Here is a 124,087-nt window from a genome sequence, read left to right as displayed (position 1 = left end):
TTCATGAAACAGTATGGTAGCGGGACCTAAAATTGCTATTGTCAACTAAGTATTTAATTTCTGAGAATACCTTCTATCTCAAATCCAAGGATTCCACAAAATATTTCTAATCCAAGTTCTTGGTTTAGATGAAAAGTATGTGATTGTTAAGTAAGTATTCTAGAAAGCTGTCTGTTAGAAAATATTACTTTGAGTAGAGAATTATGCTTGTTTATAATATTAATAGACAACGCAGTAATTCATAAATAGCACTTTACCATAAAGAAATAATTTTGCTATTTTTAACTCAGAGTAAATTTGACTCAGCAGGTGGTATAGAGTTTTTCAGCCAAAATGGTAATAACAACAATACCGACTACACCAGCAGCTGCACTTAATTTGCCTTTGGAACACTGCCTAGCATTCAGGAGGTACTTCACTTGAATTAACTCCGCTCAGTTTCATAACTAACTTGTGACATCCTGAATCATACCTATCTACAGATGTGTAGAGTGGTTCAGTATCCTGCTCACGGACACAGAGCCACTTAAGTGAGAGAGCCAGGATTTAAATTCAAGCAGTCAGGCTCCAAGGAACCGAACCTTGCAGGTAAGGAGGGTGGTCCTATTTCCCTCCAGTGTGTGCGCTAGAAGTAGATGGGCCGTCCGCAGCACTCAGAGTCCCATCAGAGTCCCCATGTCCCCAAGGCTCTCGGTCTGCTGCTTCATCAGAGTGCTCTGTATTCACCCCATAAAGAGCCTTCACTCGGAAACCTTCTAATCACCTCCAATGGCAGGACTGCGGTTTAAGGGAGTTTCTCTGAGATGAAATCGAGGCTACCTTCCTGAGCTGCTGTAATGACAACACAAGCTGTTCTTTCAGTAAGTTCTAACTCTTTATAAGAGGTGGTAGGAAAGGAATTGCTATAGTAAGTCTCCATTTTGCAATTGTGGTGTTATTCTGGAAAATAGTTTCCTATGTCCCAGTTATTGGACAAGCTGGCTTAATTTCCACAGCTGAGTTTTCTACATAAAAACTTCCTTTCGTAGTGTTTATCCAAATGAATGCTTTATATACGATTTAGGTGTTAACAGACGAGAAAACCACTGTTAGCTAGATGCAACTCTAGTTATCACCTACTTCGGATCCCTCTCTCCCAGCACGTGTAGCAAATGGAATTAGGTTTCAAAAAAATGACGCTAGTTAGTGCCAGAGGTGGGACTAGAATGAGCCCCTGACTCTCAGTCCAGAGCTCCTTTCACAATACGGTGCTCTTTTTAGGCACCTGACCATGAAAGCTGCCCAAAGCTCAATGGTATGGAAACAAAATAGTATATAAATGTTATCAGAATTTATTGCTGCAAATACTCGTTATAGCTACAACTCAATATTATAAGGCGTTAACTGTCAAAAGTACAACTACATATTTCAGGAATGGGGAAAGCACTTCTAAAAGCCAAAATATAACCAAAGTAGAATCAACATGCAATTTTACAACTTTTATAAATAAAACAGGCCTGAAAAACCTTACATCTATTTTAAGGGCATAAGAGAAAACAGCAATAAGAAGGATAAATACTCCTTTCCAACTATTCTAAGACCTTTGGTACTAAAGCAATAATAAGAAACAGATACAAAAGCTGTACATAATTTGGCTGACCCTAAGAGTCTTGTCACCAATTAAGTTGCTTTCACTATGAGAGAGTTTTGCCTTAAACAAAAATACCATCTGCTTTACCTAAAACATTAAGATGTTCAATTTTCTTGTCAATTCAGAAATCACATCTGTAGCCATTTTCTGAAAAGACAGCAGAAGGCATTATATTTATGGGTGACTGCATAAGGAATGATGTTCAATCAAAATGTAATTTTCATCTACTGGGAGAAAATTTCATTTCTCCAATAACTATAATGCTGTAACATTGGAGGAACATGTTGTACATAAACAGGCTGATTTTCATGAATAAAAAGACCTTAAAAGTTAATGCAGTAAAATAAAGTTGTTTTGTTACTAAAGACAGACACGACAAATATGTTTGTATTCCCTTTGTAGATCTTTGTCAACAACAGAAATCTATCCTGTGTAAGGTTTTTCAGGTGAAAAGAAAAAAAGAAAAAAAAAACTTTATATTGGTGCTATGTCTCTCCATGCAAGTGAGCCATCATATAAGAGGTAAAATGATGAAAACAACAAAACACAAACCACTTTCTGTTTTCAAAACACTTTTAGACACAGTATTGGTCCTGGGAAAGACATTCTACTCTACAATCCAATGAACCAACTGAAGAAGATACAAAACACTAGAGAAAACATCACTTACAGTGAAGGCAAACACAATGTCACAAGGGATAAAGAACACGATTCGAAGAAAAACACACAAGCCATCCAACTACCTATAATACTTTGAGTATATTTTAAGCACCTACAAAAACCCCTAAAACCCAGGTATGTTTTACTTTGAAAAGTAGCCTAATTTCACATACAATATTCTTGCCTAAAATAAAAGAAAATAATAAAATAATGCTGCTCTCCAAATAGGGATGAAATAAATAAGTCCAAAGGCTCTATTTAAAATTTTTCTTTTACCACAAAGTTGTGAAGTGTTCTGAAGTCCAAGATGGGCTTGAAGCCCTTCCTGACTTTTTCAGGGTCGGGATACCTTCACTAAAATCCTTTTCCTTGTTCCTCTTGTAGTGCACGCTTTATTAATCTGCATTTAGAAGGAAAAAAAATCTGGTTCAGAAGAACAGAAGACTTTGAAATACGCCATATCACTTCAGTCTATGCTGTGAACTGCTTTGAGTTAATTAGCTCTGTCTCAGCAATTTCAGAAGACATAATGGACACGGGGAGGAAAGAAGAGAGAGAACAGAGGACTGAGTGTGCAAGAAACCAGAAAACAAAACAAAACAGAACAGCTAAGGACTCTCATTTAATCATCACTTCCCCCCTGCCCAACCCTAATACAAATCACTTTTAAAAATGACTCGTAGTCCAGATATTTACTTTCTCTCTTTCATGGTGCATTACACAGTTCCAACTAACGGGGGGAAAACCTCTGGCATTACAGCAATAACAGAAGAGGATCGTTCAAGATTTGCATTACCTGGCAGATACAGCAAAACTAACGTCAGCTTTTCTTTGCCACTATCTCATCTCCTTTCCCAAGTTTTTCTTAAGTTCTACCAAGTTATGCATTTCCAAATATCATAACTGGAAATGATTATAATCCTTCCCAGATTACAGTTGGTAGTCCCCATGCTAACTCTGCCTTCACAGTGTAACAAAATATCTCATCATAATCCAACACACAGAGGGCACACATTTTTCCTCTCCATCTTCTGCACTCTCCCAATTATGATCCTTGATGAGGTAATTGCAAGATGTTGGAAGCAACAAACAAAATCGCTTTGATTTCATTAGACAAACCACACAACTAAAACACCTTGTATAAACTTAATTCACTGTATAATAATCTGACAACAAACTAGAACCACGCAGCTAGTTAAGAAAGTTTGATTTAAAGTATAAACAATAAAAAGGCAATTAAAACACAGACTAACCAGGCAATTTAGCAGGTGTTCACTGAACACATAACTACTTTGCCATTGCTTTTCAAGAAATAAAACTTAAAACTATCATTTTAAATGCAGTCTGTTCAGCCACTTCCACAGATAAAATCTAAAGCTAATAAAATCTAAAATAATTTTGTACCTAGGAACAAAATCACAGTAGACTAATTATAAGGGCCTGGAAAGGAAGATTCTTTTCAAGTTCACATAAAATTGATGAAAAGAATGATTTAAGATATCATGCCCTGAAAGCACTAAGGAGACAAACTCTGACCACGTTGTAAATCTTTCAGAAATCAGTATGTGAGAATGATGGTAGCCTACTGATAAATATTTTCTTCAAACTTCTAAGTGACAGTAAAAATGTATATATAATAAATATAGTTATATTATTTAAAGCTGCCTATCATAAACTTTAAACTGCCTAACACAAAACCATAAAAAGTATTTTTTCAGGAGGTGCAAGAAAGGAATAAGAATTTCTTTTTTAATTCTGATAACGAGGAAGCCTAATGAATATTCAAGAGGCTAGAACACTAGTAGACAAGCAGAATCAAGGAAAGGACTCTTATAAAGAAGAAAAGTTAGCACTTAAATACCTCTGTGCTTCGGGAATGTGGTACTGAGGGTGAAAAGTCAGCACCACTTGACTTGCAAAAATTTCTTGAAAGACAGACATTTTTCAATTTTTGGAAGGGATGGGAAGCTGGACAAAGAGGAAAAGTTGAGGCACTTAAGCATGATGCTAGTAACAATCCAATGCAAGTCAGAAGAGTTATGGTGCTTTCTCCTGTACTGTGCCTTTATTAGGGAATTTGCTAATTACTTTAAACTAATTATTTCATAATTCTTCCAAACCTTTATTATATAGCTCTACAGTCTCTATCTGCAAAATCTGAAAAATTCTGAAAATCAGGTTTTTTCAAAACTCATTTGGTGGCAAAACCTAAACTGAACTGACATGAAGCCACATAAAATTATTTATTCCACTTGATCTTAATATTCAGAAATTTTAAATTATTTAATGAGCCCTGTCCCAGACTGAAATATTTATGTAATAATATGCCATATATGCATATTATGTTCCTAGAAAATAAAAATTCTGAATTCACAAAAGATTTCAGGTAAAGGATTGAGGATTTTATTTAAAGGTAGGCTATACAAGCAGTCCAAGGCATAGACTTCTTATAGAAGACACCCTATCTGTGGTTCTGAACAAGAAAGAAAAAGAAAAAAACAAAAAACAAAAAAACAAAAAAACACAAGAAATGAAAGGGGAAGGAGAACATGAACATATCCCAGCACAGTGCGACAAAGGCAGGAACACAAAATAAATCTGTCACTGAATGGCTGACTATCTGAACCAAGGAATAAGTATCTTTTAACATGACCCTAAATAGGTCACTAAGAAACAGTAAACATTTAAGAATATTTTCTTTATATATGAATACCCCAAATCCCAACAGGACATATATGCTTTTACTTTATCTCTATCCCAATTCTTAATTTTACAATATCTAATTATGTTTTGGTTTTAGAATAAATGGAAAATCTGTTTCTTTAATAATTGTGTTAGATATGATTTTACTACCTAACTGGTAGGAGAGTCTTGAGAACAGGATTTTAAGAAGCTTCTAGCATCCAGGACTGATTTATTCAGCACAGACCTGTTTCCACAGTGTGCAGAATACAACTCCAGTCTGAGAGGAAGAGGGGAGGGAAGAGTAGTCCATGATCAGAAAATATGGTAGCTGGCCTGAGTCGTCTAGTTAATGAACCTAATGAGTAGATAATGCTAGTTGCCTACCCAATAGCCATTCCCATATTCTCCTTTCCTGACAGAAACTCAATTTTACTCAGGAAGACAGTAATCGTAGCTTTAAAAAAAAAAAAAGCCCTTGATTCTCCATGCTTGTGGCTACGTGACACAGTTCTGGCCAATGAAATATAATTAGAATTCAGCAAGTGGAGCTTCCCAGAAAATTATTGTATCCTCAATTTAATAAAAGTCAGCAGACTCAAGTGGCATAACTTTCATCCTTTGCTCCTCCTACCCCTTCCTGGCTGGAACACAATGCAATGTCTGGAGAACCAGGCACAATCTTGAAACCATGAGAACCACCACAGGCTAATTCAGAGCTGAGAGGTAAAAGGGGCCTGGTCCTTTCATGACCTCATGGAACACATCACAAGGCCCGGACTACCTACTACTTTGAAACTTGGTTTCTTGGGAAGCCAATGTAGCATGCTTTTTGTTACATGCAGTTGAATGCAATCTGAAGCGAAACACTATACCCACAACAAATTATACTGAAGTACCCAAAACTCCTATTGATCTTAAAAGAAGGTAATACTGAATGCAAGATGATTCTCCTAAAGCAAAAATTTTCCCATAAAGATTGATCACTACAAACATACTTTTCCTCAGAGGGATGCTTAGTTTTAAATCTGTCCTTAACTGCCTATCAATTACTACACGTAACTTCTCATAATTGTCACCTTCTCTACCACAATTTTTAATGATCAATCAGCAAACATCTCTTGTATACCAAGTACTTCTTATTTCATTCAACCATTCATAACTTCTTTAATTCAGGCGAGTCTTCTTTATTTTCTCCATGGAATGTGAAAGGCAGATTTCATAAAAACTTAAGCTAAGCCTCAGAATTTACCAATCCTATGCTCTTTATTACAAAATACATGCTAGCACAGGCATCTTCTTTATATAGAATTTTATGAACATAGTTTATTTGACCAATTCCTCGATGGTTATTATTGAACATTTAAGTCTTTTAAAGTATTTTTTCAGATGATAAAGCTGAGAGAAAGGTTTTGCCCACAGTTCTCTTCATCTCTACACAGGATCGATTTTTTCCAGTGCAATGCCTAGTTTGAACGCTCCTGGCACGTATTACTGGGTTACTTTCTAGACAGACTGCTAGGTGTCATGTAAGAATGATGAATAAGACCCAACCTATGCCTTCACGGGGTTTATAGCAAGCATCTTCATAGGAATATTATACATGTGCTATGTGGGACAACAGTGGTTAGACACACAGTCCCATGGGAGCATACAAGAACGACACCTAATATGACTCAAGTATACTGGAAAAAGTTTCCAGAGAATGTAACACTTAAGCTGAGTCCTAAACGATAACCAGGGGTCAATCAGGCAAAGAGAGTGTGTGTGTGTGTGTGCGTGCGCGCCTGGGGATGTGCTGGTAGGGGGGTTTTGTTTTGTTTCCAGGCAGCAAAGGTCTAGAAGTAAGAGAACACGGCATGTTAAGAGAATTGATAGTTGAAGGGCTGAAACACAGAGTGCAGGCTGGGGTAATGTGAAAGATGATGCTAGAGAAACCAAAATGTAGACACATAATTCAAGTTAAAGAGTCTGTAAGTTTAGCCTTAGGGCAGTGGACAAAAGAAGAGTTTTGAGCAGCTCAAACATCATGGCTAGTATCCGTTAAATGCCTACTAAGTACCAGATTCTACACTATAAAATTCATATACGTAACCTTATTTAATTCCTCCAACAAATGTATGAGGGAGGGACGGACACCTGTTACAGGAGTGTCGCCATCACTCAGGGGAGAGACAGTAGCAACCTAAAGGAGGGCACTGGTACTGAAGTTAAGGAGAAGCGGACAAAACTGTGATACGTTTAGGAAGTAGAATGAAGAGACCTGGTATTTGTTTGGGTACAAGGAGAAAGTGAAAGAGACAGAGATGAGCAGGGACTGAAGGGGACACTAATGAAAAACTGGAATACATGATCACTCAAAAATTGAGGCCCAGGTAACTGGATGATGATGCTGAAATTTTATTAAGGAGCTCAGGACCACAGAATATTTGAGTAGAGAGTAGGAATCCGGTTTTATTTTTAATTTAAAAAAAATTTTAAAAAAAGATTTTATTTATTTGACAGAGAGAGAGCACACACACACACACACACAAGCAGAGGGAGAGGGAGAAGCAGGCTTCCTGCTGAGCAGGGAGCCCAATGTGGGGCTTGATCCCAGGACCTTGGGATCATGACCTGAGCCCAAGGCAGACGCTTAATGACTGAGGCACCCAGGTGCCCCAGGAGTTCAGTTTTATACGCACTGAAATGGAGGTACAGGTGGACCATCCCGACGGAGCTACCTATCTGGCCTGTGGGCAGAACTTGGCCAACTTTTCTCAGAAGAGATATGGATGTGGTGAGTCACCAGTACATGGACAATAAATGAAGGCAACTGAGTAGGAAATATCACTCTCACCAGGAGCTTTTATCTTTTAAATCTTCCTGAGGCAAAACAATTACTTATTTAAGATCTCTTATATGCTCTTGACTCTCCACCTCTTTTAGATGTTAACATAATCTGAAGTCACAGATCTATATTCCTGTAGCTTTTTCTACAGTACATCCCTAGCTTCAGTTCCGGTAACCAAATTTCCAGTCATGATCTGCATTTCACGATGTCTCATTATTTTCAAGGCCTTCTTACTTTTGATTCAAATATTAGTCAGCTGAGTTGACTTTATCAAGAAAATATTCAAAAAGAAGAGTACCCATGGTTCATTTTGTGTTTTCATATTTGAAAATGTATTTTTTTGTTGCTTTCACATACAAAAGATAACTGTGAGTATAAAATGATTTAAAAACTCTATAGTCTTCTCATTACAGAGAAGAAACCTAAGTCTGTTTAGCTTTTGTTCCATATTACACAGTATATATCTTTCTGCTTGGGTACTTCTACAATATGCCCCTTTCCTTTTAATTGGACTAAGTTACCAAGACATAACAGGAGTGACCCTCTTTTCATTTGTATTACCCAGAACTTAACCCTTTTATCTATAAAGTCAGACCTTCTCAGCTCAGAAAACTTTCCATCAGTTCTGTCTTTGATCATTGTCTCTGCTCCATTTTTTTCTCCTGAAGAAAATCACTGTCTTTTGTTTAAATCTTATCCTGCATACCAATCATCTTCTCTCCTGTTGTTTCCACTCCTCTTCCTTTTCTCTGCATTCTTGCAAAGCATCTCATGGGTTTTTTTCTTTCGTGTCACTGGACACTCTTTCACAATGTCGGCCTCAGTCTTCAGTATCACTTGTAAAGATGCTCACTCATCGCGCCCCCACCAATAACCTTCCCTTTTGTCCCTTCCCCGTATCATCTCACCAGTTTTTCATCTCGGCTCTTTGTTTCCCGTTTCAGATTTCTTAGAGATCATGACTCAAATTTTTTGAGAACTCCAAAGAGGTTTTTTTGTAATGTTTTCCTGGTCTCTGTAATAAATCATTTTAAAAGGTAAATTGTTCTTCTGAGTCTTCATGTAGCGCTACTTTCTGTCGTTCTGTAGAGCCTTTGCAAAGGTTTGCTAGGATAACTTTCCCTTTACTTACCCTCACAGAAGCAGATATCCAGACCCTGTGTATGCTAAAGGTACTCTTGGTCTTTATTTTGGCATTAAAGCCCCTCTCTTACCTAGAGTTAGTTTATTTGACAAGTATTTGGCAAGGGATTCAAAAGCAAGGGATTTGCCAGGGGATTCAAAAGCAAGGTAGTTCCCTGCCATCATGGAGCTAATATTTTAGCAAGGGAGACAGACAGCAAGAAATAAATAAATTAAATAACCAGTTTGTTAATAATGCCTAAAGGAGGGGAAGAAAAATGCAGTGATGGAGAAGAGTAAGTTATATAATATATAAAATATATAATAAGGAATGTAAGTCCACATGCATAGAGCCAGCCTGATTGCAAAGGTCCAAAGGGCTACCATCCAAGGTGGCTATGCCTGTATATTCATTGTTTTATGCCAACTCTGGTGAACAAATGGAGGGATTCTTTCTTCAGCAAAGACTATCATGGGTATCCTTCTGGCCCATGCCACTGTCAATAGTAATTTCCTTGAACGGATACTTCCCTAGGTCAGTGCTCTACCATCAGTTCCCCACTTGTTTCTGCCTATTTTATTTCTTTTTTTTTTATTTAATTATGTAATGTTAATCACCATACATTACATCATTAGTTTTTGATGTAGCATTCCACGATTCATTATTTGCGTATTAACACCCAGTGCTCCATTCAGTACGTGCCCTCTTTAATACCCATCACCAGGCTAACCCATTCTCCCACCCCCCTCCCCTCTAGAACCCTCAGTTTGTTTCTTAGAGTCCATAGTCTCTCATGGTTCATCTCCCCCTCCGGTTCCCCCCTCCCCCTTCATTTTTCCCTTCCTTCTATCTTTTCTCTCTCTCTCTTTTTTTAACATATAATGTATTATTTGTTCCAGAGGTACAGGTCTGTGATTCAACAGCCTTACACAATTCACAGCGCTCACCATAGCACATACCCTCCACAATGTCTATCACCCAGCTCCCCATCCCTCCGACCCCCCACCACTCCAGCAAACCTCAGTTTGTTTCCTGAGATTAAGAATTCCTCATATCAGTGAGATCATATGATACATGTCTTTCTCTGATTGACTTATTTCGCTTAGCATAATACCCTCTGGTTCCATCCACATCGTTGCAAATGGCAAGATTTTTTTTTGATGGCTGCATAATATTCCATTGTGTGTGTATGTGTGTATATGTGTGTGTGTATACACACACACACACACACACACACACACACACACATATATATATACCATTTCTTCTTTAACCATTCATCTATTGATGGACATCTTGGCTCCTTCCATAGTTTGGTTATTGTGGACACTGCTGCTATAAACATCCGGGTGCACGTACCCCTTCGGATCACCTCATTTGTATCTACCCAGTAGTGCAATTGCTGGGTCGTACGGCAGCTCTATTTTCAACTTTTTGAAGAACCTCCATACTGTTTTCCAGAGTGGCTGCACCTGCCTATTTTATTTCTGTCAGATTCAGTCTCCAAATTGGTTGTGAAATACAGACACAATGGAAGCCCTCTTTTAAGTGTGATTAAGGCTGGCAATAGACCTATTAACTGAAAGAGATAAAGTTGACTTGAAAGTTAAAGTTTAAGTAGTACAATTTTAAGTTACACACATATGACTTAATAATTCATGTTTTCATATATGTTTTATATATACTTATATATATAACATTTCCTAATCTATTGATATTAAGAGCAAAGCTTCTGGTTTAACTATGGGACCACTAACTGGAGTCCTGTGTCATATTTTCTGCATAACCATGCATGTGATTAATCATGTATGGTTTCCAGATTAGGTTTTTCTAAAGCAGACCAAGAATTTCACCACTTGAAAAAATATTAAGCCATATGAGTACAGACTGCTTCTACATCTTTATGACTTCTTCCCAATTTTTTTTAGGCATCTCACCAGTGACTCACATTTGTTGAAAATTTCTAAAGAACCCAACTTCATTTAAAAAAAAAACAATCTTTTGTATAATTCATCAGTTCAATAAAAATTAATCAAATTGTGTAAGAAAAATAACAAGAACAACTGATCTGGGAATAAATAATTGTTTCATGATAATCATACAATTCAACGGAAAGACCAGAGGGAGAGAATTGTACCAGTTTCCCTAGCTAGTGGCCTGTTAGGGACAAGGTCAGGCTATCATGGGCACAGAAAAGGAATGGAGTGAATCAGTTGATCTAGTTGGCCAATTAAATGGAGATTGGTTAACAGAAATCTTAGGAAGAGAGAATGAAAAGAATAGTTACTTTATCTCCTTAACAGCCTCAAAAAGTAGCCCTGTCCCTGTATTAAAATATTAGTTCTCTGTTCTAGGTGGTAGGTACACAAATTTCAAAGCTTTGGGGGTAGACATTATAAAAAGGAAAAGGAATCAATCTCCACACCTGCTTCTAGAGACCTGCAATGTAGCTATTATTTCTAACTGTTTACCACTGGTCAGTGAGTAATTGTATTTTCCAGTCCAGTTGATCAACTTTATAGTTTGTGGATATCTTAAATTGTGGCAATAGGCTGACTGTCAAACCAAGACTTGGTGTTCCTCTGATTGTTGATCATCATCTTTGTTTTCATGAGTTTTAATAGGAAATTGAGAGAGTCAGTCTCAGAGTCCCTAGTCTGCCATCACATAAAACAAAGTGTCAACTTTTTTGTTTTTTCATAGAATAGGTGTTATTCATCTAAGTCAATGTAAGGCTGAAACAGTATTTCTGGAATTAATACTCATCATTTCTGATATCATAAAATAAATAGAAATGTTAAGGGTAGGGAGACTGTTGTGGGAAAGGTAGGGCCTTTTCTATTCTCTCCCCCAGAGACCTTTATATCTCCTTGAAAAAAGTCAGGCAAAAGACAAGCCTGTGAATGACTGATTTAGAATGGCAAACACCAGATAAGATTATTTGATGTTGTGATCCAGACATGATTGCTCTAAAACTAGTTATAACATAAAATTAACTAATATATCATGTTGAAAGTATCTCCAACTCCCTAGGAAGTTTTTGGTTACTTAAAGTAATGTACTATATTCTACTCAAGTCTTTTGGGTGAGACATCCTTTCTAAAAATATCCCACATTACACACAGGCTGAAACGTGTTTCTGGATAATTGGAGAACCGGTCAATCTATATCTTGAAACAAGTCAAAATGAATAAAATGTAACTCAGATGCAACATAGATGAAAACACACAAACACCTTTCACAAGCAAGAAATACTTAAACAAAAAAGCATCTCAGAGGAGAGTTTAGGAACGCCTTCAAAACCAGTAATGAGCATTAACTCTTAAATAGACTATGCTATTAATACCCAGACAGACCTCTACTAGACTAGAACTCAGTTTTTTATTTTTAAGAGTCTCCAGTACTCTCAGTTAACAATTGCCCCATTAAAAGAAAAGTTCTAAAGTCTCTCATAATAACAGAACCTGCAGAGGATCCAGAGTGTCAAATCCTAGTCAAATCATGTATTCTATTATTACTTTAAATTCCCTTGGGATAATGTTAAAAGGCAGCCCTTCATTATCAAGGACAGAAACCCTCAATCTCTGTGACTTTGTACATTTATTTTTCTGCTAACTAATGTGAAGACATTTCTGTACTAGTTTTCTAGTGCATGACAAGATCTGAGCTCACACTGTTACGATCCATGAGCAATAAAGCACAGTTCTTACACAACTCATCACAGTTATCACTGCTAACACTGTTCGAGCTCCCCCAAGAAAAACCACCAGGTACAAAGTAAGGTGCATCGTGACGTTCACAGCTCTCTCAGGAGACGCCACGTGCTCAGATTAGAACCACTTTCGTTCAAGTAGCGGAATCTCAGCTCAGTTCTTGAGCTATAAATGACTCTACCAGGTCTATATTATAATAAATAACACTGCCAGAATCTGAATGGTGAGAATTCTATTTCCCTAGAAATTCCACTCCAAACAGTAACTGTACGGCTGTGAATTTGGTTACTTCATTTAAAACTTACATTTAAACAACTGGTAGGAAGATTAGATACAGTGTGATTTGGTCTAAAAATACACTGATGATATGGTAACAGATGAAAAAATGATTTAAAGTCTTGAATTCCATTACACTAATAGATAATTACTGTGAGAAGAATGGTTTGTGATAACAACATTAAAAACACAAAATGCAGAATCAGGCAAATACTCTAAGTCAGCAACAACAGAAAGTCTTGTGTGTAAAAACTGATCTGATCAGCAATGTCCACAGTACCCAAAACACGGAAAGAGCCCCAATGTCCACTCACTGATGAATGAATAAAGAAGATGTGTATGTATATATACATACATACACACAGTGGAATATTACTCAGCCATCAAAAAGAATGAAATCTTGCCATTTGCAACAATGTGGATGGAACTAGAGTGTATTACGCTAAGTGAAATAAGTTAGTCAGAGAAAGACAAATATCATGATTTTACTAATATCTAGAATTTAAGAAACAAAACTGATGAACATAGGGGAAGGGAAGGAAAAATAAAATAAGATAAAAACAGAGAAGGAGGCAAGTCACAAGAGATGCTTAACTACCGGGAACAAACTGAGGGTTGCTGGAGGGGACGTGGGGGGGATGGGGTAACTGTGTGATGGGCATTAAAGAGGGCACTTGATGTAATGAGCATTGGGTGTTATAGGCAACTGATCAATCACTAAATACTACCTCTGAAACTAATAATAAACTGTATGTTAACTAACTTCAATTTAAATAAAATATAAAAAAGAAAAAAAAAGTCATCTGATCAAGTCAACTCATTTAGATATTTGGGAGTATCTTTTGAACCCACCCATTCTAAAGAGCCTTCAAGAAAGCAATCTCAACAAAGGTAATTCTGTAAGAATGCAATGATGCTGAGAGGCAACCTAAAATTTTTCAGGTCCCATGGTATGAAACTCTATAATCTCCAATGAACAGTTGTCCAAATGTTGAGCAAATTCAAAGCTTTGAGTTGTTATTTATTTTTGCTTGTAGTATTATTTAGTGTATTCATAAGCCCTCTGGCATCCAAACTCCAAATACTAGATGAAAGAACTATTTGGAGAGAAGATATACCAGGATACCACATCGTCACATAGAATGTCTACGCATATCTGGTGTCTGAAGTTTAATAGTCTCTTCAATCAGTAATTAATTGTATTTCAACAAGTCTTTATTCAATTCTTACTATGTTGACTGCAATTCCACAGGCATGGTGGGAGAAATAAATAAAAGAAATAGTTCCTACTGTCAAGGAGTTTACAGTCTAGCAGAATTAACTTCAAATAATTATTATACTGAGAGAAATAAGAAAACATCAATTCCCAGTTACATGATTGAGTCATTTTGGATCTGATTTAGATGAAAATTTGAGGCCAGTACCATAATGGGATGGCACTTTGGCATCGTGGGAGGAGGTGGAATATTGTGCACATGGTGAATTGTATGTGAATTGTAGTGGCCAGTGGATAAACTGTGGTAGACCGTCTCCAAAGATGACTGCCATCATTCCCTTCAAGTAATGGAGAATAATTCCCTCCCCCTGAATCTTGGCTGACGCTAGTGACTTGCTTCACTAAGAATGTAGCGGAAAGGACCTTCTAGGAGTTCTGAAGCTAGGTCCGAGAAGCCTTGCTGCTTCCACCCAGGTGTCTTTCTTGCGTTCCGCTATGGGTAGATTCCTGTGACAACTACATGCAATAAATCAGGGGCAGAGAGAAACTGAAGACAGAAGAGCAGGAAGTCATTGCAGTAGTTCAAGTAAAACATTAAAAAAAAAAAATCATAATAGAGGCCTTAAAACCAGAAAGTAATAGGAAGACAGGAGACGAAGAATGTCAGAGGTGAGCAGAGGGGAAAATCCAAAACACTTTCCAGCTGATGAAACTTAAAAGAACAAGAAAAGGTAGAAGTCAAAGTGGGTTCTAGAGGCTAGAAAATTTATGACTTGTTCAGGGTGTCCTAACTCTTAACTCTTAATTGTACCTGCTTTCCATATAAAGACTATTTTTCAGCACCTAGACAACCAAAAAGAGAATGATGCTATTAATAAAGATTAGGATCCAAAAAGAAAGCACACATGGAGAAAACAAGAGGAAATTAAATTAGAGGTGCTGGGCAGCCATCCAGGAAGAACCATTACAACAAGCACATGACAATGGAGGTACTGAGTGCCTTTTCTGGAACTGAGTACTTTTAATATCTGTTTGATACTCTAAAGTCACCCAAGCCCCAAAAACAAGGACTTCTTTTGTGTCTCCACATGGTTGGTGGTTTCATTTGAAGTTAATCCCTTCTTTTTTCTGGCCAAAAATCCCTTACCAATAAACGCCTTGTTAAACATTAAAAGCACTTAATGGTAAATTTGTAATGGGTTTGAATAAATTGCTCTCAAACTAAAAGTTTTCTACTTGAAAAATTAAATTTTCAGATTTACAGAAGTTTCAGATTTTAGTTGTATACTCCGTGGCATTTCAAATTATCCACATTTAAAAAAAAAAGTTCCTTCACACGTTGTCAAAACACATGATTTGGCGTCCTGTGCTGCAGTGATATTTGCTTCCATCCTGCCTCAAGTACTAAACACTGAAAGGAGACTGAAATCCCTGCCTGTCCTAGGAGTTTACCTTCCATCCTCTATGTCCTCCACGTCCCTAATCCTGTAAATCTTTGTACTACAGTTTTTTTTTTTTTACAATTGGGCCTTGGAGGAAAAGAAACACCTCGGTACATTAAAGGATTATTTAAGGCTAGAAAATTTATGACTTGTTCAGGGTGCCCTAACTTTTAACTCTCAATTATACCTTCTTTCCACATAAAGACTATGAATGCATATACTATAGAGCTTACCCAACCTTGTGAACTCAATCAGGCTCACAGATATGTACCACATCCCCATGAGCAGATTAGCCACTCCTTTTTTTTTTTTTAATTTTATTTATTTATTTGACAGAGAGAGAGATAGCGAGAGCAGGAACACAAGCAGGGGGAGTGGGAGAGGGAGAAGCAGGCTTCCCGCCGAGCAGGGAGCCCGATGCGGGACTCGATCCCAGGACCCCGGGATCATGACCTGAGCCAAAGGCAGACGCTTAACCACTGAGCCACCCAGGCGCCCCTAGCCACTCCTTTTTAAAGACTCCCAAACTAACTTATGTTAGGTTATAGCTATAACTAATGTTGCCAAACAGCATGATCAAAGTCATTTACATGTATTATTGAAATTGTGTGAGTTAGGGGCGCCTGGCTGGCTCAGTCATTAAGTGTCCGCCTTTGGCTTGGGTCGTGATCCCAGGGTCCTGGGATCGAGCCCCACATCGGGCTCCCTGCTCAGCGGGAGGCCTGCTTCTCCCTCTCCCACTCTCTCTGCTTGTGTTCCCTGTCTTGCTGTGTCTCTCTCTGTCAAATAAATAAAAACTTTAAAAAAAAATAGCTATGAAATTGTGTGAGTTAGATCAGTATTTCTCAGACTTTTCACATAACTCCTTAAAGACTCTTTAGACATTTTTTGTTAATCATCCCCCCATACAATTTTAATACACTTAAAAGTATATCTGTTATTGTACTATTGAGTACTATTTTTATGCTTTATATATTTAAAAAAATACTTTTTTTCAAACTCCCCAAGAACCAATTTTTACCCTCCTAAGGAGGATGTCTCTCTCACTGAGAATGCATGTTTTATTTAGATTAATAAATTGTTGCTCAAACAAGAATTATTCTTATCGCCAAAATAATGCTAAGCCTTAGATCATTATATAGGGACTCATGAAGAACATGAGAAAGACTCATGACCATACTCCTGAAACTTTCAACTTCAAGACTGAGAAGTGCAATGATATCACTTTCAGTATCTGCTAAATAAAACTATGAAATTCTTCCATTTTAAAGGCCACTGTCATTCCTCCATTCTTCTCTGATTTTGTTGAGAGATCAGCTCAGATTATTTGTGGCTAACAAGTAAAATATAGATTTTAAAACCAGAAGTATAAGTAGTTCTATTCATGAGGTCCTCAAGTACAAAACAGATAATAAAGATACAAATAAGAACTTGACAATCCTAAGTACTCCCAATTCACCTAACTACAGAAACAGTAGTAGCACTGACATTTGGTAGAAAAGAACTGTGAAGGAGTAATATTAAGATGAAGAACACTATTTAAATACAAACTGTTTAAAAGGAAATATCAGAAAGCAATCATTTTACTAATAGTCCCCAAAATGCTATTTACGTTGATGTATAATTAAAACTCCTCAATATTAAAGCTCAAAATATATTTCTTCTTAGTTAATACACCTGGATCTCCTTTCTTCCTCCAGCATAAGTAGAGCTAAAATACCACTTACTCCTGGCTAAAGCAAGGACAATAGAGGAAGAAGAAAAGCCATAGGGTTTGTAACCCATTAGGGCTCCATCCCACCCACCCTACCATTCACCCAGAGGAAGACTAATGGGGTGGGGAAGGGGCATAAATTATTTATAGCAAGCATAAGGCATTCTTACAGTCAGCAGAAACAAAGATCTTCCCCTACCAAAATAGAAAAAGGGGGATTATGCCTAATACCAGAGTTTATTAGGGGCAAAATAGTTAAGGAACAGCCACACAACCTCAACTACATCAAAATATTACATATTTTAAGACAAAGAAAACATTTTGTAATGGGAGTATCATTACTCTCTTATGACTTGGCAACCTGAAAGCTGTTAAGCCTGCAACAGGACTTCAAAGTTGAGACTTAAACTGTCTTTTCCAGTTAATCCCTTCTTTTTCTGGCCCAAAGAAAGAAATGTAGGATTTCTTTACCATTACTTTAGTGATACTTTAGTGTTACTAAAAAATACCTGTCTTCTTGTTCTAAGGTATGAGCTGTATACATTTTTAAGTCTCTACTTCCTGAAGAGATTTAGCAAACTAAGGCTTTATTTTCTGAGTAACCAAAATGTCAATTTTATTAGCAATTGTAAATTTTCTGTAATACTTTGATTCCATTTATTTTAAAATGATTCTAATAAAGAATACCTAAAATCATGAATTATCCTTTACAATTATTTTTTTTATCCTACAATTTGTACATACTAAATTTCTCACTTTAGATAGCAAAAAGTTATATTATATAAGAATATAGTGTGTATCTGGGGATAGTGGGTACTGACCTAGTGATATTTGGTCATTTAAAACAGAAGACTTGGTTAAATGATTACCAATAAAAACACAAAACATTTCTTTATAAATCAGAGGCAGCCACCAATTAATCGCCCCATTTTCAGGTCAACTGAACACCCTTCCCATTTGCCTTAACATAAATCCACAATGCCAAAATGAGACAGTCTGGCCAGCACAATGACAGTTATCTAGTAAGCAATTTATAGTAGGAACTTTTCATAATTAAGTTTCTTCCTTCATTTTAAAAATGGGATCAGGGATCAATGAAAAGATAAGTTAACAAAGGGTTAAGAAAAAACATAATCATAAATCATATTTATGATCCCATACCAAATATCTGTAAAAAAAATAGTTGTAATTGTTCATTCAGCAATTAATGTATCAAACACTGTGTTAACTATTAACATTGAACATGACAGTCATGGGAGAAAAATCCATTTCTTCAAAAAATTTTTTTAAATTAATAAATTTATTAAACAAAATACTGCCTCAAAGTATATCCTGGCTAGGGAAAAGAAACATGAAAAGCAAAAAAGTCAAGTCAGAACAGTAGCAAAGTGTATGAGAAATTATGTATTTACCTTGGCTCTGCACTCAGTGTTATTACAGTTTTTTGTGGTAGAGAACCTTGTGAGTTTTGTTTCAAATCCTGTAAAAATAAACAAAAATTTTTTATTTTACTTTTAAAACTTAAGTTTCAAAACTAGCTATGTAATAGTACTTACAAAAATCCTAAAAAGGACACAATAGTGTCCTCCTTCTAGCTACATAAAGGTCCATCAAAGTTCAAAATAAGTAATTCTTTTGTGTGTGCATTTTTATGGGTGTGTCTTTAGACTTCAGTACGGCATGTGTTACACGGACTACTAGAGTCCAATTAGGAACCAAGTAAATCAAAGTTCTAAAGATCATTTTGCAAAAAGTTTCACTATTTTACCTTTGTATCACAGGTTTCATATCCTTAAGCAATGTATGTCCATTTATTGGATTTTTTACTTCAACATGAATATATGTAACCATAATTTGATTGCAAACATCAGTATATGAAAATACTGAACTTACTATCTCGGATTCCAGATGTGTAAGTTCCAATTACATGTAAAATTTCAAAGCCTATGGCTCACAATAGACTCTAATGATAAAATATTACAGTTTTAAAACATCTGAGTTGCCAAATCGAAGTCTAAAGAGGTTTGCAATCCCCCATTTTTTCCCACTGTTCTTCCTTGCTGCTGAAGAGTATATTCTTCCTCTCAGAGTATGTTCTGTTTTATTGGCTCCCCTGATCCTAACCATGATACAAGCCAAGGCAGGAATCATCCCATCTAACAGATAAATGAATGAGGGCTCACAGATGTTAAGCAACTTTTTCAGGCCCATGCAATCAGGTACAGAGGTGGGGCTAATAGCTAGTCTTTAATTCCTCAACTGCTCCTCTGCTGTTACACACATCTGAGCACTGCTCACAGCGCTCCATGGGCTCATCCTGAAACCAGAAGACAATTCAGGGGCTTCTAATTAAAGCCAAGCAAAATAACTAATTACAGCGTCTAGTTACCTTACAGTACCATATTAATAGTGTTCTCAAAGCTGTATGTTCCACATAATGAAGTTCATTAGTTTTCATGCTTAGATTTAGTCAGAACAAAATATACACCATAAATCAAATACAGACACACTTACAGGAAAGAAGAACACATAGGTATTTCATATAAAATGATACAAATTCTTTCAAATCATGTATAAGGAAATCACTATTTTTCAAGGTTTCTTTTCACTCAGCTTCTCACCCCCTTTTCTGAATCAAGAACAAAAGAATCACACATTTTTATGATAATATAAAAGGTAGCAACTAACCATGTCTAGGAGGTTATCAAAAGAGTAAGAGTTGTACGAGTTTTTGTCCTTCAAAATAAGAAGTAGTGCAGAATATCCAATTATCTTCTTCAAATTCGTTAATGAATGAAAGAGTCTGTGAACCAAAAATTTTTACTGGTCTGAGAAGCAATTCAAACATCAGTATACAATATTTTCAGTTTCTTTAATAATGGCCAAACCACCATCACCCTGTATTCACAAAGTGAAACCTATAATGAAGCTATAATGAACGGACTCTTCTTTGCCCAGAACTAAGTACTTAGGAAAAAAATGTTAGTCAAAAGATTTCACTAATAAGGATTCATTTAAAATAGAAAATTTTCTGTATACACCTGAAACGTGTAAACTTAATCAAACTACCGATACTTTCTACAAGTATCATGCCAAATACTAAGAATATTCAACATGACCACTCCAATAGCTTTAAGGCTTTGTTACCAAAAAAGTGATTTGGTCCTTTACTTTAGAAAATTCTTTAACAAATGTTGAAACAGCAAAAGAAAGCATGAGATTAACTGTCACTCACAAGAATATTCGTTCAGTATACATACTTCAAAAAACTCAAATTCCTGAAAACTTCAAATAAATATTTTGTTGACTTTAGTTTCATGTTCTTGTTCAAAAAAAGAGAAAGTTTTCACAGGTCTGGATAATGAAATTGTCTTTCTCCTTGTTACTTTTCTTGGTCATTAAAATTGTTAATTGTATTCCAATTGTACTTTTATGTCTGAGGAACCAAAGAGATGCGTATGAATCAACCTACTCAAGATCAATTCTGGAATATAATCTTGGTACAGTATCAACTATTGCTGAAGCACTACACGTGGGAAAAGAATTTGAAGGTTTTTTTTTTCAAGTTCCATCTTGTTTCTTTAAAGCTTTATAGAACAGGTAACCCTAAGTAAAGCCACTGAAGAAATCTGTCGAAAAACTTGGCTAAACATGCTTTCAATCAGCCATTGAATCTATTATGTTTATAGAGTGATTATATTATTTTCCCCAATACAGGACGCAATTTTGGACCTACATGTTAAGAACATTTTTGTTGGCATGCAACGACAAAAAAAATGTTTAAGAGAATTAAAAATAACTTCTTTTTGCAGAGCACTGAGATTACTTTCAAAGATGTAAGTGATCACAATCAGTAAGTTAATTAACTATGCAAATGTGTTATACATACATAGTGTTAAAGTCTTCTGCATGTGAGTTCAGGCCATCATCCAGCTAAGTTTCTTAGTCTATTCAAATGTTTTCCTAGGTGATAACAAGTGTTTTCACCAGACTAAAAGACAATATGAGTGACTACAATTCAGTTATAGGAACAAGCCCCTCGATTTAAGTTTATTTTTATCTATATGGCAATCTTTATTAGGCTGTCAGAACCTGAAGAATAAAAGTCATGTTGTACTCCCCCTGCTTGTGTTCCCTCTCTCACTGTCTCTCTCTCTGTGAAATAAATCTTTAAAAAAAAAAAAAAGAAGGGGCGCCTGGGTGGCTCAGTCGTTAAGCGTCTGCCTTCGGCTCAGGTCATGATCCCAGGGTCCTGGGATCGAGCCCCGCATCAGGCTCCCTGCTCAGCGGGAAGCCTGCTTCTCCCTCTCCCACTCCCCCTGCTTGTGTTCCCTCTCTCACTGTCTCTTTCTCTGTGAAATAAATAAATAAAATCTTAAAAAAAAAAAAAAGTCATGTTCTCCATCAGCTAAAACCTTATATGTATTACAGTGCACTGGAGCTTAAACTGAGGGAATGCCACACATCAATGTTTGTATCCTAAAGGCACATGCACAGTCTTCTAACGAGGTAAGCACTAAGAACTGGTAGTGTATTCCCCAAATGCTTTCTCAGGATGCATAAAGCCATTCTGTTTAAAGCAAAACAAGACTAAACACAGTAAATAAGTTTGGGAAACATTGGGTAAAGCAAAATTTTAATGTTTCAACAATTCATCATTGTGGGATTTCCCAGAGCCTCTAATTTTCTAACATGCCCGTATTTTATTATCACTGAACCGGACCATCACTTAGAAATCACAGTTTTCTACTCTGGTATCATTACTACTGTTTCAGGCAGATACTATCATGTTTGTCAGTGAAGTTTGATCTATACATATGGGCCCTCATACTTACCCTTTGTTCATTTTTTTCTCCTACCTACCTTAACTACAACATAGAAATAGGCAGAATTCTAAATATTTCTGTAACTGATCTCATTACCATTTCTTCTCTTGCACATAGCCCCATTATCCACTTTTAGGCTGAACATCCATCACAAACACTGTCCCCCTCTAATTCATTTTTTCATGCCATGATTAGAATTAACCTTCAAATAGCCATGATGTATTCTTGTTCTCCAGGTGATAATTATATAAACATTCAATCTACTGTTGAGAGCAGTACTCTAAGTAAGAATCACCTTTAGATGGCAGAAGAGAAAGCTAGAAGGGTCTGGACCCCTGTCGGCACTGTAGAGCTGCTATACCTGAACTGGGGACCTGCAGACTTCTTCCACGTGGCATAAAAATAAGTAGGATAGGATTTATTCAGTTTTAAGTTGTTATTACTAGCAGCCAAATGCAATCCTTAACTCATACACTTGTTCACAGGGACACTTCTGCCAACATTTGAATAAACAGTCAACAGTCTAAGAACAAGAGAGCACCCAATGCTAGCTGCCTCTTTGTTTATAACTCTCTAACTTGTGTTTTGAAATTTCCTACTTAAAATGTCTATGCTAATGACTTGATAATTGTGTATGACTTCTCAATGAAGTGTGAAGTGCTCGCAAAGCAAATTTACAAATGTCAAGTATAATTTGAGAATTATTGTCTTTTTTCTCTAAGATGCAATTTTGTATGGTGATGTTTTTATAAGCTAAAAGCATAACCAAACATATGGAGGAACTAATGACAGCCCTTCTGGAAAGGTTATGAGATAGAAAATGTTCAGTTGCAAAAACTCAATGACCTGTACCCAAGTCTCTTTCAATATGGCAGCCAGAGAGAGAGCAGGTAGACAGTATAGGAGAATGACTTCTTCATTTCCTCTTAGGAACTCTTTTCTGAATATAAGCCTCACTTTTAAATTCAATAAACCAAGAAGACAGGAGCAGGTGAAAAGGAAAAAAATGGAGGATCTGACCTTATTTTAAAAAATGCCTTCTGTGGGAGAAAAACCAATTATCATTATCAGCCAATGAATGTTTTCCATTTTAAGCCCAGCTCAACCTCAACAGATGCCAAATACATTTGCCACAAGAAAACTGAGAAGATATTCAAGATGCTACCATGAATATATTTTCAAGGATTCAAGTCAACTAATGAAACCTCAAGAATTTGTTTTTCAAATATCTAGAAAGGCAGTCAAAATACTATAACTAAAATTTTAATTAACACTTATAATGATTAGTGATATCAGTTGTGGATCAATCTGTAATGTTGACTTTATATGTTGTATACACTTTTAACATATGGGAGAGAGCATTTATTAAAAAAAGAGGTTCACTTCTTAAATCTGTATTATAAGAAAATCAGAGCACACTTTAACAATTTTAAAATATTATTGAAGTACACCATTTTTGATAGGAAAAAAATCTGGAAGAAATAATAACTAAGCCATAATGAAATAATAGTCAAAACTCCTTCCCCAACATAGGAATCTCCTCTACAATGATCCTAATGAATGGTTACCCAAACTAGAGCATGATGATGGAAATCTCACTATCACAAAAGGTAAGCCTTTTGATTATTGGGAAGCACTATTTACAAAGTCTCCTGCTGTTCTGAGCTAAAGCCTGTACTCACTGTTTCCAATCCTGCAATGTGAAAATAACTGAGCTTCCCCTCCCTCACTCATCTCACAGACCTTCTAAGAGTTGAAGATGGTTTTGATATCAATACCCAAGCCAACCCTTCTCATCCCAATTCCTTATATCATCTATATATGTCAAAGTTTCTAGGTTCTTCTACTTCCTGGCTAAACTCTAGGCTGAGAACAACTGGATATGAAGTAGGATGAAATTAAACTGCTATACAATCAAGTATGGCTCTTTATCTCCTTGGATTATAGCTATGATTTATTTGATACCAAATCCCTGGTCAACAAGGTAACCCCAATTACCACATTATACTTGGGAGAAAACAGAATCAGCTTTATAATAATGTTTTACTACTCCATTTGCAGAAATGCACTGCAATAAAAAGTTAGGACAGCTAGTACATTCTCAATACAATTCTTGAAAAATGCTTTGAATATTGATGTTGTTTTTCTATAGCAATACTTATAAGGGATGTCATTATTGATATGGTCTGATGTACATTAACAATTTCATCAAAGATATAAGCCTGTGACCCAAAATTAAAAAAAAATTGTTTTATAATCACTTTTTAATAATTATATTACCTGGTACCATAATCCACAACCACCCAATCTTTTGCAGTTCCTGTGATAGCATCATGATGTTGAAACAGTCCCAAATTTCTTCTGGCTTCTGTCAGTGCCATGTAATGGGATGATGAAAGAAATTTACTTATCTTGTATTTCTGAGCTTGTTTCAGGGCGAAATAGTAAAGAATTTCAGCAGCCCTAATTGTATAAAACAGTCATTAATTCTTATTTCAAAACAAACATTTACTATTTAAAATATGTGGTACTGATACAATTTTTAAATGCATTTTTTAAAAAATCCACATTTCAGCACAATTGATAAAAAAGATATTGATAATAAACATTCCTATAAAACCATCTAGGTATCCATCTAATATATCTAGATTATCAATCATCAGAGAACATCATGTCTAAATTGATATAAAGGACGCTTGTTCTAGATGGTCCTGGAAAGAAGCCAGTGCCCACTGGCAGCGAGATAGGTGTACTTATGTATAACATAGTGAAAAAAAAAAAAAAAAGCTCGAAACAGCAGTAAAAAGTGGATAATGGTTGCTGCCCTTTCTTCTCTCCAAGATCAGCCCAGACACATACCAGGAACTTCATCACCAGAAAGCCATTCACTCTCACATACATACATTAAAGGAGAGACGGTGCAGAAATGGTCACATGAGTGGGAGACTAACAGTGAAGGAGAGGCAGAAAGCGATGGCCTGACAGCTCAGTGACAACAGCTAGTCTCTGCGCTGAATGAGAACATTCAACAACTAGAGGGAAAGTAACAATATAAACTGAAAGGTGATAAAACATATGCTGTCGCTTCTCGTTTATTTTAAAGAAAAAACACTTGGGCTTACGAGTAGTTTTTGAGCAAGAATATGGGGACTTATCATTTTCATGCTTTATTTTTTTCATCAGAGGATATGGTTCAAGACAGGTTTCGAAAAAGTTCTTTAAAAAAGAGATATGGCTTGGGGTGCCTGGGTGGCTCAGGCGTTAAGCGTCTGCCCTCAGCTGAGGTCATGGTCCCAGGATCCTGGGATCGAGCCCCACATGGGGCTCCCTGCTCCGCGGGGAGTCTGCTTCTCCCTCTCCCACTCCCCCTGCTGTGTTCCCTCTCTCTCTGTGTCTCTCTCTGTCAAATAAATAAATAAAATCTTTAAAAATAAATAAATAAAATCTTAAAAAAAAAAAGAGAGAGATGGCTTGATGAAGTAAAAAGTTTAAGAAGGTTCTTTATGCCAAACATATTAAGAAGGATGGAGAGAAAACCAAGGCAGCTTGAAAATGTATCACAATATAAGGAAAAGGATAAATTTAAAGTACTCAAAAAAAAAATTGTTTTAAATTTTGAAATAATTAGAAGATACTAAATAATCTCTGCCTTTAAATTCTAATCTTTCTAAAATTCATGGCAGGAGAAACACTAAGTTTGAATTAAAGAAATTGTGTATATATGTTCATCTATACCCATAGCACATATTCCTGGCTTTGCAAAGAGTACCTATATACATATAGATATCCCAAAATGTAAAAAGGGGGTTTAAAAAATATTTTCTTCTTTATACTCTTCTATCCTATCCAAATGTTTTACAAATGAGCATCAAGATGAAATATCTATAATCAGACAATAAACTTATTTTCAAGTAAGTTGATTACATTTTGAAATTTGTCATTATTATATGGTTTTTGTCATTTTATTTTAAAGCAGAATTTTCAAAATATATTATTACTCACACTAAGTACTTCACCTTAAATATGTTCAATAAATTAAAATTGAATCAATATTTGTAACTCTTTGTCACTAAAAAATAGTTGACACTTTTAAAAAAGTGCAGTAGTCCAAAAGAATCTCTACATTACTTAGTACTTTCTCTGTTTTTATCATAGGTAGTTTAGAGTAACATAATAGAGAATTAATATTCTATTGGGCAAGAATGCATCAATCTCTCTAATATAGAAATACTATTTTATTACAAATACAGGAATATGTATCCATCTGGCACATTTGTGAATATCCCAAAAAAAGGCAAAGATCAGGCTTTTGAAATAATGCTGACAGCATGAAACAGTAAAAATAAAAAAAAAAAACACTACTATACCAGAGTACAACTCTGGGAGAAATTCATGATCTTTATAAAAGGGCTTTCCAAAATGTACTATCTCTACCAGTACGGAGAAGAAGGTATATATAACATGACTTTTTATTTTTAATACTGAGATTCATCATGAAAATTAATCATCATGAATTCATGATCTGAACTAAGCTGAAAGTGAACTCATCATGAAAATGAATTAAGCTCCCACGCTACGCACACATAGAGAGAGCCCCAGGAGCCCCCAGGGTGGTTCATCCTTACCAAAAAGCAACAGGACCCACAAAGATAGCTACTAGCCACGTGTGATTATTTATTTACATTTAAATCAACTCAAATTAAAGGAAATTAAGAGTTCACTTCCTCAGCCACACTGGTCACATTTCAAGTGCTCAACAGTTACATGTGGCAAGTGGCCATACTAAACAGTGCAGAAAACAGAAACAGAAGATTTCTACCACTGCAGAAAGTTCTGTTGGACAGTGACTGAAAGTTCTACTGGACAACGCTGGTTAGAGCGTTTTTGTTTTCTCCTGACTTTTCTGCTTTCTCCCTGTCACTATGCTTTTTCAGCCAATCACTCTGCCGCCATCAGTTCTCATCTCTTTCATGTTTTGCTCTTCTAAGCAGAGAATCACACCTATAGAAATACGTTTCAATAAATAAGAACTGAGGTGGAGCCTCTGAAGTTCTCCCACATATAAAATACATTAGTTTTAGATTGTGTACTTTGAGGCCCATATTTTAGCCACAGAGAGGCCCTATTTGTTCCTTGTGACCCTTGCTTGTTTCCAGCAATTTAGTCTGTCTGGCTACTGACCTGCAGACACACATAACAATGCCACTGGATATTATCACGGTGTGCAAACAATACCAGTAATTAATTAGAAACATATAAAACATAAGATACAGGAGAAAGTCTAATCAGATAAACTGCTTTTTTCAGAACAAAAGCCCATATAATAATCTGATTATGCACTGGAGACATAGCTCTGATTGCATTAAAATTTCACAATTACATTAAACACATCCCGATACTGCATACATGTTGTATATTATGCAAAACTCTATGCTATGCTATGTGCTATGATCACATAAAAAAGGTGAATAATTAATGTAGCTTTCTAAACGTAAATTTTGTACCTTAGATGGAATTCCAATATCCTATCCATTCGTTTGTAGAAGGGTCTGGATGTAAAGTAGCCGCTCCAGTAATGATCGTCTCGGTCAGCATAAGTGAAAAAATCTCCACTTAGAACAGGGAACATGGATTGGCTATTCTTTCTAATGGTTACATCTTCTTTATCCAGTGCATCAAAATAATCTGATAAAGTCCCAAACTGTATCTAATAAAAAAAAAAAAGTGACACTTATTCATCTCTACCTTAAAATTACTTCTAGCACTAAAAGGAAAAGTTAACAGTAAATATTTAAGATGCGCTTTCCAGTTAAGATGAAATTCTAGCTCAGATTTTACAAAACTCAAAAGCAGGGGGAAAAATATACAGTAGCTCTTTCACTTGCATCAGGTCCCAAATTAAACTAAAATAAAACTTACACCCCTAAGGGGTTAGAAGAACTACTGAGATATACAAATCTGTGGATCTGAAAACACCTTACCAATCTCCAGAATTTCAAAGTGTGCAAGGGTCAGGGAATAGAATAATTCAGAGATGAATAAAAGATGGGAGGAAGCAGCAAAAATAAAACATTTACATACAGTTTGGTTAACCATTAAGTATTTTCATATGTCATATGCACATACACTCCCCTGGCCTCCCCATCCCCCTTGCTTGAGCTCTCATAAGGGAGACTTTAAGAACAGCAGGTCATTAAAAAAATGGACTTTCTCTACCAGCAGGTAACACTGAATAGAAGTAAAACACAAAGAGTGACAAGAACTGCAAGGTTGACTGCTCAAATGAAAAGGTCTTTTGACTAATGATTTAAATTACCAGAACATAAATCCATTTTTATGAGCCCAAGCTATTCCATAAATCAAAGGAAAAAAGAAGTATTATACCACACCATGTAAACAGATATTAAAAGGCAGTGTTTTTAGAGATAAACAGAGAATTTAACAGGGAATGTATTTCTTTGAATATTAAGATGCTATTTTTGTTGTTTCCTACCACACACAGATACACACACACACAAACACACAGATACTAAAAGCTACTTTGATTCAATGTGGCAGAAAAATAATTAAGAGCAGTTAAAAACAGGGGTGCCTGGGTGGCTCAGTCATTAAGCATCTGCCTTTGGCTCAGGTCATGGTCCCAGGGTCCTGGGATCAAGCCCCACATCGGGCTCCCTGCTTGTGGGAAGCCTGCTTCTCCCTCTCCCACTCCCCCTTCTTGTGTTCTCTCTCTAGCTGTGTCTCTGTCAAATAAATAAAATCTTAAGAAAAAAAAAAAGAGTAGTTAAAAACAGTGAGTAGCACTCTAGAAGAGTGGTTAAGAACAGCACAGAACCTGGATCCAGATGGCATTGGTTTGAATTCCATCTCTACCATTTACCTAACAATGTGGTTTTGAGCATATTTATATATTGTCTCTGTGTCTGTGTTACAGCTAATAGGGTTCTAAGTAAAATGCTTAGAAACACAACTGGGAAATAATGGTCTAAGTTTTAGCTATTATTTTTCTATTGCAAAGGCAAAATTTCAGCTGGAAACATGATGATATTAGTAAGACAAATAGAAGTTATCATGTACCTGTGACACAATAAATTTTATAACAGCAAAATAGATAATTATTTCTAAATCCTTATGTTTACATCACAGAAAAGCAATTTTCAACAATATTACCTAGTCTCATCTTGGCTTCACCAAATACAATGTATCTTGGGCAAGTTAATATATTTGTGCCTCAGTTTCCTCATCTCTAATGGGGATAATTATAGTACCTACCAGAAAATGTTCAGAGAATTAAATAAGTTAACTAAAGTGAAGCACTTTAAAAAGTTAATAGCAGGGGTGCCTGGATGGCCCAGTTGGTTAAGCACCTGACTCTTGGTTCCAGCTCAGGTCATGATCTCGGGGTCATAAGATCGAGCCCCACATTGGGCTCTGTGCTGGGCATGGAGCCTGCTTAAGATTCTCTCTCTCCCTTTGCCCATCCCCACGCCCCCGCACCCCCAAAGTGCATGCTCTCTCTCTAAAAGAAAACGTTAATAGCAAATAGTAAGTACTCAAAAATTAAGTGTTATTTATTACTCACTTAACACATTGTAAGAAGCAGAATATAAGTGTGTGTGTGTATAACCATGAGGGTCACAAATGCAAAGAAATACAGCATTAACTTCAGGCCCAATAGTACAGACAAGCTCAGGGAAGTATACTGATAAAAGTAAAAAATATTCAACAATCTAAATTTCTGACTCACTTTCTCATCTATATAAAAAGGGATTTCTATGAGATAACAAAAATTCCCTTCAGTTTCAGTTTTAGGGAACTGTGGCATGCTACAGAGTTAATATTAACAACAAAGTATACCCTTTTAGAATATTGTAACTAATTTTTGGTATTAGCCAAGATGAAAGTATTTCCTTCTTGGCAATTGCCCCAGGCAAAGTTCATTTAAGTAGCCTGGTGAGCATTCTCACAAATTTAATTCAATCTCAAAGGACTGATATATAATCCTGTATCTATCCTAGAGTAGTTTCAAAAGAAATTATTTAAGAGTGAATTTTTCTATAGTTTCTTGGTAGCTCAAAGTACGTATTCCAAATAACCAAAAAAAAAGTAGATGTTTTTTACTTCAAAAGGCAACAAATTATATCTTTAACATAACCTTAATCTTAAACATAATCAAACTCCTCTATCAGAGCAACATATGAGAAAAATACATAAATTGTTAAATAAGTGATGACCAATGGGAAACTGACTGGCTTGGTTGGTACAATGTCAATTTTTTAGCCATCTAAATTCAATTGCTTACTTGGGTTTTTCCTTTCATTAAAAGAAAATAATAAACTGAAGCTTCTGGCTTGGACAAAATAACTTCAAACATCCTACAGAGAACAGATACTAGATAAACCACAGAGAGAAAAAAAGCTTTTGTTTGAAGGTATCTAAGGACAATCAAAGCAGCCAACACTTGAGTGACAAAAATTCCAGAAAGAAAGGAAATGCATGAAGGTTACTGGGTACAAGGTTAGAATGCAAAAGTCAACTGTATTTTTATACATGGAATATACCACATTCATGGATGGCCTAATATTTGTAAAGAAGTTAACGGTACTCAAATTGATCTATAGGTTCAATGCAATGCCAATCAAAATTCCAACTTTTTTTGGTAGAAATTTAAAAATTGATCTTAAACCTATACAGAACTATAAAGAAAACCGATGCAATCTTGAGAAAGAAAACAAAATTAGAAGACTTATGCTATCAGAAATTAAGATCCATTCTAAAACTATAGTAATTAAGACAGTCCGAGACTAAACAGACAAAATTGAATAGAGTCTATACAAGAGCCACACAAATAGTTTCACTCAAAATTAATGAAAAAGATGATGCTGCAGTAAAGTGGGCACACTGGTCTTTTCAATAAATGGTGGTAGATACCCATATGGGCAAAAATGCACCTTGATCCCTGTCTTCATACAATTCACAAAAAAATCAATTCCAAACAGATTACAGACCTAAATATTGAAGGTAAAACAATAAAGCTTCTGGAGGACAGCTTCATAGGAAGCGTATTTTCATAATTATGGGGTATAAACAAAAATTTCTTAAGCAGAACATGACATGGAAAGGAAAATACTGTTATATTAGATTTAATTAAAACAAAGAATTTCTGTTTATCAAAAGACAGCATTAAGAAAGAAATTAAAAAACAGGCTCACATAGTGGGAGACAATATTTGCATAACTTTTATCTGAAGGAAGACTCAAACCAAAATATATAAAAGAGTTATAAATGGTACAAAATAAACAGACAACCCAATTTAAGGAAAAGTCATCAAAAGATTTAAATAGTCACTTCACAAAAGAGGATACCTAAATGGCAATAAACTTATGAAAAGAGGTTCAATTCATTAACTACCAGGGAAATATAAAATAAAACCATCATATCGATCATAAAAAAATAAAAATGAAAAAAAAATCCTAACAGAAAATCTGAGTAAGGAAGTACAGCAACTGAAATTGTCATACAATGCAACGACTAGTGCATCTATTTTGGGATACCATTTGGCAATATCTACTGAAGTTGAGCATGTGCATACCCAGTGACCAAAAATTTCTATCCCATTTTATACCCACATAAATTCACATACATGTATATAAAAACATGCACAAAATATTCAAAATGGCTTTATTTGTAATACACAAAAACTGGAAACAACCCAAATGCCCATCAATAATACAATGGACAAATTGTGATGTATTTATCAAATGGATATTAAAGATAATATACAGTATTAAAATTGAATATACTGTGGGGCGCCTGGATGGCTCAGTTGGTTAAGAAATCCAACTCTTGATTTTGGTTCAGGTCATGATCTCAGGGTCATGAGACTGAGCTTCACATTGGGCTCCGCACTCAGTACAGAGTCTGCTTGAGAGTCTCTCTCTCCCCTCCCCCTGCCCCCCCCCCCCCGCTCATTCAAATCATTGCCAAATCTTACAAAAGTAACCTTATTTTCCCTTCTATCATCATGGTTAGTGTTTTTTCTTTTGAAATGATACAAGAAGGAAATCTTAAGTATGTGATCCTGACACTATGACCTGAACCAAAATCAAGAGTTGGATGCTTTTTAAAGTGACTTTACAAATTGCCCTACTGGGCAAAGAAGGAAATAGGTAAAATACAAAAATCAGTACTTTAATTCTTTAGAATGAGTGGTAGATCTTTTTATGGATCTCAAAACCATTCACTAGGAAGATGTACTTAGGGATAAAATACCCATCTGCATATGCCATCCCCTAAGTAAATGTTTGTGTATCAGCTTCATCTTTGAGGAGATTATAGAGATGATTTAAACATAGACCTAAAGTTCATAATTTGGTAGAAATTCAGTTGTAAGTATCTTGAATACACCTGGCATTTTATTTAAGTTTATTTAACTATTTAATATTATTTACATTTACTTAATAAACTTGAATTCTCCCTACATAAAATGTGACCTATCATCAGCTTTCTAATTTCCTAAACAGTAACATCTCTTCCTTTCTGTAGTATTTCCACAAATATTCTACTGTCTCATAGGTTAGTATGTGAATATAATAAACACATTGGGTAATTTTCTCATATAGGGTCTAATATAGGACTCTTGTTTGAATCCTGACTCATGAAACATATGCTTAAAAAAAAATGCCTGTATGTGATCAGGAAAATCTGAATCTATCTGGATATATGATAATATTGAATTATTGTTAATTTTTTAGATATAATAGTGGCATTATGATTGTATTTTTAAACAGAGTCCTTATCATTTAGATACATAATGAAATGGTTACAGATGAAACTACATGACTACTATTTCCTCCAAAATAATCCCTGGGAGAGGGTGAGAGAGGACAGTGAGGCACAGCTGAAGTGAGAGTGACCTCGAGTTGATCAGTGTGGTAGCTGAGCTATGGATATGGGGAGGCAGGGGTCAGGGGAAGTGTACTTAAGTTGTTCTCAAAAATTTAGGGTACATTCAAAATTTTCCAAAAGGGGAAAAAAAAAAGAGAAAGAACTACAGGTAAATGATTAATTTTGGAAGTCTTCTCAACTAAGAAAGATGCTAGTGTATTCTCTGGACACAAGACATTAATTTGCAAAATTCATGACACGTTCATCTGCATTGCCCGTCACATTACTAAAATCACAAGGATGCAGCCGTCAGAGAAACAAACTTTTGATGCTGGTAGAAAAACAGGACATCACTGAAAACTGAAGATCACAACTTAGTAGGTGCATATTTACAACTACATAAAAGTAAAGTCTCTTTAATGCTGTAGGAATGGGGGGAAAGGGACAACTTCAGAAATGCAACTATAGTACTAGATAATTTTCTTCTTTAAGAACTACACTCTTACATACAAACTACATATTCTAGGAAATATTGGGATGTGGGACAAAGAAACTAAGGCTGTTGTGTTTTAGCCTCATTTAATAATGAAGGCTCAACTTCAAATACAGTATCATAATTAAATATTTTCAAATTACCTTAACATTATACTCAGGATGAGAATTCATATAATCAAAAAGCAGCTGATAATTCTTATACTGATGATCCCATTCTATGAGTTCACAGTAGCGAAAATCATCTCCTAGTGGGGCCAGGACAACTGTAGTACGGAAGAGCTTTGACTTCTTTCGGTACTGATCTAGAAGCATCTCAGCCCTACAAAAGAAAAAGGAAAATAAGAACAGTACTAAGAAAACTACAATGGGGCAACTCATTAAAAAGTGTATTATGTTAAAAGAAATTGTTGTATACTTTACCTGTATTCTAGGTTAGTATGATTTATAAGGCAGATTTTTTAAAACTACTATACTAATTTTCATTATCCACTTAAAATATTCATAAATTTTGGGGTGCCTGGGTGGCGCAGTTGATTGAGCATCCAGGCTTTTGGTTTTGGCTCAGTCATGGTCTCTAAGTCATGAAATCAAGCCCCGCATTAGGTCCTGTGCTCAGCGCAGAGTCTGCTTGGGATTCTTTCTCGCTCTCCTTCTGCCCCTCCCCTCTGCTCTTTCTCTCTAAAATGGATAAATAAATCTTTTAAAAAATATATTCATAAATTCTTACCAGAGAGAAAAACCCACAGGTTTCCAATGGATTATCCTTAGAGAAATAAAGTCACATACCAACTTTGACATAAAATTACTGGGAACATCAATGGCCTCCTGAAGCCCTGCCATAGACACTGGATCCCAGATTGCCTGTATTTTAAAATAATTTAGTCCAAGAAGACAATAAGGATTTCTTATCTATATAAACTTTGAAGTTGGCTTTGACTCAAGATGCCTTTCTCTAATTTGATCTAAACTTGCCTGATTACACATAAAAAAATTAATAGTTTAAATGAAACCAATTATAGAACCTGAGTTCCTCTTCAAACGGAAGAAAAACAACTCACTTAACACCTGCCATCAATAAACTGGATATCTGTCAGTGTCCTTCTCAGGGCTGATCAACAGATAAAGTTTTGGAGATCAAATAGCTTTTTTGATTTCTACCTTCCTCAGATCTAACCCATGAGTCCAAAGGTCAGCTAAATACTAAATGTGCTGATGTGTTTTTATATTTCATATTATTCTAGTATTCTGCAGAAAACCTTTGGGGTTGAACTGCTGAATGCTGAACCGGGGTACCGTTTGAGGAAGTCTAGGAATACAAAGTATTTAAGAGGAATGGCTTATAAAAATGAAATTAAATAAGCGGATGAAGAACTCAGAGTAGTTCTCTATGTTTGTAATGCCAAGCTTAAGAAATCAGTGATAAATGACTAATGTGCTTTTTACCCAGTATTCCAATTTTCATTTCTAGGGTTATCGAGAAGTTCCAATTCACAATATAAAAACTTACGAAAGAAACTCAAAGACCATCAATAACGGAACGAAGTATTTTATAGAATTAAAAACATTTAACTAAATTTAGAAATTCACATGATCTTTTTATACTGATAGTCTCTGAAACTGCTTTGCAAATATTAAATTATTAGCAAAATTCAATAACTTGGTGAGTAAAATATAACCATAATGTTCTTACATAACATAGTTTTCTGAGATTAGCGTTCAGTAGAGTACTTAATTTTTACTAATAATTTACTAATATTCCACACTTAACCAAAAATAACCTTGGATTATTAGTTATAATTAAAAAAATACATGTCTAATGAGATTAATCAAATAGAAAGAAAAATAAGAGAAAAAAACCAAACATATAAATCAGATATGAGAAAGATACACTATGACTGAGCATCCAATCAGATTCCCCTAGGCAACCAGCATAGAAAAGGATAAGTGATCATTTAAATGAATGCCAAGGTTTACTACTAGATATACCATATCTTGTGTGTATATGCATATGACACATAAGAGGAAAGAATCACAAACATTAAGTGTGAGTCTTCCATTCAGCATCTGTCCTAACTCCCAAGCTCCTGCTCAGAAGGTGTCAACACGGAATTCAAGAGACCAATCTACACTACCTGGTAGAGAGCGGATATTCACTAAATACATTGTACACTAATGCCAAATGAAATGACCGATATCACACTTGAAGATGTACAGCAGCAATCTGCTCTTCACTCCTACCAGGTTAGAAATGTCAACTTAACTAGAACCAAGAAAAAAAAAATTTCCTAGAACATCCTGTATCATTTGACACATAAATCACCATCATATGTAAAATACGTTGTATGAGAACAAAAACTCAACGTGATAAAGAATGGTACCTCTTTATTTGCGAAGTAGAGGAACCTGCTGAACTAAACAGTACCAATTTTATCACCTGTAAATTGTAGTTAAATTTCATTTTCTTTAGGGTATTAAAAATCACGTGCCACTAAGCTGGAATGCCCGTGTTTGCTCTCCATTAATCACAAAGTAAAAAGGACGGTGATATCTGGATGTGAAGTAACCAGTAAAGATTTCAAGAATTATGAGAAGTTTTTTAAAAAATCTACAGAAGTATTAAATAGACTCTTTCATCTCTATGCCCCCAGGTGCCTGGAAATCACTTGCAGATTCACTGGAACTGACTGAGCACAAGGTATGTTCCTGGGGGGCAATCTTTGTAGTGTCAGATGGGACACAGCAAAAGGATTACACAAAATAGCTTCCCCCCTCCAATAATGCACTTTAAACAGGTACTCTCAGCAACACCCAAGAAAAGAAAAAGAGGAGCCTCACAAGGTCTTTGGTGCACTGGGAGTCCCCAATTAAAGCATCTGGTTACCTTCAAAGAAATTCCCTATCTCTGACCCCCTGAGCTACAGAAGAGCGTATGCTGCCTAGCTCTATACCTTTTGCCACATAATACACTGGATTATTCTCCTCCGCCTAACTAACCTAAGCCCAGAAAGCACGCTATTCACTCTTCCTCACTGATCTTCACTGCTGTAGGAACCAATAAAATGAAACCAGGTTGATCCCTAATCTTGGGACAGTTTTTCAAAATAACTATAAAAATCAGATTTTGCTGGAAGCGATCTATGTTAAAGGCTGCCATGTTAAAATACTTTTGTGTGTGCCAGAGTGAGGGACCCTCAATGAAATATTTTATGGCCACAAGGACTGACTCAAGGCAGAGACTCAATCTCACCTTCTCCTTCCAGTTTTTAAAGAAGCAATTTTTAAAATAAATAGACTTGATAGTGCACAGTGCAAAGATCTTACTTCATTTAAAAGGCTTTATCATTGTGCTTCGAAACCACCTGGGGGCATGGTTATGTTGGCACCCTATTCTCATTTTGTTGGGCTGGAGATTTTTTGAAAGCTCCCTGGGTAATTTGGGCAGCCATGCTTGGTAACTACCGACCTGCCTCATCCTTGCCCATTTAACCCTCCTGTGGAACGCAGGATGCCTGGCTTCTTCTTAGCAATTCACACGAGCGTGGAGTTCCCAAAAACCATCAAACTTACAAATGGCAAAAAAAATTGCACATAATTATTGTTATACAATTAGTGTACACAATATGATGAGTTTAAAAATATTCCTACACTCGTGTTGCCATCATGTTATTGAAAATTTTTTAAGGATAACATGTACAAGAACCTAGGCAGAGTAGGTTTTCAGAAACCAGAAATTCCAGGGTCTTAAAAACAGTTAATGAATGTTGTGGTTTGCAGAATTTATGGCTGTCATCCTACTTTAACTGTTTATAGCTACCCCCCTCACTCTCAAAAATCTCCTCATGTGTTTAATAAATAACATGATCGATCTAAAAAAATAAAATAAAAGCCTGTATCATTTTTCTGCCAGAGGTGAGTGGTTTATATTGCAACACAATGTCTTATTTAAAGGCATTATACACCAGTAATTTTTAAGTGAAGAAATTAAACTTTAAAAGCAAACAAATGACAAGTATAGGTAATGAGATGCTTCTGTCATGAGCATAATTTTCTTCCTAAAAAAAATGATTCATCCCTTTTTTATTTAAGTAATTATCTTTAAGTATAAATATTCCTAATTAAAAATTGTCTGTAAGTCAAAAATATCAGAATGATCGAAAGAGTGTATTCATCAGAGCTGGGCAGCATCCACTACTATTGAAATTGTATTAAAAGAACAGATAATTATACTCTTTATGTGTTCCATTTCAATAAACCTGTTTTTGCAGTTGGGTTGCTTTTCTTACCAATGTATACAATAGAGACCAGAAGTTTTATTATCAACTAAAGTATGTGAGATCAATCAAAAGCAGCAGAAGGCTTTTATAATGAGGGCAAAGGAGAGGGTAATAACAGACTGTTATAGGTTCTCCATTGTATATTGATCAACTGTTGTTCATTTTCCATTAAGTTATAACACATAAAAGGCACAGTCAAAGCTCTGCATTTTTAAGTTGCTTTAGATCTGGTTGAATAAGTACCTTGAGCATGGATAATGTTGGCTACTGAACCCTTTAGCAAAGAGCAGCAGAGTTGTTGCTTTGCTCAAGATGCTGTCTTAATGAAATGCATATTTTCATACCTCTTTTGGACATTTCCAAGATGTATTGTTTCTGGGGGGACTCCCCAGGGACAACCAAATCTGCCTCCGGGAAGCCGTTTAAAATCAAACTGGCAGCATATTTTAGGATCAGGTCCACACGTACGAGGGATGTCATAGCTGTAGAAAGGCATCATGTGGCAAAAAATATCTGTGCCAGATCCCAGATCTAAAATAAAGAGCCAACAGACAAACCTGGATTTATAAATTGTGTTTTCCCAAAACTGTTCAAAATGCCAGTACTTTCTACATATATAATGCAAGCTCCACCCTAAATCTACAACCTACTTAACTACTACTCATACATAAACTCCAGTGGCATTTAAAGACCACCAGCCTGAAGGAAGAGACTCACATCTCAGTCTCTCTCTACCTCCTCTATCTAAACTGAGCAGAGACCCATCACGGACCAGCGTGTGCTGGCCTGGAAAGATACAAACGAACAGAAGCAAAAGTTATCCCTGGCTCATCCAAAAATATGGGCTGTGTCCATCCCTGGCTGCCAGCTCCTTGCCACATCTGTCCCCACATCAGTAACGGGACACACTGGGGAAGACCATGACACTAGCCGCAGAGGAAAGGAGAGAAGGAGAGAGGAAGAGAATAAAAGGAGGAAAGGAAGAAGTCGGGAGGCTTGTGAGAATGCTGGGCAAATTCCTATCTATTTCTCGCTGTGAGGAGAAGAAAGGGCAACCGGAAGAGTTCACAGAGTCTCCCCGTTGTTCACCAATGAAGAGCCACCAGGACTTTTCACCAAGAAAGCAGCACAGGACAAGGGGAAGTACTTCTTAAAACCAAAACAAACAAACAAACCCAAGAATAAAAACGAAGCAAACAAAAAATATACTGAAAGGGAGCACTGGTTCCTGACGCAGAACTGTCTTTAATTAAATCCCGAATGCCAGCAAGTGTTGTTATCACTGCCCTTGAGAGGTCAGAAGCCTACCACCCAGTGATGGAGGACTTGAGCAAGGGTTAAAAATGGTTACCTTTTAGGCTCCTGACCTGTAAATACCTCTCCCTCTTTATTTATAAAGTGTGGATTTCTACTTTTCAGCAATGGGTTATGTGCTGCTTTTATGACAAAGACAGACACAACAACGAAAACAAAAAAGCAACCCGCACGTTTTAAAAAATGAAAATACCTCCTTCATTAAGAACCAGAACACACAAAGAAGCTCAAATGAGTTCCAAAGCATAATTTTGAAGCAACATGTTCAAATCTATCTGGTAAGTGCTAACATATTCCAGTTCTATCTCGTGCTCCATTTAGTTAATTACCAGCTCTTTTCCAAAATTTAAAGCTTTTATAATTTGTATATTTTTGTGCTGTCAGTTGCTTCACTGAATCACACTCGAGTGTGACATCACGGATCTGGTCACTAATGCTTGCTAACCGCACAGAGGCCCTCGGTGACAACTCCTCTTCCCTTCTCCGGTAGATCAAAGACACTCAACAGCCCCACCCCTTCGCCTCAGCCATACTATTTAGCAGCTCATTTACACGTTTCAGTTTATCTGCTGCTGTTGGTCTTGTCTTTCATCAAATTAAGACTATAATTTCCTGATAGGCAAGGAAGTTTTCTGTATTTCTTCCAAGCATGGTATTAAGTACATAAAAGTACTCAGTACTTTCTTGCTGATTGGTATTTATGGGCAATTTGAATGTAGGCAATACTGTTAAGTAGGGCCTCTTCAAATTAACAATCCCTTTTTTTTAATTAATATGCTCTTTGCATTTGATCAAACTATACAGGATATAACCCCCTACAAGTTCTCGTTTTCCCTACAGGTTTTAATTTCCAGAATAAAAAATTATATAGTTAATCTCTTTCCTTATTGAAAAAACAGCAGTATGTATCAGGAAGTTACTGTCTAGATTTACAAACGATTTTTTGAAAACACTTAAGGGGGGATCTAACTTACACAGGAAAACAAGTATGATGCAATGCAGTAATTTCTGAACATTGTTTTAGCAACGAAACCCTTTTTGTGGATGAAATCTTACTGAAAGCCCAGTACCGGGAAAGCAGTGAATGGCAGGGGCTTAAAAGCCTGGGCTTCTGAACTACACAAAGCTGGATTCAGATCTCGCCTCTGTACCTACTACCTGTACGACTTTGGCAAAAGGCTTCACAGCTCTAAGCATCCATTTCTTCACCATTTAAAAGGGATAATGAGAGAAGAGAAGATAAAGGATAAAGATCTAGTGAGAGAGCAGATATAAAGCATACAGTACAATGCATGGCCCAGAATAAAGAACTCAATAAAGAAAAAGAAATAATAAGGTATTCTGAATTAAATGGGGGTTGGGAAAGGCAAAAACCTCTCAAGAAGCCTAAATCTTGTCTCCTTCCCACCCCTCAGCAAAGAGCTGTAGAAGTATGACCTTGGGAACACCTGTGCACCCACAGAATACAGCGTGAAAACAAGCAGGACAGGTAATAGGAGGGCTGTTCAGGAGGACAGGATTAATGGTTTAAAAGGCAATTCTTACTAGATGCAGAGACAGGAAAGACAGAAGGAGGAAACACAGGCTGAATGTGAAATAAAAGACTGGATATAAGTTCTCACACATGTTCAACTTTGTGATAAAACAAGTCCTTTTCAAAACAGAAGCATGTAAAAGCATTATTTGCAAAAGACTAATTCCTTACATTTATTTACTTCCTTTAGGCATAAAAAAGAATCCACGGTGTTCTATAGATAAATATCCTCACCACTGCTTAAGAGAATCTTAACACCAATACACTGGGAAAAAAATCGTAAGAACGTATATCTTGAAGCAACCTAATTTTCAAGACTGACACTCTGAATAAAGCCCGTAACAGGAGGAGTTCATAACCCTTATGAAATAACATCTAGGTCAAGTGAGATCTTCCACTCTCATCACACCCTACGTACCCCAATTCTGTCTCCAAAAAAATTCCAGCGTTTTATGCAATGCAAAATGTTTTTTAACTGCATAATGAACTCTCTGAATAAGCATGTGAGAAAATCCGGCGTGTTTGAGGAGATAAGCCATTGTTGGTGAATGTCCAAAAGGATCAATAGACCAACCGGACCGAGGTTTCACTCCTGTCGATAAAGAAAATAAGTGTTATTTTTTTAACTGATAATGAAACGAAAAGAAGTCACAATCCATTCAGAGCCATCAGAGTTCTATGGTATTCTGGGTCTGAGGACAAGGCATCTGCCCAGCATTCCCCTTGAGCATACGTTCCCAGCAGGGCTCCCAGACGGGAGGATGCTGCCCCTGCCATGTCTTCTTCCCAGGCAGAGGAATCGCACTAGAGGTTAATCAACCGGCACTGAAATCAGCACTCTGCCATCTCATAGACACTAGAAAGCTCCTGCCATTTAGTGGAGCTAGAGAAACAAACAGGACCTAGCCCCCATCCTTCTAAGACCTCACAGTCTTGTTTTCCTTTGAGGTGGATAACCCAGCAACTTGCTATGTAATAAGGAAAAGTAAGCTAACTTATTTCAACCTGGACTCCTCAATCCCAATGTTAAGGAATTTTCAGGCTGTCTGTCATACCTCACAATAGCTTCAAATCATCTTTTTATACAGTAGCAGAAGTGACCAAAATAACTGCACCGAATTTCGTTAAATCTTAGTGAAATATAATAAAATTGTAATATAATATAATGCTGGTACTTTCTCTCTACCCAGAAAGGATTAATGGAATTTTCCACAACTGACTAACAGCAACTGTTAAGAGCCATTGACTAAAGATATAGCTCAATTTCACATAGGGTACAATGTGAAAAAAAACATAATAAATGTAAAGACTGGAATTAGTGAAAGAAGACTAGTCATCTGGCATTATACAAATCTGATCTTTTATTTATTCAGGATACTCAAAAGCAAACTTGTACATGCAACCTATAGAAATCTATAGACGTAGTATTACTATGCGCATTTTTTTCAAACACCTGGTTAGCACTTCCATATACCTAGACTATGAGAGGTTCTAGGATTACAAAAATGAGTTTATCTTGGTCCTGACTGCAAAGAATATCATGCAAATAGGTGTAACACAGAGTATCAGAATATGGAGGGGAGGGAAGAACTCTGTGGAACAATCTTGAAGATGAACACAGAGCTGGGAAGCCAGCAAAGGAGACTGAGGAGAAAAAGTCAGAACTCTCAGAGGACCAAGAATATGTGTCAAAACTCAAAGAACTGACCACATATTTTTGCTTTTCACATATGTAATTCACCTCTAAAAACTGTAAAGAAACCTTTTTTAAAAATATTTTATTTATTTGAGAGAGAGAGAGAGGGAGAGATCACGAGCAGGGGGGAGGGGTAAAGGGTGAAGCAAGACTCCCTGCTGAGCAGGGAGCCTGATGCAGAACTTGAACACAGGACCCTGGGCCAAAGGCAGATGCTTAACTGACTGAGCCACCCAATTTAGCTCATATTTCTGTGCTGTCAGTTGTTTCACTGAATCACACTCAATTTAGTATTTTTGGTTTTTTGTGGTGGTATGGTTTAACAATTCTGGAACTACTTTTCATGTATTCTAAGGTTGAGCAAATTAAGACCAGGGAGCCAGGGTTCACACTGTTAAGGAACTACCAAATATGTAAATGTGGGAGAGCAGAATGTACTTTAGAACCCTGACTTGAAATAGGAGGTATCAGCACTAACTTACAGTTTTGTAACACACACCCACACCCACACCCATTTTCTAGCTCTGCCCCAGGAGGGCCTAGATACAGTAACACCTCAGGACCAATGAGCACACCTTAGCTTCTAGATGATGACTTCTAAACACTATGCTCTATTAAAAATAACCTTAAAGAAATGGCTCATCCCAGGACGGTGGCTGGGAAAATACAAAATAAGCCTGGAACATATACTTACAGCATAAAGTAAAGAAATGGTCAAAGAATCATCGGAACATATTAAAATAACTCAGGAGATAGCCTGTAGGGGCTTCCACTATCCAAATGTGTGACAATTGGGGCATCAAAATAAACAATGATAGTACTGGGTTATAACCCATTGAATAAAATAAGAAGCCACGAGATCCATGAGCCCTAAATAAAAAGAAAATAAAAAAAGAAATAGGAAATAAAGGAAAACAAAAAGGAAAGGTATATTCCTTTCAGTAGAATGCCAACTAATAATTATAGAAGGAATGACAGAATTAGAAAACCATCAATGGATCCTAAAAGTACAACAGGCAAGTTTGATGAGGAACAGGATATTTAGCTAATCTCAATGTGTCCCCCACAAATAAGTTATTAATTAAAGAAGAAAGATGTAACAGTACAGCAAAGAAACTTAAGAGACCCAAATTAAGCAACTGACCAAGGCTAGCAGCACCAGTATTAGAACAGGGAGACATCATGTGCCTCCTGACAGGATGCACTGAGGCCAACAGAACATCACTGCAGTGATATTCGAGCAAAAGAAGGAGATTGGTTTAGGGGCACCTGGGTGGCTCAGTCCTTAAGCGACTGCCTTCAGCTCAGGTCATGATCCCAGGATCCTGGGATCGAGTCCCACATCAGGCTCCCTGCTCAGCGGGGAGCCTGCTTCTCCCTCTCCCTGCCACTCCCCCTGCTTGTGCTCTCTATCTCTCTGACAAATAAATAAAATCTTTAAAAAGAAAAAAAAGTAGATTGGTTTAGGTTAGGAAGGAGGGAAGAAGGGAGGGAAGGAAGGAAAGCGGGAAGGAGGGAAAGAAGGAGGGAGGGAAGGAAGGAAAAACAACCTGAAGCTAATCGTGAGGAAATGGACATACTCAAATAAAAGGACTTCCTACAACAAAGTCCTTCACTCCTCAAAAATATCAAGGTCAAGAAATTTTTTAAAAAGGCTGAGGAGCTAGCTGTTCCAGATTAAAGGAGACTGAAGAGATGTGATAACTAAATGCAACACATGAGCATGGTTGGATCCTGGACTTAAAGGGAAAAAAAAAAAAAGCACCTTTTATTAAAAAAAAAAAAAATGCTATTGAGAATTTGAATATAGCCTATGAATTTGATTACAGTATTATATCACTGCTAACATTCTGGATTTGATAACTTTCTTCTGGTTATATAAGAAAATGTCCTTTTTTTTTTAATTTTACTTTTTTTAATTTTGTTATGTTAATCACCATACATTATATCATCAGTTTTTGATGTAGTGTTCCATCATTCATTGTTTGCATATAACACCCAGTGCTCCATTCAATACGTGCCCTCTTTAATACCCATCACCAGGCTAACCCATCCCCCCACCCCCTCCCCTCTAGAACCCTCAGTTTGTTTCTCAGAGTCCATAGTCTCTCCTGGTTCGTCTCCCCCTCCATTTCCCCCCCTTCATTTTTCCCTTCCTGCTATCTTCTTTTATTTTGACATATAATGTATTATTTGTTTCAGAGGTACAGGTCTGTGATTCAACAGTCTTACACAATTCACAGCACTCACCATAGCACATACCCTCCCCAAAGTCTATCACCCAGCCACCCCATCCCTCCCACCCCCTACCACTCCAGCAACCCTCAGTTTGTTTCCTGAGATTAAGAAGAAAATGTCCTTATTTTCTTAGAAAACACACAATGAAGTATTGGAAGATAAAGAAAGAAGATGCCTCCAACTTACTGTCAAATAGTTCAGAAAAACATGCATTATGAATCTAAGTACAGGACATATGAAAGAGCCCTTCCCAGCTGTCATGCAGCTTTTTATAAGTTTGAAATTATATCAAAATTAAGTTATAAAATAATAAAGGATTGCAATGTCCCAAATAACAAGGGCGGAATTAGCTTACAAGTGAGAGTAAAAATCACCATCAAATTCTACAGTGATGTCAGATTTTAGCAACGTTAGGGATGTTTTCCCTATCAAACTCACATGATCCACAGGAGCAGCAACCTAGCTGCAGTGGACTTAAGAGTCCCTGGGAGGTGATGATACAGAAAAGGAAGAATGTAAACCATATTTTTTAAAACTCTGACATGAAAGGAGGTGAGAGCTAGGCAGAGACCTAGAAAGGACCCCAGTATCCCACTAGGGTTTTCCTTGGTATGGTAAGTACTGTTTTAAAAGGGGTAAGGGGCAAATTTAGGTAAAAGCGCAGCATAAAAAAGCGCCAAAGTTTTATAAAGGGTATGTTTGCCAATGATACCAGGAAAGATCATGAAAAAGATTTTGTGCCATCAAGCAAGATTACCAAATACATAATAAAGTAAAAATTGTTAGGAAAAATGACAAGAAATGGTCATTAAAAAGAATAAAATACACCCCTCAATTTTTGACAAACCTAACAGACTTAAAAATTAGAACAGAAGTAATATGAATAATATAATTAGTCACTGGATTATTCCAAGTACATTTAATATTAAAGCTTAAGAAAAGTCAGGGAACAGATAGAAAAACAGGTATTTTGGGCAAAAGACAATGTTGGTAACTCAAACTTCAAAAAGTTTATGATATTTTGGGCAAAAGATAATCTTAATAACTCAAACTTCAAAAGGTTTATAATGATCATATTTGCATAACAGAGGTCACAAAAGCAGAAATTAACAAAAAACAGAACAATTTAAAAAGCATTCCATGACCAAATATAAAGTATCCAAAACAACATGCTGTTGTTCTAAATTGCTTAAAAAACAAAACAGAACATGAATTTACAAAATGCAGCCAAAGCTACAAAAAGATATTCCATTTCTCAAATGTGTCCATTATCTAAATGTAAGAGCTAAAAACCATAAAGTTCCTAGGTAAAAACCACAAAGTAAATCCTATGACCTTAGGTGAGACAATGGTTTCTTAGCTGTGACATCAAAACACAAGTGACAAAAGAAAAACTAAAATGGACTTCATCAAAATCAAAGCTTTTGTGCATCAGAGGACACCTTCATGAAACTGAAAAACAACCCACAGAATGGAAAAAAGTATTGGCAAATCATTGTCTGACAAGAAACTAGCGTCAAGAATATACAAAGAACTCTTACAAGTCAACAATAAAAAGACAAAGAACCCAAATGTAAAAATAGCCAAATAATTTGAACAGACATTTCTCCAAAGAAGATATATAAATAGCCAATACACACATGAAAAAACGTTTAACATCATTAGTCTTTAGGGAAATGCAAGTCAAAGCCACAATGAGGGACCATTTCATACACACTAGCATGGCTAAAATAAAAAAGACAATAACAAATGTTGCACATGTAGAGGAATTAGAAATCTCATACATTGCTGGGGGGGAATGTAAAATGGTGCAGCCATTATGGAAAACAATTAGGCAGCTCCTCAAAATGCTAAACACAGAGCTACCATATGACCCAGCAATTCCATTCCTAGGTATAAACTCAGAAGAAATGAAAACATATGTCCTCACGAAAACTTACGCTAGTGTGGGGTAGGGGGATGGGGTAATTGGACAGTGGTCATTAAGGAGGGCACTTGATGTAATGAGCACTGGGTGTTATATGCAAGTGATGAATCACTAAATTCTACCCCTGAAACTAATAATACACTATATGTTAACTAATTGAATTTAAATTAAAAAAATATATTTGCTGGGGAAAAAAAAACAAAAAACAAACAAACAAACAAAACCTTACACAAGTGTGTATAGCAGCATTATTCACAGTAGCCAAAAAGGGGAACACTCTAAATGTCTAGCAACTGAAAAAAGGAGAAACAACTGTGGTCTTTCCAAACAAAATAGTATTATTCAGCTATAAAAAGGAATGAAGCACTGATACATGCTACAACATGAATGAACTTGAAAACATCGTGCCAAGTAAAAGAAGCCAGTTACAAAGGCCATATTGTATGATTCGGTGTATGTAAAATGTCCAGAAGAGTCAAAACCATCCACACAAAAAGCAGGTGAGAGGGCTCCTGGGTGATTAGTCGGTTAAGCGTCCAACTCTTATTTAGGCTCAGGTCATGATTTTAGGGTCCTGAGATTGAGCCCCATGTCAGGCTCTGTACTCAGTGGGGAGTCTTACTTGGATTCTCTCTCTCCCTCTGCCCTTCCTCTGCCCCCCCCCCACACTCTCTCCTGTCTCTAAAATACATGAATACATCTTAAAAAAAAAAAAAAAAAAGTAGATTTGTGGTGGTATGGGCCTGGGGCAGGGAAGGGTGGAGTCAAGAAAGGAGTGTGACTATTAATGGGTAAGAGATTTCTTTTGGGGATGTTGAAAATGTTCTAATAGAGGGTGGCAACGGTTGCACAACTCTGTGAACAGACTAAAAACTACTGAGTTGTATACTTTAGGTGGATAAATTTTATGATATTGGAGACAACACAATTTTAAGAAGAAAATTTATGCTGAGCAAAAACTGATGGATCCAAAGGAGTCAGTCCATATATACGAAGTTCTGAAACAGGCAAAAATAATCTACAGTGATAGAAATCAGAGAGCAGTTGGCTGCAGGAGAGTTGAGGAGGATGAGGGAACTTTCGGGGGTGATGAAAAAGTGGCTTAACTGGGTATATATATTTGCCAAAACTTGAACTCTATAGTTAAGATTTGCATGTTGCACTGCATAGAACTTATATGTCAATAAAAGCTAAACATAAAGAAAAAAATCCCCAAACTGAAGTTTATAAAAGAAATATTCCTGGTTTAGAACATAATTATTTAAGAAAAGTGGCACTGTGTAGGGGGTCCCTAAGTCTGCCACCCCCATTTAGTGAGCTGTTAAGAAAATGTACAGGACTCGGCATATGGTCATACTCACAGCTATGACTTATTACAGTGAAAGGACACAATGCAAAATCCACAAAGGGAAAAGGCACAGGGGGCACAGTGTCCACGGGAAACCAAGCACAAGCTTCTAACAGTCCTTTCCCTATGGAGTCACAAAGGATGGGTTCAATCCCTCCATGTTGTGACAACTGAAACAACTGTGACAAAAGTGAAATGCTATCAAACAAGGAAGCTCCTGAAGAGACTCAGCGTTCAGGGTATTTGTTGGGGGCTGGTCATGGAGGCATCCTCAGCCTAGCAGTACATATTAAGATTCTGGACTTCCAGAAGGAAAAGAACTCAATACATGATCACAGTAGCATCTGTGATTAGCATAAACTACATTGTTTTTACACAGTTTAAACACAGTGAAACAATTCCACAGTATCTGTGTGGTAAGGATAGATGTTTTTTATTGGACTTCCTTCTTGGCATTTCTATTTTTTTCCTATTTAAAATTTTTTTCTGTGTTAGAGATAAAATCCTTGCCATCCCCATTCATTCTTTCTTTATATTTTGGAATAATTCAAACTTAAAAGAAAAGGTTTAAGAAAAATATGAAGAACTCCCATAAACTCCTCCACCAGATTTACCAATTATTAACATATTTGCTTTACTTTTTCTTTTGCCATATCATTGGTGTGATTGTTGTTGTTATTAGAATAAGCTGCAGATATCACACCTGTACACAAAAAAGAGATAACACAGGAGGTCTGAAAGTGCTATCTTTAGAAAGGTCTTGCTTGGAAGGTTTGCCCTTGGCTGGTGTCTGGGGACCTGGATTTCCTAAGTGCTACAAAATTGTACTCAGATATGAAATATTTGAAAAGAATTACATACCACATTGCAGGATACAAATACTAGGTACTGCAAAGATTTAAATGAGTCCCATGTTCTTACCAGTTGTAGTGAACACCTGGTTTTATCAGGGCGGTGTCCTCTTCCCCATGTCTTGTGGTAACAAGATCCCTCTTTCCCATGGAGGACCTATTCACATGGTTCCAGTAGAGCGGACCATGCCTTCCACAAACCCCTCTCCCGCATGACCATTTCCAATAAACTGACTAGGGCTTGATGATTTCAGCCCCTACACCTCTGGCCACAGAAACTGGCTCAGAGTTATGCACTTAATCCAAAGTGAGACAATTAGGTAAGACATTAAGAAAAACTTCTACTGATTAGACTGGGAAGATGAGAATCCTAGTTGCCTATGGCCCTCTTACTCACCATGTGAAGAGAACCAGGAGAAGACTAAGGCCATGCAAAAATAAGCAGAGCCAAGTGGAGCCTGGGTGGCTCAGTCGACTGAACATCCGATTCTTGATTTCAGCTGAGGTTATGATCTCAGGGTTGTGAGATCAAGCCCCGAGTAGGGCTCCATGCTGGGCATGGGGACTGCTTCAGATTCTCTCTTTCCCTTTCCCTCTGCCCCTCCCCCACCCTCTATCTCTCTCATAAATAAATAAATAAGCAAGCAAGCAAGCAGAGCCAAAAGAGATAGTGTCCAAACAATATAATCCAACTTTACCTGAACCTACCGTACCTCTTGAATTCTCAATGACAAAACTAATACCTTCCTTTTGTTCTTCTTTTTCTTTGGCAAGTAAATTAGGTTTTTGCCTCTTCTAACCAACAGTCTTAACTAATATAAAATTAAAATCCCAATGGGATACTGTTAGAAGAAAATTATTCTAAAAATTAATAAAAACAGTACACAAAATAATAGATTACAAAGTAGATGACACTAAAAGTGACCACATTATATTTATGCAACTTAGCTTATGATGGAGGAAACATCATAAATTAATGAAGGATAAAAAAAATACTGGGAAAATCAGTTATTTAAAAAAATAAAATAGAGCCTCATCTCATGTTCCCCAAAATTAATTGCCCAAAGTAGTCCAAATGAAGGAAAAAGACGTCAATACATACCTAGATTTTTTTCCAGCCACTGATGTCCTTCAATTAGTTGGTCAATTAAGGCAAAATAATGTGGAGCAGCTTCATCAGGCATAACCCAGCCACCTGTCACAATTTCAAACTGACCATTCTGTAGCAAACTAGAGAGAAAATAAATATAGGAGTTTACAATAACATATACAAGAAAAGTTCAAATAAAAGATTTAAAATAGCGTAAACATCAGGGACAGCCCTTAAGCAAGTATAACCATTACTTACATGAGTTACTAAAAAAGTTTTTTAAACCAGGGAATAAATTTCAACTTTGGGGCCCTGGTGATAAAACATCCTTAGTGAAGCGTGTGTATGTGACCCTTCCTTCCTAGGCAAAGCCTCTGCAGGTCACTTTGGAAGTTCCTTTTCATAAGGTTATAATCTCCCAGACAACTTCAAAGATCCTGATGTCAGGAGACACATCTGATTTATTTCTGAATCTTACAAAGCACCTAGCAAGGTGCTTTACTTGCAGTATGTCCTGAATGTTTACTGGAGGGCTGTCGTTTTAAGCATGATATTTGTTTCAATATACCTATATTGAATATCAATATTCATTTTAGTCCTTCTGACAATGGTAAGTTAATCATGCAAACTACACAAAAGTAATAATAATAAAGGTAAAGCCAGTAAATAACATATGCCTCTGGGAATACAGAAAACATCCTAAAGCACTTTGCTCCAGATTCAGTTAAAATGTGTCTATATAGTTTATTTTACATTACTGAGTGAAAAGCTCTAACATTATCATTATCTGTCCATTGGGTACTCCTTTGCCATAATGCCATACAAGGTAACTAGATTCCCCACCCCTGGAACAACTGAATTGTTACAAGAAGATCCCTTCCTCCAAAAAAAAAACAAAATCGCAGACTATTAAAAATTTGAAGAAGTACCTGAGGAAGTATAGAGGTCAAGAATTTAAGCAAACACCTTAAATGCCATAGACTTGTCAGTCTGCAGTAAGATGGCTTGAGAAATTGTGTAGAATTCCACACAGAAAAGCAGCTTTAATAAGGATACACATCACCGGATACCTACCCTGAACAGCCGAGTACCAAGCCAAATTTTGTTAAAGCAGCCCAGAGGCATAGAAGATAAACGTTTTCCTACAAAGCCTATAACAGAATCCACTACATTAACACAACATCTGATTTATTCAAACATGTGCATAACCATACAACCAGTGAGAGAGTGGATAATGGACACAAATTTTAAAAATGAATGAATAATTCCTTGTATAAAATTTTTAAATGTTAATTTAATCCTGTATTGCCATGGGAATCACCAACTAACATAATTTCACATGGACACTATGATGGCTCATTATAGTGCCTAAAAAAACCCAAATGTCCAGTCAAACCTTAGATTCTCAGAGGCCCAAATCAAGAACTTAACAATATACAAACTGGGAATCTCCAAAAACAAAACAAAACAAAACAAAACAAAAAAACCCATATTTCTTTAAGAACACAACTAAATCCAAGGCTATTTTATCCTATTCTTACTGTCAAACTGCTTCCAGTCAGTTCTCTTTCTTATCTTTCTGGTGATTGCCAGATTTAGCCACACTCCGGAGACCTTGGCCCAGACCCAGCTCTTAAGTCTGATGACCAGTACGTGGAAGCCTGAGACGTCAGGACAGATCTGGGATTTAAACTCTGGCCATCAATATAGAAACGTGGCTCCTTATCTCAGCACTCCAGTAAAGAGATCTTTTGGAAAATTTCAGAAATAAATTGGTCAAAACAAAGTCTTTGCTGCTTCTGAACAGTTAATAGAAATTACAGATTAAGAAGTCTAAAAATTAAAATTAAAAAAAAAACACTCCAGTGATGGAATTTCTCATCTCAGTTTTATTTTGCTACATGATCCCTATCCCCAGGCATGAATGGACTCCAAGAAACAGCTAAGTGAGCAAAGAATCATACCTACTATATACATTAACTAATTTCCCCAGGTCCATTTGTAAACAATCTATCCCTTCCTCCTCCCCATGATGCCCCAGATGTCTGTGATCAGTATTGAGTTCTTATTCGAATGCAATGGTTATCTTAAAGACTGACTTGTCAATTTTGGGAAGGCATGAAAAGCCTCCCATGCATTAAAATGTTTTCCACGATCTTTTTTACCTACTTATTTTCTTCTCTCCTATTTTTCCCAAAATGATTGGTCCCAGGTGTCCTCATGTCTCAGCCCAAATAAAACCTGCCCAGAGAAATCTCCCTGAGCACCCAACCTAAATCAGTTCTCCCACCATACTACCACACTCTCACACGATAGCATTTATCACCAACCAGAATTACCTTGTTCCGTTTCCATGTATGTCTCCTCCCTCTCCCTCCTCAACCCCACCCACCATGAGAGCAGAATGTAAGCTCCCAGAGAGCAGGGACTAGCACCTGCTGTTTTTTTTTGTGTGTGTGTGTGTGTTTTTTTAAAGATTTTATTTATTTATTTGAGAGAGAGAGAATGAGAGAGAGCACATGAGAGGGGGGAGGGTCAGAGGGAGAAGCAGACTCCCTGCCGAGCAGGGAGCCTGATGTGGGACTCGATCCAGGGACTCCAGGATCATGACCTGAGCCGAAGGCAGTCGCTTAACCAACTGAGCCACCCAGGCGCCCTAGCACCTGCTGTTTTGCTCACTTATCCACACCCAGCACTGAGAAGTGTGTGTGGCATGTAAGGGGCACTCTGACAGTTGTGAGATAAATGATGAATGACTGAACGAGACTCTCGGCTCAAAGTCAGTATTGACAGAAAGTTTTAGATTAGATGAAGCTCACAGACATATGCAAAATAAACTGGACAGAAAGGGGCCAGGTGGAAAGGGGTCTGAACAATCTGGGTGTGAGGTGGTACGACCCAGAATATGAAAGTGGTGGGGCCCCCGGGTGGCTCAGTCAGATGAGTGTCCGTCTTCGGCTCAGGTCATGACCTCAGGGTCCTGGGATCAAGCACCGTGTCGGGCTCCCTGCTCATAGGGGAGTCTGCTTCTCCCTCTGCCCCTCTCCCATTGCTCCTGCTTGCTTGCTTGCTCTCTCTCTCTCAGAGAAATAAATAAAATCTTTTTAAAAAATATGAAAGTGGTAGGAAATATGGAAGAGGAAGGAGAGAAAGGAGGTGTCTCATGAAAAATCATCCATGGGAATTGGGCAACGACTGGCAATAGAACAAAGGACGGAAGCACGTATGTCTTGGGTGTTAATTCCTGGTGTCTAACGGCACCGTAGTGTGACACACACAGTGGAGGTGAGAAGGGAGGTCACTTTGGGATCATAAATATAAATTTGGATAAGGCTGTCCGATAGGATGGTGAGACACCCCAAAGGAGCTAACCGAAGATGAAAAGTTCAAGAAAAGAGGCTGATAGAAAAATTAAGCTTGGAGGGACTAAAACAAAGAGGAAACAGAGAAGCTAGGAGGTGAGGAGAAAACAATCAAAAGGAGAGTCAAGGACCAAGCAGAAGGAAAATATAAAAGGAAATAGAGGCAATAAGAAATGTGAAAGATAAAAAGAATAAATCTGTGCAAACAGCCTGAAACATTCTAGAAAGCAGTAATGAGGTGCAACCTACGCTCCCACTTGGTAAAAGGCATTTTTACAGTTAAAAAGCTACCATGTAATTGCGACTTACTCAGAAAAGGACACATTGGTGGGCCAGAATATAAAGCTGAGAAATAAATTTTTTAAATATTTATATGATTAAAATAGCAAATTACATTACTGGAAAAGAATGGGATATAGTTTTATTTATAAAAGCTTCACTCAGAGGGATTTAAAACAAACTTGTAAGAAAGCCAAGTTATTATGTCATATAAGCCAAAAGACTGATACTTTGAAAGAGCATGCTCATATAGGTTTTTAAGAAAAACTATATGAATAGGTCACAACAGGCATGAATGTCACAGTCGCAAGCCAGAAAGGACACAGGTTTTAGCTTTTCGTAGGATAGTGTCTCTAACCAAGCAGAAGAAAAACCAAACGGAAAAAAAAAAAAACAACAAAAAAACATGATATGAAGTACGAAGCAATATAACAATGACTAGACACCTGGCCAAACAATCAGGTTGGTGAGTACTCCTATTCCACTGAACTGCCTGGTTTTCCTAGTCTATACATAAGAATGGTGAAAACCAGATGATAAACTGGAAGACTCCTAGAGGCAGGAAGGTGTGGTCTTATATTAAATATTCACTGTGTTAGGCAAAAACACTCCCCAAAACCAAAACCAAACCAAACCAGAAACCCACACACAGCAGTTGCAGAAGAGAGAAGGGCACAAAATTCCCATGTATATGCCTGTATTCTAGAATATATGCAGTTAAGTATCTCATGAATGACAGAAAAACAAAAAAGGTCCAAAGAAACACGAGGAAAACATTAACCTGATGATTGAGAAACACAGCAATGATCTTCATCATTTAGTAACAAGTACAAAAAGTAGAACTGCCAGTCTACAGAAACACCACCTCAGGAAAGACTTAGAAAAATATTTATAAGCAATAATAGAAAGGCTATGGTAGCCTACAAAAAGGTGGCTTTTTTATTTATATATATATTATTTATATATAATATATAAAATAAATATATATTAAATATATATTATATATTAAGTATATATTATTTATATATTTATAAATTGCCACTGTTAGCAACATGATGAAAATAAAATTAAGACAGACCGCAACTGTATATTTGAGACTTTGATTTTTTTTTTTTTTTTTTTAATCAAGCAATAGGAAGTACCTACAGCTACAGAAAAAGTCACTTAGAATACAGGTGCTTCCAATGTCCATGCACTTAGTGCTCAACAAGCAAAACTGAGCTATTTCTCTGGCCCAGAGGAATACAAAATCGAAAAAGACATGCCCACTCCATCGGATCTATTCATCGTTTCTGCCAAGAGACTGGCTTCTGGCAAAATTTTTGCATGTACACTTTTCCTCGTATTTCCTAATAAACATGAGATCTAGAAACAAAAGTGAAAAGACAGGGAAAGGGAGGGAAAGAGAAGAATATAGACATACAGAAAATAGGAAACCAGGCATTAACTTCAACATTAACAACACTCCTGTTTCACTTTTTCAAATGGCTGACTTGTAACCACTGGTAACAGCATTACACATTTCTGTTTCTACTATTTCATTGCCTAGGAATTTGGTATAATAAGCTTAACAAAATAACCGATCAAAATTAGGCTTAGCATATCTGTCACAGCTCAATTTGCCTAAGATGCAGAATTTACACTTAAGAATGTCCTTGCTGACCACACGAAGCTGCAAATCATTTTCTCTGAGTGTCACTTTTTCCCCTCTGTAGACTCATCACACATTTGGAACTTGGCCACACATAGAAAGATAGACTCAAAGAGCTTTTTTCCCTAATGCAGAAATGGTTACAGATAACTTAGTAGTAGAAAATGCATCATTTAGCCAGCTTCAAAGAACCACAAATTAATTTCACATGAGAAAACGAATTGAATTTGTAATCACACATCTGGGGAAATATGAAATAATATAAGATGATGTACAGGGATTCATTCTTAAATAAAAATTTAGTTACGTGGAAAATTCAAAAGATGGAGGCTCCCAACAAATCAATTAATAGCCTAAAAACATTTGCTTATCATGTGCCTGATTCATACGCCTTTCATGGGAAGTACCTAATATATGAGAACAAAAATAAAACCTGTTTTAAGACCCCTCATAGAATACTAATTGGGGATATTCATCGTATACTTCTGAATATTGTTGACGTCTATCTTTAAAACTATAGTACACGAGGGGGCGCCTGGGTGGCACAGCTGGCTGAGCATCTGACTTGGGTTTCAGCTCAGGTCATGATCTCAGGGTGGCGAGATCGAGACCCAGGTCAGGCTCTGATCTCAGTGCAGAGTCTACTACAGATTCTCTCTCTCTCCCCCTTCTTCTGCCCCTCCCCCTGCTCACACATTCTCTCTTTCTAAAATAAATTATATAAAGATTTAGAACGTGAGGGACAGATGGCAAATGTGTTCTCTCATCATTCCTTCCTCACTTCATTCCAGCCACACTCCTTTCATTTCACTGTCCACGCACTCTCTGCCTGGCATCTTTTCCCTCCCAACACCTGCCTCACCGGCTCTTGTGGATCCACCTGGAGCCTTTCCTAGCCACCACATCCCGTCTAAAGCTCAGCCACCTATACAGTTATCTGTCATAAAGCCCAAAACTTTCCTTTTATAACATTTATCACAAAACTTAATTACACACTATATGTTTACTGTCTTTCTCCCTCCATAGACTGTAAGCTCTGTGAGGGCAGGAGTCACACCTAGTTTCCTCACCATTTAACACTCAGGGTTCCTATTAAAAAGGATACCAATAACTCAAAAGACAAGTGAACAAAGAATATGCAGCATATATTTCAGAAATGATGGCCTCCCAAAAATGAAAAGAAATTTAGCCTCACTCATAAGGAAATGCAAATTAAAACTTCAAGATGTCACTTTTATTTATCATATTAGAAAGATCAAAAAGTTGTGTAACATACTATGAGGTCAAAGATGTATGGAAATTGGTATTGTTACACATTTCTGGCAGTAACTATCAAATTGTAAAATGCATATACACTTTTATACATGTTCATTCAAATTAAGTCAAAAAATAAAGTATAAAAATAAACAGAAGCATTATACACACTAAATATAAAGATACATTCCATGCATTCACAAAAGACCAGAAATAAAACTACATGGTCACCCACTGGGAAGAGTCAAAAAAATAGATTTTTATACTGTCTTTAAAAAGAAGGGCTCTTCTTTCCTGAAAGGTTCTCCAAGATATATTAAGATTGAAAAGCATGGTACAATATCCATTAGGATGGAAATTAGATTAAAAAAAAAAAAAAACAGCAAATAGGTGTCAAGGATGCAGAGCTATTGAACATTGTGGGTGGCAATGTAAAGGGGTACAGTTGCTGTGGAAAACATGAGGGGTCCTGCAAAAATTCAAACATAGAATTACTACATGTCCAGCAATTCCACTTCTGGATATACACACAAAAGAATTAAAAGCTGGGACTTGAACAGATATTTGAACACCTAGGTTCACAGCAGTATTATTCACAATAGCCAAAAGATAGAAACAACCCAAATGTCCAATGATGGATGAATGGATAAGTAAAATGTGGTATATTCATGCAATAAAATATCATTATTCAGCCTTAAAAAAGGAAGGGAATTCTGATACATGCTTCAGCATGGATGAACCCTGAAGACTTTGTGCTAAGTCAAATCAAAGCGAGACACGTATTATTCCATTCATATGAGGTACCTAAAGTAGTCAAACTTACAGAAACAGAAAGTAGAATGGTGATGCCAGAGGCAGGACGGGGAAGGTGAGTGGCAAGTTATTGTGTAACAGGTACGGTTACAGTTTGAGATCATGAAAAAGTTCTAGAGACAGATGATAGTTATGACTGCACAGCAATGTGAATGTACTTAATGCAATCAAATGGTACAAATAAAATCAGTAAGATGCTAAGTTTTACGTTATGAATATTTTACAATAAAAAAAGACTCATTCAGAAAAAGATCAGCACAATGTACGTGCCATGCTATCATTTGCATAATAAACATGTATTTGCACACAGGTATATGTACATATGTTTTCCTGTATATCTATAATAGAGTTCACAGCAGCTGCATTCTGTGGGAAGAACTAGATGGCAAAGAGACAAGAGTGGTTCATCTCTTACCTTTCACTGTGTACCCTTTATACACTTGGGACTTACATTAACACATTAATTAAATGAAAAATTTTTTCTAAACTATAAATATTATACCGATTTCTCCTAAACATTGAAAACTAACATAGCTATAGCATAAAATAATCATGAAATGTTATTTAAGAATATTTCCAATATTAGATGGCTCAATTAATCTTTTTTTTTTTAAGATTTTATTGATGTGAGCGAGAGAGAGAGAAGGGGGGTAGAGAGCATGAGCGGGGGAAGAGGGAGAGGGAGAGGGAGAAGCAGACTCCCCACTGAGCAGGAAGCCTGACACGGGCCCAGGACCCTGGGATCATGACCCGAGGCGAAGGCAGATGCTTAACTGACTGAGCCACCCAAGGACCCCCATTTCTGTTAAGTTTTAATAAGAGGATATTCTTCATGCAAACTGGTGCAGTTTGCATAACAGTATGGAGTATCCTCAAAAAGTTAAAAATAGGACTACCCTACAACCCAGCACTGCACTAGGCATTTACCCAAAGGATACAAAAATACTAATTCAAAGGGATACATATACCCCAAAGTTTACAGCACTATTATCAACAACAGCCAAATTATGGAAAGACCCTAAATGTCCATTGACTAATGGATAAAGCCGTCATATATATATGTATATATATATATATACATAATGGAATATTAGCCATAAAAAAGAATGAAATCTGTCTCAAATAAATAAATAAAATCTTAAAAAAAAAAGAAAAAAGAAAACAAAAAAAAAGAGGATCGTCTTTAAATATTTCACTGTATAGTGAATATTACTTCACTCTACCATTTTCCAAAACAAATTAATAAAATGCTCATTCATAATGAATCAAAATATATATGAGATTAAAGAATAAAATTCAAAAATTTATTCACTATCTTGCTATAAATGCATAAGGGGTTATGGTAGGCACAGTTTTTGACCAACTTCTTTTACTTAATACTATACCAATGCACACCTTTCCATGTTAATAAACAGACCTATCATCATGTTTATGGCTGTACTGTATTTAAAGGACTTTTGAGATATCAACACACAATACACGTGTGTTTGGTTTGATCAGTCTTGACAAGTGTTTATACCCCTGTAATCACCACCAAAAACAAGATATGGACTATTTCCATTAACTCAGAGAGTTCCTTCATGCCCCTTTCCAATTATCTCCCGCCTCAATTGCTCCAAAAAAGAAAGACATTCTTACTTCATTTCTATCATAATAGATAGGTTTAGCTACTCTTAGACTTCATCAAGTAAAATTACACAATATTTATTATTCTGTCAGGCTTTTTTTGCTTAACACGTTTATTAGATTCATCCATCTTACCATGTATTTCAGTAATTCATTCTTTTTCACTGCTGAGCAGTAATTCCACTGCACGAATATGCCTTTTTTCATCTATTATCTTGCTGATGGACATTTGAACTGTTTCCAGTGTGAAATCACCATGAAAATGTCTAAACAAGTCTTTTTGTGAGCATGTTTTTATTTCTCTTAGGTAAATTCCTAGCAGGGGGCTCCTAGGTCTCATTATGTATGTGTTACTTTGGAAAACTTTGGTGGCTTTTCAGAAAGCAATTGTCCCATTTTATATCCCCACTAGCAATATGAGAGTTCCAGTTGCTGCACATTCTTGTCAACTCTTGGTGTTGTCAGGCTTTTTGATTGTAGCTATTCTAAAGGGTTTGGGATAGAATCTTGTAGTAGTTATAATCTGCATCTCCTTGATGACCAGACATTAACCAGCCCGAGCACACACACCTTCCTCCTCACTGCTGAAGCCTCATAAACTTCTTCTGGGTGTTTGAACATGCCAAGCTCTTGCTAATAATCCCTGGCCCATAATCACAATTCTGCTCTCATAACCTGGAATTCCTTCCCCACCCCCTACGTAACTGGCTAATTATAACCCCTTTCAGGTTTCAGCCTGAATACCACCTGCTTCAGGAAGCCTCCCAAGACACCCTTCTTGCTTCCATAGAAGCAAACACTTTATTGTGATACTAAGTTTTTTCCCCTTATTTTATTATTTTATTTATTTTTATTTTTTATTTTATTATGTTATGTTAATCACCAAAATTACATCATTAGTTTTTGATGTAGTGTTCCATGATTCATTGTTTGCATGTAACACCCAGTGCTCCATTTAGTACGTGCCCTCTTTAATACCCATCACCAGGCTAACACATCCCCCCACCCCCCTCCCCTCTAGAACCCTCAGTTTGTTTCTCAGAGTCCATAGTCTCTCATGGTTCATCTCCCCCTACGGTTTCCCCCCTTCATTTTTCCCTTCCTGCTTTTTTTTTTTTTTAAACATACAATGTATTATTTGTTAGAGGTACAGCTCTGTGATTCAACAGTCTTACACAATTCACAGCACTCACCATAGCACATACATCCCCAATGTCTATCACCCAGCCACTCCATCCCTCCCACCCACTACTCCAGCAACCCTCAGTTTGTTTCCTGAGATTAAGAATTCCTCATATCAGTGAGATCATATAATTATCTTTCTCTGATTGACTTATTTCGCTTAGCATAATACCCTCCAGTTCCATCCACGTCATTGCGAATGGCAAGATCTCATTCCTTTTGATGGCTGCATAATATTCCATTGTATATATATACACCACTTCTTTATCCATTCATCTGTCGATGGACATCTTGGCTCTTGCCACAGTTTGGCTATTGTGGACACTGCTGCTATAAACACTGGGGTGCACGTACCCCTTTGGATCCCTACATTCGTATCTTTGGGGTAAATACCCAACAGTGCAATTGCTGGGTCATAAGGCAGCTCTATTTTCAACTTTTTGAGGAACCTCCATACTGTTTTCCAGAGTGGCTGCACCAGCTTGCATTCCCACCAACAGTGTAGGAGGGTTCCCCTTTCTCCGCATCCCCGCCAACATCTGTCATTTCCTGACTTGTTAATTTTAGCCATTCTGACTGGTGTGAGGTGGTATCTCATTGAGGTTTTGATTTGGATTTCCCTGCTGCCAAGCAATGTTGAGCATTTTTTCATGTGTCTGTTGGCCATCTGGATATCTTCTTTGGAAAAATGTCTGTTCATGTCTTCTGCCCATTTCTTGACTGGATCATTTGTTCTTTGGGTGTTGAGTTTGATAAGTTCTTTATACATTTTGGATACTAGCCCTTTATCTGATATGTCATTTGCAAATATCTTTTCCCATTCTGTTGGTTGTATTTTGGTTTTGTTGACTGTTTCTTTTGCTACTATCAGGTCTGTCTTCCTCATCTCCTGTATCCCCGGAGTCTAGCACAGTATTTGTTGAATGAATGATGGAGTAAATAAGGGAAGGCTTCAGAAATAAGGTAATATTTCAGCTGAGTCTTGAAAAATGAATAAGACTGAGATTATCCATTGCACAAAAGGAAAAAAAAAATTCTAACCTCAACTCATGGGCAAATTCCTAAACAAGAAATAACATGTGTCTGAGGACACCCACGCAGCTCAGCAGGGCTAAGAACAGACTGTGAGGCAGGAAGTGATCAGAGGGAAGGATGGACAAGTAGGGAGGAATCAGAGCAAGAGCCAGTGTGTGCCAGACAAGAGATGGGTCTGTACCTTTTGACACTGAAGCATCACTGAAGTGTTTTAAAGTCAAGAAGTGACATGGACAGAATGATACATTAGAAACCTAACTCTGTGGGAGAAATGGAGGACACCTGGAAGAGACAGAGCTAGACACAGGAAGACCAGCTGGAGGTTTTCATAATAGCAGGAAACACAGAGTAATGGGCCTGGAACTGGGGTCCAGAGCACAGAAATACTAAAGAGGAGTAAGTGACAAGGCTTAGGGGACTGACTGGATTTGGCCTGAATGGCAGATGGAAAAGGCAGAGCACACAATACTTAACAGCACTGATTCTGGGGCCAGGCTGCCTGGCTCTGGTCTTCATGACCTATTCACTAGCTGGAGAATCTTAGGTGCGTTCCTTTACACCCCTGCCTCAGTTTCCTCATAAAGAAACTCAACTCATCTTAACTCCTAAGAAAGCTATAGGACTGACTGGATAAATACATGTAAGTGCTTACAACATGCCTGGTATACGTTAAGCACTCAGGAAGTGTTAGCTGTTACTATTGTCATTAAATAGGGAAAAAAGAAGTTGAGGTTGGCACTCTAGATCTGGAAGCAGCCCAAACACCTAGTAATTAAAATAACAGTGTGGATGAGCCTGCAGGATGAAGAGGAGAAGCAAGGGGTACGACCCCACAGGTGAGAAAGGGACATGGAGGAAGTGAGCAGAGGAGGAAACTGAGGGGATGAAAAAGGCATGCTCAGCAAGGCAGGAAGAGAAACAGGAGACAAACAGCTCTGGGTCAGAGAAGACAAGAAAGAAAGAATTTCAAGGACAGTGAAGTGGTCAGTGTTGATGCTGCAAAGAAAGCCTTCAGGGGGACGGCGCCAGCATCCAGTGGATGGAGCAGCTGAGAAGCCCCTCGTGGCTTGTGCCAGTATCCGTGAGGTAGACAGAAGCCAGCAGCCGGAGTGGCTGAGGGGTGGCAGCTGCACAAAGCTGCCTCATTGGAAATAAACTGGGAGTGGAGGAAGTGGGGTGAAATACGTACTTCTTCAAATACACATACGCTGCTGCTTCAACTATGAGAACTGAGATTATTTTAGACACCGGCGAATTGCTTTGGTTCCTTTGATTAAATGCTATGTATCTTTAGCCTCTAAACTCAATCCAAATCTGCAATGTGCTCTGAACATCACAAGACACACTGTAACTTCTTATTGCTCTGCAAATTTCACAGCAGCCTTCGGTCAAGTACCGTAAAATTTGACCTGTATAAAATGTATGATAAATTAACCTGTATGAGAACTTTAAAAGTACATTTTTATAGTGAAACCTGAAATGCACATCAATAAGTTTGGATTTGTATTATTTAAGAAAGTGATCTCAACCATTTCTCTGATTTCTTTTTTTTTTTTAAAGATTTTATTTATTTATTTGACAGAGAGATAGAGAGAGAGCACAAGTAGGCAGAGTGGCAGGCAGAGGGAGAGGGAGAAGCAGGCTCTCCACTGAGCAGGGAGCCGGATGTGGGGCTCGATCCCAGGACCCCAGGATCATGACCTGAGCCGAAGGCAGCCGCTTAACGAACTGAGCCACCCAGGTGCCCCCATTTCTCTGATTTCAATAAGCAAACAGATAGTTAAGAAAATAGGGTACAAGGTTCACTTAAATATAAACCTAGGAAAAAAGATGTAAGAGAATGACAGATTAGAAATTTTCCATTCTTGGGGCACCTGAGTGGCTCAGTCTGTTAAACATCTGCCTTCAGCTCAGTCATGATCCTGGGGTCCTGGGATCAAGTCCCACATTGGGCTCCCTGCTCAACGGGGAGCCTGCTTCTCCCTCTCCTTCTGCCCCTTCCCCCGTCCAGCTAGTGCTCTCTCTCTCATGCATGCGCTCTATCTCAAACAAATAATCTTAAAAAAAAAAAAAAAAGATTGTGCATTCTTGGCAAAGCAATGAAACCCAGCAATGTGTTGAAGATAAAATATTTTCATTAACCATCACTTCAATAACCATTCACTGATGATACCTTTCCTCCCCACACACATATGAAGCCTTATTTCATACCAAAATGTCCACACAGAAGCTGGTCAAGACTTCGGTGAACACAAACTGTTCTAGGTTCCAACAACTCATTAAGCTTCTTCACTGAACACCAGTCTCAACAGCAAGAGCACATGCACCGTAAAAACTGTTTCAGTGTCTCAGTGCCCAGAGAGAAAAAAATAAGTATGTAATATGCTGGGTGCTAGTCAAAAGAAATGCTAAGGTTAATGTTTCAGCTGCTTGATTCTGAATAACGATTCACATTTTGATGTATTATAAACATCATGCAGTATTTAACTGCATTTAGCTGAAGAATATTCAAATATGAAGCCTAAAAAGTAAAAAGAATGTTAACATCCTAGTCATTTTCAAAAATAAAACAAGCCTAGACAGAAAATGTGTTGATTATTTAATGGGAGGAAGTTTCTTTTAAATCCACTGGATATGTGTTACAAGTAGGCACCATGACTATAATTGATTAAATTACTTTGAATCACACACACACACACACACACACACACAAAAGGCTAGATGTTGTTTGCATGGATCTCCCTTTAGTTAACTAGATTCTCATTTTTAAAAGCTTATAGAGCTGAAGACTGCTGCCACAGGGGGTGAGAATCAAACAAGTCACTGCTAGAATAGATTACGGGGATCATTTGAGTTATGTTTCTGTTAAGTTCCCACAATCAATTGGTATTCTTCAGGGACAATAAAGGCTTACATGGAACTCTGCTGGAATTAACAGGTTCTGTTCTGCAATAGATAGCTTGCAAATTTAGGTACAGACATAGAATCCATAGACTCATCTTCAAAAAGGAAAAAATAAGCCACTGCATAAGCATTATACTAGCAGTCAAAAAAATTCTATCAGTTAACACCACTTAGTACAAGCTCAGAATTTTAAATACTGAAAGCACACCTGTACATCTATTAATTTTTCCCCAAAACATACATTTAGGCAAGAAATACTAAGAATGTTATGTTTAAGTAAGGAGGGGAAAAAATGCTATGACCCTAATTCCACAGATAAATGTAATAAGTGAATAAAAGTGTATGATGATGCCAAGAAGGGAGAAAACTCTGACAAAGCTTGACCAGAAACAAAACTCATTTGCCTTAACTTTGCTATAAAAAACAATGTTTTCTTTGGGACTCCTAGGTGGCTCAATCAGTTAAGCGTCTGACTTTGGTTCAGGTCATGATCTCAGGGTTCTGGGATTGAGCTTGTCAGGCTCCCCACTCAGCAGAGGGGTCTGCTTGTCCCTCTCCCTCTGCCCCTCCATTTGTGCTCTATCTCTCCCTCAAATAAATATAAAATCTTAAAACAAAACAAAACAAAAAGAACAAACAAACAAAAACAATATTTTCTTCAAGCAAAATGGTATCATCAAGATCAGGCCTATATTCCAGAATATTTCCCACTGCCAAAATAGCATCTGTCAAAAGAAGTTTAAGACAATGAATTGAGCATTAGATTCTCATTTGTATTCCCACTCCTTACCACATCTTACCATTTTCTATCCTTAATCTTAGGTTGAATCCCATGAAATTGCTATTTTTGTACATCAAAAATGGTGAAATACCGGCAATTTCATACAGCTCAACGTAAGTAAAATGGCCAACAGAGCAGAAAAAGAGAGAGAGATATGCACCCAGCTAGAATAAGGAGAAGGGGACTATCCTCATGCTATAAAATTGGCAGTGGTTCTGACAGATACTACATAGATGAAACTAAAATAATTCAAGTACTAACTTGCCATCATCCTACAAGAAAAATCAACATGGAGTCTCAAATCATAAAGAGAAAGGACTCTGAGAGATTTGGGCAACAGCCCCTAATTTGGAGGGCCAAGGACTGAAGCAAAGCTGTATCTTGGGACAGACACTAATCACTATCTCCATACTTCAACCTGAGGGCTCTTTGAGAGCTCATCCTACAGAGAAGCCTCTCAACCCCAAGGTCCTTACTGGGGCAGAGGGTAGCTCCCTCATGCAGCCATCCTGGGAGGATCAAGCATGGCCTCACCTTACGAAAAGCAGCAGGCAGCAAGCCCACTTTCCTTCGGAGGTAGCTGGACTCTAGTCTCCTATACTCTTGTGAAGCAGGACCTTCAGACAGGCCAAAGCTCTTACTTGGCTTACACGTGACAAAAGAGAAAGCTGAATGGAGAAAGCTAATCCTGGCCTCCGCAGCTTCACCCAGCAGAGAACAAACACTTCATAAATCTCCCCATCTTCCCACAGCCCCAGCTACTCTCTTCCCCTCGGCCACTCCTTTTCATGACAGGGACATATTCTCCAGCTGCTGGGTCCCTGATGCTCATGCAATCTTTCAGAATCCAGCTCTCCAACAAAGGATCTGAGGGGGAATAGATCAGCTAGCTTTCTTGTTTGCCAACAACACCTGCCGACTCCAGAGAGGAAATGCACTGGGACACTCTCCTGGACACACAAAACTGAGGACTACAAGTCCAAGCTTAATGAAGGGCTGGAAGAAAATGAGAGGACATGCTACAGGGATCACAGGGACCATGTCCCAGGACAGGAAGAGTCTTATGAACGCACCAGGGCTGTGAGAGATGACCTGCAACCTTCCCTCTACGTCTGCCTCCCTTGCTTCCTTTTGTCCACCCTCGTTTCACTTTCTAACGACTCAGAATGCTGGGCAGTAATACACTGATTAGCCGAGCTCAGGTCATAGCTGGCCTGTCTGACCTGAGGCAGGAAGATGGAGGATCTGACATGTGTGAGAGGCCATTTCCCAAAAGGAAACCAGGGGGAATGGACACTGGCCAGTCAATATGAACTAACACCCACAACAAGGAAACAAAGTATTTAGTTAGAACAGGAAGGAATTGAGGCCAGTTACACTCTCTGTTTTGGGACAAATTCTAGGTGTATATACATCTGTTATTGTTCAAGGATGAATAAAAAGGACAAAAATACTTGGACTTACAGGGTACCATATAAAGAATGCAGAACTGAGGGGTAAAAAACAAACAAGCAAACAAAAACAGTTAAAACCAAAGCCAGAAAAGAACATGTTTCATACCCTCAAAGAACTGAATCTGAAGTGGGGGAAAAAAAGAACCCTTAAGAAAAATCTTTAAGAAAATCTTTAAAACCCTTAAGAAAAATCTCCCAAACACAGTAAATATAACAAAGAAATCAAAAATGCATGTGGAAAAGTGAGACTCAATAACTAGAAAATTTAATCCACAGAGAAAATAAAAACAGTATATAGTAAGGGCAGAACACATAAGCCGAAGATATGTTTGAATTGACAGATGGAAAGTTTAATAATAAGTTATACCTAGATACACGGTCAAAATTTAGAATTTCATGGATAAAATTTTAAAAATCCTAAAAATGTCTGAGCGGGGAAGTGGAGGGGAAGGTTATTTTCACTGAAGCAATACATTAAAAAGCTTTTTTAAGAAAGAAAGCATATATTTTACAGTTAAATTCTTCTATTAAAAGAAAAAAAAAAAGGATGACTTCGGAACTAAAGTTCTACACTGAGTGTCCAAGAGAAAGACTCAAAGTGACAAAAACTAAAATAACAAGAGCTTTTAATATTTATTAAGGACTTAAAATATGCCAGGCATTGGGCTAAGCATTTATTTGTATTCATTCAATCTTCATAAAAACCAAATAAAATAGGTCCCAATATTATCCTCACTAGACAAAGAAAATGAGACACAGAGAGGTCAGATAATTTGCCCAAAGTTCACACAATAGATGGGAGTTGCCAGAATTTGAACCCAGGTAGCCTCATTCCAGGGCCTAACCATTTGAACTACTGTTCTAAATGAATTCCCTCTAATGTAAAAAGGGCACAGAGATCAGGCAAATCCAAACAAACTACAAGTGAGTGGTAGTTATAGTAATTTTAGTTATTAAAAGGAGAAAAGATAATTATTTGTCAGTGGTGAGAGTTAGAATTTATGATCAAGAAAAAGAAATACTCAGCTCACGAGTGTCCAAACCTCGTCGCTCTTGCCCCATTGGAGATATCCATTGGGGCAGTTGCAGAATGCATGACCGAATGAGCTAGTAAGCAAAGATCGGGCACAGACCCTTATGTACTAAATTTAAAAAGTAATAAAATCCCTAAAAATAAAAGGGAGCTGACAGGGGAACAGTGGCAAAAAAAAAATAGGTATAGTCATTTCTGCTATAAATGCTTGTTTCAAAAAAATTTATTCCAAAGTGAATGATTATATCAGGGAGCAAATTTTGTATTGCTTAAGTGAAATTTTGTCCCTGAGAAACAGAAGTGAAGAAGGCAGAAAACTGCACCCAGTTGAACCCAGCCACATAGGGATACACAAGACACACACACACACACACACACACACACACACACACACACACCCTCCAAGGTCTACCAGTTACTTCAATTCACTGTCTGTGTTCACAATCATCCACATATGCCAAAAAACTTCCTGTCAGATTTCAGATAACCCACTTTCTACCATTTTGCACTAACTCAAAATCTGTACTCTTTCTGACATCCACGTCTACAAGTATAAACTTCGGGTCTTTTATTGTAGCATTTATGTTATTTCTAACCACCTAACATACATAAATCTCTACCAGCATCTTTATTAGGTTCCCATCTCTTCTGTGTGTGTGCGTGCGTGTGTGTGTGTGTATCACTAGCAAAGTTTTTGAATGCTGTGCCCTATCAAGGAAAAAAAAAAGTCTGATGGATAATGATGGAAAACCAAATCCCTCCAAATTATCTTTAAATTAGTTTGTGTCAATTTCCATCAAAATCCTTTTCTTTTTTGATACGGTAGGAAGAATTTAACAAATTAATTCTAAAGCTCCTTGGGAAAATTAAGTGGTCACTCATTAAAAGAATTTTTCAGCAAAGAAAGACAAAGGGAGATTTAAATTGCCCATTAATGAAACAGATCTTAAAGCCACGACAATCAGAGTCAAGCAGAAAAGTCCATGAAAGAGGTCAGAAAACCCAGAAATCAATGCATATTTAAATACAACAAAGATGGCACTTCAAATAAGTAGGGAAAAAAACAGACAATTTACATCTCAGGGCAGCAGCAGAGCACAGCATGGGAGGGAAGAGCCTGTGGGGCTGGACAGGCGGCCCCGGATGGCACGCCAGCGAGGCGCGTCCCAGCTGGGTGACCCCGGACAACCAGTGTCTTTATCTGTAAAACGAGGACAGTCATTGTACCTACTTCACAGGACTGCTGCGAGGATTATCAGTTATCATTTGTGAAGTGCTCAGAACAGGCATTAAAACAGTAAGTGCTATATATGTGATATTAAATAAATAAAAGAAAGCAATTCATGCTATGATAATCCTTAAACTCTTGGGAGCAGAAGGGAGGGACACATAGGGAACAGATTCTCTCATCATACCACACTGAGAAAATATGCAACATTATCAGTAATCAAAAATCCAAATTAAAATATTTCAACCATCGAATCGGTCAAAGTTTTAGAAAAAAATTATAGTGGTGGCCAACTAGGCAGAGACATTGGTACAATTCTATATGGAAGATAGAAGAATACTCTGAAACAATCTTTCCAAGGGTCACTTTGATTATATGCTTCAAAAACCATTTAAAATATTAAGCCCCTTTGACCTAATAATTCAATCTCCGGGACAAAGTTGGAACATAAGGACTTCAACAGAAAAGTTTCAAGTCACTTTTTCAGAGATGAACTAGAATCAGGGAAAAAAGGATGTGAAGAAATATTTTAGTTTCAGATATAAGGCTAAGAATTTTTACCTTCTAAAAATTCAAGTCTTGTTTCACTGTATAATTAATGTTTAATATTACCAAATTGCAAAAACAAAAAAACAAACAAAAAAACAGTTTTAAAACAAACCTTTTCACAGCATCCTTCTTCGGCTTATCTATAGTATCCCACCACTTTGAAAGGTAAGAAATCTCAGACCACATAAATTTTCTCTGTGAGTCTTCTTTCAGCTTGATGACCATGTTATTAAAAATATACTGAGTCATCTCTCTAAAGTAGTCATCAAAAGTCTTCAACCAACCTAAATCAAGACACAAATATACAACAAAGGTCTGATTCATATGTCTGATTTCAACTCAGTCACATTCCATTGCATCACCTTTGGATACCCTTAGATGTTTCATTCATATTAAGACACATTTAAAAATTTCAGAAATGTTTCAAGTGGTGAAATTCCATTTCAATGGATACGAAACTCAAAAAGTCACTAATGACAAAACACTCTGAAAACTGCACAAATTCAGATAGAAATGAGGGAAAAAATGAGAAAAATGACCTGAGGCCCAAAAGCATTTATTTATGCTTAGTAATTATAGTATTGAATTCAATTATTTATAATTTATCTCTAATTTAAGGAATTTGCTTTAATTCTAAAAATCTGAACAGCGTTAACAAGCTGGCAGTACTACTCATAATGTAATGAAAACTGTATCCCTTCATACCACATCTGAAACTCCCTACCCATTTTAGTAAGTTAAATTAAGAAAAAGAAAAGTATAAACTATATCTAAAAGTCAGCAGCAAAGCAGTAAGGTAATTAATAGCACTATTATGAATACAGAGAAGTAGAATTCTGCCAAGAACGGGCATTAGTTTCCAAAGGCTGTAAATTATTCCATTTTTTGGAAGCACAAATTGACACTAATCAAACAACACAAGTGTATACATGTATGTCAAGTCTTTTTCAAAAGAAAATTGTAGATACTGAGGACTTAGTTCTCAGACTTTTCTCAAATATCCTGGAAGTTTTATCTAAAGATATTTGCAATTTCACTATAAAGAAACATCTTTTTATAAGATTCTATTTATTTGACAGAGAGAGAGAAAGAGAGCACAAGCAGGGGGAGTGGCAGGCAGAGGGAGAAGCAGACGCCCCGCTGAACAGGGAGCCTGACACGGGACTCGAATCCAGGACCCTGGGATCATGACCTGAGCTGAAGGCAGACGCTTAACTGACTGAGCCACCCAGGTGCCCCATCCCTATAAAGAAACATTTTTAACAAGACCCATAAGTCCAAGCATAGCCCTATCTGGCAGAGCATTAAAGCAACATGATGAGCTGCTGAGGCAAAATCATACCCAGCTATCTATTGGCCACGTGGACCTTCCAAAGAACAACCTCTTATCCATGAAATCTTATAGAGAGATAGGACTTTCTATACATCCAGGCTAAACTACTGCTCTATTTTTTCCAAACCTCAAACATGTGGGGAGACTAAACTATTAAGGGGTCAACTGGTTAGTTCTTTTGTTTATAATTAATATCTGAAATATACTGTATTAGCTGGAAGATAATAAAATGTGCTAGGGCAGAGAAGACAATGCAACTATTTTGACAATGTAAATATGAGCTTCTGAAAAGGGCACTGACACTCTGTATTTCTCCCTTTTGCTTTAACTAAAATCTATTCATTCATTCCATAGTTATTTAGTGAGCATGTACAAAGCGACAGGTCTGAAGCCAGAAGCCAAAGAGGAATTCAGTGTAAAATATTCTTTACGAGGACTTTCTTGATCTGGGACACCTTTAAGTTATTTTTAAAGTCACCAAAGAATACTACATGGATAGTTTAACTTTTCCATGTTTAAATAAAAAGCCTATCTATATAGAAAATTCAAAGATAGCTCATGAAATAGTGGTTTGCAAAGAATCCCATCTTGCTTGGCAAAGGTACAAACTTGGGACTCCTGCCCCAGACCGCAAAGCCAAGATCCACATCTGGATTCCCAAGGACAAGCAAAGAAAAGCCAACCTACCCCTAGCATGCTCCAACTCGCTGCTAATGCTGACCATGCCAACATCCAAGACAAAAAAAAACATCAAGTGCTCAGACCAGAGTCCAGGATATAACACAGGACTTGATAAATGTTAGTTGCTATTATTATTATCACCTTCATCAGTCTTTAATGGACCCTTCCCCATTTCTACAATCAAAACAGGTAAAAGAGGAAATAAAAGATATTTCTAACAACTAAATTTTGAAAAGGGCACATTTATTTAAAACATTTAAATAAACTGTTCCACATCTTAAACATATTGGTAACCCAAAACTTTGGTTTGCAAAGAATTCATTCTATGCCCCTATTAAGGGCTGAATTGTGTCCCCTCAAAATTCCTATGTTGAAATCCTAAACCTCAATACCTCAGAATGCAACTGTATCTGGAGACAGGGTCTTTCAAGAGGTGATTAAGGTATAATAAGGTCATGAAGGTGGGCCCTAATCCAATATGTCCTTACAAGAAAAAGCAATTAGGACACAGACATACACAGAGGGAAGACCATGCGAAGACAGGGGGCTATCTGCAAGCCAAGATGAGAGGCCTTCAGAAGAAACCAACACTGCTGACACCTTGATTTTGGACTTGCAGCTTCCATAACTGTAAGGAAATAAATTTCCGTTGCTTAAGCCACCCAGTCTGTAGTACTTTGGGATGGCAACCCTAGCAAACTAATTTAGCCCTAGAAAAAATCAGTGTTATTACCATCCGAAAAACAAAGATTGCACTGTGGGGAGAATTTATTTTACCAAGGACCATTATAATATTTAATTTAACATGTATCTACCTCCATATTGCAAGACTGAGCTAAAATCAAATGTTTGGAAGTGACCTCTCCTTCTGCATCATGCTCTTATTATACATGTGCAGTGAGGACCATGTAAATTCCTGAAATGGCTCTGTGCAAATTATTGTCTTTAAGACATCACACATAGGTGTTTTACCTAAATTTTAACAAAGGTCAAAACTAAGCCCTAATTATTTGGCTATTAACTCAATAAAAGAAAAGAGCTATTAACAATGGAATGACTCCAAAATTAATTTAATAATAAAACTCTAGTAATCTAGCATAGAAAGCAAATTTAGAAGAAACTGTCTTTATGAAGCTGAATAAGTAACAGGGTTTTTTTTTTCTTTTTTAAGTACAATTACTTGTTTTCATCAGTTATAATTTGTTATTAGCTAAGACCCTTTCAAAGAATAGTTTATCATAGGAGTTTTCATAAAGAAATCACAGTGACTGATTAATCCATGTTGCCTTCAACACTTCATTTGCCCTTCAACAATCATGCAGAAAATATGTCAAAGATATTTATGTGAGCCAAAATACATGCTGAGATGTCAACTTAAAAGCCTTCCATAAAACTCATCTATAATAGATACTAATATCACTAAAATATAACACAATTAATGAAGAATGAACTAAAAGATAGCCTCTTGCAGCTTTCAATATTGAGTAATATAACAGTAAATTAGCTTTTATTGCTCTTATACAATAATCAAGTATTCCCTTTTACACTGAATTGGCTCTTTCTTGTCCTCAATTACTGTAAAACTACAATTGTATATTAACATAAGACCAATCAGAAAGACAGTATTTTATGAAAAGTTGTATGGGATGATTTTTTGTGACATAAAATTATATTCCTACCTCTGGATTTAATAATCCTAGGACATTGAGTTGCAAACTGATTTACTTAAGTGGTCAATTCACAGCCTTTTTCTTTCCCTTGAATACACTTGGAAATTGAACCAGGGCTAGAATAGCACGAAGAATACCTTTCCATTTACTCTTTTTCCCCTCTAACAACACTTCAACCCATAAAACAGCTAGTCACCATTTTTAAGTAAGTGGGGAAATATCTAAAACAAAGAATACATAATTAGAAGTTCTTTAAAGCAGGCATAACTCCAAGTTTGCTATCACTATTTTATCATAAAAAATTTTAAGTTTTAAAATATAAAGCCTAATAAAGTTGACAACCCAATGCTTATTTTTAATGCTTGTGAACAATTAAGCACCTCGTAATTGTTCACTGACAAAACACTATTTTTTTAAAATTTGACTCTTGATCTTGCTTCAAAATCTAAAGACTTTGTGGCACTCTGATCCTCTCAAGGAACACTCAGTTTTATTTGGTTCAAGAGCATACACAGCACCGATTTAGCACTTGGGCAAGGGGATCCCTTCCTGAGCCCTGGTCACTTGAGGGATCTTCCTATTCGTCCTCTGACCACATTCTTTTCACACAATAAATTCCGAAAGCAAAGAACCTGCCCACCCAGAGCCTGCCCTGACTTGCCCTTCTGAGTACCAGGGCCCAGAAATCTGTGTTCAAACAGCCTCAAGCCAGTTTCTAGAGCCCACCAAGGGCCTTCTATAGGTTTTTCTATAGGGAAGTCGACCTGCAGGTGGTAACCTCCCTAGCCTGAGCAATGGGCAGGGGGAATGCAGTTTGCAGGGGTGTGGGAAGAGTGCTGGGGTGTCTGCAAAGGAGGGCCTGGTTTAGGACAGGGCCATTTCTGGGAGACAGGGCTGGGCTACTATAGGCTGGCTCTTCCCACATGCACCAACACATTCCAGTAGAGAACTGGAGCCTGATCGATCTCAACCCACACATGGCCTTCCTGATAATGGTGCTATTTCTCAAGGCAGGATGAAAAGACCTATCCTTATTTAGCAATGTATCAGTTTGATTTATAACTTTTAAATGTTTATACAAAGGGCCTGAGGACCTCCAGGTATTTCTGCCCCAATTCCTACAAATTTGAGAACCTATAACCCGAACTTCAAAGCATTGAATTCTCATGAAGCCAGCACCTAGTATGAAGCCTACACCATCAAGAATTCAGTAAGTATGTGATAGATGAATGAAATGCACGGCCAAAAGGATAGGGGAAAAAAGGTATATGAAATATAAATACAAATTTATTACTCCAACTGGAAATGAAACCAAAAGGAAAAGACATTGCACACATACACAATTAGCTCTAATGCATTCATTGTCTGTTCTGATGCTAACCTAATAATCTTTGGTCATTATCTCTTAAGGTTCTATTTTATATTTAAAAAAGCTCTGTCAGCCCTAAGATAATTTAAAACACACATCCTCTCGGGGGCGCCTGGGTGGCTCAGTTGGTTAAGCGACTGCCTTCGGCTCAGGTCATGATCCTAGAGTCCCGGGATCGAGTCCCGCATCGGACTCCCTGCTCAGCGGGAGTCTGCTTCTCCCTCTCCCGCTCCCCCCTCTTGTGCTTTCTCTCTCTCACTCTCTCTCTCAAATAAATAAATAAAGTCTTTAAAAAATAAATAAATAAAAATAAATAAAAAATAAATAAATAAAACACACATCCCCTCAAATCATTGCTACACTGTTGTGATTTTAACTGCTACAATAATGATTTTTTTAATGACTACATTTATTCTACTCAAAGTTAAATAGGTACTGAATGTTAAGAGAGCATAGTAAATTTTGAATCAAAAATAATTATATCCAGATAATAAACATGTAAAAACTATAACTTAAGCTTCAGGTTACTTCTGTTTTAACATAATAGTCTCAAATTAAGAAACAAATATAAAGGTTTATAAAATAAGAAAGCTTCTTTATTTTAGTAATGAAGTTATTGTCTATCAACATATGATCAACAGGTTTCTTCCATCACTTGTCAAATCCTTCCATAGTTGACTGCAATAGCCACTCTTACACTTAAGGTATCACACACCATCTTAACTGGTATTATCATAACTCAAATCCGCTGCTGATTAATTTTAATTCCAACATTTCCATTATAAGTTAAGCTTGTTTCCCCCTGCCCTGATAAACTGTGAAAGAGTTTTCACCAACGTCTTGTTCCAGTTTATTCATTCAAACACAAACCAAGCCTCTAATAAGGCAAAGCAATAAAGCTAATCAATGAAAACAGATTCCACAGTGGAAATATGAGCGAAATGCCGTGGGAATATAGAAGTGGTGGATTCCTACCAGGAGGACAGAAGAGAGATTCTTAGAATAGTCATCATCTGGATAGAGGAAAAAGGTGGTAGTTCCCAAACAGAAGGAAGAGCATGTGGAAAACACACAAAACCACAAAGGTCTGTGTCAGTTTCAGGGAGAAGGCAGGTGGGTATGGCTGCGTGGCAGCTTACACGCTGGGAGTACAGAGAGAAATAAAAACAGAAGTGGGGGTCAGATCACCGAAAATCTTCTAAACTGTTTTTGATTCTTGCTGAAAATCTAGGAGGAAGGAAGTTAAGGTCTTTTGATCTGTGCTTTCAAAAATGAGTGTGCTGTGAGTGTAAAGGATAGACGAAGATGGTAAAGTAGAAAACAGGAAATGAGGCCACTGCAAAAATTCTGCTGGAAAACGTTTATGACACCAAGGAGGCAAAATGAAGAGAAGATGCTAACTGACTGAAGCTCCCGAGAGACGAGAGAGAGACTCAAAGATGAAGCTGAGGTTTTCCAAAGACCTGTGAGTCTTTGGAAACCTAGAAGCCTGCTGAATCCTATAAATGCTTCTGAACTCAGGTTTCCAGAATCACCTCACCTTTTTCCCAGGTGATTCAGTGTCATCTAATAGTTTTCAAAGCATATCAGCTTCACGTCCACGAAGCTGTTTGAGATACAGCACTTTTTGAACCCGTGTAAGATGCCCTCACTGGAAATTCTATCCCACACCACGGGAGCCATCTGCATTACCGTTAGGACAGCTGGGGTTTTGTTCACCCTGCAGCTGATTGTATAATGTCCAATTGTGACCCCTTACTATATTGCTTTTCTAAATGCCCTTTAAAAGACCTGCATACCTCGATATTTGACACCTGCCATTGTGAGATCAACCTCCACAATAATTTCTAAATCTGGGCTAAAGTTACTTCCCTCCCTTGTTAAGGACTCCATCCATGAGCATCAATTCACACCGAGTAGGACACTTTAGGCCTACTACGTCTTCCCCAAACAGGGCTTAGTGGTCTGAAAAAATGAAAAGTGTCTATAATATGAAAGAAACCATTAGAAGTAAAAGTAAAAGTGACTTCCTTCGAGGAGTTACTCTTAGGAAATGAGGCTATTTAGCCTTACGGTCAGGGCAAATGTGGGGCAAATTATCAGTTTCTAAAAGAAACCATTTAAAAGCTGGAAAATACTGCTTCTAAATGACTTGCTAATTGTAAAATATGCAGCAATGAGGAAAACCACTCACCATCTCATGTACTCAAGTAGTATTTAAGGACAGGAACATCCATTTCAATAAGGAGAGACCAGAAGGAAAAAAGGATGGGAAACAGTGTGGTGAGGTGTCTACTTTTGCAAGATAGTTCATAAAATGTTTTATATGATTAATCATACTAAAGTGGATGACATCTAACACGGAAACACTTAGAAGACCTTCTTCCTAGAAGCTCTGCCTGTGGTTTCAGAAGTATTACCTTCCAGAAACAATATTAAATAGTGGCTACAAGTCCGAGTCCAGAGCTTGGGTTCAAGCCCAGCCCTGCCACCAACACATTACTTGGACTCTCTTCTGCCTCAGTTTTCTCATCTGTGACATAAGGGTAATAATAGGACTTTTGTCATAGAGTGGCTGAGAGCAGTAATGGATTTAATACGTGAAGAGAACAGTGCCTGAAACACAGTAAAGTCTCATAGGCAGTAGCAATTATTTGTATAACTGGCACATCGGTGAGCTCTGAAGCACCCAGACCGGACAGACAGACAAAAGTAACCAAAACAGGAGGGTGGGGACATGTCTGGTGATCACCTACATCTCTAGGTGCTACTTGATGTATATGCTCCTAAGGAATGCAGTCCAGGGAGAGCCGCAACGATCAGCACTCTCCCCCTGAAAAAGAACCTCAATACACCAATTTGAGAGATCGCTTAAAAAGATAATTCTAAAGTGCTGTGTAAACATTTAACTCTTAATGCCAGTATTTTCCTAATTAAGATTGCCAGATAAAATACAGGATGCCAAGTTAAATTTGAATTCCAGATAAATAATGAATAAATGTTTACTGTGTGTTCCCTATGATATTTAGAACACACACTAAAAAAATTATCGTTTATTGGAAATGTAAACTTAACTTACATTTTTTTTTTTATAAAGTTAAATCTGACAACTCAAGGGGCTCCTGGATGGAAAAGTCGGTGAAGCATCGGACTCTTGGTTTTGGCTCAGGTCATGATCTCAGGGTCCTGAGAGATCAAGCCCTGAGTCAGGATCTGCGCTCAGCGGGGATTCGGCTTGGGATTTTCTCTCTCTCCCTCTGCCCCTCCCCCTGCTCGAGCACTCTCTAAAATAAATAAATAAAATCTTTTTTTTTATAAAGATTTTATTTATTTATTTGAGAGAGAATGAGAGAGAGCACATGAGAGGGGGGAGGGGCAGAGGGAGAAGCAGACCCCCTGCCGAGCAGGGAGCCCAATGCGGGACTCAATCCCAGGACCCTGAGATCATGACCTGAGCCGAAGGCAGTCGCTTAACCGACTGAGCCACCCAGGCGCCCACAAATAAAATCTTTAAAAAAAAAATCTGGCAACTCTATTAACAACCCAAGGTTCAGATAAATGTGTCAAATTAGTTAACGCCCATAAAGCAAGAAAATCATTTGAACTAAATAAAATATCTTGAGAAGCAGCATGGTAAGTAGAAAGAACAGAGATCTCAGAATTAGGCAAATCTGAGCTTTAATTCGCCATCCTGTGCCAATTTATAACTGATGGATCTCGAAGACATTAGTATACCGACCCTAGCCTCACTGTCTTCACCTGGTAAATGGGGTTTAATTTACCAGTTTTAAGGGTTGCAGAATGGATTACATGAAGCAACACACACTTAACACTCCCCTGATACAAGACAGGCAATGAATACCAGTTCTCACTCAGTTCTTCCTCATGCATTTTAGCTCCAGAAACTCAAATTTCCCATCACAGTGGCCAAAACCGAAGAACTCATTTTATCCCTCAATTATTAAACAAAACAAAGTGCTCCGCAAACTGTGCCCACAAAGACATGGCCCTCTCCTGACCATCTCCTTCCACTCAGCAGGTTCCTTTGGCAGATGGACTTGCAAGTCTCCCCTGCTTTCACCCACTGGGTGTTACCCAACTATGGCTGACCAGAACTCTTTTCTTCTGATTGTGCTGAACAATACATGAGCAGAAAACCTTTAAAATAATGCCACACTGCGATTTCCTCACGTTTTTGTTCTCTCTCGTTTTTTTTTTTTTTTTTTTTTTTTTTAAGAAAAAGGGCACATAGGGGCACCTACATGGTTCAGACGATTAAGGGTGACTCTTAATTTTGGCTCAGGTTGTGATCTCGGGGTCGTGAGACTGAGCCCCAAGTCTGGCTCTGCGCTCAGCAGGGAGTCTGCTGGGACTCTCTCTCCCTCTCCCCTCATCCCACTTATACCACTCTCTCTAAAATAAATAAATAAATCTTAAAAAAAAAAAAAGAATAAGGGTACATACACTCATTTCAAATTATCATATAATGCTAAATGCAAAATTCTGTTTCCTTAATTTAAAAAAAAAAAGTGAAAAATCCTACTCACTCATTTGAATCAATAAAAACTCTGTAAAACAACTGCAAATGCACAAAATAAAATGATTTTCCACTGTGGCTCTTGTGCCTAGGTCTCTCTGATTCAGAGTCATACCACATGGGGGATTATTTTCTAATGTTCATCTTACAAATTGCTTAACTAACAATATGCGGTCCAACTTTCCATTTAGTATACCTTATCTACTCTCTACACACTGTGACTTTTTTGAAGGAAAATTAACTAAATATTTCGGCAGTTTAAGTAGTGGGAAGGAAAGAATTAAGATTGTAGATACAAAGGTGCTGTTTTAATCAGCTTATTAAATATAACATGAACATGTATCAATCAACTAACATTTAATTTCATGGTCTATGATTCAAAACTTTTCAAAAGCGTAACAGTACAAAGTTATCAGCATTTACTTAACAATTCCTTTCCAATTTTGTTTTAACTCATGTAAACCATACAAAATGCTGTATGACAATTGTTACATGTCCTCATAGACTGGAAGAAGGCATGATTAGGAATTAAAATACGAAACATAATTTGAAATTTATCTGTCTTGTGAGATATCAGAACTCGATCCAAAAAGAAAAACACCTACATATATAAAAACACAGCAACAGAATTCCTAAAGTTAGGGAACTCAATATAGGAATCTTTCATAAGTCTATTTCAAACATTCCTATCCCCAACAGACAAAACTCCGATGAAACAAACCACTAAGCTAAAGTTTGTTTTAAACTGTTGCTGCAGAAAATGCAAACAAATCTCTATAAATCTCATTTAGAAAGTAAACCGCCTAACTGCACATTCATTTAGGAGTATTATACAAAGATTTCCCATTACAGAGTCACATTTTGACTTGGAATGTTTGTGCACACACTTATCTCTTTTCTTCCACTGAAAAAGAGGTTTCTTCATGATCTGAATGATTTACTTCTTCACAGAATGATTTAGCTTACCTAAACTCTACTTTTGTGAAGGAGCGGTGAAAATTATCAAGAAAAGCCAGCGAGCGGTTCTGTTCTCTATTTTGCCTGGTAGCAAAAATCGCTATCGCTTTCGCTTTCAAAAAGTCCATGGGGGAGCCTGGGTGGCTCAGTCATTAAGCATCTGCCTTTGGCTCAGGTCATGATCCTGGGGTCCTGGGATCAAGCCCCACATCGGGCTCCCTGCTCGGCGGGAAGCCTGCTTCTCCCTCTCCCACTCCTCCTGCTTGTGTTCCCTCTCTCACTGTCTCTCTCTGTCAAATAAATAAATAAAATCTTTAAAAAATAAAAAAATAAAAGGTCAGTGTCAGACTATTATTTCTTCCTCAAGTGGAGGAGGGCCTGAGGGTAAGGGTCATTAACATCTTTTACTAAGACAAAAAGACTCAACTCTGGTTGCTAAGATACCAACAGACAGATTCACTTAGAGCAGTCAGGACCAATGATTAGAGAAATCTCCCCACAGAACAACACATTAACTACAGCGGGAACCCCTAAGGCAAACAAACAAAATCTCAAAGGCATAGGTAATCCCTGCCCTTGAAGAGCTTCCTATCATCTGCTGTTTGTATTTAAAATTACAAAGCACATTTTAAATATTTTTTTTTTTTAAGGAACAGAAATAAGACAACAGGAAGAAGAGATGGAGGGAAGCTAAAGAAATGTGAATGTCAAGGTCCAATGTTTCCTCTGAGTCTGCAGAATCACATCCCCTGGTTCACTATTTTATTGAACCGAATGAGTCAGTACCATGTGCTGCTGACTCTTCTGGGCATTAGTGACCTGCTGGTTATAAGACAAAGTGTGAGCCCTCACTGAGCTTGCATTCTAGTGAGGAGACAAAGCAGAAGTGCTGTAAACGTTGACATCTCTGCCTGTGTGCAAGTATGGAAGGTTCAAGAAGCTTCAGAGGGGCATGGAGAAAGGTCGGGAAGGCCTCGTCTCTATTTAGCGATTACTATATGCCACGTGTTGGGCTAGGCAATGAGACAGACTGAACAGGAGGCACATGTTCTCTGTCCCTTGAGTGTACTCAGGTGGGAGGTCCAGGTAAAGTAACAAGGAATTCTTGTGATGCCACTTACTGCCCCTGGAAGTCTGACAAGTTGGTAACGCCTTCATCAGGAATAGTGACACTCACCTTCTAGGGTTGTTTTGAGCACTCAATGTTTATAAAACATTTGGCACACTGCCTGGTAAACCACAAATTTTATTATTACAGTTAAGCGTGCGTGTTCTAGAATTACAAGAAATGAGATTGGTGGAAACTGAGGATGGCAGAAAAGGGGAAGAGACAATAAAAGTCTTTAAAAAATCTAAAAGGTTGGAGAAATGGGTTCACATGAGGACTTGCAAGACATACTGCAAAGTGTATTGACGACCCTATAAGAAACTGGATACAATGGAATCACATCACACACCCAATTAAGAGACAAGAAATGAACTGGCAGAGAAGAAAGGAGAGAACAATTTAAATACTACAGGGGCTCTGCCACCATTTCACTCAATAAGGGAATATTTCAGAGTGAATGAGATTTACAGAGAAAATCAATCATCTGTAGTCCTACAGGCAAACTCAGATCCCACGTATCAAGTGTGAGCACCTCACCTCACTGTTAAGTCTAGATATAAACAAAGACCTGTTTTTCAGTACACATACCCTACATGCAAATGTACTATTTAATTTGGCATACAAGTAAGTAAATAGCTAAAGGAATTTTAATTACGTGTGATTTTCATCACCTTTTGTATTTACTTGATAACTAACTCCTGCTTTAAGATGATCTACCATATGATCTGCATTTGACAGACACACAAATGTGCCCAAAGGACTTGGGGCCAGTATACAGCCAAGCCAGGATGCCTGCCTCATTCTGCCTGGCTCCAGATCCCTGCAGTCTTTCCATGATGCCTGGCCATCGGAGTTTGGATTTGAAGGGACAGGCTAAGTTTAAGGAGGAAGAAGATGCAAAACATTTAAGAGGAAAGGTTAATAAGATGGATGGGTATTTGTAAGAAAAGATAAAGACATTAAGACCAAAGACAGAGAAACCAAGTCGGAAGCTGGTGTGACATATGCTCATCACAAATTTCCAAAATAATATTGATTTCACATATTTCAGACCTCTGTGCATACTGAATTTTGAAGTTTTATGGAAATTCAAACATTTCAGCATCCAAACTGTCCGAGTACCTTTCACATCCAAAGCAGCACACGTGTGTACGCACACACAGACACACACAACTTCACCAAATCATGTGTCCATCCAGACCTAAAGCAACAAGTTCTACTGTCTTAGAAACAGAAGGGAACATATGCCAATAAATCAATGGGAAAGGATATAAGTCAGAGATAAATGAATGCTGGGAGTAAAGAAAAAAACCTTCAAAGTACTAGGTGAATAATGGTGCCTCTGATTAGTAATGATGAAATGGAAAAATTGAGAAAAGTAACAAATAGAAGTGTAAGTCAGTCCTCAAAGGAAGTCTTTTGAAGTACATTCCCCCAAAAATTCTGCAACAGAATTCATGAAGTATTTACTCTGTGCCAGTGTACTCACACTAACAAATCTATACATTGAATCACATTTCCCACTGTAATTTTAGCAATTCTCCCTTACCTTGGAGGAAAAGGTCTCCAGCCCCAATAAATAACAAAAGCTGTCATATGAAATAATAACAATAATGATAATGACAGGAGTTACCGGGGCCATGCATCACGCTTTTACAACTCATCTTATAAAGTAGATACTTTATTCTGATTCTACCCGCGAAAATACTTTCACATTCTGTAACTTGCCTAAAGTTGTCTCACACCATGGGGTTGGGACTCCACACTCATGTCCACCTGACCAAGGCTCTTAACCACTTTACATTGCTTTTCCATTTTAAAGATTCAAACGTTCCCATGAGAATTCTGCATTTTTTAGTGCACAGTTTATGAACACAAAATAATTCTCCCACGCACTATTTTACAAGAAGTAACTACGATGAACAGTCAGCACCTTAAGTGAATTCAACTTTTCATCCCCAAAACAAAGACCTTCTTGTGTTTATTACTATTTCACATCGCACAAGTACTATCCATGAATGGCACATAAATTGATAAAAACTCAAAATAAAAGGAATACGTTGCTGGAACAAGTCAGCAAATAGTGTCTCAAAAACTTGAGAAATCAGCTCTACCAGATTCTCGTTAAAATACTCTGTGTGTACAGGGGCTTAATAACCTGTAGTTTTTTTGAAGTGTAAATTTTACCTGGGTCATTATGGGAATGAGGCACCACAAAGACTTGAAGGGGCTTAGAGTCCCATTCATTAAATAAATAGCTAATGTCAAATCCTTGTTTCCAAACTCCACCATCTGGATTGTCAAAAGGAATTAGACTGTAAACATCCAACATCTAAAAATACAAAAGACAAAATATAGGGGAAAAAAGAGTAAATTTAACCATGTATTACCATTTTTAATTTGAACTTAATGTTGGAAAATATTTGCTCAAAGCTAGTCACTGTGTATGTATTTTACTAGATAAAACTATTTCTGTAGACATTAACTGAACAGTTTAAGGCAGAAAACATTTAATTACCATTCAAATTCTTAAAATGCTACTGTGTTACTTAACTATCCTGATAAATAAGCCCCTCCTCCATCTGCTTCTAATGAAAAATAATTTCATTCAATTCCTTCTTGCCCTGCTTTTCTTCTAATACATTTTAGTGGAAACTGATAGGAACTAAACAGCAAAGAAAAAATTTCTTGATGAAATGTGATTATGACCAAATATTTCAGCATTTTCACAAGCAATACTGATGATTTTTTTTACTTTGAGTTGTCTTTATTTTACAATTAATCACATATATTTTAAAATCTGTATCTGAATGGAAATGCATCTACAGCTGTTCCTTCATTTAGCAAATGTTATGTTCACCTTTTTCATTCTAAAACTAAAACTACAACTGAGTGAATGAGGCATAATCATGTAAAAATGGAAATTTTTAAATGTTCAAATGCTCTCTATGTTTCCAATGTAGTAGTCTGAGGTAATAATCTTTTTGGACACAAAGGAAAAAATATTGCAGAAAAAAAAAAAAAAAACCTAAAAGCTGGTATTTTTCATATCCTCTATAATACTAAATGTGACAAAGAACCCAAAACTGATTTTACCAAAATTTGACTTTGGTAAAATTTAAATTATGTAAAAATTATATATAAAATTTTAATTACATAAAAATCACTATATATTATAAAATATATAAGCGGGTTACAAAGAAACTTAAAGATACCGAGCAAATTATGTAAAAAGTGAATGCAAAGTATTTTAAGGCAACAACATATCTCTCACTTCAGAATGTATGACTTTAATAAATAAAATAAAATGCTCCCAAGGATGAGTCAATAAAGGGAACCAGCTGGAAAGGAGGATGTGTTAACAGTCTCTGTTATTCCTTCTGGTTCTTTCTCCGGCCCTGCAGCTCGCCCTGTACCCCACTGCCTCGTTCTGCCTGCCTTCTGGGGTTCTTCAGCAATACGGCTGTTTCTGTCCAGCCCAGATTTAACAACCCCCTCCAAAAAGAGTTTTGTTGTTCTCCTTTAAAAGGTACTTATTTAAAACCTATACGAAGCCAAGACTCACAAAAATAGATATACCTTCACAGCACAGAATCCTGATAGTGTGGGAACCTGACCACACACTAGTTGATAAGATTATGGGCACAAGGCTTGGCCAACTCTGTCTCCAGCTGCTGGCTTGGTCTGTGAGCCACAGGCTTCAAGATCCTATCACATTCTCTGTCCCCAGAAGTTAGTAGAAACATCTACTCCAAAGCAAGGCCAGAGCCAACCCATTTTGTCCAACAAAATTAAATTAAATTAAATTAAATTAATTGACGAGTACAGACTCGTCACCAAGTTTGAGCTCAGGTCTAAGGTACAGGTTAAACACAGCTCTCTGCTAACTGGCAGAACAGAGCACATTTGACACACCTTAAATTTAAGAAAAGCAGAAGTCCTTTCTTATCCTAGTTTACAACTCCACCACCCTCTAGAAAAGCGCTATCCAAGAGAAACAGAATGCAAGGCAAATCCGTAATTTTTTTAATTAATTAATTAAATTAATCCAATATACTCATAATATTATCTCCACATATATGTAAAATGAAACAAAGTATTTTGTATTCGTTTTCATAGTAAGTCTTCAACACTTAGAACACATCTCAATTCAAACTAGCCACATTTCAAGTGCTCAGGAGCCACACGTGGACAGTGACTTTCATACTGAACAGCACAGCTCTAGAATATTTCCCTTCCCTCTCTCACAAAGAGATATTCAGCAGAAGGTATCGAACCCTACACTGTGTGAAACCTATAATGTATAAAAGATATATAGTAAGAATAAGGCTTTTCTTATACTCTTAATAGGAAGATAAGAAAATCTCTTTGGTCAAATTTAAACAAACCTCTAAAAGTCTTCATCTACTAGACAAAATAAGACCTAAAAAGCATACAAAAAGGCCATAATCACAAAGTATAAAATAATAAAAAAAATAATTAGGGAAATAAAGAATTACAGAATTTTATCACTAAAAACAACTTTAATGGTCATGTGACTAATCCAGTCACTTTACAAAAACAGAAACTAGAATCCAGAGTTTAAGCAACTTACTAAGTTAAAACAGACACCAGATCAAAAAAGAAAGAAAAGCAAGAAAATCCCAATGATCATTAACGAATGCATACATTACCTGCACATCTGAATTCCGACTTCCACTTTGCAAAGCGAATGAACAGTCTTCAGGGTCCACTACAAGGGACAACTGTTTTGATGGCAGAAGAGGTGCGCCAGCACCTTGGCTGAAATTGCCTTGTGAACTTTTTGGACCATCCTCCACAGACTCACTCAAATTGATGACCGAGTCTCTAATGTTTGAGATGATCTCATTATTCTCAGCTAGCAAACGCTCCAAATGGTCTATTTTTTCTTGCAACGTTGAGAGCTGGCCCTACAATAAAAAAGAAAAAGGCAGCTATATGAAACTCTAATATAGCTCTGCTGGGGCACACGCATTTTTTTTTTTTAAATTATGTGCCTGCCCAAGAGGGCAGCCACTCACCCTTCACTTTCCACTTTTATAAGTGGGACCACAAAAAGCGTGGACGGCTGGCAGTGTTGAAACACCAATTTACAACAAAAAATCTCCGTGGCTGCAATCTTTGTTTAATCATATTTTAAAATGTGCAAGAGAAAAACCAAAAATATTTTGGGATATATTTCCTATTGCCCCCAAACCCAATCCTAAAAGATCTGTTGAGTTCTCTATAATAGCTAAGTATAACATATTATGTTCAGGTATGAAATTTTAAATTTTAGTTAAATGATTCTAGTTACTTGAAAGGGTCAAAAAGTATGAACCTGAAAAAAATCATTCCATTGTAGTAACCCTAGTGGACAATCCTAAATAAGAAATATCATCTACAGGAAAATCAATTAGTCAACCCTCAATTAGCCACATGCATGAAAAGTAACCACGCTATAGGTCACGTAGACTGCTTCTCCTACATTGTGTGACTTTAAGGGTTTTTTTTTCTTTTAAGATTTTATTTATTTGACAGAGAGAAAGCTAGAGACAGAGCAGGAGTGGAGGGGGAGGGGCAGGGAGCCTGATGTGGGGCTTGATCCCAGGACCCTGGGATCAAAACCTAAGCTGAAGGCAGACCCTTAACCGACTGAGCCACCCAGGTGCCCCAACTTTAAGGTTTTTTAATTGATCCTCACATTAAGAGGCTTGTCATCTTTATAACATAAAACTTGTTGTAGAGAGTAGTATTTCAGCTTATGAGAGCAAGGACAATCTTTGTCTTATTCATTCCTATATATAGGGCCTTAAATACGTGGTAAATACTTAAATATCTGTCCCATGGCCCTTATATTTCTGGAACTCAACAATAATTCTTTAGTGAGCACCCACTGTACCAGGCAAATGCTACATGCTGGGAAGACAGATACACATAAGATATGGGTCCATACCTGAACACAAAAAGTGGCACTCTCACAAGCAACAGCCTACCCAAAGTCCACACTAGGGTTTAATAAAATAACTCTATGCCCAGCGAACAAATAACTCTGGACACCCAAAAACAAAAGTTCTATCACCAGTAAATAACAGGAAGACAGAAAGAAGAAGGAATGAAGTAACAGGAAGACAGTAAGAAAGAGGAAGGGGAAAAAAACACCTGAATGTCCAAAGGTGAAGAACTGGTCAAATGGTACATCTATATCATGGAAATGTTTTCAGTCACTGAAAATTTAGAAATATTAATTCCTTAAAAACAGAAATACGTGAATCACAGACCTGTACCCCTGAAACAAATAATGTATTATGTTAATAAAAAAATATATATATATATGGGAAGGTACTTTCAGAAGATACAGTAGAGAAAAAGTTTAAAAAGCATGCATAAAAAAAGTAGTAATTTGGTATCATCCTTTTGGAAAAAAAATTATGGAAGACCATAATCAAGATGGTAAAAACTGGTCACGGCATTCACAGGGAGTCCCCAAACCTCACACGGGCCAGTGCCCGCAAACCTCCTAAGGCAGTCCACCTTGGCAGCACTCTGATCCAGGAGCGTCACAGGGGTCACCACTGGAAGAACATCTCTAGGATTCTGCCTGCTTCCTTTTGTGGAAATTTACAAGAGGAAGGTTGACCCGATCTTGAGGCCACAGCGGTCAGGGCCCCGCCGACTAGAGCCCCTCCAGCTCCGACCCGCGGTCCCCCTCCGGAGGCAAAAGCAGCTCCGGGGTGAATTCCAGAGCAGAGCCACCTCCACACCAGTTCTCCCACCCGATCCGGCACCACTGGCAGAGTGAGAGGCAGCCCGAGAACGAGAGCCAGGTCTCGAGGCAGCTCAGCGCTGCTGGGGGAGGCCGGTTTCCTCTGACAAGGCACAGGGACGGGCTGTGCTGGGGCGGCTTCCTTCTCCCCAGGGTTGATCCGGAGCCCTGTCGATACATGTCACTGCACCCCGGGCGCAGGGCTGTGCCCGCACGGGGCTGTGTCTGATCTGGGGGCAGCAGTGGGGCTGGGCAGGAGGACGGTGAGGACGGCCGGGCAGGGCTCCGCTCACTGTCTTCGCAGAGCCCCATGGAAGAAATTGGGGACAAGCTGGTCAACAGGAGCCTCCCTCAACGGCTCCCCGGCGTGGGGCACGTGCACCAGGCAGTCGGTAAGGGCTGGTGCGGGCTCAGGGGGAGTGTGGGGACGAGGGCGCTCAAGGACCAGGCTCGGGGAGGGCCGGGAGTGTCTCCTGCCCCGACGCCATCCGGGACACTGACGACCCGGGGTGCCACGACGGCTGTGCCCCTTACATGGCCATGACCTCAACCCAAGGGGTCTGGGCTGCTCCCTTCACAGACACACACAAACAGACACACACGCCAAACACACACACACACCGAGTCCTTCAAACACACACACACACACACACACCTGGTCCTTCACACACAGACACACACACCCGGTCCAGCCCCAGCCTTGGCCAGGTACAAAATCACCCTTCACATACGTGGAAGATGATCCGAACCAATTTGGATATTCTGTGGCACTTCAGGACACGGACAGGAATAGTTTTGCAATTTCTGTGTTGTGAATTGTCCCTCCTTTACCACAGATCAGCCCCACCGTGAACCTGAGTGGGCCCTGCCGCTGGGGGCGAGCCAGAGGCTGTGGGCGGTCCGTGCTGACAGCCTGAGGAAGCTGGTGGAGCCGGGCCAGGCCCTCTCCTGTGGCCCCTCTCCCGGAGCACCTCCCAGAGGAACGCCTCCCCAGCCCTTCCCACACCTGCTGCTCACCAAGGTGAGCAGGGCCCCCCGTCCCGCCCGGAGGCTCCCCCTCACCTGCGGGCTGTGTGTCTCGGGCCTGGCACGTCCCCTCTCCGAACCTCAGGTGTCTCCTGGGGACCCTGCGTGCCACGAGGCCAGGCCCCACACACGGGGTTGCCGTCGGGCCTGTTGGGACGGCTCCCCGACCCTGTGGCCGGCCCACGGGGAGGGTCGCCTGGGGCTGAGGCGGTTCCTCTTCACCGTGAAGGAGGTCTCTGCCCCAAGCCTCGCTGTCCTGTGTCCCGGGCAAAGCCGCATTCCTGGCTGTGAGGAGGTTTCAGATTCCATCTGGGGCTCCCATCCTGGGTGGAGCCAGAACAGGGATCCCTGGGGGCTGGCAGAGGGGCCCCAGAGCCACTCAGACATCTGAAAGGTGCTGGCTGGGCTTCATCGACTCCACACATGGACAGGAAGCCCCTTCTAGACATTTTCCATAATTCAGGGAACAGGGCAGACAAATGTCCCTGCCCCGCGGGCCTCTTTCTAGGTGGGGGTCCGCCACTAAGCCTAGACGACAAAGCAGAGATGGGCACACGATGTTGCGTGGGACGCCCTGCCGGCCTCCCCTACATACGGATCCCTCTGCTCTCATTGTCCGAAGGATGACGGGCCCTAGGACGAAGAAGAGCCCTTGTCTCAGAGGTGGTGAGGGAACGCGGGGGACCGGTCAGGTGCGGAGCCATGGGTCTCGTGCACATCTGCCGCAGGGCTGGGTCATGGTCCAGGAGCTGTGGGCAGGTCGTCTGTGCACACCTGGCCATGACACACCTGGCTGGCCCTCTCGGTGGGGAGGCCTGCGTGCACCTGTCCCCCACCTACCCCTGGAGGAGCAGCCACGTTCAAGCCTTTCCATGTCCGACCCTCAGGGACAGTTGGGAACCTGGGTCAAGAGAGGCAGGGACTGGCCCAGGACAAATGAGGGGTGCAGAGTCCAAGGAGCTGCTCTCCAGTCCCAACCCTCCCATGAGGTTTGCTTTGGGGGTGAGAGCCCCTCAGATCCTCAGGAATAGCTACCCACACCGTCCCATGTGGGGACATGACCTTGCCATCCCCAGGCACGTAGAGGCACATGCACCTGCACACCCACCCCACACCCACACACACACCACTCTGACTGCCCAGCTGGGGGTCAGAAGGGGAGGAAACCCTGGGAGCGAGGTGGGTGACAGGGGGGAAAGAAGAAACAGGTTGCAGACAGCTGGGCCATGGGGCAGGGCATCAGGACTCCTGGCAAGGACCCAGATCCATAGCATGGGGAGGGGAGACAGGCCAGGCTGAGGGTCAGGGGTCCCCAAGAGGCCCAGGGCGGTTGCCAGGGCACTGGGAGAGGACACGGTCTGGGTTCCGGTGTCCATCACCAGCCTGGGCACTTGGAAGCAGGAAGAGATACCCACCCCCAAGTCCAGAGGGGCTCCAGCACAAAGGCCTCAGCTTACTCTTCTGTCACTTGGGCTGTAGAGATGCAGTGTCCCTAGGGTCCCACAGGCTTGTGGGAGAGCCTGTTGGCCTTGGATCTCCATTCCCGACCCCCTGTGCCCCCAGTCCTGGGAAAATGCTTTGTACTCCCTCGAGGTCCTTCGGAGCAGAGGACAGACTGGGGGCTTGGGGGGCTGAGGACCTGGGTACGCAGAACGTGGCAGAGCACTGACCACTAGTCTGGGGACCAAGGCCAAGACCCTCCTTGTTGCAGCCTCCGGGTCTCCATTTGGAAGAGGTTCCAGATTCACTGCTCTGGTCCGGGTGACAAGGCCTTAGGAAGGAACGGAGCACCGGGACAGAAGAGGGAAACACGGACAAGGGAGGCTTCTGAGGTTTCTCACATCACCCCTGGAGTCCACAGATCCTGCTCCTGTGAGAGACACAGAGACAGAGACAGAAACAGAGAAGGAGACAGAGAATGAACACACGACAGTGGGAACCAGAAGAAGTCACAGACTTTCCTCCATCAGCTTGGAAATGACATCCCAGCATTTGGCCCCATTCTCCTCCTGAGAGTGCGGTCACACAGGCCATCCACCCCGGAGGGGAGGGGATTCCACAGGGATGTGTGAGCAGGATGCGGGAATGCCCGGGAACCACTGTGGGGACTGCCCAGCACGTGGGCGCAGACGAGGTCCCGGGGCCTGAGCCTAAACCTAATGGGAGCCCCTGGAAGTGTGCGTCACCAGGGGACAAGGTCGGAATCAGTTCATTGCAACCTTCCCACAGGGGCTGGGAACAGGCAAGAAGGGGGTGGCTTTGCCCAGACCCCAGAGCAGACCCAGGCCCCTCTGAGCTGTGCTCCATGTGCCGCCCAGCCCCTGGCTCATCCTTGCATTGCCAAGTGTGCCCCAGCCTCCTGTGAGAGCAGGTCCGGAATGTATGTAGAGGTCCTACCCCTGATGGCTTCCCTAGGAGTAGAAGCCAGAACACCCCACTGTGCAGATGGGGAGCCTGGGGAGGCCCTGAGAGGCACAGGGTCTGTCCAGGGTCACAGCCCTGGGCATGCAGGGGAGCCCAGTCTGAAGCCAGCTCTGTGTCCTCACAGCGGGGACACCGGCTGCACCCAGGCCTTGGGAAGGCTGTGGGGGGGCTGTGAGGAAGTCACTGTATGGATGGGGCATGGGGGGAGGGGGAGCATTGAGCAGCCGGGGGAGGGGGCCCTCGGGCGGGGATCTTGTGTGAGGAGGAAGTTGGGTAAGGGGACCCCAGGCAGTGGTGACCTCACTTCCCTGACAACAGAGTCCAACAGAATTTGGAACCCCGGTAACCAGGCACCCACATTCCAGAGACAGCCCCCTGCCCAGCTCATTTCTTTGGAGACCCTCCAACAAAAAGCATGTTCGGGTGCTGCTTCCCCAAATCTGGACGCTGCAGGCTGAAGAAAGAGCGCCCTGCAAACGCTGTCCCCCGCTGGGGATGTCGAATCAGGGCTCCCCACAGCCTCTGGCCATTTGGCCAGAAGGACAGAAAGGTGACACCAGGAGGCCCAGAGCCTGCCACCCAGCCCCACACGCTCTGATCTGCCTGTGGAGCCCCAGGCCCCCCTCCGTGTGTGTGTGTGTCTGTGAGTGTCTGTTTGTGAGTGTGAGTGTGCGTGCGTGTGTGTCTGTGGGTGTGCGTGCGTGTGTGTGTGTGTAAAGAGGGTTCATGCAGGGTGGGGCCACCCTGAGCAGGAGCAGGCTGATGAGGGGTCAGATTCCCAGTGGGCAGGTCATGTTCAAGGTCAAGGCTGGCTTGGTGGGATGGGGTGTGCGGGCGCTGCCCCTTCTACCCAGGGTTTATCCCGATCGCCCTGCAGGGATGGGTCACTGCATCCCGGGTGCAGGGCTGTGCACTCACAGGTCTGTGTCTGATCTGGGAGCAGCAGGGGGACTGGGCAGGAGGACAGTGAGGATGGCCAGGCAGGGCTGTGATGCCTCCAGCCGGCTACCCGTCCCTGTCTTTGCAGAAGGCCACGGATGACCTCCCGAGGCGGCTGGCGGACAGGCCCTCCTCCCTGATGGAGGGGTTGACCCCACAGGCATCCCCAAAAACAAGTGCTGGGGATTGCCGGGCAAGACCTCCAACACCACCCACACCACTGTCCCAGGTGGTTGGTCACCGGACAGTGGTCCAGGAGCCGGAGCCCACGGAGACCGAGCCTGAGGGTGAGAAGGCTGGGGCTGGGTGTTTGTGGTGTGTGGGGATGGGTCGGTGCTGGCCCCACAGGGACGAGCCCCCAGAGGCTGGTGTGGGGCCTGGAGCAACGACTGGGCGCAGAGCATCCAGCGGGTGGACTGCAGTCGGGGAGACACCCCAGGGAGGGCTCCTTCCTGGCTGCGGCTTCTCTGGGAGGCCCTGGGCTGGGTTCTGTCTCCGCAAAGGCCCACAGAGAGCGGGCTCGGGGTGAGCTTTTCTCCTCTCACAGCTGCCCCACCACCTGAGGAGCTCGAGCCCGTTCCAACTCCATCGGCAGCTCTGGACGGAGTGGTGGTGCCTGCAGCGACCTCAGGAGGAGACCAGGAGCCGGCAGGTGACCCGGCACCCACCCACGGACAGCCTGACGTGGACCAGGAAGAACTGGCACCTGCCCCTGACCCAGCTCCTACTACTGTTCCTGCCCCTGACCCAGCTCCTGCCCTGGATCCTGCCCCTGACCCAGCTCCTGCCCTGGATCCTGCACCTGCCACTGCTCCAACCCAGCTCCTGATCCTCCTCCTACCCCTTCCCCTGCCCCTGCCAGAGCCACGGCCCCTTCCCCTGCCTGAGCTCCGGTTCCTGCTCCTTCTCCTGCTCCTCTCCCTGCCCCTGCCAGACTCCGCTGCCCCTTCCCCTGACCCTTCCTGAGCTCCTGTTCTTGTCCCTGACCCTGCTCCTGCTCATAACCCTACCCCTGCCAGACCTGCTGCCCCTTCCCCTGCCCCTGCCTGAGCTCCTGTTCCTGCTCCTTTTCCTGCTCCTGCTCCTGCCCCTTCCCCTGCCAGACCTGCTGCCCCTGCCCCTGCCCCTGCCTGAGCTCCTGTTCCTGCTCCTTACCCAGGTCCTGCCCTAGATCCTGCACCTGCCACGACTGCTGATCCTATCCCTCCCCTTGCCCCTGCCCCTGGCCCTGCTCTTACACCTGGCCCTGCCCCTGGCCCTGCCCCTATCCCAACCCCTGCCCCTACTCCTGCTCCCGCAGGGCTCCCAGAGCCACATCCAGAGCCCACAGCCCTGCGGGGAGAGCTCCTTGTACAATTACCCTTAGGTCCATCGCCGGACCCCGACGCCCCGCCAGATTGTTTCATCCCCTCCCCCTATGTTCTTTCTCTCTGGTTCATATTGTTCTAGTTCATATTGTTCATTTTCATGTTCTCTATACTGTTTATTATTTGTTTTAAATAAAATTACTTGTTTTCAACTGAACATGTGATGAGCATAAGTACATTCCCAACGCTGTGCCACCACACCCCAGAAGATTGCTGTGGAATATCTCATGTCTCAAAGGAGTCCCCGAACCAGAAGCCCCCCTGCCCATTTCGCCCCCAGCCCAGACCCTGGAAACACCTAAGCTGCTTTCTCTCCCTATTCTTTTACTTGTTCTGGATGTTTCTGTACATGGAATCATGCAATAGGAGCCTTTGTGTCTGCCCACTTATTTTCAAAGGGGACTCGTTTTCTTCTGTTTATTTGTCATAAAATTTCCCTTATTCGATATTGAAATCCCCGATTGATTACAGATCAGATGTAATCAGAGAGGCCACTTTAGGAATTATGGGCACAGGGGCGCCTGGGTGGCTCAGTCGTTAAGCATCTGCCTTCGGCTCAGGTCATGATCTCAGGGTCCTGGGATCGAGCCCCGCATTGGGCTCCCTGCTCCATGGGAACCCTGCTTCTCCTTCTCCCACTCCCCCTGCTCGTGATCTCTCTCCCTCTCACTCTCTCTCGCAAATAAATAAAATCTTTTTTAAAAAAAGGAATTACAGGCACAATCTCGGGGCAGAGACCCCTGTACCTGCTGGGACACCACAGCCTGACCCCAGACAGGAAACGGCTGGTTACTCCTGCGGCCCACACAGAAACCAGGTAAACGCAGAAAGCTGGAAGACACACCACAAAGCAAGGCCAGAGAAAGGTTTCACCTGACTCTGGTACAAACCACGCTCCAAGTCACTGGGTTCCACAGGGATGGAGACCAAACACATGCCAGTCCAAGGGGGAGGATAGGCATGCAGGGAATATGTGTCAGAGATGTGGAGCTCCCGGGGAAGGATTCCGGCAAAGGAAACCCTATGGAGGCAGCGCTCATCACCCTCAGACTGGCAGGTGTCTGGTCTGGGGAGAACGTGAGTAAGTGGAGGTCCAATGCAGGTCCCCTGGAGGAAAGGGTGACGGGCACCCCTGTCTGGGAGAACAGTGAGCATCACCCATCCCAGGCTGCAGGTGCACCCATCACCTGGCATGCTCGGCCTCAGACTCACCCCCGGAAACTCTGGCTCGGTTTTTCACAGATCTGCTTTCAGGAGTGTTCATCACAGCGGTGGTGGAGAGAGCAGGGAATGGAACAACGCTAATGCCCAAGGAGATGGATGGGATCCATGGTCCCAGTCCTCATGATAGAATGCCCTGTAGCCACTGTCACATTGTCATTCGGGGCACAGGATCCGGGAAGCCCCTCCTGAGACCCCTCCTGCCACCCTGTTCCTGGGAACATTGAGAATTGTTTGAGGAGGAGGTGGAGAGGATCCAGGATGACACCGGGTCCAAGGAGAAGGAAGGTCAGCACTGGGAGGACAGATGGACGTGCCCTGAGCCACCATCCAGGACCCAGGCTGTGATGCCCTCGGACCTCACCCCAAATAATGGCTCCTGAGGTACAGATCCAGCTTCTGTGGTTTCACTCCCTCCCTCCCTACGTCATTTATTCACTCATTCATCCCCCCCTCTCTCTCCTTCCCCTCCACTCCTCCCTTCCCTCCCCCACTCCCTCCCTCCCTGCCTCTCTGCCTCCCTCCCATCCTCCCTGCCTCCCTCCCTCCCCTCTACCCCTCCCATCCTCCCTTTCCTCCTGCCTTTCTCCCCTCCCCCTCCCCATCCTGCCTCCCTCCCATCCTCCCTTCCCTTCTCCCTCTCTCCCCTCCTTCTCTCCCATCGTCCCTCCCTCTCTCTTTCCCTCACTCCCATCCTCCCTCATTCAGCACAGGATCTGGGGTCCCTGCTGGGTACTGAGCACTGGGGCTTCATCAGTGAGCACCCCCCAACCCACATGGTCACGTCCACTGTGGGAGGTGATGGGGGGCAGTCCTCACGGCTAGCTCTGGCGATGAGCACTAGGAATCTGCTCCTGGAAACAGGCCAGTCGCACAAAGAAAAGAATGGAGAGACCCGTGTTTAGCACCTCCTCTAGAAAAATCTCGTCCTGAAAAGTGATGAAAAGTAAGTATGTCCTAGACTTCATGCCATGTGAGTTCTAATGGCAGGTGCGCACTGATTCCTAGAACCAACAAAGAGTAAATCATCCAGTGTCAACTGGGGAGTTGTGACACAATTTTTCTGACCAAATGACAGCATTTCAGCCAACATCTCCAGGGCCTCCGAGTTTCCCCAAGGGTCTCTGTGATCCTTTGATCCTTCCATCGACCTCCTTGGGAAGCTCTGTCCTGTCCTCTTCCTTGTCTCCTCCCTCTTCTGAGACCCTTCCGTGGCTTCCCCCTCCCCCACTTGCCAGGGCCGCCCTCACCAGGATTCCCCATGCCCCTTGGCTGGGCGCCCGCATCCCACACTGAGCCCCATGAGCCCAGCGCCTTCTGCAAGGCCTGTGCGCTCCCTCTGGGGTCACTTGGCATCTCCCCTTACAGCGACCTGCATCGTCCTGTGCTGAGTCTCCTCTGAGCAGTCTGTGAGGCCGGCCTGTGCCCGTGTCACCGGAACAGAAGCGAGAGTCCAGAACGTCCAGAAGACCCGCTCCCAGTCCCAGCGTGTGGAGCCTGGGCCAAGGAGGGTCCACGAGCAGAGGAGGACTCGGACCCAGGGAGCCTGAGGGAGGATGTGGCACATTGAGCCCATAGGACGAGAGTGAGCAATGTGGGGGCCTGGTGCTCAGACTTGCTGGGAGACCACATTGCACTGACTCTGTCCACAGGCCTGGAGGTTTTCAGGGTATCCACCCTCCCATGCTGCAGGCTGGCAGTGACTGGCAGGGGAGGAGGCACCTGGTACAGGATACACCCTCAGGCAGAGAGGAGGGGGCAGGCGCTCCCCCAGCAGCTGGAGGAACTCGGGATAGCCACTTTCCCAGGCTGCAGCCTGGCAGTGGCTGGCAGGAGAGGAGGCACCTGGTGTGAGAGAGAGCCCTCAGGCAGAGAGGAGCGGGCAGGCGCTCCCCGAGCAGCTGAAGGAACTCGGGGTAGCCACCCTCCCACCCTCCCAGGCTGCAGGCTGGCAGTGACTGGCAGGGGAGGAGGCACACCTCGTGCAGGAGAGAGCCCTCAGGCAGAGAGGAGGGGGGAGGCTCTCCCCCAGCAGCAGGTGCACTGGGTCGGGCTGAGGGGGCATCATTGGACAGCAGTGCCTGCAGCTGGGGTCTCCACACAGACCCCCTCCTCAGCCTCAGCACAAGCTTGTCCGGATGACCTTTGTCCCCCAAACGCAAAGTCTGACCCAGGACCCCCCTCAAGCCCTGACTCCCAATCCTTTCTACTCAACTCAAGTGACAAGAAATGGCCAATAGTTTAGTTGGTGTTGGGTGCACAGGGACATTTGCTTTTCTGGCCCATGCTGTAACGTTGCTGGCATTTTAAAGATCTCAGGGCTTTGATTCAAAAACGGCAGGATGCTGGGGACCCCAGACAGCTTCCTGGAAACCTGCCTCTGGGCCTTGCAGCCCTCCCATCCCACCAGCGCTCAGAATCCCACCAGCTGCTCAGAATCCCTCCAAGCCACAGACCCACAGTCTTGAGTCCTCAGATGGCCCAGGCGACGTGCCTTCAAAAAGTGATCCCGGTGGGGCTGCAGGACACACTGCGGATTCCAGCAAATCCCCCTCCCAGAAAGTGAGGGTACCACTGGACAAACTGTCCAAAACCAGCCAGGTCAGGGTTCCAGGAAGACACCAGAGGCACAGGAGTAACTGAGGAGCATCTGAAGGCCAGGTAGGGACAGTGAGAACCTCTGGTGTTTTTGCCTAGGGGCAGCTCCGGTCCCCCTAAACCCTCAGTGGAATGGCTTTACTGGGGCATTGGGGGAGAACCATGCCTGGAGGACCCATGGCTCCACTGTCCAAGGTCGCCGACTTGATCAGTGCACAGGTGGGGAAAACCGGCCACACCCCGAAGAATTTCTAGAAACAGTAGCCATCTCAGTGGTAGCTGACCTGGGAGGTCAACCTTTCAGCTGCCTGAGGTGAGATCGAGGCACAGACCAGCACACTAGCCAGAAATGGAAGAAGGAGAACCAGTTCTTCATTTCATAGTTTCTAAGTCACCAGTTTGTTCCTACGGTTAGTATATTTTGCATCCTGGGAAATCTCTGCCTGTCTAAGGTCTTGAAACTGTTCTCCTCATGTTCTCTGCTGGAGAGGTTCTTGCAAAATCTCTGGTTTATAGGTAAAAATCATCTGGAATTGACTTTGGTTGGCACACCCATGCTGGGAAAAGGATGAAGCTTCCCCAAAATACTAAAAAAAGAACTCCCGTATGATCCCACTATCAGGTAGACCTTTTCAGGAAATAAAGTCAGTTTCTCGAAGTAAGATCTGCATTCTCCCACCCAATCTCCCTGAGGAGGGGCGGCCACCCTTAGCGACCCTCCCCTTGAGGCAGGTGCCTCCCTGGACAAGGGGCTACCCCAGGGCTGGAAGGTCTCCACAGCAGCACATCCAATGTCCTGATACTAGGAGGCAGAGTACAGCACCAGGCCAGTGAGGGTCAGGACACACTACCCTGAATATGGCACCTTGGCAAAATAAATACAGAAGCTAAAAGAACTTTTGCATAGAGCAAAGCAAGAAGGTCTCTCTGACCCCCAGCCATCAGCCCTTTTTCCCTTAAGCAGGTCAGAAGACTGCCATGTGGAACTTTCTCGCCCCGGACCACAGAGATGACGTGCTTATCACCAGAGTCAAGGAATTTAGGATCACGGGGTCTATACACACACACCTGGTTAAACTAACCCTTATCTTCCTAGTTACTTCTTTACCGTTTACGAGCCCTAGTCCAAACCCCTGCGTCTGTCAATTCTTCACACACTTACTGCTTCTTTGTCTAAAAGGTAGAAGAGCTGTCTGCTCCAGTCACCTCTGCTGGTCTTCATGGTCTTGTGAGGCTCCCACCAAAGCAACCAATACATTTTGCTTGCTTTTCTCCTGTTCATCTGTCTTTGTCAATTTCCAGACTCAGCCGGGGACCTTAACAGGGTTGAGGAAATCTTTTTCCTCTCTTGCAGCTCTGTGGGGCAGGGGGTGGGGAGTCAGGAAAACCCATCCCATCTTCCTGGCTTTGGTTAAAACCGACCTCTGCTGGGAAGCAGCATAGGACTGTGCACGGGTGGGGGAGCCAGAGAGAGGCACGTGGAACATGTAGGAGCTACCTGACCCCCAGCCGGGGGACTTGGCCCCAGTGACAAGTCCAGGGTGTGATTATGAATATTATAATGGAAGCATCCTGAACATCAGACCTTCCCCACTCCAGGCTTCATGATTGCTGCTCATTGTAGTTGCTACTGTTGGCTTAGTGACTTTTCTGAACTCACTTTGTCAAGTCTGTATTCTTTGCTGTGTGTGGCCACTGAATCCCTGTGCTGTTAACTCAGTGGTCAGCCAGTGGCTGGGCAGAGAGGTCACCCCTGTTTCTGAGCTATGGGCTACAGACTGGAAGTCCCCACAACCTCCTCTTCAGGTTTGAATAATCTGCTCCAGTGGCTCATGGAACTCAGAGAAACATGTTACTTACTAGATGACCAGTTCATTAAAAGGACAGAACTCAGAGCCAGGCAGCTGGAATCGATGAGCAGGGCAAGGTGTGTAGAAGAAGCTCGGGGCTCCCCCGCTCTCTGAGTTAAAGAGGCCTTTGCCCACCTCCACTCTGACCTTCGTCTGTACTTCCTAACTGATGACGTCCTTCCTTCGGGCTCATCTGTTAACTCAAGTGAAAGACCCGGTGGGCACCAAAATGACTCCTCAAGTAATAACCACTGCTGATGTCCTGGTGATTCTTGGGCACAGCCATGAATCTCAGCTTCTTCATGATGGGGCGTAGCCCAGCAGCTGTGGATCCCACAGGTCCTCTCGGGGACAGCCCAGCAGCTGAGGGTCCCACGGGTCCTCTGGGGACAGCACCTTAATGGGCTTATGGTCCAGCAAGTACCTGTTCAGGTGGCTCTCATTGTGCCACACAGCCTCAATCTCAGTGGCCAGGTTGACCCCCATTGCCTGGTGACAGGCCAAGGTCATTCGGTGAACCTCTACCACCGACCCCCCAAAAAAGGTCCTCATGTAGTAAAAGTCGCCCTTGTCCCTGGGGATGTGTGCCTGGGACTGTGGCCAATGCTTGTAGCTGAAGTCCTTGCGGGCTGCCTGGTAGAAACCGGGGTGCAGGGTGCCGAAGAGGGGGGACAGGATCTCCATACTCACGTGGTCGCAGAACTTCATGTCCACCTCTGTGCATACCAGGTAGTCCACCTCACGGAGGAAGTGTGGAATTATTCTTAGAAAATATATTGTAAGCCCTCAGGAGTGATTGTGGAAGCAGCTGAAAGGTCAACAGCGTTCCTGTTCTCAGACTATTGAACGCAAGGGCCCAGTAGGAGCAGGATCCCATGATCCCCAGGGGCAGGGCACAGGTTAGGAGCTAGGAAAGAATGTAACCCTCAGGTCCCCTTTCTGCACCTGGTGCTTGCTAGCACAAACATCCCACTTTTCCCTTATCCCATGACTGCCTCCCTGAGTGCCTGCCCCTAGGGGAGGGTGCAGGACTGCTTTACCACTTCAGGATACTTGCCATCCCTTTGTCCTCCTCTCCCACGCTTTGAGGCAACTGCCCTTGCTTTTCTGATAAAAAAATGAAATAAAAGCAGAGGCAGCCCTGCATGGTCACTCAGCTGCTGGGCTGCCCCCCATCATGAAGAAGCTGAGATTCATGGCTGCCCAAGAATCACACATGTTTCTCTGAGTTCCATGAGCCACTGGAGCAGATTATCCAAACCTGAAGAGGAGGTTGTGGGGACTTCCAACTCATGGCAGGTGGGGACAGAACCTTCAGGGGGTCAGCCAGGGGAGGGGACCTGCAGGGTTTGCCCGGGAGCTCAGCACAGGGGGAGTGTTCCTGGCTCCAACATGCTGACTGTGGGGCTGCATGGGTCACAGGGTCACCTACCCTAACCCTAACCCGTTCTTGCAACTTTCTTCTACATTTGAAATTACACCAAAATAAAAGGTTTAAGACGTCACGTGCATTGTCATGTGCGTGATCTGACCCCAGCGCCCTCAGCAGCTCAGCGTTAAGAGAACGAGAGGCCTCCCTTCCTGTCCCTGGAAGAAGACACCTGGAATCACGCGAAGGAGGGAAAGCAGGCCTGGGGAAGAGGAGAGCGACACATTTTTACCGCACATCCTCTGCTGCCGCGTGACTGTCTTACGTGTGCGTGAGCAAATCAATCAGGAAAATGAAAACGCAGAAACTCGCGGGAAGGAACCCTTCTGCACCCACAAGGGGAGCAGCATCCTCAGGGACGCGGCCTATCCTTCAGCTCCATGCTCGCTCCACCTCCGCCCGCCTCCCTGCTGGGCAGCCCAGCCCTGTGCCTCACGCGCCACCTGCTGGCGGAGCGGGGCACTGCTGCCGAGGCGCGCCAGCCCTCCATGCCACCCTGGCACCCACCCTCCACCATGCGTGATCTCGTGACCGCGGCCACATCCCACCTTCCGGAGAGCCCCCGCAGCCAGCAAGATGCCCGATGCAGCGTGGCACTCCGCAAAGATGAGACGTACCGAGGAAAGGACGCGGCTTCGAGGGGAAGCCCAGCAAATGGACTTGGAGGCGAGCACCCGCCTCAGAGCCTGGTGGCAGAGCGGCCCCGCGGCCATGGTGACCCCTGAGAACCACACTGCTGACTGTACGGCCCCCTGCTGGCCCGCCCACCCCAGCCCCGCCTGGGCTCCCGGGGTGTTCACGGCCTATCCCACACTTTACACCAAGGAAGGTGTAAAGTCAGCAGCACTCAGGACCCCGGTCACCAGCTCTTTGTCCCCACGAAGACTCTGAAAAGCAGGGACACCAAGCTGGCCAGTCCTGTGGAGCAAACCAGTTCAGCCCCAAGAAGCCAAAGGAGTTCAATCGGAGCATTAAAAAATAGAACAGAACAGAAAATACCAGATCAATGGCCCCGGAAGCCCATGACCAACACACAGCTGAAGTAAACCTCAAGGACAAACGGCTCATCTCTGTGACTCGCGCAGGACGGCACAAACACATCGCCCTCTGACAAAGTAAACCACACGTGGGGGCGCAGGTGCACGTGCCCTCCGCCAGCGGGGGACTCACCGAGGTCTGTGTTCGGGCCGGCAAGGAGCTGCTTGAACTTGTCGAGCCGGGAGGCCTCTCGTTCACTTAACGCTGAGCTGCTGAGGGCGCTGGGGTCAGACGTGCCACCCATGGCGGCCGCCACCGAGTGTGGGAGAGACTGGGACCGCTGCAGAGGAGCAGTGTCGCCGGCGCTATCTGCGGAGAGAGCGCGCAGGGGGTGAGGACGGCCTCCTGGACCCCCCCCACGGCCCTGTTCCCCAGTAAGAAGGCTCCCACCCGCGCCACCTGCCCTTCGGGAACGCCACCGTGCCACAGCCATCCCCTCCTCCCCTAACCGGCCAGTGCAGACCCGCGTGACCGGGGCAATAAAGTGAAACTAGTGAACACCCAAGAAGCCCACTGGCCTTATTGGTAGAGCGTTACTCCCTGGGAAAACAGACATGCCTCACACAAAAGCAAAACGACAACCAGAAAACTCCAGACCCCCCCGGCTCCCCCACTGCTAGCAGGCCTGCCCAGGTGACACAACCCAAGGATCTGCTGGTGCCTGTGGGGCTCACCTGGGCCTGAGCACAGAAGGAAGCCACCGAGCCACACGTGGAGGAGCATGAAGCCCACAAAGGCACTGCACCCCTTGGATCTCCCCAAGCCCCATGAGGGAGGCGGGCAGGGACCATCACCAAGAGAAAGCACAGGAAGCTAGAGCGCATGCAAGCAGGGGAGGGGCAGCAGGTTGCAGGCCTGCCCAGCACCCCCCGCCCCAGGGCACCACCTACCACCACGCACAAAGGCCCACCGACGGGGACACACAGGGCCGAAGTGAAACCGTGTGTTAAATCCAGGAACCCGGACCAGGAAGAGCCACAGAAAAGAGCCCAAGGCCCAACACCCACTCAGAAAGAGCCACCAGGGACCAACGAGGGGCCCACAGGAACAGGCAGCACCAGGCTGTACACCCCCAGGTCTAAATACCCTTGAATGGTCACATCTCCCAGAACTGAAATTTAAAGTAGAGGAAAAAACCAACTCCAGGAGATGGGGCGGGAACCAAACAAAGTGAAGAAAACATGCCGGCTCCTCGCCGCCGCTGTCAGACTCCCACCGACCCCCTTCTTCCCGCAGAGCTGACTCATTACCCTAAAATCACGGCCTGGAAAGGCTTCACACAGAAACCCTCAGGCTACAGAGGAGCAGTGTCTGGCCCACTTAAGCTTCCAGAAAAGCCTGGAGAGGTGGGCGTCGAGGTGAGGGCAAGTCCCAGCCCCTCCGCAGGGCTGACCCCTCGCTTGGAGGAGGTGTCCCCACCGGCCTGCCCTCCGGGAGGCCCAGGGCAGCGATGCTCAGACCCCCTCCTCCCCGCCCTCGGAATCTGCCACTCTGCTGTGCGTCATGATTCCTCAGGAAAGACGATGGGCGGGGGGAGGGATTCCTCGTTCTAACGCGGAACCAAACGTGCTGAGTTTTACTTCTCCGCCATCTTAGAGAGCATCCCTGTGATCTACTCCGACATGTAAGGACCACGTCGTCCTGAGCAGAGCACAATCCGGTCCCCCTCTAAGATGGGACAGGCAGGGTTTGCAAGGCACAGTGATGCCCCCTGCCCCCCGAGGAAGCAGGAAGGTCAACAGCAGGTCTCCCTGCTACTGTAAGTGGAAAACACATCAGTGTCCCCCTCCGGGGCAGCCAGTGTCCACCCAGGACCCACTTGCATCTCAGTCCCCATCAGCGATGGACAGTCCTCCCCAGCCACGCCCACTGAGCCCTTCGCAGCCAAAGGCGCAGGCTCCCCATTACGCCAGCAGCACCCTAGACCAAGCAAACGGCATCTGACTTCAGATACAAAGGTACAGATACCTCAGACGCTGATTAAGAAAGTGAGGACAGTCGAAAGGTAAGCAGGAGGCGCGGGGAAGGCAGGCCGGAGACCCCTGCTGCAGCATCCCGGAACTTTCAGGCTGTCATCTACCCAGGGCTGAAGGCCAAAGGCGAGGGCAGCCAGCAGGCCCTGTGGACGCTGCGTGGGTTGATGTGAGCTCCCACGGTGGCGCACCATAAAGGGACAGGCACCGACACAATGCCGGAAGTGGGAAGGGCAGGCAGCACTCTGATCACACTGGGCCCCGTGAAACACAGCGTCCAGGCCCCAGAAACACAACTCCGCTCCGAGGAGCACAGTCACATGAAATGGCACTCACAGGTCCCTCACCTCAACAGAGGCCTGGCCTGGCCCTGGGCCGTGGGGCCGGTGCAGGGACAAGAGTGGGGCAGAACATGGAGGAGGGGAGAGCCCGCGGTCACCAGGCCCTGAAGACACCTCAGTTTAGCTCAGCAACATTCACGTAATGACACAGGACCCCAAAGGGAAACAAAGGTAATGGGACATGGTCCCTGCCTTGGGGGAACTTGCAAACCACGTAGATGAGGTGTGCAGTCAGCCAGCCCAGCCCACCCGGCACCTCCCCTCGGCTGGGATGGCCCCACCTCCTAAGCCTGGAGCCTCACCCTACGGGTAACCTTAGAGACATCACCTCCTCCCTGAAGCCTTCCCTGACACGTCCTGGCCCTCCTCAACAAGACTGAACTGGGACTTCTACCCGTGGGTGCTTCTGGGTCCTGTCCATCACTCCAAGGCTCCATTCCACCCAGGGAGGTGAAAGACTCAGATCCTTGTGTTTCCCCACTAGACTGCCTGCCAGTCAACACATCTGCGCCGGGCCCAGCCCAGTAAGAATGAGGGCTGACGTGGTCGTCTTAGCGCCAACACCGAGTAAGCCATCCCCACGACTAACAGCCCACCAAGGAAACTGAACACAGGCCCACGAGTTCTGCGCACCACTGCCAGCCACCCGTGGGGTCGGCTCCCTGAGAGGCCACCTCGGGCTCCAGAGCGGCCCTCCCCTCCTTGGCATTGTGCACGGTCGGGCCAGAGAGTCCCCTGGGGGCCAGGCACCCTGGTCTCTGCCCACTTCATGCCAGGAGCACACACTCCCTGCCCCAGATGTTAACAGGAAAGGTCCTAAAACAGGACCTCATGTCCCCTGGGGGCGGCATCACCAGCGAAGAGGCCCTGCTCTCTGTGGGGAGGTCAGCAGCTAGCAGCAGGCCCTGGCCTCAGACGCCCTGGACTTGAACCCTACCCCACCGCTCAGCATGCTGGGCGAGCCACGTGACCTCCCTATACCTCCCCCGTAAGCTCTCTCCTAGACTGGCTGCAAAGTCAGAGGGATCTGTTCACGACGAGGGCCCGAGACAGTCTCTGCCCCACAGTAAGCGATGGATAAACACTAGCTGCTATCATGAAATGAACTGCTCACAAAAAGCCTGCTCAGAAAGCAAAGCAAAGATGGTTGATGCGCAAGCGGGTGGAGGCAGAGGCAAACACAGTAATCGGCCCCTTCCCCAGCATGAGCCGCTTGGGGCATCCTTCACCTGGCTTTTACAGGAGGAGGCCACCCCAAGGCTCCCCACCCTGGCAGGATGCAGCCCAACTGCATACCTGGCCATGGGCTGAATGCTGTGAGGCCCCAAAGTCCGTATGCGCAAGTCCTTCCCCAGACGGGACGGTGTTAGGAAGAAGGGCCTCAGGTTTAGAGGAAGTCAGGAGGGTGGGGTCCCCTGATGGGATCTGTGCTCCTGAGGAGTCACGAGACAGTCTGTTTCCCCTCTCTAGTCTCCCCCATGTTGGGATACTGTGAGAAGGCAGCTGTCTGCGCCCCGAAGAGAGCCAGGACCCAACCGTGTTGGCCGCCTGACCTGACTTCCAGCCTCCAGAACGAGGAGACCTAACTTTCTGCTGCTCATGCACCATCGGCCTCTGGTGCTCTTCGCAGCAGCCCCACGGCCTGAGAGAACAGGAGCCTGCCCGCTCAGCCGAGATGGGCCCCCACCTCTACGGGTGCTGAGGCCCGCCCCCCAGCAACTGCTCAGATGGCAGGTGTCACAGAGGCTCTACCCAGGCCCCAGAGGCGTGGGGCACAGCAGAGGGCAGAGGAATCCGGGGCGCCTGCCAACTTGAACAGGCACCCAGGCTGAGGGCACTGCCCGGCCGGGGCGCGCAGGCGGTAATCGGCATAGGATGCGTCAGTCTCGGGGAACCCCGACCCACTCGCAGAAGCCCTAACCAGATTTTCATTTTTAAACTCAAATACTTTGAAGTTCAGCCTATTTTGGAGAAAAACAGTTCAGATTCCAATATGAAAACTGGTCAAAGGAACTAATTCACAGCGTTCTCACCCACGATGACGTGTGATGTTCCAAACATTAGTCAGCTCCCGGGACGGGTTTCTGAAAACTAGACAGGGGGATGAACGCCAGCTCCGTGGTCCCAGCAGGGCAAGCTGAGGCTGCCCGATGCCCTCTTCTCTCCTCTGTAAACAAGGGGCAGTCCCCCTGACCCCCAGAGACCCTGGGAGAGGGAGGCCGTGAGTCCGCCGCAGTGCAGGCTGGCCCCTCTGCCACCAGCTCCCCACGCCTCACTGCCTCACCTCACTGATGCTCGTGTCACCTTCTCAGGAGGGCATCTGGACGCTCTGACTGAAGATTACGCCCCAGGTCCAGGCTGCTGTCGCCACCTCCCACCTCTGTCTCGACCCAGGGCGCTTGTCTCCTCCCCGCACGATTCAGGCCTCCTTACTGACCCAACGTGTAGGTCGGTGCTTGTCCCCCTCACCAGAACACACACTCCAGGCCAGGGACTTCCTGGGGGCACCCCAAGCCCTAAGAGTCTGGCCCATCACAGAGGCTCATCAAATACTGGGTTGTTTTACATCATAGACACCCCCAAAAACAAAAAGCAAAGCTACTGAGAGCCGTCTCCAGAAAGGCTACTGAGCACCAGGCACGGGGTACAAGACATGCGCTGATCGCATCCTTGAGTTTATGACCTGGAGGCAGTCATTCCACACCCCAGACTCTGCCCCCTACAGACTCTGAGCCACGTGCAGATGTCCCGGCGGGGGAGGGGTGTCATTGGAAGCTGCCGGAGGAGGTGCAGCCTCTGAACGTGCAGTTGGCCTGGCCCCTGAGCTGGAAATTTCCCCCTGGGACAACCGGGGCACACTCAGAAGGGAGACACAGTCCCCTGGGGCCTGGTGCTCACTGTGGGCCTCTCACAGCCAGGCCACGAAAGCCACACACCACACCCTCCACCCAGAGGAGAGAAAGAAGCACTCAGCTGGGGACACAAAGAAAAGTCTACGGCTTCTCCTGCCTGGGAAGGCCTGTGGGCACGTGGATCACAACCTCAAGGTCTTCCAAGGGCACGAGCTCCTGTGGCAAAGAGGACGGAACGCCCGCTAACCTCCCGCACCGAGAGGCCTCCAGCCCCTCTCCCTCGCAGCACTGTACATCATCTCCTCGCGCCCCCGCCCACCTGCAGGACAGGATGTGTGGCTCTCGCTGACGGACTTCACCAGCCGGAGGTCACCGCTCGGGACCGAAGGAGGCTCTGCCGAAGGCTGTGGCTCCTGCCCGGGGCCCGGCGCCTCCTGCGGCTTGCGGCGCTCCTGCCGCTGGCTGTGGTTGCGCAGGACGCGGTGGGCCGTCTCCATGACCACATCGGTGTTCAGGCTCTCGCCTGCCACGGCCAGGAGCCCGTCATCGTCCTCGCCGGCATCCCAGGCGTCGCTGGTGTTGCTCCCAAACTCCGGGAAGGTGCTGATGCTCTTGGCCTTCACAGGTGTGGCGGGCACCTTCGGCGCGCCCTTGAGCAAGCTGCAAAGCAAAGGCAGACTTCAGCTGTCCCCTCGGAGGCTGGAGCGGACTCACCCCACGACCGGTCAGAAAGGAGCCCTTGGATGAAAGGTGCACATTCAAGCTTCCAGTGTCAACTGAGCTGAGGGTGAAGAGCAAGCACAACCCAAAGAGGCATCCGAGAGAGGACTCCTGGGGCACCCAGGGGGCTCAGTCGGTTAAATGTCTGCCTTCGGCTCAGGCTGTGATCCCGGGGTCCTGGGATCGAGCCCCACATCCGACTCCCTGCTTGGTGGGGAGTCTGCTTCTCCCTCGCCCCCCTCCCTACCCCCCCACTCTTGTGCCCTCGCTCTTTCTCAAATAAATAATCCTAAAAAAAAAACAGAAGAGGACTCCTAGGATTCGGGGGCAGGAAGGAGAGGCTCTCGAGGGGCAGTACCGCTGAGCAGTCTCTGCTCAGTGACAGAAGCCACTCAGGAGGAACCCCAGCACCGCAGTCACGGCATTCACAGGGAGTCCCCAAACCTCACACGGGCCAGTGCCCGCAAACCTAAGGCAGCAGTGGGGGCGGCGGGGGCAGGAGCGGCTGTCCTTCGGCGTGCAGATGCGACACAGCACCACTAGGGCAAGAGCCCCCGCGGGGGGCCCAGTGACACCCGCCAGCACGGGCGGGGGGTCACACCAGCCCCCTGCGTGGCTCTGGTGGAGGAGCCAGACACAGGGGCAGAGCGTGCAGTGGAGGGCAAGGGAAGTGAGCTGACCACCGAGAACAGGCCCGGGGCCAGGCCCTCCCCATCAGCTAAGGGGGTGCCAGCTTCGTGCTCTCCTCCACTTTGGGCTGGGCTTCCTCCTCTGCCCTTGTCCGCAGGACCAGTCGTGCGAGGCCCTGGCGCGTGTCTGCTCGAGGGAAGACCACGCTGCTCCCCTCAGGACCCCGAGGAGGCCGGCGGGTCACCAGGACGCCCAGGCGCGTGCGTGATGCAGCATGACCACAGGCCTCACTTACGTGCCGTGTAACAGTGGGTCGAAGGGGGGGTGCTGGGCGCCGTACACATGCCGGATGCTGTTTAAAAAGAAAGGAAAACCGATTAGCTTCTCTCCAGCTTCCTCAAGAGCCCACACTAACTCGGGAAAAGGACCAGTTCCCAGTAACCTACACGCCTGAGCAGCAACTCTCCCTCAGCTGCCACGGGTCCCGAGGGCCCGTCTGGAAGGGATGAATGGCGCCACACAGGTCCACGCCACACACACAACGGGGCATTCAGCCTGCCGGGCAAATGGGCCTCAGCCCGGGGAGCCGCAGCCCTGACCGCATCGGCAGGGCCTCAGGCGCCGCTGCCGACGAGGCTGCTGGGAGCTGGGAGCCACTCAGCATCGCCCAGTTCCAGCAGCCTCTGCTCCCGGACCGTGTGCCAGCGGCAGGACTACGAACTAATGCTGAAATGCCCGTCTGGAAATTCCCATCTGCTGCCATTTCGTCAAAAACAGAATGCAGAATCACGAAAAGAAGATAAATGTGTTTTTTAAAGACTTAATGATTTTATTATAAAAGTTTTCTGGGGGCGCCCGGGGGGCTCAGTCGGTTAAGCGTCTGCCTTCAGGTCAGGTCATGATCCCAGGGTCCTGGGATCGAGCCCCACATTGAGCTCCCTGCTCCGCGGGAAGCCTGCTTCTCCCTCTCCCACTGCTGCTCCCCCACTCGTGCCCTCTCTCTCTCTCTCTCTCTCTCTCTCTCTCTCTCCCTCTCTAATAAGTAAAATCTTTTTAAAAAAGATAAAAATTAAATTTAAAAATAAAGTCTTCTGTTCATCAGAGTAAACTTGGAAAACAGATGGAAACAAAACAGCCCCCGTGGCAGACACCAGGGCGGTCCACTGAGTTGCCGCACCCGCACCCTTTCCTCGGCGGAGGCGTCCAGCCAGGGGAGGCCCTGTGACCCAGCGCAGCTCGGTCACCAGCAGTGTGGGCCCTTCCTCATCTGCCTGGAACACACATGTGAGGCCTAGAGGTTCCCCAGCCTCATGCCACCATGAGAAATGAGCAGGAGATATCAACCACCCGAGAACGCGGGCACGGCAAGAAGATGAGAAAGAGCACGGGTCTCGGGGGCACTGCAGCCCTGCCAACACCTTCATCTTAGCCCAGCACCAGAACTATAAGACAGCAAGTGTGTATTATAAGCCAATAGGGTTATGCTGATTTGTTACAGCAGCAGCAGAAAACCAAAAGAGAACAGAATGGTGAAAGACAGGTGACAAAGCCATCCTCTTGGCTTATGGAAGCTTAAAGGTCTCTGTGGTTAAGTCAACCTCACTTTTATGCGTTACACGGGGCTCTCCTTTGAGGACTCTACTTAAAAAGGCCCACCCCCAACTGTCTTAGTCCATCCCGGCTGCTATAACAAAAATACCACGCATGTGGCAGCTTATAAACAAAGACATTTATTCCCCACAGTTCTGGAGGCTGGACGTCCAAGATCAAGGTGCTGGCAGATTTGGTATCTGGTGAGGGCCTCAGCTGGTGCCTTCTGCTGCGTCCCCACCCAGCGGAAGAGGCAGGGAAGCTCTCTGGGGTCTCTTTTATAAAGGCTCCAATCCCACCATGGGGGACTCTGGCCTCAGGACCTCCTCACCCCCTCAAAACCCCCACCTCCTAACACCCTCAGTCTGGTGGGTAGGGCTTCCTGTGAGTTTTGGGAGCGCACGAACATTCAGCCCAGCCGACTTACTGAGATGGCATAAATCTCCAACTGTGTCCTAGTTCCACACTTGTGTGGTTTTATTTTTTACCCTTGAGTATTGAGTCACCTAGAATTTATTTTATTTTGCTACAGACTGTAGAAAACATTTTTTTCTTTTGACAGAGAGAGAGAGAGCGATAGCAGGAACACAAGCAGTGGGAGTGGGAGAAGGAGGCTCCCCGCCGAGCAGGGAGCCCGATGTGGGGCTCGATCCCAGGACCCTGATATCATGACCTGAGCCGAAGGCAGACGCTTAAGGATTGAGCCACCCAGGCGCCTGCAGAAAACTTTTTTAAAAAATAATCCACTGCTCCAATGACATTGGTTAAAAACCTATCCTATTCCCTACTGGTTTGCGGACACTGTCTTCAATACGCAGGAGATTACTCTATGCTGGGGCATTTTTTCAGTTTTCCATTCATTCCTCCATGTCTGTGCCTGTGACACAACATTTTAATTACAGAAAATGTTCCCTTTTATATCCTAAAATGTTTCAGCAAAATTTAACGGACATTCGATAGCCCCCACATTGCGACGGGGTTATGAGGAGTACGAGGCAGGCAAAGACAAGCACACTGGACTCCAAACTCGCACGAACCTTTAAGTTTACCTACAAAAATAAAAAAAATGAATTGGCATTTATAATGTTCTTGGACAACAAAAACATGGTAAACTGGAATATTATTCAGTGAAATAGTCATCAGCTAAAAAATAAAGTGCTAGCTCACGCTGTAACACGGAAGAACCTTGAAACCATCACGCTACGCGTGGGAAGCCAGTCATGAAAAAACACCTATTCTGGGGCGCCGGGGTGGCTCAGCCATTGGGTGTCTGCCTTCGGCTCAGGTCCTGATCCCGGGGTCCTGGGATCGAGCCCCACGTCGGGCTCCCTGCTCCGAGGGAGGCCTGCTTCTCCCTCTCCCACTCCCCCTGCTTGTTCCTGCTCTCACTAACACTCCCTCTCTGTCAAACAAATAAAAATCTTAAAAAAAAAACACCTATTCTATGATCTCACTGACATGAAATGTCTAGAAGGGAGACAGAAGGGAGACTAGTGGTTGCCTGGGTGGAGGATGGGAGACTGGGGTGACAGCAGAAGACTACAGGGCTTCTTCCTGAGGGGACAAACATATTCTAACGTTGACTGTGGCGACGGATACACCGCAGTACCACTGACTTTCACCCCTTAAATGAGGGAATGGTGTTGTACGTGAATTTTAATGGGTGAACTATTATTATATGTGAGTCTCAATGAAGATGTAAGTTTTTAAAGGCAGCACAGTTTCCACCTGGTTCTCTTGGGTTCTCCCTTGGAACCCAGCCACCAGGCTTTGAAGAAGCCCACATGTAAGCACTAGAACCAACAGCTTCAAGGGGGTGTCCCAGCTGATGACGGCCGGCATCAACCTCGACAGGCGTGAGTCACCAGCCTTCTTCTGATTTCCCTCCCAGCCTCTGAACCTTCCCAGTGACACCATGGAAAAGAGACCAGTCTGACCCACAGAATCCAGGAGGGTTTGGGGGTTTGTTGTCATTGTTGGAAAGAAAGAGTATCAGCCCACGGAGGTCACGCACAACCCCTCTGTCGTGGTCCCTTTCCAGAAATCTCTTGGAGGCTTCCCCGACCTTGGTAGGTTTCCTGTTTTAAGAACCAAAGGGCCTGGGTAATTGCTCTAGGCTTTAGCTTCCTCGTCTCGGAAATGGGAATAAGAACGTGTAAGAAATGAGACAGCCATAAATGGCAGCAGCTTGACTACCGCCAAGTGACCTACAGACAGCATTCACCGGTACTATGCACCTACCTTGCTGGCTTGCACCCTTCCCTTATGTCTCAGTACACGAATAGGGCTCAAAACCAGCAGGCAGTGGGCCTCTGCCCTCTATGTGCAAGGCATTTCCATGGGTCTTGCAGTGTTACCACACGCTGCAGGCCCCTTGCCTCCCAGGAAAGCGCCAGTGCATTAATTCTTCATGGGCACACCACTTGTGTTTATTGAGCAGAAAATGTTCCAGCAAAGTTCAAGCTCAGACTAAAAGGCATCTCATTTTATCTTATTAAAATTGCATTTTTATCTGGTCTTGCATAGCCAAAAAGAAAAACAGGCTTCATCTAAAGCCATTTTAAAAGAATAAGTAGCACATCATGAAATCTTTCTTTAAAAAATATGTTCACCAATAAACTTTTTAATGAATTGTACTGCTTAAAAACACCACAGTAACTCATTGCTTTAAAGAGGACCCCAGTGATTCCTCACAAAAAGCAGATACACACGACATAATGCCACTTCTAGGCACACGCCATGAAAACCCCTTGTGTAAGGACGCAGAAGGCAGGTTCAGCGATGTCGCTAACGCTAAAAAGAAAAAAAAAATTAAGAAAAACTTTTATCCATCATCAACTGAAGAATGAATTCACATTATCCCTTTGTCCACTATCAACTGAGTTCCAACTGAGTTCCAACAAACTGGAACATACACCTATAATGGAATACTAACTACAATAAAAACGAAGGAACTACAAGAACCAAGATCGGTGAACTTACAAGCCTACCACTGAAGAGTAACTTGAATATGCACAGTATGATGTCATCTATAAAAAGTTTTTAAAACGAGAAAATGAAACTATCTACCGTGTCAGATACATACATGGTGGTCAAAACTCCCAGCTCATGATAGTGATGAAAACAAACGGAGAATAGGATGGGAGCGGAGGGCTGGGGGTGGAGGGGACTCTGGGGCTGGGAAGAGGATGCAACGGCTTCAACTCCAAATAGCCAAAGTGCGCAAACAGTCCCGAGGCCCATCGGTGGGTGACCAGGCACACGCCGGAATATACCGTCAGCTTCCAACAAGGAATGAAGTGCTGACAGCCGCTCCCACGTGGATGAAGCCTGGAAACATCACGCGCAGCGAAAGGAACCAGTCACGAAGACCACATTCATATGATCCCACACGCATGAATAAGCACATGTCCAGAATAAGCAAGTCTACAGAAACAGAAAGCAGATGAGTGGCAGCCAGGGGCTGGGGAGGAGGGACTGGGGAGTCACGGCTGGTGAGGCAAATGCTCTAAAATTGACTATGGTGATGATCGTCCAACTCCACAGACTAAAAATACTGAACTGTACACTTTAAGTGAGTGAAATAGAGGACAGGTAAATGACGTCTCCACAAAGATGCTGAAAGGAAGGGAGGAAAGGGGGAGGGAGGGAGGGAGGGAGGCGGAGAGGCGGAAGAAGCAGGAGGGTCTCCTCCCTGACCGGGTGTCCGGGAAGGTGGCTGTGCCGTGGGGGGCGAAGGCTGGAGCAAGGCAGCCCTTCTGCACCAGCCACCCGGCTGACCTTTAAACAGGTCCGAGTCTACCTCTGCAGCCCCGAATGACAGAAGTCCCTAATGCCACCAGCCCAGAACAAAACATTTTAGTAGCTTCAAGTGAAGATGACAGACATGATATCACCCCTGAACTAAGACCACGAAACTTCAGAAGGATTCACTGGTTATCAGCAGGCCAACAGTGGGGACCACAGCTACATTTTCTGGGCGGGCGGGTCTCCATCCTGTATATAGTATACGTAGTGTATAGCGTTAGTGACCACACAACTGGGTGGCCGGGAAGGACTCTCAGATGGAAGAACAAATGCACGAGAACTCACGATGAGTCATGGACCCAACCCTGTGGCCCCACAGAGGTTCCCATCCAGCTGAGAGGGAGGCGCCCAGACCAAGGACCGCACCCCACAGGGCAGCCCAGGGACAGGCAGGTGGAGAGATGCCCCCCAGGATGGCGCCCGGAAGAGGACCCCCCGACAATAGCCCCTGAGTTCTCAACAGAGCACACCCCTCCTGCATGAGGCACAGGGAGTCACCCCTGCAACGCCCCCACCAGGAAGGGGAAGGCAGGCGACAGAGACAGTAAAGCTGAGATTCACCACAAGCAGGAGGTGGGAGCGAGGGGCGCCCCCAGGCAGAGGAGGTCACAGGTGAGGACAGGCTGGAGACACGGGTCAGCTGGGGGAGGCCCACAGAAGAGAGACGGGGACCCCTGAACAATCACCGCTGGCTCCTCAGGACTCTGCTCCACCACCTTTACAACTCGGGCAGGGAAAGTATAATAAAAACCAGAATCTAAGGCTGTCTGAGTGCCCACTTGTGGATGGCCAAGTGCTCAAGCCTGGTCCCCCTTGGAGAGCACCCTTCATTCGGCAGACACTGGCTGAGCACCTGCTGCAGGCAGCGGCACCGGAGCTGGAGAGACGCCAGGGAGCCAGGGACACAGGGACAACCCCTGCCCGCCCCCGGCTCCCACGATGGCAGTCGATCATCTGAACACAGGTGAGCAGAGCAGCGGGAGAAGCAAGAGGGCGATTCTCTCCCGCGTGTCCTGGCAAACATGTCTCTGGTCTAACTAGGACGCCCCACCACCAAGGCCCTGGCTTGGCAACAAAACTGACGAGCCAGGGACCAGGATGGCTCTCTGTTCCTCAGTGAAAGGCTGGAGTAGCAGGGCTGCTTTCAGCCCTGAGACAGTGAAGCGTGAGAGGAAGGGAAAGTACGGAAAAGAAGTGTCCTAAGCACCTAAAAGGAAACCAAGAACCTATGCCGGCATTTAGGATGAAGTGCTCGCCCGCAGCTCGGGCGTGGGGCATCAGTGGGCAGGTCGGGAGCCCCCGCCGCGGCCACCACCTCCCCAGCCACCAGCCTCCCCGGCCGGGCTCACAAACCATGCTGCGCCCCCTCTGCGCTCAACATGCTTTTCTGAAATATGAACTCAATTGGCGACTGATTTACCATTAGGCTCGCTCTAACACACAGCGATGTTCCCCAGGTTTATAAAATATTCAGAAGTAAGTTTTCCAAGGAAATTAACTTTAGAGGGCTTCAGAGGAAAATGCGTGAAACACCACTATCACCACAGCAAACAATTCCATCGTCCCTCCACCCACAGCAGAGTCTGGAGCTCTCGGCCCCCGCGGAGCCAGCTGCAGGCACACGTGGCCCCACGGACCCAGACCGGAGCACCTCTCGAGCTGTCCCAGCAATGACACCCGCGCCACCCCACCCGGCATTGCCGCTCAGCCTGTCCCACACACTCTTGGCCGTCCAGTGCCCCCACAGGGCCAGAGCTCCCCGTGAAAGGGACAGGATTTGTCTCCTGTCATGCTCCTTGGGGCCCCCAGAACCCAGCAGAGACTCGGGCAGTTGTTGAGTCGATCAGCAGGTTGCTCCATGGACAGTCTCTTGGAATAGATCTTGGAAATGAGCATGTTTACAAAAAAGTGCTCCTCCACATGAGAAGAGGAACGTGTGAACTCACAGATACAGGGGACAGGCTGGTGGTTGCCTGATGTGGGGGGAGTCAGGCAAAAGGGTGAAGGTGGGCAGGAGGCACAAACTTAAATAAGTCCTGGGGAAGTGATGTGGGCAGCACGGTGACTACAGTTAGTAACACGGTGTCGCAGACTTGACCGCAGCTGACAGAGAAGACCTCACAAGTTCTCACCAGAAGAAAAGCAATCTGAACCTTGTGTGGTGGTGGAGGTTAAGGACAGGCTGTGGTGATCATCTCACAAGATATACACGTATCAAATCATTACACTGTCGCCCAAAACTCCTACAATGTTCTATGTCCACGAGACCTCAACCCAGACAAAAGTGATGGGTGTGTATTATGGAAAACAGAAGATACGATGAGTAGGAAGAAAGGAGGCTTTGGAATCAGCAGGGAAAGTGTACAGCGTGGTGGCCAGCCACCCCCAAGTCCCACCTTCCCTCAATCCTCCTGCCCTCGTCTGGCCTCCAGACGCACCTCGTCCAGCCCTCCCGACCTTGCTCTCCATCCCCCCATGCCACCGCACCCCCTTTCCTGCCGGCCTGTCCAGGGGCTCCTCAGACTGTTCTGCACATTCCTGACCTCCACACCCCACAGCCAAGGCCCCAGCCCTGCCTTCTTCCCACTTTACGGGAAACCACGCGCTTTCCTGATGCTCCTGACCGTCTCTAGGTAAAGGGTTCTCAAACCGCTGCCTCTGGGGCACCACTGGCAACTCAGCCACACGCTCCCCACCTCACATTAACGGGTCCACTACGGAAGTCAGCTCTGCCCCAGTTGCCACACCTCATGCCCACTTCTCACAGTGTCCAGCCCCGGGACAACCCCCACGGATCAGGCAGAAGACTAACGAGCGCACCCTGCCTCCTGCACCCCCCCACGCCCCTCTGCCACCAGCAGCTCCTGGCCCTCCTGGGCCGCCAACGTCTGTGGCGTCAAAACCCACCTGCTATCCCCACCACCCTGGATCGGGGCTCGGTCTCTCCTCCTGCCCAGGTCACCAACTCCCTCCATGACCTAATCTCCATGAATGGCAATCCAGGAGCCCAAGGGCCCCCCTCCCCTCCTCCCTGAAGCAGGCCACCCGCATTCAGCCAATCTCCACGTCCTCCTAAACCCTGAACCACTTCTCACAGCTCCACCCTCCCCTCTGTCACTGTCCCACGCGGCTGCCTCTGGTTCTGGTCTCGGCTCTGCCAGTCGGGGGACAGCTTCACTCCCCAGCTCAAAGTCTGCAAGGTCTTCCTGTCGCCCTTGGGGAACAACTGGAACCTTCCCTGTTCCTCTCCCGCCCCTCCCCTCACCAACACCCCCGCTTGGGGCCAGCGCTGGCCTCCAGCCCACCCCGTCTGAACGCCCAGCCCCCTCGGTCAGGTCCCTGCTAGCCACGCTCTTCTCTCCTGCTCACCTTTTCCTCGGCTGGGCCTTCATGCAGCCACTCGGCTGCCACACAGGCCAGCCCCGGGCCCTGTCTACAGAACACCCCCACAACCAAGTACGGACCTATAGGAACGGACGGTCCTTCAAGGTCCAGTTTGAGGTCACCCCCACCCTCCTCCACCAGCATCTCCCGTCCCTCGCCCACGCTGCCCCACGAACTGGGAGCGCCCCCCAGACTGCCCTGCAGGGGCCCAGGCCAGCAAACTTTAGGGCCTGTTGTGCACACAGAAGGCATCCAATAAATGCTTGAGACATTTAATGCTTCTTCGTTATACAAATATTTGAATGATTGAGCCTTTTACACGTGAAGGAGTTAAGTTCCACAGGACAGAGCACACTCTCTCAGAACCCAACAGGAGAGCGCCCTCTGATCAGCTCCTGCATTTCCCTGGCCTGACCCATCCCAACTGAGCCACTGAAAATCAGGCCGGTCTCTGAATCCACATTTGGTCTGGAAATAAAATGCCACACAGCTCTAGTGAGTGGTTTTGGAACAGAAAACTAATCCAAGAAAGAGCACAATCCTAAAGAGAAAACAAAACGGGGCCCAGAGCCACGCCATGGCGGCCCGACCCGAGGCACTACCAGCTCGCCCGGCAGACGTCCCGGCAGACGGCTACCGTCGGCGGAGACAGGCCTATGTGCTCCTTCCCCACCCCATCAAACTGCCCAGCGCCCCCGACAGGAGGAGGAAAATGCTTTTCTCCTCCCAGAGCCGGCCTGAATTCTGAAAGCAGCATGGCCAGAGGCCCCCTTTAGATCCCCACGCCGACAGCCCAACACATCGTCCCACCAACTGGCTGGCCTCAGCCCCTGCAAACAAGTTCACTGGAAAAACTAGAGAACCCCGTGTATCAACACCCTCAAACGGACTGCCCCCTGCCTCCAATGTTCACAGTGGCGCCGAGGGACCCGTCCCCTTTCCAAGACCCTGCCCTTTGCCCTGCTCTCCACACACATCATGCCCAGTGCCCCGTGACATTCCCAGTCACCCTGCGGAGGGCTTTCTGTGAAGGATCAGGAGCTCATCTAGAAGACAGGAATTAAGCGCTGTTTGTCTCCCCTGGGCATAAGCCTTACAGCCAGCAAGGCTTATTCTTTTAGTTTAGTACAAAGGTTCACTGAAAGAAGGGTCATTTCAAAACTGGAGCAAGGTATACGCGGGAACAGGTGCAGAGCTGCTCCACGGCACATTTGAGAAGCGTATCGAGGGGGGCTGCCCACGAGCAGCATGGCCAAGCTCAAGTGCAGAGGTTGTGTGAGAAGGAAGACAGCAGACGACAGACATGCCAGCCGGGGCAGTGGGCACACGCCAGCGCCGGCGAACTGCAGACCCCCAGAGGATGGATGCCAGGACGGGCAAGAACACCCAGGAGGGTCCCCAGGGAACAGAGCTAATGCCGTCGGGGACCCAGAAGTGTCCAGCTCTGCCCTGAACTAGCATGCCTGGGCTCAGAGGCGGCTCACTCGCTTAGGAGCCGCGGGCCTGGGACAGACGCAAGCTCGGCAGCACCGTCTGGACAGACGGGAGCACACTCGGGCAGGGCTGCCACAGGGCCTGGTGCGCGGGCTCCCCGGCCGGCTGTGCGAGCCCCGGCAACAGCATCTGCAGCCCTTAGTTCACGTGACTGCAGGCGGTCCACACTGTTCTAACCACTGACGACCACAGGCACCCACCTCTGTGACCCTCAGCACTCAGGCTGGAATTGCCATGTTAACCCCCAGAAAAGAGGAAACAGCATTTCAGAATGGGGGAACACAAAGACTAGGGATACTCAAAATGAAAGTCCCCCAAGCCCAGGGCCCCACAGACGGGAAGAACCCAGGCTGCCCCATTCCCTCTGGGCCTCCCAACCCCTCCGCCTCTGGCCTGTGTAGGGAATATCAGGGTGAAATTAGAAGAAGCTGTTCCTCTCCTCCTGAAGAACCCCCACGCTGTGCAAATCTGAGCGCACGGGAACCGCGTTCCTGACCCCCAGGCCAGAGGAGCTGGGCGAGGGCCGAGCCCAGGGGCCAGCAGTGGGAGCCAGCTCTGCCACCCACCCACAGCCCAGGCTTCCGGGTCTGCAAACCCCCGGCCACAGGGAGGGCCGACGGCGTGGCGCGTGTCAGGACCCCGGCAGGAGAGAAGCAGTCTCGATCGTGCAGTGTCACAACAAGGCCCACAGTGCCTCGTCCGGGGTGTGGCACAAAACCCTGCCCCAGGACGTCTGTCCGCAGCCTCGCTCAGCATTGTCTGCGCTCCCAGGGCCCGGCACAGGGCCATCCCGACACCCGGCTGTCTGCAGGACCCCCCTGGCGGACCCGTGCTGCACCCCGAAAGGCCTGCAGGGCCAGACTCCAAACTGCACACGTCTGAGCACCAAGAAGCTGAGGAGCGGTTAGAGACAGAGCTGCTGGAGAGGCCGGGGCGGGGCAGGTGTCCCATACTGGCCCCGGTCACTGCGCCACCGTCGTCCTCCGTGCTGCACGCAGGCAGGGCTAGCCCAGGGCAGTCTGGGGAACAGAGAAACAGACGTAGGCTCCCAGGGCACTTTGACTCGTTCCCACCCATGACCTCCGACCATGTCTTCACAGCCCTCGGGGAATGGAATACTTGCCCCTGCTCTCAGTTTAAAAAAAAAAAAAAATGTTTAATCAAAATCATCAGGGATTTATTTATTTTAATCATTTCTGTCCTCACTTAAGATTAACCCATAAGAGTCTAGACTTGCTACATTAGACAAATGTGTAAAAGAGAAAAAACATGATTCACATCAAGTTCATCTTTCAAAATGTTTCCAGACCAGCTAAAAAGGCATTTAGTAACATCAAACAGGACCACCAAGAAACAAACAAGCAAGAGGAACTGTGTGCATAGCAAACCACCCCCACCCCCACCCCCGGTGCTTCCAAGGCGCTGGCACAGTAAGACCAACTCCACTTACAGACGGAGCCCAGAGAGACCCGCTCGCACAGGACACAAAGACCCACCCGAGAGACTCCCGGGCTCCTCGCAACACGGGAAGAGAGGAATAAGCAGGCACTCCGTCCAAACAGCCACTTCAAAAATACAAGCAAGGAAACAAACAGGTTTCTGAAAACACAAGAGCAAGCTGGTCAGGGCAGCAGATCCGAGCTTCCGGAAAAAGAGGCAGGGCCTCCACCTGGTTCCTGGACCCAAGGAGACAGGAGGAAGAGCCCTCCCAGTGCTGTTCCAGTCCTTCGGGACTAAATGCACTTTGCAGAGGTGGGCGGTGAGGGGCCAGCCCACCCGGGAAGACGGAAGCAGGTGCCCTGTCCACATTCAAGGGCAAGACTCTGCAGGGTCAGGTGCGGAGGGCTACCCACAACCCTTCCCATCCAACATCCCTCCCGCACATTCCTCCAACCTTCCTCCTCCCACTTCAGGGTTTTGCTGTGGCTGCTCTAACGGTCCTCCACACACAGCCTGAAACACACTTATTATCTTAAAGTCTGGAGGTCAGAGTCCAAGGCAGTTCTCACGGGACTAAAGTGTAGGTGTTGGCCACTGCACTCATTTCTGGACGCTCTGGGGAGAGTCCACGTCCTGCTCATGCAGGCTGTTGGCAGAATCCAGTTTCCTGCGGTTGTAGGACTGAGGTTCCCGCCGGCTGCAAGCAGAAGGCCACTCCAAATGCTGGAGGCCACCGCACCCCCTGGCTCATGGCCCCCACCTCCACTTTCAGAGCCAGCGACAAGACAAGCGTCCATCTGCTGTTGATTCTGACCACTTTTAAGCGCTCACTCCATTCTACTGGACCCACCAGGCCACCCAGGAAAAGGTACCACCTCAGGGTCAGCAGATCTGCACCTTCCACTCTTTGGCCATGTGGTCTGGTTCCAGGTTCCAGGGATAAGGATGCAGACATCTTTGGGGTTCATCAGTCTGCAACCACGCCCCATCCCTCCGGCCAGAACCCTGGTGATCGCCACCCTTCAGTGCTTCATGGCGGCCCTTTTCTATGGCCTTCCGAGCCCTGCCCGCCTCCCACCCCTCTTCTCACAAGGCTCCCCTCCTGCCGTCCTCCTCCCCAGCCCCAGGGTCCCCACAGCACCCTTCCCCTGCCAGGAGTGCTCTGACGCCCACCCCGCATCTCCGCATCTGTGCATCTCTGTGGGCTGGCTCCCTCTCCACCTACAGGTCTCAGGTCAGGCATGACCTCTTCTGGAAGGGCATGGCCTTCCATTGACACAGGGTCCTGTGCTTCTGCCAATGCCCCCAGATGATGACCTTCGAAGAACATACCAATGTGCTTACCGTCTCCCTCACCCCAGCAGCCTCTGAGAGCCACATCTCTTGGCTCAGCATTCAGCACGGGACCTGGCACACAGAATGCGTTCTGAATGAATGAACTGTCCCCCCAACAAGTCCTCCCCTCAGCTGATGAGTGATGGCGGCCTGTTACAATGACGGTGGAGCTCATGTCTCACCGGCTCGGAGACTCCTCGGGCTGTGACCGCTGGAAGCTGAAAGCTGTCGGAGCCACAACACCATGAGCTGTCTTCTCCTCCAGCTCCACCCCAAGCACCCACAGCCTTGCCGATTCAGTCTGGGCCCTTCCTGCCTCCATCCCGCTCACAAACGTCGCCCTCCACAGGCCCCACCGCCCGCACGGCCTCCTGTGCGCAGCGCTCGCGGCCCCGGCGGACCCACGCTGGAGGGCTGCCTGCACTCGCACCGCGGTGGGCGGTGACTTCGTCCTGCCACTGACAGCTAAGTGTGGCAAGAGTGCCACCCACAACTGCAGAGGGCAGCCGCCCCTCGGAGCCAAGTGGGTCACTGGCCCAAGAGAGAACCAGCCCCAGAGAGTCACAGACTGAACGCGTCCTGATCCCCATCACCCGCCCTCTGATTCTCGCAGCACCACCATCCTCTCTCACCGGGACGTTCACCACAGCCTCCGAACTGGTCTCCCTGCGTCCGTCCTTCCCTCCCAGCCCCTAACCTGCCATCCACCCAGAGGCCAAAGGGATCCTGCCACACCTCTGCCAAGACCCTCCAAAGCGCTCCCCCATCAGAATAAGAGACAGAAAGCCCACGTCTTTCCACTGTGACCACGAGGCCAGCCCCCACCAGCGTCCGGACCTCGTGCCCCAGGACTCTCCCCCTCCTCCCTTGGCTCCAGGCACCAGGCCCCCCGCTCTTCTCGAGCACACCGCTGTCGCTCCCAACCGGGGACTTTCCACTGGCCCTCTGCCCAGACCACTGTCCTCCCAGCCACCCAGGGGGCCTGTTCGCTCACTTCCTGTGAGTCCTCAAATGTTACCTCCTCTGTGAGACCTTCTCTGGCCACCTTATCACCGGGAAACCCTCCCCACTCCACATGCCTCCCAATCCCAATTCTCTGCTTGAGGTTTCAATAACAGGATAACAGTTCCCACCTTCTCAGGGGTAACTCTCTTCTTAACTTAGTCATGGTCTCTATTCTCTGCCCCTCCAGCTCCGCTGTAAGCTCTGAGACAGCACTGGTTCTGATCTGTTTTGTTCACTGGTGTATCTCTAGCCCCTGGAACTGTTATTGGCACCAAGAGTTGGTTAAACAAATATCTACTGAATGAATGAATTTTCAAACTCTCAAAGCTCCTCCAAGAGGCCCTCTCTCGTGCTCATCAAAGAGAATCGGACCAGACCGAACAAATATGTGCCTGGAGATCTCAGCCACTTAGGTCTCATCCAGCTTCAGCAGGTTACACTGGCAGAAACTGATGGCCCCAGGGGTGACATGACCTGGTGAAAGTGACACAGAGATTAATAGAAAAAAAAAGGATGAAACCCAGACCACAGAACCAAGTCAGAGGTGCTTCCACCACATCACACATCCTGCTTCATCCAGAAGTTTTTAAGAAAGCCCCAGCCAAATAGACAACCTGAGGACCAGCGTGAATAGAGGAGGGGGGGCTACTGGCAAGACCACCTCTCATGCAGTGTGAGACCCTGGCCAAATCACCTACTAGAGATACACCAGTGACACAGTTTTTTTGGTAAGACTCCATAATTTAAAAGATGATGGCAGGGCGCCTGGGTGGCTCAGTCGGTTAAGCGACTGCCTTCGGCTCAGGTCATAATCCTGGAGTCCCGGGATCGAGTCCCGCATTGGGCTCCCTGCTCGGCGGGGAGTCTGCTTCTGCCTCTGACCCTCCCCCTCTCACGCTCTCTCTCTTTCTCTCTCAAATAAATAAATAAAATCTTTAAAAAAAGAAAAAGAAATCTTGACATCTGGGGCGCCTGGGTGGCTCAATTGGTTGGGCGACTGCCTTCGGCTCACGTCATGATCCTGGAGTCCCAGGATCGAGTCCCGAATCGGGCTCCCTGCTCGGCGGGGAGCTTGCTTCTCCCTCTGACCCTCCCCCCTCTCTCTCATTCTCTCTCTCTCAAATAAATAAATAAAATCTTTAAAAAAAGAAAAGAAATCCTCAGTGTGGGGGCGCCTGGGTGGCTCAGTCGGTTGGGCGACTGCCTTCGGCTCGGGTCACGATCCTGGAGTCCCGGGATCGAGTCCCGCATCGGGCTCCCTGCTCGGCGGGGGGTCTGCTTCTCCCTCTGGCCCTCCCCCCTCTCATGTGCTCTCTCTTTCTCTCTCAAATAAATAAATAAAATCTTTAAAAAAGAAAAAGAAACCTTGACATCTGTTTCTGTCTAATCTACGTTCGCCAGGCACTGTCCACGCACTGTCTTCACCTTCCCCGGGGCGCGGGCCGGGGATCAGCCGCACGCTGATCAGGACTTTGGAGCCGAACAGCTTCCAGGGTGCACCCGGGTCATTGCACGCACTTCATTTTTTGTTTAATTTCTTTTTCTTAATTCGCTTCCTGCTGCGGACTCAAGAAAGGAGTTGGTTTTGCGGCCGGAAGGTGGGGTACGTGGAAATTCACAGGGAGGCACAAATCCACCGGAGCGAGTCCTCGAGCTCGAGGCCAAACGCAGCCGAGCGCAGGAGGGACAAGAAGGCCATTCAAGGGGGTCCCACCGCCGCGCCCCCCGGAGAGGCGATCGCCCGGCAAGCGCAGCCGAGCGCGGGAGGGACAAGAAGGCCATTCAAGTGGGTCCCACCGCCGCGCCCCCTGGAGAGGCGATCGCCCGGCAAGCGCAGCCCGCGCGGCCAGCGGGCCAGGTCCGCACTCCCCGAACCCTTCGCAGCGCGACCCGAGTCGGTCCCCTTGGGCTTCCCAGGGCGCCCGGGATGTCACCGAGGAGAGCCTGCCGAGGAGTGTCACCGAGGAGAGCCTGCGGCCTCGGGAAGACTCGCGCGCAGCTGCTCCTCCTCCCTTCAAGCCTCGGTCTGCGCGCAGCCCCCGTCACCGCCCAGACCCTGCGCTCGAGCCCCCGGCCCCCCAACGTCCCTCTCGTCCCCAGCAGCCCTCCCCAGACCCCCACTCCACCCGCAGCCCCGCGGGCCCACGCGCCCGCCCGACCTCTGAGCCCTGACCCCGACCCGGCCTCCCCGTCACACCCACCTGCCCAGGACTTCGCCGTTGCTGCGCCTCCAGAACCGCTTCCTGGCCCCGTCGCCGGCCACGGCCCCTCCTCCTCCACCTG

At 43.4% G+C, this 124,087-nt stretch overlaps 2 protein-coding genes across 2 annotated transcripts; both read right to left on the bottom strand.

Moving 5' to 3' along the window:
* Nucleotides 1-2,614: 2,614 nt before the first annotated feature.
* Nucleotides 2,615-85,320, bottom strand: LOC135363147 (alpha-mannosidase 2-like). The gene is made up of 12 exons (XM_064583836.1): nt 85,249-85,320; nt 82,763-82,907; nt 69,033-69,204; nt 49,782-49,909; nt 41,038-41,211; nt 38,116-38,302; nt 33,639-33,816; nt 27,620-27,822; nt 24,396-24,578; nt 19,978-20,092; nt 18,702-18,769; nt 2,615-2,690 (listed from the first exon to the last, which is right to left on the bottom strand). The coding sequence occupies exons 2-12, from the start codon at nt 82,905-82,907 to the stop codon at nt 2,645-2,647; spliced, it is 1,599 nt and encodes a 532-aa protein (XP_064439906.1). The 5' UTR covers nt 85,249-85,320; the 3' UTR covers nt 2,615-2,644.
* Nucleotides 85,321-90,116: 4,796 nt separating this feature from the next.
* LOC135363148 (TBC1 domain family member 22A-like) lies at nt 90,117-107,580 on the bottom strand. Its single transcript, XM_064583837.1, has 3 exons — nt 106,719-107,580; nt 101,366-101,542; nt 90,117-90,237 (listed from the first exon to the last, which is right to left on the bottom strand). Exons 1-3 carry the CDS (start codon nt 106,894-106,896, stop codon nt 90,140-90,142), a joined length of 453 nt encoding a protein of 150 aa, XP_064439907.1. The 5' UTR covers nt 106,897-107,580; the 3' UTR covers nt 90,117-90,139.
* Between the last annotated feature and the right edge of the window lie 16,507 nt (nt 107,581-124,087).

This window comes from Mirounga angustirostris, unplaced genomic scaffold (assembly GCF_029215605.1).
Source record: "Mirounga angustirostris isolate CCGP_5_RB_7025 unplaced genomic scaffold, mMirAng1.0.hap1 SCAF_34, whole genome shotgun sequence".
In the NCBI taxonomy this organism is placed as follows: Eukaryota; Metazoa; Chordata; class Mammalia; order Carnivora; family Phocidae; genus Mirounga; species Mirounga angustirostris.
The sequence above is the reverse complement of the archived record's forward strand: the minus strand, read 5'-3'. Positions and strand labels throughout refer to the sequence as shown.

What these genes read in the sequence shown, in the direction of transcription:
- LOC135363148 (XM_064583837.1), bottom strand. Translation starts at nt 106,896, where the DNA reads ATGGAGACGGCCCACCGCGTCCTGCGCAACCACAGCCAGCGGCAGGAG. An exon ending in CCACACATCCTGTCCTGCAG is followed by an intron (nt 101,543 to 106,718) that starts GTGGGCGGGGGC and finishes CTCTCTCCGCAG; the next exon opens with ATAGCGCCGGCGACACTGCT. An exon ending in CGGCCCGAACACAGACCTCG is followed by an intron (nt 90,238 to 101,365) that starts GTGAGTCCCCCG and finishes TGTCTCTCACAG; the next exon opens with GAGCAGGATCTGTGGACTCC.
- LOC135363147 (XM_064583836.1), bottom strand. Translation starts at nt 82,907, where the DNA reads ATGTTGGATGTTTACAGTCTAATTCCTTTTGACAATCCAGATGGTGGA. An exon ending in ATCCTGAGTATAATGTTAAG is followed by an intron (nt 27,823 to 33,638) that starts GTAATTTGAAAA and finishes TTTTTTTATTAG; the next exon opens with ATACAGTTTGGGACTTTATC. An exon ending in GTTGTGGATTATGGTACCAG is followed by an intron (nt 20,093 to 24,395) that starts GTAATATAATTA and finishes TTTGGTTCACAG; the next exon opens with ACTCTTTCATTCATTAACGA.